At 51.2% G+C, this 141,976-nt stretch overlaps 3 protein-coding genes and 1 long non-coding RNA gene across 4 annotated transcripts; 2 read left to right on the top strand and 2 right to left on the bottom strand.

The window, feature by feature from the left end:
* Positions 1 to 2,942: 2,942 nt before the first annotated feature.
* Positions 2,943 to 9,140, top strand: TRNP1 (TMF1 regulated nuclear protein 1). Its single transcript, XM_082662465.1, has 2 exons — positions 2,943 to 3,924; positions 8,459 to 9,140. The coding sequence occupies exon 1, from the start codon at positions 3,043 to 3,045 to the stop codon at positions 3,751 to 3,753; it is 711 nt and encodes a 236-aa protein (XP_082518591.1). The 5' UTR covers positions 2,943 to 3,042; the 3' UTR covers positions 3,754 to 3,924; positions 8,459 to 9,140.
* Positions 9,141 to 12,320: 3,180 nt separating this feature from the next.
* TENT5B (terminal nucleotidyltransferase 5B) lies at positions 12,321 to 19,336 on the bottom strand. Its single transcript, XM_082658520.1, has 2 exons — positions 18,910 to 19,336; positions 12,321 to 14,186 (listed from the first exon to the last, which is right to left on the bottom strand). The coding sequence occupies exons 1-2, from the start codon at positions 19,171 to 19,173 to the stop codon at positions 13,164 to 13,166; spliced, it is 1,287 nt and encodes a 428-aa protein (XP_082514646.1). The 5' UTR covers positions 19,174 to 19,336; the 3' UTR covers positions 12,321 to 13,163.
* A 59,646-nt stretch (positions 19,337 to 78,982) lies between these two features.
* SLC9A1 (solute carrier family 9 member A1) lies at positions 78,983 to 128,158 on the bottom strand. Its single transcript, XM_082680770.1, has 12 exons — positions 127,212 to 128,158; positions 91,777 to 92,237; positions 88,478 to 88,728; positions 87,354 to 87,571; positions 86,258 to 86,460; positions 84,256 to 84,345; positions 83,712 to 83,782; positions 83,421 to 83,594; positions 83,070 to 83,184; positions 82,816 to 82,917; positions 81,425 to 81,497; positions 78,983 to 80,806 (listed from the first exon to the last, which is right to left on the bottom strand). The coding sequence occupies exons 1-12, from the start codon at positions 127,561 to 127,563 to the stop codon at positions 80,469 to 80,471; spliced, it is 2,448 nt and encodes an 815-aa protein (XP_082536896.1). The 5' UTR covers positions 127,564 to 128,158; the 3' UTR covers positions 78,983 to 80,468.
* Positions 116,834 to 141,668, top strand: LOC309839161. The gene is made up of 3 exons (XR_014298476.1): positions 116,834 to 117,103; positions 119,539 to 119,948; positions 141,131 to 141,668. It is a non-coding gene; the product is annotated as an uncharacterized lncRNA (long non-coding RNA).
* The last annotated feature ends 308 nt before the right edge of the window (positions 141,669 to 141,976 follow it).

Raw genomic sequence — 141,976 nt, 5'->3', positions numbered from 1 at the left:
GCAACCAAAAATAAATAAATTAAAAAAAATAATAAATAAAAGTGTATTTTCTAATTCCTAATGTTGTGTTTGCCAGGCTGGTTGTGCCCTAAGAGGTGGTTGGCTGTGTCCCCTGCCCATTCTTGGGAGCGTGGAGCTCAGGGCAATTAAGGAAGCTGGGAAGGAAGCTGGCAGATGCCAAAGCTCTCTAACCTCTGATCCTGTACACGTGCTGTTCCTACCCTGAATCCTTCTCCCTTCCTGTCCCTCCGCCATCTGTGCATCCATCTCACACTTTGATTCATCCTTCAGGTCTCAGTTTAAATATCATCTTCTGCAGGGAACTCTCTCTGATCCCCTCCCCACCCAGCTCAGTGTCTGCTCTGCGTTCGCACAGCCACTGTGTTTCTCCTATCCCAGGAGATACCTCACTGAACTGCAGTCACCTGTGTCCTCCCTAGGCTGTGTGCTCTCTGAGGGCAGGGCCCCATCTGACCACTGCTGTACCTTCAGCAGCCAGCTCAACAGAGAAGGTAATGATCAAGTTTGTTGAATGAGTGAAATAAAGACTGAATGGATAAATGAATGAATGAACAAGGGGACGTCTCTATTCTCAACTAGCTCTGTCTACCCTTGTATTATTTTTCAATTCAAACAAATATCATTTGAGTGGCCTTATGGGGCCAGGCACTCTACCTAACTTCAGGGAATCTCATGCTAAGCAAAACCAGTCTAAGGAGAGACTGTTAAGTAACTAAACTATAAATAAATACATACTTATATATGACTAGTGGGAAATGCCATAGAGGATAGGAACAGGGGACATATCAGAGAACAGCAGGGAGGTGAGCTATGACTTTGGGGTGGGTCACATCTGTGTTTGAATCTTTGGCCACTTATCTGCTGTGTGACCTTGAGCGAGTCTCTTCACTTCTCTGGGCTTTGGTTTCTCATCAGGAACAAAGGCTGCTGATGCCCCTCCTTTAGGGGTACTGTGGAGAGAGAATGTTCATCTATTCAACAAATATAGGTTGAGTATCTCCTTCTATTCAGAGAAACAACTTGCCCAAGGTAACCCAGATGGGCAGTGTGTGTGGGATTTGAACTCAGATCTGACTGGTTCTCTGGATCTGGCTGATGGTGGGAGGTGGGGGTAAGTCCTAGTCTTGTTCCTCTTGGTTCATCCCCAGAAGTTGGGAGCGGTGATCTGCCTGATGCAGGCAAAACACCTGTAGATCTCCCCACGGTGATGGGGGAGGGATCTTCTGCACAGAGAAAGACACAAAGTTTGATGACACAAAGGAGATCATTCAAAGGGATGAACCATTCAGCAGGGCATTCCGTCGTCCCCATTGAGCCCCTCTGACTCCCTGAACCTCATCCTCCTCACTGAATTTCCCTTCTTCTCCCTCTGTGAGCCTCTAGCACCAATGCACCCACTAAACCCCTCTCCCCTCACTGAGCCCCTCCCTCACTGAGCCCCTCCCCTCGCCCTGCCCTGAGCCTCCGCTACTCCCGTCACTGAACACCCTCCCCCTCACTCCCTCCTTCAAAGTCCTCCTCCCTTACCCTTCACTGAGCTTGACGCCCCCTCATGGACCTCACCGTCCTCTCTGAGCCCCTTCTGAGCTGCCTCTCAGGAGCCGAGCTGTCTCGCCCACGAATCCCAATCACTCAATCTAAGGCACTTAAAAGCACTTAGAGAACATGATGCGGGGGTGGGGCGGGGTGGTGTGGGGGTGGGGTGTGCTCCAACGTCCTCCTTCTCCTCCACATCAAGCCAGTGCAGCGCCCCCATCAGCCTCCTCTTCAGCCTGGGGCGGTAATCACACTGGCCACACTTTCGGCAGGTCCCCTGAGCCCACGGTCTGCTGCAGTTCTTCCCAATTGGTCTCAGCTGGTTGCTGGCCCTCCAGCCCCTGCCACCGCCCAACACAGAGCCCTTTCATTTCTGATGGCACTTTCAAGTGGATGGCAGTGTCATGTTGTCTGGGTCAATGTTTGGAGGGGGTATGGCAAGATCACTTCCGCTGTGGGAAAAATGGCTAGAGCTGAGTTCTATCGTTTTGCCAGTATGACTAAAGTCCCAGTTAAGCAGCGTCCCCTCAATGACAGTGAGAAGACCCAGGTATCTGAGTTCCCGGAGGGCATGCATGGATGAGCTTGTCCCTTTCGGCGGTCCAGATTGAGCCACGGACCTTGGGCAAGGCTCCACTACACCTTCTGGGTCTGTTTCCCGCTGTGTGTTAGGTGTGGGGACACCTACTGGGAGGAGCAGACAGGAGCAGGGGCTTGGAAAGAATTGTGCCCACTGCGGGGTGGGGATCCCCTGGGGGGCCACCGAGATTTGCGAAAGCCGTGCCAAGCTCAGCAGCAGTGCTGAGGTTTGTTCTGCAAGTGAAGGGCTTGCCTGGTGAGGAACCAACACTGCCAGATCCCCACTAGGAGGCCAGTCGCCCCTCTGTGTTAACCTCTCCATGGCCGCAGGGAGATTGGAGAAGGTGGTCCTGGTGAAGTTTGCGGCCCAGGAGACCAGGTAGAGCCGATTCAGCCAAGGGGCAGCGTTTGGTATGTGCAAGGAGACAAGCCTCCTGAGTTGTGTCTCAGGCTTTCACTGTCACATAGTGTGGCTTCAGGCAAAAGCCTACCACAGGTGGGGACTGGAGTCCATGATTTATAAGCACTAGCTACTAGAGCTTATGACTCAGGGGCCAGGCTAGAGAAGATGCGGTCCCCTTTCCACCCAAAATTTGGAGGAGGTGGATAGGGACTGGATGCCCTAGCAGAGCAGCCTGGGTCGAAGGACCAGGGAGCTAAAGGGTTTGGGCAGTGTCCTGACGGGGCGGGGCAGGGGAGGAGGGTTCAGGGCATGCTAGTCTTTGATTGGCTGTGCTGCCCTTCGCTCCGCCCCATGGTCTATAAGACGCACCCGCGGCTGCCTTGGCGCTAGTGTGGGAGCTACGGCCGCGTCTCTCTCTGTTTTGAGGCCTCCATCCTTCCCAGCGTGGGGGACAGCCGGCCAGACCCGCGGACCTACTGCTGCGGACCGCCGGGGGGCGGGGGATGCCGGGCTGCCGCATCAGCGCCTGCGGCCCGGGGGCCCAGGAAGGGTCGGCGGAACCGGGGTCCCCATCGCCGCCGCCCGGGGAGCGCCTATTCTCCCCTCAGCCCCCGTCCCCAACTCCGACCTTGACCCCGACCCCGGCTCAGGCCTCACCGCAGCCCGAAGTGGCCCAGGAGTCGGCGGGCTCGGCCGAGGGGCAGGAGCTGCCGCGCTGGCGCCAGGGCGCTAGCGGGGGCGCGGGGCGCACCGGGCCAGCAGGGGGCGCGGGCGGCGGCCCGGTCGCGGCGGCGGCGGCGGCGGCGGCGGCGGCGGCAGGGGGCCGTGCGCTTGAGCTGGCCGAAGCGCGGCGGCGACTGCTGGAGGTGGAGGGCCGCCGGCGCCTGGTGTCGGAGCTGGAGAGCCGCGTGCTGCAGCTGCACTGCGTCTTCCTGGCGGCCGAGCTGCGCCTGGCGCACCGCGCCGAGAGCCTGGGCCGCCTGGGCGGCGGCGTGGCGCAGGCCGAGCTCTATCTGGCGGCGCACGGGTCACGCCTCAAGAAGGGCTCGCGCCGCGGCCGTCGCGGCCGCCCGCCCGCGCTGCTTGCCTCTGCGCTGGGTCTGGGCGGCTGCGTGCCCTGGGGCGCCGGGCGCCTGCGGCGGGGCCACTGCCCCGAGCCCGATTCGCCCTTCCGCCGGAGCCCGCCCCGCGGCCCCGCCTCCCCCCAGCGCTGACCTCAGCGCCGGGACCTCTGGCCACCCCGACAGGCCATCGCCGAGGTGCCGACCGACGGATTGTGGACGCCGGCTGGATGGACGGCGTCACCGACGCGGATGGACAGATTGCCCGACCCCAGGAGGAGACAGTCGGGGGGCCGAGGGCCCAGTAAAGAAGGCTAAACTGAGGTGCGGTCTTAGCGGCTGGTGTATCTGTGGGGCGGGGCGGGGCGGGGCGGGGCGGTGCAAGGCTCCAGACCTTAGGGCTTCTGGAGTCCGCTGGGTCCTTAATAAAGCTGTCCGCTTTCTGTTGCCGCCACTCCCAGACCTCCGGCGGAATGAGGTAGTAGCACCAAGTCCCCATTATAGAGTTGGACAAATGGAGGCTGCTCAGATCCCAGAAGGGGTTTGCCAGCAAACTTTTACCTGTTGGAGCCTCCTGCACTGACGCAGCACCCCACCCTCACCTTCCACCAGCGCTGCATTTCCTGGGTCCCTTGGGGCTGTAAGAAGAGTCTTGCCCTTGAGGCTGCTGCTTTCTGGCACTACCCTCCGGGAGCCCAGAATAATGAGGCCCCGGGATGGGGTGGGGGCTGGCACAGCGATGTACCTCTGAGTTCTCTTCTCCTAAGCGCCTGTTTCCCATTCGGGGAGATGGAATCCCAGAGAGGCTATGGATTTGCTCCCATCATACTTATACTTAGGACCTTCCACTTCTAGGAGACAGGTCTTTTCTCAGGCCCTCATGCAGCTTCGCTAAGAGTACAGTCTGACTCAGATGACCAGGGTGGGGTGTTTGGTGACTGCCTGAAGCTTTGCCGGCTCTCCTAGGGGCTCCCTCCCAACCTGTCACTAAGATGGCTCTGCCAGGGATGGAGCCAGGTGACATCCTCTAACAGGCCCCAGGGGGGCAGGTATGTCATTGGCTTCTAGATTCTAGAAAGTGGGGCCTTAAAGGGCCAGACCCGAAATGAGATCTGCTTCTCTTCCTTTCCACATGCCCTTCAGGCCCCCCGTTCCCCTGCCCCACTCAGCTGTGAATGGCCTGGCTGCTGCTTTGCTGCTCACTGGCTGAGTTGACTGCAGCCTCACTTATCAGTCTGTGATGTGGGTATCTTCACCTCTTGGAAGGGTTGTAGTGAGGTTAACACAGGGCAGAGGTCTATCTTTTTCCATAAATCATGGAAGAATGTTTTATTCTCTTATATCACACCTAGAAACAGGCACTGCTTTTGCTGACCGAGCCTAGGAGCTGATTTAAAGTCCTCATTTTACGGAGTGGCAAGGTCAGCTAGGGACAGAACTAGGTCCTAGGCCTGTGTGTGTCCTTCTCGCAGTTTCTGTCTGCTGTCCAGGGGCAGGGGCTAGATAGAACTGGTGTCAGCTTGTCTGCCGTGTGACCTAGAACAACTCTGCCCTGTCTTTGGGCCAGTTTCCTCAGTCCTCTGAATGTAGCTGTCCCTCCTCATGTCAGGGCTTAGGAATGGCGAGAAGAGTGTAGAATGAGATAATTAAGAGTCACAGGATTCTGGTGTAATCCCAGAGTCCTCAGGGTCAGGTGTACTGCTCTGAAAGGCAGAGACCCAGGGGCCCTCACCTGTCCTTCTCCCAGCTAACTCTTCCTCTCCCCAGACCAAACTTTTTGCCTGGTTTCTCAGCTAACAGCCAGGACTTCCTGAACCCATTCTTAGCTGGGGAAGGGAAGTCCAGGAGGAGGTCTCACAGACTCTGAGAGCTTGTGGACTGGGAGAGCAGTGAGGTGCCCTGGCATCCTCTGGCCTCCCCAGAGAGAGAGGACCTTCCAAAGCTACTTGGGTCATTTGGGATCTAGAGGCCCAGAAAGGACAAGGACTCCCTGGAGGTGACACAGTGAGGAGCTCAGGCTTCAGTGCTGGGCTGCAGCCAGGACTGATTGTTTTCTGGGTTGCATGGGAGAGGGACACTTGGTCCAGAGAAGCTTTTAGCTAATGGTGTAAAGTGCTCTGTGTCACCACAATTTTGCCTTTCTCGGGGATTTATTGGTAATCAGCTTTGTCCTGATTTTGGTGTGGGGGGGCGGGGTGGGTAGGGAATTAGAGATGGCTCTTGCTGGAGATAGTGGTATATGTAGGAAATGGAGATTGGTCCTAGTGTCACAGGCAGCTCTGTCCCCTCCCTCCACTTCCAGATGTCCCACGCTTCTCACTAAGGGCCTCGGCCAGGGCACACAGTGTTCAGTGACTTGAACCCCAGCTCTTGGTTCAGTGCTCTCTCCACTACTCCTCAGCCAGTTAATAAAAGTCACCTTCCCACCACTGTCTGGCCCACCCAGGGCCCCTCTAGAAGGCTTCATATTCTCCTCAATCAACAAACATTGATCTCTGCTCAGTCCCGGGGCTCAAGAAGTAGCCCTGAATCAGAGGGTCTCTGTTTCCGAGGACTCGTGTCTCTCAGCCCTCTTCTAGGCAGCCTGCCCTGGCCATGTTGGAGGGCTGTTTTTAGGCCTTCACAAGTAACTATAGCCCCTGGTTATATACTGCATCCCCACCCTGAATGGCTTCCTGAACACTTTCTAGATGGCCCAGCATTCTAGCCCTGGGGACGGGACTGAGTACAGGGGATCCTGGGGGATCTGTGCCCTGAGGACATTGATTGCCACCAGTGCATCTGGAATGTCAGCTGAGGGAAGTGAGGGGCTGGAAGACCAGTTCAGGGTTTTAGTCAGGCCCTGCCCCTCCCGTGGATGAGCCCTTTCGCTCTCTTGGCTGGTCCCTGACAAGTGAGGCGCCTCTGGGCGGCGCCACCAGAGGGCAGTGTGGGCTGCTTCTCCGGGCGTGCGGGCAAGGCCCGGAGCAGGGTGGGAACCCACAGTGTCCCCGCCTCCAGCCAGCCTCTTCCCTTGTTACCCAGGCTTCTCAGGCTTTGAGCTTTAAAGGTCTGGCAGAATGTGTGGGTACTGGTGGTCACTTAGAGAAGGGGCGGCCTCTGACCTCAGAGGGAAGGACCATCAGGAAAGACTTTCTTGGAGAGAGAGGTTGCCCCTGTTGGCTGTCACCGTCTGAGTAAAAGCCCAGAGTAGTTTCACTCCTCCCAGATTTGTTACCCTGATAATTGATCAGAACACCCCATCCTGCCGCCGCCCCCGCCGCCACCTGGGAATCAAGGTGGCTTCCTAGAGATTAGGCTGAAGCGACAATTCACAGCTAAAGTGCTCCAGGCCTGCAGTGGGCAGTCTCTAGGAGGTTCCCTTCGCCTAACAGCCAGGTCCCTGGAGAAAAACCCAGGGTCCCAGTCTTCTCCGAGCTGAAGGAGAAGCAGAGCCTTTACCTCCTCCCATGCTTTACAGCCAGCACGGGAGGAGGTATTTGGGAAAGCTGGGAGATCCCCAGCCTGTTTCTTCCCACATTAGACCTTGACTGCACGCTGGCTAGGAGTGATGGGGGAAGGGACTCCTTGGTTGTGGCACAATATATTAACCACCACCTCTATGCCAGGCACTGTGCTAAGCACTTGACACCCATTATCTCTTTCAGTCCTCCCAGCTACTCTGCAAAGTAGGAGTTAGCCCCGTTTCCACAGATGAGGAAACTGAGGGTCGGGGGGGGCAGGTGGCTTGCCCAAGGACATAGAACCTCTGAGTGGGGGACACCTTAAACATTAGGCTATGTGGCTTTTCATTTATCAGGCTAATGAGGGTTTCTGAACTCTCACCCTTTGAGTCTGGGTACAGTGAACCCTGGTCCTTGGTTCTGGGGAGGGATGTGATCAGACATTGGAGGGGTGGCTTCTGCCACCCCTCCAAGGTCTGGGCACACCCCCAGAGGCTGGCTCCCCTGCTTGGTTGTCTGGGCTTTGGGGGTAAGTCAGGCTGAGTCAGCACACCTGGCTTCAGGCAAGGGCAGGCCAAGGATGCTCAGGGCCTGGGCTTGCCTTGGAGGCTGCCTCCTCTCCCTGCGTACGTGGGCTGGCGTGTTTGGTGCCAAGGAGAGCAAAGAGCCTGGGATGGCAGAGGAAGAGGGTGACAGTCTCCATGGTGGGGCAGAAAGTGTCCCGTCTTAGAATTAGACAGACCTGGGATTTAGTCCTGACCTGGAGCTTCTCAGCTGGGAGACCTTGGGCAAATGACTTCCCTTCCCTGAGCCAGTTTCGTGTGTGTGTGTGTGTGTGTGTGTGTGTGTGTCTGTGTGTGTGTCTGTGTGTGTGTGTCTGTGTGTGTGTGTTTTATGGGGAGTTAGGGAAGAGATTATTTCTGAGTATTAAATGAGAGGTCACACTAAGTGCCTAGCACATAGAGGAGGTCTGTAAATGTTCGGTGGAGCCAACCTACCTAGCCCAGGAGGAGCTGCCAGGACAGAGCCCCCAGGCAGTGTGGGCCTTTGCTTCTCCAGAGCATCGCCATATCAGGCATCCCTGGAACAGTCCCCCTTCTCCCCCCCATGACAGTCCCTGAGGAGCTCCATAAGGGAAGAGGTGGAGGAGGGGGCAGGCTTTTTATCCCAGGAACATTCCATTCCAGCTGCTCAGACCAGTGGGGATCCCAGCCAAGGACAGAGGCCCGAGGGAGCTCACCCCAGGAGCCACCACCCCTTCCAGGGTAGGAGCGAGTGGAGCCTGATTCCAAAATATTGCCCCTGCACCTTCTCTCCACAATGGCCCCTCTAAAGGAAGTAGATGTCGAAGGGTTTGGGTGGGGCTGGGTGGCTATGGGAGAGACAGTTAAAGCTCTTGAAATTATTCTTTCCAGCTCCTCCCAGCGCCTCAGAGCCTCGACTCGATCTGACTCCTGGATTCTGCGCCTTCCCTGGGCACCTCCTTCAGGAAGACTCCTCTCATTGACCCTACACAAGCATGGCACTCTCCTCACTTCACAGTGGCAAGGGGCTGGATTCTGGGGAAGTTGCCGATACTATGAACTTCTCTATATATGCTGCATTTGACTTTGGCTTACACTGTACAACTGAAGATGTTACGACAAGTCCTTGAGACGCAGTCAGATCGTTTAAGAGTGCAGCAAAGCTTTCCAATGTGAAAGGGAAAAGGATCTCTTTTAGAAATGTCATCATTCTTTAACAAGTCACAGTGCAGCTGGGGTCCCCATTTTGGTAGATGCTGTTGCTTCTCAGTCTAACAGCACCAGGAGGCCTGTTTGAGGGGAAACATTGCTGTGAGCAATCCCTCAGTCCCCCTCATTCACCGTCCTTGCCCTCTCCAGGTGGGCACGTGCCTGCGGCCCCTCAGAAAGGTAATGGGCTGCTGGCTCCCGGGGGACACACCTGTTTCTCAGGAAGAGGCGTTGGCAACATAATTCTAAGTTTTAAATGAAAAAAGGGAGCACATTTATTCAAATATCCTGATGGTAGAGGGAAGGGGGCCACGCTGACTCACACAGAACCCAGAACTTGTAGAGTTCCGCAAAATGAACGCATATAGGGTCAGTTCCTTGATACATTCAGGAAGAATAAATCTCAGCGATGTGAGACAAGCACGCGTGGTTTTGAGGTTTACTCTGTGAGTGGCGTTGCCGCCTTTCCTTTTTGTGTGTCTGTCACGGCTCTTTAAGCTGGCAGTTCCGTGAGCAGCTTCTGTTTAGTTTCGTTTGGCAATCTGGGCCTGCTTACTGATTTGTAGGCTGACTTCTCCCTTGATCTGGCTCAAAGTTGACCCTCTTTATGGAGTCTTCCCCAAATAAGGATGTGTTGAGGAAACTACACACAAAGGGGTGCGAGCGCGTTTGCCATAACACGGCAGCATGGTGATCCGTGGAGGATTGTGTGTGACCGTGCTGGTGAATGGATGGACCTGTCTGTCACTCAGGCTCCCAGCAGGAGACACAGCACCCTCAAACTGGGCAGAGACTTAAAAAGGGACTATTTCCAAAGATGGGGGCTGGGCTTAAGAAACTAACAAGGTTTATGCAGCTCTCCAGGGCTAGCAACAGGGAGAAGCCATTACAACTCCTGGGCCTGAAGGGGTAAGAGAGGAGAGGGGAGGGGAGGGGAGGGCACACGGACCCGGAGAGTGCAGCTGTGTGGAGAGGGCCCCTGAAGGGAGCAGTGGTCTCTGGTTGAGAGATGTAGGCAACCACGGTGACCTGATGGGAAGGGAGCAGGGGGAATAAACACCTTATTCTCCTCCTCCCTCCAGTATCTCCTGCTGGGGACTCTCATTGGCTGAACCCAACAGAGAGGTAGGGAACAAGGGGGCCATTGATGCACAGTCCGTAGAGGTCAGCCTCCCAAGGGCACAGAGCCTGAAGAAGGGCGGAGAGTGGGACTGGAAGGGCCGACATATGCAACTGCCTGAGGGCATTATCTTCCATTCCCTAACGTTCACTGCAAGGCTTTTTCTCCCTCTGGAGCTCCCCCCACCCACCATGGGTCACAGCGGGAGAGTGGACTGTTGCTTGGAGAGCACTGTGGGGTTGGGGATGGGGGATGGGTATTTACTCCCTCAGCCTTCCTCTCTCTGGCTCTGATTCCCAGTTCTTGATTCCTTCCTGTCCTGGCATCTTAGACGGCTGCAGGAACTGTCCATGAGAGAACAATGCCAACCACTGAGTCAGTGTTTTTTTCACACCCGGAAACACTACACCTCTCCCAAACACACCCCCGGGCACACCTGCTGCCACATGGGCCTCTGACATAGTCACCACAAGCCATGGTTGGTGTCACAGTTGCATTAAGAAAATGTACAAACTTGGCAAACAGTAATGCAAACTCTTTTTCTGTCACATGTATCTACAGGAGACATACTGTCACGCTCATCCATGTGAAATCAGAGTGTAGGATGGGGCAGGGGTTAACAGCAACGGCTCTGGGGGCAGACAAACCTCTGACCTCTCTGGCATCAGTTTCCTTGTCTGTAAAATGGAAATTCTTGCTCTTCTCTCGTGGAGCTGTTGGGAGGGTGCACCGAGAGGGTGTGGTTGGGGAGAACTTAGCAAAGTGATAGTTGTTAGTGGGAAACTCCTGTCTCCCAAGCCTCACGGGGAACGCCCGCGCCTGCACAAGGTCAGCAGGACACCATCAGGCGCGCGCGCCCTTCCCCAGACACACCTGCCGGGAGCATCTGTACATTGGCAAGTCCCCTCCGCCCAGAATGCTCTTTCCCCAGACATCCGCATGGCTTGCTTCACACTGTCTTTAAGTCTTTGTCCAATCAAATGTCACCCTTTAAAGGAGGTTCACCCTTTTTAAAATTGCAAACCCAGCACTTCCAATCCCTTACCTTGCTATGTATATTTTTAGCCATTGCTGACCTTCTAAGACTATATAATTTAGTTTATTTTCTTTCTACCCCATTAGAATGTAATCCTCACAAGGGTAGGGATCTTGGTCCTTTGTTTGCTGATGTGTTCCCACCCCTGGAGGGGTGGCTGGCACACGTGGGCTGAATCCAGTGCACACATGCGTGTGCCGTGGCTTTCTGGCTCTCTCCCCTCTGAAACGAGCACGTCCAGGTGAACCCCACTCCCCACCCCAACAAGCTAAGCCTGTGTGCTTACATTGGGAGCATTCCCCTCATGCCCAAAGCAGGAGCTGGGACCAATTTAGTCCCCCCATCCCAGGACCCTAGTTGGGTAGGCACGGCCAGCGTGGGGTGGGAGGCTGCTTTCGGTCACCAAGCAAAGCAAGCCTTTCCACTCATCCTTCCAGCCATTCTGAGCCCAGCAGGGACCCAGTGAGCAGGTGAGATGGCTGGACTCACCCAGCTGACCAGGGGCCTCCTCTGCAGCCTTGTTTTTTCCACCCTGGCTGGAACCATCAAAGCCAGCACTTCAGAGGCCACTAATGAGGCTGAATATGTTAAGGACTTTGCAACCCTTGGATCAAAGAGGCTGGGTAAACAGTGGGCAGCATCCAGGCCTGTGAGCGGCTGATGCCCTGAGGCATCAGCCTGCTTGAGAGCTTATGGCTGGTAGCTGGCACTCACTCCCAGACAGGCCCCAGATGCATTTGGAAAGGAGAGTCCCTACCCCTCCAGGGGACCTGCTTAGGGCAAGCCAGAGTATGTCCATCAGCAGTAGGGGGTGAGAGAGGAAGCTGGAGGATTGAGGGAACCTTTCCCAGCAAGGAGGCCAAGCCTCGGCTCTGGCTCTGAGGGTCCTAGAAGCCTCCCAGTCCCAGCTGCCACCACTAGGAGGTGGGTCTCCAGTCCAGACTCACCCTACTTGTTCTCCACCTGCTTCCTGGGAAGGGTTAGGGAAGGGTGGTGAGCAGGGCTGGGGTCAAGCAGCCCTGAGCACTGGAGTGTGAGGCCAGGTCCAGGGTCATTAGGACTCCAGGTAGGAAACTTTGAAATATTTTCTCTTTAGCAAGAGACTTGCTGAGGTGATGTCCAGGGGCAAGTCACACCTGTGTGGACAGGGGCTCCTAGGACAGTTGCCAAGCTGGGCTGGTGCTGGGGGAAGGAGGAGCATTCCCCAGCTACAGCCCAGGACTCAGACCCTGCCCTCCAAATGTCTCCTCTCGCCACATGTCCCCTCCTATAATACAAGCCAGACTCAGGCTGGGGGAAGCAGCCACAGATCCCACAGACTGTGGAAGGTCCTTCTCCCAGGAGAAAGCATGGTACTAGGTTCAGTGTAGACAATCTTTATTGGCAGGTGTTAAGAGTGCTAAATAGTAGCAAGTACAGAGGGATGGGAAGGGAAGCGGGGCGTGGCTCTCCTCCCCCTCGTAAGGACCCTGTAACCAGGCCAGGGGGGTGGGAGCACTTGACTGTGGCTACTTTGGACCCAGCACCCTCTGGAGAACAAGCTCCCAGGCAGGAGGGCTCCTCAGGACATGGGGGAAGTGAGCTGTACCCCGGCAGGGGCATGGGCTGTGTCCCACCCCAGGCTGCTTAGTTCCTGTCCACCGCACACCTCAACCGACAGCTTGGGGTAGAGGTGTTAGGGGACTGAGCTAAACCTATCCCTTTCCAAACCTATCTGCCTCGTGCCTCAGTTTCCCTCCTCCTAGTTAGTGGCCCAGCCCAACCCAAAGTGAGTAGTTCCCATAACATACCATATTTTAGCCACTGTGTGGGCTGCAGGCCCTCGGAGGCTGCTGGTTCCACTGTGGGCTGGCCCTACCCAAAAAAGGCCCCTTCTAGGCCACAGAAATCAACCTGAGATGACAGGCATTGAAGCTACCATCCCAAACATTCTTTGTCTCCTGAAGGCAATTGACCCCCAAGACGAATTTCCCCTGCACCCCACAATCATGCTGGTCCAAAAGTGTAGTGCAAATAACCAAAAGGTCCATTTACCAAGAATCTAAGCTTGGCCTTCAGCCCACAGGGGCTTCACTCGGGGGAGGAGTCTGGTCTGTTCAGTTTAAGGCCCAACGCTGCAGCAGTGCTGGGCTACCTGGCACAGGCTGCCTGTCTCTGGTCATGTTCTCCATGCACTTCTGGAGGCCCCACTCCATCTGCAGAGGTCTAGTCCTTTCTGGCCAGGGTCTGAGTCAGTTACAAGGCAGCCAGGTGGGATAGGAGGCGTGGGCCCGGGACAGCAGAGGCTGCACGGGGGTCACATAGTAATTGACAGTGGTGGGCACGACCCCATCAGGGACTGGGGAGCGCCAGGCCAGGGAGGCCATGGCCGCCGGGCCCTGCTCGGCCAGCGCCTGGAGCGCCAGCGTGGCGATGAGGGCCAGTGTCTGGCGGCGCTCGTGGCTCATGAGGCACACTGTGCTCTCGTTGACCACCCGGTGCAGCGTCACCAGGCAGGCGTAGCGGCGTGCCGAGTCGGCCCCGCTGAAGTGGGCCTCGAGGTAGCGCTCCAGCATGCGCTGCTGCTCAGCCAGGTCCGGGAAGTCGATGAAGAAGCGGGAGCACATGTAGCGCTGCAGGGCGCTCACGTCGGTGCTGGGCCGCGGCCGTAAGCCCCGCACCAGCAGGTGGCAGTACTTGAGGAGGCCGCCCCCTCGGATCTCTTCGGGACTGCGTGTGGCGATGATGCGGTGCCGCAGGTGGTCCAGGGCCTCTGCGAAGTCCCCATACAGGCTCTCGCCTGTCACCGTGGGGTGGAAGGCCTCGGACATGGGTGTGGAGGAGCACTGGCTGAAGAGCAGCAGGGAGTCCAGGAGGATCTGGAAGGAGTCTATGCTAAACTCGAATTGGCGCCTGACCGAATCCACGAACTTGAGCTCCACGTTCTTACCGCTCTTGTTGGACAACGAGATGAGGCTCCAGCGGTCCGCGTCTGTGCACACTTTCACCAGCTTCTGCACATAAGCCTCCTTGAGTGTCAGGGGTGTGATCTTGGCCCGGCTCACGCCGGCCGGCAGGAAGTCCAGCAGGCAGGCCAGCACCACCTCTTTGGTCAGCTGGAAAGACGCCTCGCTGCGCAGGTCCACGCGGAACACCAGGTCCAGGTCCTTGTAGCCCAGGCCACTCTCGGGGTGCAGCACGTGGCTGGCGGCCGAGCCATGCAGCCGCACACCGTGCACGCGCAGTCCCTGCTCCTCCAGGCTGCTGCGGACAACCTGCAGAGGGGATGGCAGGAGGGAGAGGTATCAGCGACCTGGGCCCCTGGGGTCCGCTGTGGGCTTCCACGTAATAATCACAGTGACATCAACCGCTGTTGACCACTTATCAGCTGTTGTGCCTTTGGAAAATCATTTAATTCTCTAAGCCTAAGCCTCTATTTCCTAATCTAGAGAGTGGCCCCTTTGGAGGAATGACTCAGCAATAATGATAACACAGACGTGCATAGAATTTACTAAATGCCAGGTCCTGATCTAAGCACTTTATACATTAGGATATAAACTCACGTAAATCTTACAGTGACTCTGTGAGGTGGGTATTATTACTCCCACTTTACAGATGGAGAAATGGAAGCACAGAGGGGCCAAGTAACTTGCCCAAAGTCACACAGCTGGTGAATGCAGAGCTGGGAATTAAACTCAGAGTTCATGTCTTAACCAGTATGCAATTCCACCTCTCAAAAACTTCAAGTAAAACACTTCGCTTTGTGCCAGACATGATGCAAACTGCTCAAATGTGTTGGGAATGTAACTGGCCGTTCACATGCGTTACTACATTAATGCTCACAATAATCCCGTTTGAGTATTATTACTCCAATTTACAGATGGGGGACCTGAGGCACAGAGAGGTCATGTCCGAAGTCAGAGAGTAGTCGGGCTGAGACTAGAACCCAGGACAGTTGGATTCTCAAGTCCACACGTGCTCTTTTGACTATGACACATCCATCTATCTTTACAAGGACACAGTGAGGCAAATATTAGACTAATTTTACAGATGAGGAAACTGAGGCTTATAGTGGTAAAACACTTAAGGCTCAGAGAGGAAGCCATTCAGAAATGGCAGGGCTGGAAGTTGAAACCCAAACTCTTTCTGCTCTTGGGTGAGGGGATGGGTCAAAATCCCTGGACCCGGACATTCAGTGTTCTCAGCAGCCCAGAGTACTTCACACACCGAAAGTGACCAGGCAGCATTCTTACCCTGAGCGATTCTGCAACCCCGCCTTGCTGCCAAGTCAGCTCCAGACCCGGCTGCTCTTCAGGCCTCCCAGGGAGTTACTACAAAGAATGCACGTCAGTGCTGAGGAGGCAAGCTGCAGTGGGGCAATCTGAGGCGGGCGGCTCCTCCAGAAAGCTTCCAGGAGGAGGACCCTGACTAGGGGAAGGTATTATCATGGCTATGGGGGTGGAAACGTCTGGCCCTCAGGGACCTGCGGGGCCAGGCAGCTGGGGCAGGGGAAGAGGAATATTGGCCCTGCACCTATTGGGTGCCAGGCGTTGGACCTTCTTACCAGAATCTATGGGGAATAGAGCTTTAAAATCTCCCAGTTATAGATGGGGAAACTGAGGAGTGAAGTTACCTGCCCAAGATCACCCAGAGGTGATCCAGGTATGGCTGACTCGAAAGTCTATCTTCTTTCTACCACATTACCAGCCCAGGGTTTGGAAGGAGCAGAGGCCAGAAAGTAGGGTTCTAATCCTCTCTCCCTTTCAAAGTTTCAAAGTGAGGGCAACCCTCCAATCACGGAAGCCCAGGGCCAGAGTAGCTAGGGAGCAGGAGGGCAGGGGTTGGGGAAGCCTGGCCAGGCAGACGGGGGAGGCTGGAAGTAAGGGGCCAGTTGTTGCAGTCCAGCCTGTGGGACTTCTAACCCACACTCTGGCAGCTGGCAGCTGTGCCCATGTAGGCCAAGGGGAGAACTGGGCCAAAGACTTTGTCCTAAGGACTCTGGCAGACCTGCAAAGTAGACCAGCCCCCTCTCCAAGTCCCATTAGAGCTGACTGGGCCTTACTCAGTGCCAGCTCCTGCCCCCAGGCTGATGCCCACCCTAGGGCATGGCATCTGGCCTGGTGAGTAGGTAGGAGTACCCTTGTTAAATCGCCTGTGTCAGGCCGTGGGGCCGGCCATGTCAGCCAGCCAGCCAGCGGCTGTTGTCTCTTTCCCAGGTGTGACTACAGCCAGCTTGGCAGGCAGTCCCCAGATAGATACCACCACACCCAAGGACTGCAGGGCAGCTTGGAGCCTCCTGAATCAGACTTTCCAGCCATGGAGGGGGCAGTGGCTGCACCTTCCTTTCTTCTGTACCAAGGCCCTCTCCCAAACCACTCTGCTCCCAGGCTGCTGCTGAGACCTGCAGGGAGACCATAGGTGCTGTCAGCCAGCAGCCTTACGAAACTTGAATCCAGAGCCACTCTCTAGCTGCAGCTGGAGAGATCAGAGTCTAATTCAATCCTCTGGACCCAGACAGGGCAAAGGACTTGTTTAGGGTCACACAGCCAATAAGTGGCTAAACTTAATTAAAACCAGTCCAGGAGCAGGGGGCCTCCTACAGGAGAGTGGGTCCCTCTAGCCCAGGGACAAGCAAGAATAGCATCTCTAACTGCCCAGATCACTGCTGTAGGAAAATCTTGTGGGGGTAGAGAGGGAGAAAGGTTCCAATTCGTGAACCATCGGACAACTCAGCACTAGTGAGAAGCCCAAAATCAACAAACAGCACCTCCCACCACACACACACACACACACACACACACACACACACACGCACACACACACACACACAAAACCAGTACCTCCACCCCCCCGCCACATACACACACACACACACACACACAAAACCAGTACCTCCACCCCCCGCCACATACACACACACACACACATACACACAAAACCAGTACCTCCACCCCCCCGCCACATACACACACACACACACACACACAAAACCAGTACCTCCACCCCCCGCCACATACACACACACACACATACACACACAACCAGTACCTCCACCCCCCGCCACACACACACATACACACACACACACACACATATCCCAATAGTTTGTGAAGCTGCCAGCTGCACGTTCCTGCCAGGAGATGGACTTTCTTCACACCAGGTGAAGGCACCTGTTTCCTTTGGATTCTGGAAGCAGAAGGGGCGTTGGAGAGCAGTTCAACCCATCCCCATTGAACAAATAGGGACACTGGGCCCAGCAAAGGGAATTGACAACTGTCCAGGCCCTGAAGCCAGATGTCCAACCTCCCAGTCCAACTCTGAAGTCGCCACTTCCCCCTCCCCACCACAGCCGGCAGCTCCCTGTTTTGTGATATTTCTGACCCTAGTCTAGGACCGTAGTACATTGTACTATTATCACATTGTAGAGTCAGCTCCTATTGACCGGCAGTCTCCCCCACCTGGCTGGAAGGCAGGAAGGCTGGGTCCCAGTCACATCCATGCCCCTAGTGTCCTGAACAGGGTCTGGCACAGAGCAGACACCAGTAAAGGCAGTTTGGACCATACTGATACGGGCAGGGACTTCCCCTCCAGGGCAGTGCATGGTGCAGACGTGAATTGCCGCACTGGGCTCATGCCTGAGACAATAGTCCTAGAGATACAGCATTTGGGGCCCCAAGGTTGACCTGACTGTCAAGGGGAGAAAAGCCTCAACCGGTTTCCTAATTACCCCCTGACAGTGGGGCAGCCAAGAAATGCCTCAGTGAGCACCACTGATGAGTCAGCCCTGGGGAATCTGTCCCCACCCTCTCCCATTCCTTGGGAGGGAGGGCGAGGTAATCCCCCAGCAAGCACCACTCCCCCTCCGTGGAAGCTAAGGCAGAAGGAGCAGGGTGGTGGCCTGCTTCACCTGGCTTGCATGGTTCACTTCCCCAGAAAGTTCATCTGCTGGCAGGAATATGCAGGAATTGTGGCTAGATTTTCTGGTTCCTTCTATCTGCTAACACCTAGAAGTTGAGTCTTGGGAACTGCGGAAGAGGTGGGAAAACCTTGAACCTGCAGTAACCGACTCCTGGGAAGACCCAAGATTCTCTGGGTTTGATTTTCCCCTCTAGGTAATCTTAGGCAGCTCGCTGCCCCTCTTGGGGCCTCAGCTTCCCCAGCTATAAAGTGCATACAATAATGACCATCTTCTGGTATTTCAGGGCATGACGGTGCCTGGGCTAACAGGTGAAAGAGCAATTTTAGGGTTGTTGAGAGTCAGGTAAAGGGAAGAGGGAGTCTGTGGAAGAGGAGAGAATTCTCTTCTGCTCCTCAGGAGAGAGGTGGGGCTTGGGGCCAGAGACTCGGCCCTCATTTCCAATCTTGGGGAGGGAGAGAAACACCTAAATTGGACACCTGATGTTGCCCTCCAGCATGCAGGCATCAGGTCTGGACTGGTGCTTAATCTCCTCCTGCCACAACCCTACTTGAGAGGGAGTCCTTGCTGGAATTTCTCAGCTTTCCCACCTAGCGAGGGGGCTCTTGAGCCATGCGCTGTGGGAACACAGGACAGAGTCTGCTCCTAGAACCTTGAGAGAGGGAAGAGGTAGAGAGTGAGACCCGGGGATGACGATTTAGAGATGAAAAGAACTATTTTGGACTCAAGCATGGACATCTACCCACCCAGGGCTGCCTGGCATCTGTTGTCCCTGCAGGCGGGGTTGCAGGGGAGGCCAGGTCCCTCCCTATTTCCCACCCCTCTCCCAGCCAGGGCCTAGGTGAATGGTCCGAGCGGAATTGGGGCTCCTTAAGGGGCGGGGGACCGGAAAGTCAAGTGGGGAGAGAGTATGAGGTGCAGGGGGAGGAGGGTATGGACTACCACCAATGTCGTGCGATTTTGTTACAGCCCCTGTCCTTCTCTGAGCCTTGTTTTCTTAGCTTTCCAGCAAATCGAACAGACTCCGGGAGCCTCCCAGCCACGAGAGCCTCAGCCCCATATCCCCGCCCAGCGCCTCTCACCTGCACGATCTGCCGGGGCTGCACGCTCAGCGTGGGGAAGTTGCCGCGCCCATGAATGGGAATCGGTTCGCTCAGGAGCGCATCCAGCCGCTTCACCTGCGGCCAACTCAGCCCACTCAGGTGCCGTCCGAGGGAGGCCGATGCAGCCTCCGGGTCGGGGCCGCCGCCTGCCGGGGCGGCCGTAGCCACCGCCGAGGCCGCAACGGTCTCCACCTGTGCAACCGCTCGGTCTGGGCTCTCCGCTCCGCTTTCTGAAGGCATCATTGGCCCGGCCCCGGGGCCCCGACGGCAGAAACCGGAGGGCGGTTAAAGGGAAGAGGGCAGGGAGAGCGGCTGGGCCGGGGCCAACGCGGAGGGCGCGGGGCCGGACGGCAGCGACAGCGAGGCAAACCCAGGGCACACCTCCGACGGCAAGGACCAACAGACTCTAAAGCTTGTGGCCTGGGGCCCAGCCGACTCTTATAGGCCGCGGGCGACACGCCCATTGGTCCCGGCTGCTGTCACACAGCGGGAACCGCCCCGCCTCTCGGCGCTCCTACCATTGGTCAGCAGAGCTTTGCACGTGAGCCACTGGTCGCCAGGAAGATTCCGATTGACTGGAAGGCACGCCCCTGCCCCGCCCCTCCTTCTCCGGCAGAATTCCCTCCTTTGGTCCTTAAAGAACTTCTCTTCTCCGTGATTGGCCCGGGCGGAAGGCAGCGCCTGGATTTAAAGGGACTGCGCCCTCCAGGGGCAGACGTTAGGGAAGTGACCTGTGGAGTTTGTAGCGGAGTCGGACCACCAAGATCCCCCCCCCCACCCCCGCTGGAAGGAATTTCGAAATCACCCGGCCTGGTGCTGGTCATACGCTATTTTCAGAAGGCCAGAGAGATTGTGCCACTTGTTCAACTCCACACAGTGCTCCTCCTGCTCTCCGTCAATCTTCCAGAGTTGAGAAAAGGTAACAAGCTTGTATACCGTGGAAGGTACTTTTTTTTTAATGTGACTTATTTGGAAATAGGGTCTTTAAAAATTTTTTTATTTATTTTTGGCTGTGTAGGTCTTCGTTGCGGTGCGCGGGCTTCTCATTGCAGTGGCTTCAGTAGTTGTGGCTCGCGGGGTCTAGAGCGCAGGCTCAGTAGTTGGGGCGCACGGGCTTAGTTGCCCCGCGACATGTGGGATCTTTCCGGACCAGGGCTCGAACCCATGTCCCCTGCACTGGCAGGCGGATTCTTAACCACTGCGCCACCAGGGAAGCATAATAATTTTAAACTGTACTCTCTTGAGTACATCACTGCCTGGCCAGCGTTAATGTTTTGGTTTAGGGGTGAGGAAACCTGCTCAGAGAAGGGGCCTGACTCTCTCAAGGTCACACAGCAGGTGAGACGGGGCCCTGGTGCTGAATCTGCGCTATAGAATCAGTGGGCGCATGCTCTTTCTACTACACTTGAGAGACCTAGGGCCTTCATGGGGCTGGAGGTTGGAGGGAAGCTGGAACTGGGGTGTTGGTCTTCTGGCAGGAGCTTCCTGGGTAGCTGGTGGAAGTCTTTCCTGCCAGCCTCTTACCTTTCTCAGGTCCTGTGTGACCTTGGGCAAGTCACTTAACCTCTCTAAGCCAGTTTCCTCATCTGCTCCAGAGAAGGGACTCAATAATTTTTTTAAAAAATTTGACTTGAGGGGCTTCCCTGGTGGCGCAGTGGTTGAGAGTCCGCCTGCCGATGCAGGGGACACGGGTTCGTGCCCGGGTCTGGGAGGATCCCACATGCCGCGGAGCGGCTGGGCCCGTGAGCCATGGCCGCTGAGCCTGCGCGTCCGGAGCCTTGTGCTCCGCAACGGGAGAGGCCACAGCAGTGAGAGGCCCACGTACCGCAAAAAAAAAATAAAAATAAAAAATTTGACTTGATTATTTATAGTTGGCAAAACATTTTCATATATTCTATTGAAATAATACGTTTCCGTGTTTTTCTCTCTCACTTTACAGAGCCTAGTGGGATGAGGCTTATTATTGTTGTTACTTTTAATCTTTTTTTCTTATTTTAAATATATGTGCTTGTGGCAAAATTTTAGAAATTGAGTCTGATTCATCTCTGCAATATTCTCTTTTAAATTAAACATCATTATTCTAACAATTAATTAAATATCATTCTCCTAACACCCCCATTCCATAAGGTAGGCTGGGCAAGGAGCAATGTGTCCAATGTACAGACAGAGAAACCAAAACCTAGAAATGGTAAACTACATTCCATGGTCACCAGGTTGTCTCAGACAGACCTAGGACTAGATCCCAGGAGCCTGACTCTCAGACTAGAGCAGCTGCTTCCTCTGTCTGGAGGCCAGCCCAAGCAAGATCCTGCCCTCGTCCCCTCCCTCCCTCCCTCCATCTTATCTGGGGTCAGGGACTTCCTCTGGCGTCCAGGGTGGGGACCTGCTATTTGCTCCACTGCTTGGCTTTGTGACTTCGGGCAAGTCTCTTGCACTGTCCTCAGCGCAGTTGCTTGCTATTTTGTTTTACTATCTCTTGAAAGATAAGAAATAGATAAGAAATATACTTCAACCAAACCCAGAGTCTCCAAACCCTTGACCTATCACTTCCATGCCCCAGCAGAGGAAGGAAAAGAAAGGAAACTAACATTTACTGGATAACCTACTATGCACCAGATACTTTATATACGTGATCTCTGATTCCTAAAAATACATCTCAAGAAGTGGCATCATTATCCTCAACTTACAGATGAAGAACCTAAGGTTTAGAGAGGTCAAGTGACATGCCTAAGGTCATACAACTACTAATTGGCAGTGTGAGACTTGAACCCAGGTCTCCTGACTCCAGAGCCCTAATTCCCTCCTCTTCTTAAAAGACTTGGCACAGATCACAGAGTCATGCTTGGCATAACCCTGGATGAATGGACCCACAAGATCCATTCATCCATTCATGTATTCATTCATCAACCAACACAGATATACTAAGTACCTACTGTGTACCAAGGGCTGGGCTAGGCCCTGGGATATGATAGGCAAGGTCCCTGCCCTTCTCAAACTGACATTCAAGTGTAGTAAGACAATAGTCAAGTAAGTAAATAAATAAGACATTTTGAATAGTGCTAAAAAGAAAATAAAACAGGGACTTCCCTGGTGGTCCAGTGGGTAAGACTGTGCCCTCCCAATGCAGGGGGCCTGGGTTTGATCCCTGGTTGGGGAGCTAGATCCTGCATTCATGCCACAACTAAGAGTTCGCATGCCACAACTAAAGATCCCGCATGCCGCAACTAAGACCTGGCACAGCCTAAATAAATAAATAATAAGTAAATAATTTTAAAAAACAGAGAAATGGAAGAGAGAGCAGCCACAGGTGTATGTGAGTGTGAAAAATATATAGCAAGAGAGGGGAAGAGAACTAGAGAGATCAATGTACATCATTAGATGGTGTAATCATGGAAGTCCTCCCTAAGGAGGTGACATTTCCATTGTGTCTGCTGGATCCACTTCTGCCCTATCTCCCCATGCTTGTCCCTGGACAGCCAGAGCAGCAGAGAAGGTGCCAAGCTACATATTCCTAGAACTCTGAAGGCTTTAGCTGAGAGGCCCTTTGGCAATCATTTTGTTTACTCTCTTCCCACTTTGTAGATGGGGAAACTGGGGTCCAGAAAGCAGAAGGAATTTACCCCAAGGAGACTGGCTAGGGCTGGAACTACACAGGGGCAGCGCCTTGTGGTGTGGGCTGGTGCTGTGCCCACCCCATACACTTGAATTAAGTTCTCTAAGGAAGGAAACTTAGAGATCTCTTTTCCTCTCCCCTTCCTTCTGCCTGGACTAGGAAGACCAATTAGTAAATTCATGCACTGTGAATCACCCTTCTGTTGACACTTCTATTTCCAAAGCTAATTGGTCCAATGTTTGACCAATCACAGGACCTGAACTTTAGTGTTGGGGGTGGTGTGTGACTTGGGGGTGTAGGAAGAGGAGAGAGAAGACAAGAGCAGGGGTAAACTCATAGGGTTTTTCATTTTCACCAAGACCAACTTTTAATTGTTCCAATGAATGGAGGGGATAGTGACAGCTGAAGTACATCCTGAAGAGTCCAACTGGCTTTCAAATTTTATATATGAGCCTTTTCCCCCCTGTACAAATTTCCCGTCTTAATTCTGACTCCAACTGATTTTAAAAGGGAACTTACTCTGTATAATAATTGACTCATAGTGACACACTTTCCCTATCTGGGCCTCAGTTTCCTATTCAGTAAAATGGGAGAGAAATAGGCGTCAGGCTCTTCCATTCACACCTTCTATGATTTAAGGTGGTGGGAAGGGAGAAGAGGTCCCAGGAGAGCCTTGGTCCCTACATTGGCCCCTCAGCTCTGGGACCCAAGGGAGGAGCATCCTGGGATCAGCCCACATTACTGAGTGCATTGTTCCTAGACCCACACCAGGCAGTTTCCACACAGTTTCTCATTCAATTTTCAGAACATAATCTTTTGACATAGGAGTCATCTTTCACTTTGCACGAGAGAAAACTGAGGCTCAGAGAAACTAATTAATTTGAGCATGAGTTGGTGAGTGGCGCTTCATATCCAGGTCTGGCTGAATCCCAGGCCCATGCCCTACCCAGGGTCCTGCCCCTGAGGATGACTTGGTTTGTTCAATTACACACAGATAATCCTCCCCTATGGAGAACACCCATTCCCTCCTCCCATGGTTCTTGTCCTCCACCCTGCCTCAGTCCCTCATGGCCAAGGTGATTTCCTAGACCTTGTCATTACCAACAATTATGCCCCTACCCTGAGTAATTTCAATATCAAGTATTCCATCCTCCTGACACCACCTTCTGTCTCTTCTGCTCACTCCCTCTAGAACCCTGACTCCATCAGTTCGGGATCTACCAGGACTTCAATCCACTGATCTTCCCACCTTTTCCCCTACTGTTGCTCGCCTCCCTCATGTCCTGACTTTCCTCCTTAACCAGCTTAGATTCTGTGGACCATAATTATAATTACTTCCTTGCATACGCCCTCAACCCCCTTGCGCCTTTCTTGTTAAATTGCACTCACCTGGCAGAACCACACCCTGGTTAATCCAACTCTGCACTTGCACCCACACAGTTGGCAGAAGCTGGAGGAAGACACACAGCCCTGCTGACTGGTCTCACTTTAATGTCACACCCACCCTCCTCCAGGGGACCCTTTGCACTGTCTCAAGATCCTACCATATGACCCAGTCCTGTCACTCTCCCATGGTCCTATAGACAACTTCTTACCTTCTCCTCTCTCCTCGATCCCTGAAAGCTCCTCCTCCAACCCTCCCTCAGCTGTTGACCTCCCTTCCTACCTCACTGAGAAGATAGAAGTGATCAAAAGAGAATTTCTGCAGACTCTCAACACCTCCTCTACCCAATCCCTGAGTCTGTGCCTCATTTTTACCCTCCCTCCTGCTACCTTGGATGAACCCCATTTGCTCCTCTCTGTGCTTCCCTTCCACTCATACACCAGATCTCCTGCCTCTCACCTGCTCAAGGACTTCACTTGGGCCATTTCCCCCTCTCTACTGGTTCATTCCAATCAGTGTTGAGACATAATTTTTTTGCATCTCAGAAAAAACCACAACAAAACCAAGAAACCTCTCTTGACCTCACATCTGCATCCCCTCTACCCCATTTCTCTATATAGATCTTCCTTGACTTAGGGTGGGGTTACATCCTGATAAACCCATGGTAAGCTGAAAATATCCTAAATTGAAAATGCATTTAATACATGTAACCTACTGTTAACTAGGTTTAGCCTAGCCTACCTTAAACGTGCTCAGTACACTAACGTTAGCCTGATGTTGGGCAAAATCACTTAATACAAAGCCTATTTTATAATTAAATGTTGATTATCTCATCTAATTTATTGAATACTGTATTGAAAGGGAAAGGCAGAATGGGTGTAAATGTGTCGGTTGTTTCCCCTTGATGTGATGTGGTCATATGGTTCAATGGGAGCTGCAGCTCGCGGCCACTGCACAGCATCACGAGTATCAGACCCAATATCGCTAGCCCAGGAGAAGACTAAAATTCAAAAAAGTACATTTTCTACTGAATGAGTATTGCCTGTGCACCATTGTAAAGTCGAAAAATTGTAAGTAGAACCATTGTAAGTTGAACCACAGCAAGTTGGGCACCATCTGTATAGCAGAACCCTTTGAAAATGTTTGCTGCCTTCGCTTGTTCTCTTCTCACTTGAACACACTTTAATAAGGCTTTTGTCCCCACCACTAGACCAAGACTGCTTTTTGTCGAGGTCACCTGTGACCTTCACGTTGCTTAATCCAATCCTCAAGGGGTTTTGGCCCCACCGTGCAGCTTGCAGGATCTTAGTTCCTCCCCCAGGGATTGGACCTGGGCCACAGCAGTGAAAGTGCCCAGTCTTAACCACTGAACCGCCAGCGAACTCCCCATCACATTTTTTTTTGGAAATAGGTTTATTGAGATAAAATTTAGCTAATGAATTATGTGGGTGAAGTATATGATGGCTAACGTATACTTCACCCATATAAAGTGTACAGTTCAGTGGTGCTTGGTATACTGACAGAGCTGTTCAGCCAGCACCATAATCAATTTTAGAACATTTTCGTCACCCCCCAAAGAAACCCTGTGCCCTTTAGCAGTCACTCCACATTTTCCCCCAACCCCTTCAACTCACAGACAACCACTAATCTACTTTCTGCCTCTGTATAGATTGCCCTATTCTGGGCGTTTCATATAAATGGTATCATACAATATGTGGTCTCTTGTGACTGGTTTCTTTTACTTAGCATAATGTTTTCAAGGTTCACTTATGTTATAGCATGTATTAGTATTTCACTTTTTCTTTATTGACAAATAATATACCATGGATATATGGATATACCACATTTTATTTATCCACTCATAAACATTTGAGTTGTTTCTACTTTTGGCTATTATGAATACTGCTATGAATATTCATGTACAAGTTTTTTTTTTTACTTTTTTTTTCTTTTTAAAGAGTAGTTTTAAATTCACAGTAAAATTGAGAGGAAGGTACAGAGATTTCCTGTATAAACTCTGCCCCCACATATGCATAGTCTCCTCCATTATCAACAAAATCCCACCAGAGTGGTACATTTGTTACAACTGATGAACTTACATTCACACATCATCATCACTCAAAGTTTACATGAGGGTCCACTCTTGGTGTTGTACACATACAAGTTTTTATGTGGACATGTGTTTTCATTTCTCTTGGGTAAATATCTAGAAGTGGAATTACTGGTCATAGGTAATAAGGTAACTTTATGTTTACCCATTTGAGGAACTGCCAGACTGGTTTCCAGAGCAGCTGCACCATTTTACATTTCTCACCAGTGGTGTATAAGGGCTACAATTTCTCCATATCCTTGTCAAAACTTGTTATTATATGTCTTTTTTGTTTGTTTTCTTTTGTGGTATGTGGGCCTCTCACTGTTGTGGCCTCTCCTGTTGCGGAGCACAGGCTCCGGACGCGCAGGCTCAGCGGCTGTGGCTCACGGGCCCAGCCGCTCCGCGGCATGTGGGATCCTCCCGGACCGGGGCACGAACCCGTGTTCCCTGCATTGGCAGGCGAACTCTCAACCACTGTGCCACCAGGGAAGCCCCATATGTCTTTTTGTTTATAGCCATCTTAGAAGTAGTATCTCATTGTGGTTTTGATTTGGATGTCTCTCATTGCTAATGATGTTGAATTTCTTTTCATGTGCTTATTGGCCATCTGTATCTTTGGAGGAATGTCTATTCAAATCCTGTACCCATTTTAAGTTGCTTTTTTTTGACTGTGCCATGCAACATGTGGGATCTTAGTTCCCCTACCAGGGATGGAACCCGGGCCCCCTGCAGTGGAAGCACGGAGTCCCAAACACTGGACCGCCAGGGAAGTCCCCTAAATTGCATTATTTTAAAAAGTTATTGTTGGGACTTCCCTGGTGGTGCAGTGGTTAAGACCCTGTGCTCCCAGTGCAGGGGGCCCAGATTCCATCCCTGGTCAGGGAACTAGATTCCACATGCATGCCGTAACTTGAGTTCGCATGCCGAAACTAAGGAGCCACCTGCCACAACTAAGACCCGGTGCAACCAAATAAATAAATAAATACTTTAAAAAATTATCTTTAAAAAAATTGTTGAGTTCTGAGGGTTCTTTATATATTCTAGATACAAGTCCCTTATCAGATATATGATTTGCAAAATTTTCTTCCATTCTAATTGTCCATTCTTAATCCTCATATTTTCCTAGATCTATAAATTGCATGTGACACAGCTGATCATTCCCTCCTCTTTGAAATACTTTCTTCACTTCGCTTTTAAGATATCTTACTATCCTGATTTTTCTCCTATTTCACTGACTACTGTTTTGTGGTTTCCTCCTCATCCCCTCAACTGCCGAACAGTGAAGTGCCCAGGCCTCACTCCCTGGTCCTCTTCTCTTTGCTTTTTCTTTCTTTTTTTTCTTTTTGCGGTACGCGGGCCTCTCACTGTTGTGGCCTCTCCCGTTGTGGAGCACGGGCTCCAGACGCGCATGCTCAGCGGCCATGGCTCATGGGCCCAGCCGCTCCGCGGCATGTGGGATCTTCCCGGACCAGGGCACGAACCCGTGTCCCCTGCATCGGCAGGCGGACTCTCAACCACTGCACCACCAGGGAAGCCCCTCTTCTCTTTTCTGTCTACACTCACTCCCTTGGTGATCTCATCCAGTTTCAAGCTTTAAATGCCATCTCTGTGCTTGCAAATCCCAGATTTATATATTCCAGCCCAGAGCTCTCTCCTGAACTCCAGGCTCGTTTATTTAATTTTACACAACACCTCTACATGTATCTTTATCGTCTCCTCAAACTTTGCACATCAAAAGCTGAATTCTTTTTTTTTTTAATTTTGAAAAATATTTATTTATTATTTTTGGCTGTGTTGGGTCTTTGTTGCTGCGTGCGAGCTTTCTCTAGTTGCGGTGAGCAGGGGCTACTCTTCGTGGCACTGCGCTGGCTTCTCATCGCAGTGGCTTCTCTTGTTGCAGAGCACAGGCTCTAGAGCGCGCGGGCTTCAGTAGATGCAGCACGTGGACTCAGTAGTTGTGGCTTGTGGGCTCTAGAGCACAGGCTCAGTAGTTGTGGCGCACGGGTTTAGTTGTTCTGCGGCATGTGGGATCTTCCCGGACCAGGGCTCGAACCCGTGTCCCCTGCATTGGCAGGCGGATTCTTAACTACTGCGCCACCAGGGAAGCCCCCAAAACTGAATTCTTGAACTGAATTGCTCCTCCCACAGCAAATGGCAACTTCCAGTTCTTGGGCTGAACACATGAAGCCATTTTTTATTCCTTTTTCCTCTCACATCCCACATCCAATTTGTCCGCAAGTCTTGTTGGCTCTACCTTCAGAATACAGGCAGACTCTGACCCCATCTTGCCCTCCACCCAGCTTGCTGCCACCTCCGTGGGCATCACCCCCTCCCCTGGATTATTGGAGCCTCCCTGCTGGCCCCCCTGCTATTGCACTTGTCTCCCACAGTGTGGTTTCAACCTGGCAGCCAGAGCGATCCTTTTAAAACACAAGTCAGATCATGTCATTTTAATGCCTCCATCTCACTTGGAGTAAAAACCAAAGTCCTCCACTCACCACAAGGCTCCATGGGACACCCCACCCCCATCTCCTCCCACTCTCCCCTCGCTCATCTGCTGCGGGTACACTGGCCTTCTTGATGCTCCTCTCCCACCTCAGAGCCTTTGCAAATTGCTTTCATCTGCCTGATACACTCATCCCCTCTTGGCCACATGGCTTCTGCCCAGTTCCTCCAGGTCTTTTTCTCAGTGTGTCCTTTTCTCAGTGAGCCCTAACTACCCAATTAGAATGGCAGTCTCCCCTCCCCACCCTCTCCTCTGCTTTATTGTTTCCATAGCACCCAGCACCATCTACACATCATGCTACACATCATACCTATTTATTGCCTGTTTGTCTGTTGGAACAGAAGCTCCAGGAGGGCAGAGATTTTGTCTGTTTTTGTTTTCTGTGTATCCCAGCTCCTGGAGTCTATAAATATTCATGGGACGAGTGAAGGGATGCTTGAGGGAAGGAGGAAGGAGCACTCTTCCAGAACCTGATCTTGCAGGGAGTGGTGCAGTACGGCTAGAGACAGATCTCTGAGGAGGGACTTGAACGGAGTCCTCCTCAAGGTCATGGAAATTTGGTTCCTGTTTCCAGCCAAGGAAGCCTGGTGAAGTAGGAGCCAAAAGCTTGAGTTCCTGTTCCAGCTTGGCCTCTTGTTGGCTGTGTGCAACTGGGTGCAATCACTCCCTTTCACTGAGCCTGGGTTTTCTCATCTGCTCATTGGGGTATTATGACCTAGTCTCAGGGCTGGCATAAAAGACCCAGTGCATGAGGGGTCCTGGCATGTAGTCAACACTCAGTGCATGCTTGCTCTCCCCAGAAGCAGAGCTAATTTGCTAATTTGCAGCAAGGTTCAGATAGGTGTGGGGTTTTTGCGGGGGGCGGGGGAGGAAGGAGGAAGAGAGAGTGAGACCATAGCGGCAGATGAGGCTCTGGGAGAGAAAGAGGAGGCTGAGGGCTAGACCCTAAAGGACAGGGAGAGACACCAGAAGACAGAGCTGTGAGCAGGGCACTCTCAGATCTCACTTCACTCACCTATGCTCATAAAGCCCCACCCGACCAAACTCATTTGCACCCGTCCAGCCCCTTGGGGAGGCAGGCGGACATGACTGATGACTGATTACACCCATTTCGTGGGTGAGGAAACTGAGGCTCAGGAGGTGGCAATATGCATCTCTGTCTCATCTCCCTTGCTAAAGGTGAGCTCCTCAGGTTCAAGGGTTGCCCACTTCCATTTCTGTCTCCTCAGGGCTGACGCTGCCAACTGAAAACAGGAGTGGGTATTCATCAGTGGGTTTCCAGCCCCAGCAGACCGCACACCCTCTTTTATAATAAATTTCTTGCAATATCTCTTTCCTGTAATGGAATGAGATTCACAGATAAAATATCCTATTCACACACTCAAAATTTTGGAAAAAAAAAAAATCAGGGCTTCCCTGGTGGCACAGTGGTTGAGAGTCCGCCTGCTGATGCGGGGGACACAGGTTCGTGACCCGGTCCGGGAAGATCCCACATGCCGCGAAGCGGCTGGGCCCGTGAACCACGGCCGCTGAGCCTGCGCGTCCGGAGCCTGTGCTCTGCTATGGGAGAGGCCACAACAGTGAGAGGCCCGCGTACCGCAAAAAAAAAAAAAATAATAATAATAATAATTTAAAAAAATCAAGGTAATGCCCTAACTGAAATGTAGAGAAGAAATGAAAGGAAGGTAATCTGTTTTTTTCATGATTTAATTTTTAATTGATATATAATTATAAAACATTACTTAAGTTTCAGGTGTGTGACATGGTTTGATGTTTGTATACATTGTGAAATGATCACCACAATGTCTAGCTAATATCTATCACCACAGGCAGTTACAATTTTTTTCTTGTGATGAGAACTTTTAAGATCTACTCTCTTGGGACTTCCCTGGCGGCAGTCCGGTGGCTGGGACTCCGCACCCACCACAGCCAAAGATCCCACAGGCGGCAATGAAGATCCCGCAGTGCGGCCAAATAAATAAATAAAATAAATATTAAAGATTTACTCTCTTAGCGACTTCTGAATTATGATGCAGTATTATTAACTTCAGTCACCATGCAGGACACCCATGATTTATTTATCTTAACTGGGAATTTGTAGATATTTATTTATTTATTTATTTGCTGTGTAAATACACAGGCAGACACTTGCAAAACAGGGCTTGTCAAATTGAAATGTGCATAGGAGTTACCTGGGGATCTTGTTAAAGTGGAGATTCTGAACAGCAGGTCTGGGGAAGGACCTGACAACCTGCATCTCTAACCAGCTCCCCAGTGTTGCCCAGCAGCTGCTCCACTGGCGCTGGCGGGAGAAGGATGCTTCCCGTTCCCTGGGCCCACGCACCACTCTGCCTTCCCAGCAGGACCTCTGCCCAGGGCCATCCCCTCCCCAGGCCCAAGCAAGAGGCAGCCCTGTCAGGACGGCCCAGAACAAACACTGCCCAGGAAAGCGCCCGCCCTGCTGCCAAGCCTCATTCCCAACACCCATGTGGCTGGGTGCCCGCTGCCGAGACAGCAGTTCCCACAGGAGGAGCCTGCCCTGGGGTATGGGCCACTGGGGAGGGAGGGAAGCCCTGGGAATCAACGTCTGAAGGGGTGAGGGCTTTGTGTCCCTGCCCCACTGCTGCTTGGGCCACTAAATCCCAGTGCATTGTTTTCTTGCCCTGAGTGCCCTCCCATCCCCCTGTCTCCCACTTCTCCCTCATTCCCTTTGCCCTCAGTCTGGCCTAGGCCCCTGTAATGGGGAGCCCAGATTAATCTAGCCGTTCCCTATCCCGAGAAACTTTCAGGCTGGAGGCCAGCAGACAGGCAAACAGACACCTTTCACCTTTAAGCAGGTATTCTGTCAAAGGAGGTATGTGGAAGGGAACTCATTTCCAACCTTTTGGGTGCCAATCAGAGAAGGCTTCCTGGAGGCAGCAGGAGCCCAGCAGGGCGTGAAGGCTGTGGAGGGATGCCTTAGACAGCCCTCTCTCCCAGAGTCCCCGCCTGGACAGGGCCTACTGATTTGGGGCACCAGCAGGGGCATTGCTGCTGTGAAGATTCCAGAGGACCCCATTTTACGGGCTAGGGTAGAGGAAAGAGAAACTGTGTTTGAGGCCCAGCTGTGCCGCTGACATACTGTGTGCCTTCTGGGGAAAGCCTTTTTCCTGTCTGGGCCACCATAAAGGGATGGGATCTGGGGATCCCCAAGGCCAGTCTAGCTCTAAAGCCTGCGGTCCCTTGGTGACCAATGAGGAGGATTTATCACCTCTGAGGTGGGGAGGCCAGGCAGCAGGCTTATGCAGGGCTGGAACTGGCTCTGGGCAGGGGGAGTGGGTTCTGGGGAGACTCTGAGGCGGTCTCCCACCCGAGAGCTAGGCCAGACTGTTCTACTTTCTGGGCTCTGCTGGAAGGCAAAACATTAACCCATGACAGCAGGAATAACAAATGACAACAGGAATAACAGATGCCCCTCCCTCCCACGAGGACTGTGCTCCACAGCTTACAAAGCTGTTTTCTTGCTACCATCTCATTTGATCCTCACAAACTTGGCGTTAGTGCCATTTGACAGATGAGAAAACTGAGGCCCAGAGAAGTCAAGTCACTAGCACAAGGTCTCAGAGCTAAGAAGACATCCCAGGACTTAAACCCAGTATCCCATACATGGTTTTGGGAAAGTTTCCTGAATCTCCTGGGTCTGAATTGTCCGTGAAGTACAACCCTTGAACATGGGGCCCTAAATTTCCACCAGGATCATTAACTTTGGATATTAGAGCTGGAAGGCTAAATCTCTCACTGTACAGGTGGGGAAACTGAGGCTGTAGAGAGGAAGGGTCTTGCCCATTTGCTAGGTAAGGTCCTGGCCTCCACCCCTAGGTTCTCAGATGAAGTTCCTGGGGCTTTTTCAGCTCCCTCTCCTCCTAGTGATCTGGAGGCCTGTGTCTGGGCACAGTGGGGAGGGAGGGTTTAGTGCAAGAATCCTCCAAATCAAAGAGGGAACCTGACAGGAATGGGGAGGGCTTAGGCCTTAGAAAATATGCTTTGCCTTTAGGCTTTATTTCCTAAGATGAAGATGTGTCACTAAAGCAAGGAGGAGATGGTGGTGGGTTTTAATTTCACTGTTTGCTTCCCAGGCAGGCGCTCAAGCCGTGACTGCAGAGGTGGCCGGTGCTCAGACAACCCCTGGCCAGGTCTGCCCCCCTTTGGGCTCAAGGCCCCGGCTTTGACGTGATTTCAGTGGTGAGCCTGTGTCAGGCACAGATGGAAATGGGAGTGTGTTTTCTGTGGCCCGATCATAGCCCAACCCAGAATAAGGGTGAGGTTCTGTTTGGGCCTGGGTGGAGATCTTCGTCACTGGGCTCAGGTCCAGTTTATGACCAAGGTCAGGGCTCATCCTGGGAGCAAGGAGCAGGGAGCAAGGAGAAGCAGCCCTTGGTCCCTCCCAGGGCAGACTCAGCCCAGGAGGGTGGGTCAGGTAGTCCGGCTGGGAGGCCACCGGCCTTCCTTTAGGCTCCTGGACTGGAGCAGAGGCTCTGGTGAAGGTGATGCCCAGGCTCTCTGGTCTACCATCAGGTGTGTCTTAAGGAGAGGTGACCTCCCACCTCCACCCAACATCCTCCAACCAGACAACCTGCCCACCAGGACTCTGGACTCTCTCTGCTGGTCCTGCTCCAGGCTCTGAAGTTTACAGAGGCGAGTGGTGTGGATCATGGTCCCTAACTGTCCTCAGGGCTCTGTCCAGAGGCAAGCTGATGAATTGGCTAGCTGGGAAAAAGAACCAAAAGCCCTCCACTGTGGCTGATTTCAAGCCACCCGTGCGATGTCACTGCATGTAGAGTTGGGAAGAGACTCACAGAATCAGCTCTTGCAAGCAGGTAGGAGCCAGCTCCAGCACACCACTGGCTCTGTCCCAGGACAGTCCCACTGCCGTCCACAGGGCAGGTAGGGGCTCGGGTCCCACTAGCTCACAGGGGCAGGGTGCCCTCGAGGGTTTCCTGTCCTGTCCTTGTGCCTGTTGGTGTGAAGGTCACGGTGATTATGATCGTGACTGACGTTGTGATTGTGATGGTTGAGGCTTCACTTGCTACCACTGACCTCAGTCAAGGAGGTGCCTCTGTCCCCCGAGGGAAGCTGCCAGGAGGTGTGTGCCCAGGAGTGCGATGGCCGACTAGGTCCTTCCCAGGGCTGTATCATGGCTCTTTCCAGGACACTGGAAGCCTGATGTGGCCTTATGGACAGATGTCCTGCCATCTCCTACTTCCCCTGTGCGTCGATGACCTAGCCTCATACCTCACTGAGGAAACAGGAGCCCAATGTATGGGAAGCCCAGCCCTTACCTCTACTGACCCTATACCCCTCCCTGCACTCGGCCCATCTTCTCCTTCCCTACTCATTCCTGAGAATGAGGCCCTCCTCTTATCGAAGGATGGCGCTTAGTGGCTTCCCATTGATGGGAATAAAAATCCCACTTCTTTCCCTGGCTGATTTTATTTTACCTTATTTATTTATTTATAGTTTTGGTCCTGCCACATGGCATGCGGGATCTTAGTTCCCCGACCTGGGATCGAACCCGTGCCCCCTGCAGTGGAAGTGCGGAGTCTCAACCACTGGACCGCCAGGGAAGTCCCTCCCCGGCTGACTTTAACCTCACCTCCTCCCACCCTGGCTTCCTGTGTTCCAGCTACTCGGGCCACCTTTCTCTTCCACAAGCACAGGAAGTTTGTTCCGGCCTCAGGGTCTCGGAGTCCACAGTCGCCCCAGATCTCTGCACAACAGCTTCAGCTTCAGCTCAGAGTCCTTCCCTGACCTCCCCCTCTTAAGGGGCTCCCCCAGTTCCTCTCCATCTCATCCTCCTTGTGTTTCCTGCCCTGCAGTGTTCTTGTCTACTTATGTGTTACGGATTCGACTGTCTTCCTCATTAGATTGTAAGCTCCACGGTGCAGGGACCTCATTCTCTGCTGTATCTGGTACCTGGTCTGTGCCCAATAAAAGGAAATGGAATAAATGAATAGATGTCTGTGTTTCTTCCCTCTTTGTTCTCCCTGGGTCATTGCTAGCATCTTGTTTGAATGTCCAGGCCTGGTTTCTGCTCTGTGCTGGGCTATAAATGGAAGGGGCAATGTCCCAACTGTACTTGGCCGGAGTGCAGGGCACTTGTGGTGATGGCATCAGAAGTTGGTAGGTGATTGCAAGGGGCTTTGGGTCTGACCAGTGTTGAAAGGTCCAGATGCCACTGACCTGGGTTTGGTTTTAATAAAGAAGGCAGCATCTCCTCCTAGCTTCATGCTATCATTACCACCAGGCTTCCTTACTGGGTGGACTTTTGTTGGTTTTTGGCTGCCCTACATCCCAACCCCCTTTCTCTTTAGGGGGAAGCCCCCACTACATATGTCTCGATGGACATCCTACTACTGAAGTTAAGGGGACCACAGGCCCCTCCTCCCACTCCTTGGCAGATGGGACATGGGCACATGACCTGGGCTCGGCCAAGTGGATGCCTCAGCCCAGAGCTTTGAATCTTGAGTGAGTGATGCAAAGATATGAGGGTTTAGGGCTTCCCTGGTGGCTCAGTGGTTGAGAGTCTGCCTGCCGATGCAGGGGACGCGGGTTCGTGACCTGGTCCAGGAAGATCCCACATGCTGTGGAGCGGATGGGCCCGTGAGCCATGGCCGCTGAGCCTGCGCGTCCGGAGCCTGTGCTCCGCAACGGGAGAGGCCACAACAGTGAGAGGCCTGTGTACCGCAAAAAAAAAAAAAAAAGATATGAGGGTTTAGAATTCACTCAGAAAGGTGGCCTTTGGTAGTAGTGGTCAGTGTGGTGTCTGATGGTGACAGTTCTATCTGGGTGTCTTGCTGAGGGGCTTGGTCTGTCCAATGCTGTCACTTCCTTGGTTCTTGCCCTTTATCTCAGCCTGGATCACCGGGCTTTGTGTCCATTCTGGGAGCTCCCCAATATCTTTTGTTTCTTCATAGGTCAGCCAGAGTCAGGTTCTATTGCTTGCACCCAAGAACTCTTATTGCCACCTACCTCCACCACTAGACATTGTCATTACCACCATTCCCATCAATGCCAAGACCAAGCACCCATCAATTTAGCCCCATAATCTTCACGAGACACCATCACCATCCATGTCTTGTGACCTCAAGCATCAATAGCTTTAACCGTCTTCAGGCTCTCAAACTGTATTTGTCAGGGTTCAGTGCAGGAAACAGAAACCCTGCCTTAGTGTTTTTAGCAGGAAGGTATTTAATAGAAGACAATTGTTCCAGAGGCCGAATGAGCCACACCTCTAAGAATGACTCCCAGAACCATACAGAACTGATCCACCAAGAGAGTCACTGTGAATTCAAGGACACGCCCCTGAAGCTTCAGTCCAGGAATCAGGAAGCTGCAGGTGAGAAGTTGCTACCACCACATTCACAATTGCCACTGCCTCTGGGCAAGCAGGAAGCTGGACCTGATACCAGAACAGTGCTGCAGAAAAACCTCCTGTGACCGCAAACTTGCGGGCCGGCAGAAACAGCCAAAAGGGAGCAAAAAAACAAAAACCAAACCCCCAAAACCCCCACGACAACAACCAAATCATAAATAGTGCTTATTATGTGGCCAGCACTCTTCTATTATTATCCCTATTTTATGAATGAGAAAACCTAAGCGCGGAAAGGGCTGCACCTCACTTTAGGCTTCCAAATCTTGCTGGAGTGAATCTAATAAGTGGAGCCTGTTCCGCATATAAACACTGCAAGGGAGGGAAATGTAGTTGTTAGCTTTCCAACCTCCCCGTCTAGGAGGGTGGGATGGAGGCTGAGAGAGCCCAGCCACAGGATCTACCCTGTAAACCATCACTACCACTGTCACCTCTCCATCAACGCTATGATCTGCTTTTTTCCCCCCCGAAATAAACTCTGCTTTATTCAGATAGCAAAAGGTTGAGAATCAAACATTATATTTTATCTTATTTTTTTGGCTGTGTTGGATCTTCATTGCTGTGTGCGGGCGTTCTCTAGTTGCGGCAAGCAGGGGCTACTCTTGTTTCGGATCCCGGGCTCTAGGCGCACGGGCTTCAGTAGTTGTGGCGTGTGGGCTCAGTAGTTGTGGCTTGTGGGCTCTAGAGTGCAGGCTAAGTAGTTGTGGCCTGCGGGCTCTAGAGAGCAGGCTCAGTAGTTGTGGTGCACGGGCTTAGTTGCTCCGCGGCATGTGGGATCTTCCCAGACCAGGGCGCGAACCCGTGTCCCCTGCATTGGCAGGCGGATTCTTAACCACTGCGCCACCAAAGAAGTCCTCAAACACTATATTTTAAACCTCATTTGCACATCTTTGAAACCAGAGGGGACATCCCTGGGCCAATCACCTGGGATGACCTTGGCTGACAGACACCTGGATGAGGGAACCATCCCCTTAACCACCATCAAGTCATTACCAGCCCCGTCACCTCCTCCACCAACCCTGAGCTCTAACAGCTGTCACCTTTTCCGTCACTTGACAAACGTCATCATCAGTGTCACTACCACCATTGTCATGATTATCCCCATTACCTCCATCCCCAGCAGCAGGGCGGTGTTGAGCGGCCATTGAGGTCACTTCCTTGCCTTGGTGCTCCAAAAACTAATTGCTTAATTAGATGATTGTGCTTTGAGCTATTTCCTCAAAGTAGGAAATCTTCCCAGGCTCCGATGAGGCTGGGGATGGTTTATACACTGGAGGGGTCTGCCCCTGTGAGTGTGGCTGTGAGGGTCCAAGGCAAGCCTCTGGGAGGCCATTCCATCCATCCCCCTGCCTTTGTGGTGGAGAAAAGCAACATAGTAATTAGGAGTGCTGGTCAAGTTAGTCTAGGTCAGCTTAGACAAGTGACTTCACCTTTCTGGGTCTCAGTTTCTTTATCTGTAAAATAGGATCGTTCTTATAGAGGAACGTGGGGATTAGAGGTGATGTAAATAAGGCACCTGGCACAGTGCTTAGGAGGCTCTCAGATGAAGGTCACTAATACCTTTTATTTCTTTTATCTAACACTTATATAGAGCTCACTTCGTGCCAGCACTGTTCGGAGCACTTGACAAAGTTCAGTTCATTAACTGAAACTTCATAAGAGCCCGTAGAGATAGGTACTATTGTCTTTCCCTTTTTATAGTTGAGGAAACTGAGGCACAGAGAGGTTAAGTAGCATATCCAAGGTCACACAGCTAGTTAGTGGCAGAGCTGGGATTTTAGCTCAGGGTGTCCAGCTCACATCTGAGCTTTTGACGCTGATGCTCTCTGGCAGCAAGTGTTTCTTCCCCGTCCTAAAAAGCTCCCCTTCTGCCCCATCCAGGTTGGAGAAGACGCTGCCCTTTTTGTCCAGCAATTGGAAACGGGCCTCCAGAAGTCACTGTGTCCAGTTTCTCATCTGGGACAGAAGCACCCGCATTCACCCTGTCCAGGGCCTCCCGTCCCTCCCAGCCAGGAAGTCTTTCCTGTTGTCTGATTTGGATTTGGGCTGAGGCAGCAGTTTCCAGGGAGGAACCACCTGGGCTGAGATACCTCGTAGTGGGGACCTCAGGAGATGTGGTGGAGGGAGGAATCTTGACCCTGGGCTCTCAGCCAGTGGGATGGGGGTGGAGGGGGTCTGGGGTGGGTGGAGCTCTGGGGCAGGCCTCCCTGTTAGCTGCTCTGCAGGAGGCCTTGTCTCCCCACCCACCCCATGACTGCATCGGAGACCTCTCAGGCCCCAGTGAGCTCCAGGCCCCTCCCCAAGCCCCCTCCTCCTAAGCTCCTGCACGCCCCACTCAGGCCCTGCCATGTCCTCTGGGCCCCCTCTTCTTGGTCCCCATCGCTTTTGCCCTCTCAGTGTCTGACATTGTTGTCTGCTCCCTAGATTCTGAGACCCCGTTCTGCCCAGGCTTCCCTCCCCCTGCAACCCTCTTGGTCTTCGCTCCCTCTTACTCCATCGTGGGGGGCTCCTTGGGGAGCTGGCACCAGGGCCTGGGCATCTCAGTCACCACAGCCTCAACATGTCCCAAACCCACCACATCTTCTCGCTCCAAATTTGGCCTCCATCTTAGCCGGGGACCCAAACAGAAAAGAAAGCTTGGGGTCTCCCTAGACTTGCCCCCTTCTCCCTCCACACAACATCCCGGCCATCTAACAGGTAGTAAGCCCTTACTGCATACCAAGTGAGGAGCTCCTGGGGCTGACCAAAGCAGGTTCCTGGGCATGTATAAACACTCCTGAAGCTTCCGCAAATACAGGGATGGGGAAGAGGTTTGTAATAAGTCTGGATTTTCCACAGTTAAGCTGGGGTGAGGAGGGGCCCTCGGGAGGGTCGTGTGAGGGGGCTGCTCGTGGATGCTAGGGTGCACCACTCAGAACCCCCTACAGGACTCAGGTACTCGTTCCCCCAGAAACCACCTAGTATAAGATTATGTCCCCTCCCTGGGGGCAGCCTGGATTCAGGGACTGGTCACCGGGGAAGGTCAGGGGCCTGGTCCCCTTGCCTCAGTTGGGATTAACTCTGAAGGGCTGTCCCAGCGCCTTGAGGAAAACATTTCTGACACCCCACCACCTATTAGGCCTCTTGTTCCCTCATGCAGAGACTTCCTGTATTTTTCATTCATAGAACTTCGTCCCAACTTCATAATTGTCTTCATTCATTTGTTCAATACCAGGAGTGCTCCACGCACTGATACACCAGTGAACAGGAGGCAAAATCCCTGCTCTAGACGGGAGACAGGCGATAGCACGTGTATAGTATAACGTGAGGTGGTGACCTGCGTTTTGAAAGAAAGTGAGGAGGACAAAGGATAGAAGGAAGGAAGATGCACTTTTTGTTTTTAGAAAGAATTTTTTTTGATGTGGACAATTTTTAAAGTCTTTATTGAATTCGTTACAATATTGCTTCTGTTCTATGTTTTGGTTTTTTGGCTTCAAGGCATGTGGGATCTTAGCTCCCCAGCCAGGGATCGAACCCGCACTCCCTGCACTGGAAGGCGAAGTCTCAACCACTGGACCACCAGGGAAGTCCTGGAAGATGCTCTTTTGAGATGTTAACATTTGAACGGAGGCCTGTGTGGAGTGAGAGAGGAAGTCTCAGTGACGGGGCCTGGAACATCCCAGGAGAGGGAACAGCAAGTGCAAAGGGCCCTGAGGCAGGGATGTGACCATGAACTTGAGAAACAAGGAGGCCAGCATGTCCAGGATGGAAGGAGCCAGGGCCAGCTGCATGTGCTGGATTCCCTGTTCCTTCATCCCACCTCACCGGTGCCCTTGGGCAAGAGCCTGCCCTGTCCTGAGATTCAGGGTCTCCATCAGGTGCAGCGGGGGTGAGTCATCCTTGGCCACTGCTGGGTAGGCCTGTTGGGGCCCCTTATCATTTTCTCCCCTGGCCCCCCTCTATCGTTCTCTCATAGCCCTTAACCCGATTTCTAACTATTTTTATGTGTGATTACTCACTGTCTGTAAGGTCTCTAGGTGCAGGGACAGTGCCTGCCTCATTCACCAGGAGATGCCCAGAGTCCAGCACTGTGCTGGTTTATACAGGAGGCACTCAGTAAATGTTGAATGAACGAATGACACCACCTTATAAATTATAAAGCAGGAGTGATGGGAAAGGCTGTGATGGTTGTAAAATAATTGCTGACTACACAGGCAGAGGAAGCTGCCCAGCAGGAATCTAGCCAGTGTGTGGCTGGGGTGGGGGCGGCTGGGAATCTGAGCAGCCTAGTCCCCACCCCACCCCTAACCCTAGGACTTGGTAAGACTGAAAACAACACTGATAACAACAGTCATTTCGGCCATGCTACCTCATTTAATCTGCATAACAAAGTCACCGGGTGAGTACTACCATTATCCCCATTGTAAAGATTTGGAAGCTGAGGCTCAGGGATTTTAAGGAATTTACCCAAGATAAATAAATGGTGGGGCTAGGATTCACCTGGGGCCAGGTCTGTCTGAGGTCATGGTCCATCAGAGGGTTAGCAATGACACTCTCCTGCTCCTCTCCTCACTTTTACACTTTTAAATCTTCCCTATCGCCATCTTGCCTTTTCCAGACTCCCTGCTCCAGGCACCTCTCAGAACCTGTTTATCTATCTGTAAAGTGGACACATCAATCCCTGCCCATTTCATAGTGACGGCCCATGAGGATGAGGACATTCTGTACATTGTCAAGGGCTGGGTGGTGCTGAGGTAGTGGAAGACGCAGCAGGGACCTGCCCAAGGCCACCTCGAGGTGGCAGGTGAGCATCCCTGGGTTGTGGCTGGGCACTGTTGGTGAGTGAGTGTGAGTGTGTGAGGGTGTGGGTAAGTGTGAGTGTAGATCAGCCTCCAGGGGACTCTTGGAGGGCAAGAAAAGCCCCCTCTGCTTCTAACGTAAGGCGTCCGAAAAAGTAAAAAGGCTGCATGATACATGGTATATTTTATTTTATTTTATTATTTATTTATTTTTGGCTTGTTGGGTCTTCGTTTCTGTGTGAGGGCTTTCTCTAGTTGTGGCGAGTGGGGGCCACTCTTCATTACGGTGCGCGGGCCTCTCACTGTCGCGGCCTCTCTTGTTGCGGAGCACAGGCTCCAGACGCGCAGGCTCAGTAGTTGTGGCTCACGGGCCTAGTTGCTCCGCGGCATGTGGGATCTTCCCAGACCAGGGCTCGAACGCGTGTCCCCTGCATTGGCAGGCAGATTCTCAACCACTGCGCCACCAGGGAAACCCCAACATGGTATATTTTAAATGTTTACTTTTAACAAATGAATGCTTTTAACACACAGAATACAATGCAATATAATTGTGCTATTCACAAGATAATTACAGGATTTATAGAAAATATTAATTCATTGTGCACTGCAGGGGGTATGGTCAGGTAATGAGACACAAGTTTAGATTGTCCTAATGAGCAGTCTGTGCTTCTCTCCCATCGTGTACCTTTGTCACTACATGTTATATCCTCATTTGGGCATCTCAACAGCCTATAAGGCCCTACTCCATCTGGCCCCCTCCTCCCCCCACTCAGCCCACTCTCTGGCTTCTTCACGGCTCTTTGAATCAAGGCAAGCAGTCTTGCCCCAGGGCATTTGCCCTTGCTGTCCCCTCTGCCTGGGACCCTCCTTCGTCAGATACTCTCATGGATTACTTCCATCATATCTTCTGGTCTCTATGCAAATGTCCCTTCTCAGGAGGTCTTCCTGTACCATCCTATTTAAAATTGGAAACCATCCCTGCATTCCCTATTCCCTATCCCATCTTTATTTTTCTCCCTAAAATAACTTTTCAACATCTCATCACCACACACAACACACACACACACACACACACACACACACACACACACACACTCGGTTTATTGTCTAGCTGCATCACCAGGGCTGCTAACAGCTGGACCATAGTAGGTACTTAATAAACAAGAATGAATTACTGGTTACATCAAAGGGTTCTATCTGATGCCCTGTCTGTGAGGCCCACCCCAGTTCCTTGACCTGGTGCCCATGCATTATAGGACGAATCTCTGCTATCTCATGGGGGTTGGACATTTGGACCCCAAGGGATGTCCTGGTGCTGCCATCTGAGAGGCACTGATTTAAACCTGATGGGGAACAAAGTGAGAGAGTGGCGTGGGCATATATACACTACCAAACGTAAAACAGATAGCTAGTGGGAAGCAGCCACATAGCACAGGGAGATCAGCTCGGTGCTTTGTGACCACCTAGAGGGGTGGGATAGGGAGGGTGGGAGAGAGGGAGGGAGACGCAAGAGGGAAGAGATATGGGAACATATGTATATGTATAACTGATTCACTTTGTTATAAAGCAGAAACTAACACACCATTGTAAAGCAATTATACTCCAATAAAGATGTTAAAAAGAATATCTGCATTAAAAAAATAAATAAATAAAAATAAACGAGATGGGGACTGTGATCCCCTGCAGCTCCCGAGTCTCAGGCCATTCCCCAGTGGCCTCTGGGACCTACCTACTGCCCCCTGGTGGCTATATCTACCCCTGAAGTGCATCTGGTGTGGGTAACCATTCAAGAGTCCTAAAGGTTACTGTGTGCCAGGCTCTAAGACTCATGTCATCCTCATCTTATTCCCATTTTGTGGTTGAGGAATCGGAGGCACAGTCAAGGGAGGGTTTTGTTTTTAATGGCAAATCCCTGATGAATTCCCTGCAGACCTCTCTTCCTCCCTTTATGTTCCTCCTAAAGGCTTAGAATTTGCAGTGCACACCATGCAGGTGCTTGCTTGAGCTGTGGCCTCTATCTGGAGTGCCTTTCCCCTTCCCTCCTTTATATGTCTCAGCTCTGCTGGTTGTCCTCAGGGCTTCAGGGCAGGATGCGGTTAAGTGCCTCCTCTGGGTCTGAAATCTCCTGTGTGTCCCTCTGGTAAAGCACTGAGGCAAGGTGGGCGGTTCAGGAGGAGGGGGGTTGCGGGGGGGGAGCAGGAACCACTCCTGCCCTTTACTGAACTGCTTTCCTCACCAGGCCATCAGCGCCTTGAGAGCAGGGGCACATTTTCGGGTTTTTAAAAATCTTGTATTCATTCATTGATTAATGAGTTCATTCACAAATGTTTATTGAGCACTTATTCTGTGTTCTGAGATTGATTTTGAGCTCAGAGACGCAGCATCAGTGCTGTGAAGGGGATTAACAGGGACTGAGACGGAGGATTACAGGAGATCCCAGTGCCCAGTGTAGGGCCTGGCAGAGTCAGCAACAAAAACGTTTGAATTAGAGCCGAAAGGCCCGAAGGCCAACCAGCTGTTAAGGGGCAGAACCGACTGCTTCACCGTCCCTCTTCAATACAGAGAGAAGCTCTTCTGGTCCACTTCCTAGCTGTGTGGCCTTGGGAAAACTCCTTCACCTCTCTGTGCCTCCGTTTCCTCATTCGTAAAATGGTATTAAGTATTACCTCTCTTTTAAAGCTGTTCCAAGAATAAACGTGGTAAAGGCCTGAGAAGTGCTGAGCACAGAGTCTGGAATACAGTTAGTGCTCAATACATGGCAGGGAGAAGATGAGGAAAAGGATGGAGACCAGGAAATTTGGAGGAGTGTTGGCGGGCCTCCCTCTGCCCTTGGATCACCCGCTCAGCCTGGGTGGGCAGTTTCACAAATGGCCACGAGGTGGCGCCCAAATCCCAGTTATTTAGTTGTCGGTAATTTTTTTTTTTTTTTTTTTTTTTTTCCTTTAGCAGATGAAGCTCTTTAGGGGAGTTGGGTCCAGAGAGGCAGCTGGGCTCCTATGGCTTAGGATGGGTGGGGGCTGGAGTCTGGTCATGGTGCCCCTTCCAGCCTCTCTTTCGTTTTGGTTTTTCTCTTGGGGTTTCCCTGTTAGTGTTCAGGTATACAGTCCACCCCACCCCCAGTGTCCACCCCCCGACCCCCACCCCGACTTTTCCCCTCCCCTCCCAGGGTTGGAGTCCAAGGCCTCTGCTAAGTAGGCCACGATCCTTGACTGCCAGCTGATGGGCACCCTGGCCCCTCAAGCCATTTCCCCTTCCCTTTCTCATTCACGAACGAGGCTAGGTTGTAGGGATTGGGGGACACTTAACTGAACACGTCCCATAGGCCTTGCAGGGTGGGGAGCCAGAGGAAACGACCCTGTTCCTAATATTGGGGGGTGGGGTGGGAGGTCAGAATAGAAAGCAAAAGAGACAAAGGGAAAACATGCAGGAGTTACTTAAGACTTCCTTCCCATCTGTATTTGCATCGCACCGGAAATATCCTCATTGCACAGCTGTGGAAACTGAGGCTGAGAAGTGTTAGGCCACGTGCATATATTGCCCTTCACGTACACCGGGCTCTCTCATCAGCAGGGGTTGTGGTCCACATTAAGTATATTCATAAATTCATTCAACAGCATCTACCAAGCTCTGCAGATCCAGTGAGAATCAGACCTAGCCCCGGCTCCCGGGCACGACCAGTCTGGAGGGAGAGGCTGGCAGGGAAGCACACAGGGCAGTTTGTCCTTGAAGTCAGTGCTGGGGGCAGTGGGGACCCAGAAGATGCAGTTGCTGGTGCCACCTGAACAGGTTGGGGGCACGATGGGAAGGAAGGTCTGAGAGATCTGTAGATTCCTTGAAGACCAAGAATCTACTCAAGTGTAATTTTCAAAAAGGGAAAATCATGACCTTCATACAAAAAAAAAAAAAAAAAAAGAATGTGTGTCAAAGATTTTCTTTAATTCTGTAACTGACAAGGAACCAGCAAGGTGTTAAAAGTAGTTCAAATGAGAATGTTTTCTCCTGGACGAAATTCCTTTGCATGGTTATAGATAGGAATCATTTGCTTGCTACGGGCAGGAATCAATTGCATTATTATCTGTTTTCTACAAATTACTTCTATCCCTAAAGAGTTATAAAGTCAGTCAAAGACACCCAACAGCACACAGTCCTAAGGATCAGATCATCATCAGAGGATGCTCAGCCTTCCTCTGAAAGGACCTAGGACTCTCTTTTGCTTTTTCCAAGGGCTTTATATGTTTTCTTGACTAACCCTTAGAAGGATCAGGAAAAATCAGGTAGCAACTGTTCCTGAGGGAGTAGGTCATCTGGAGAGAACCTGGTCCCCATCCTTCCACCATCCTCTTCTGCATCCAGGTGACAGATTTCCAACTCTAGCAGGAGCTGTCCAGTCAGTGCCCACCAGCAGGTGGCACTGAGGCAAATTCTCAGCAGCACGGTAGGGAATTCTGGGGCTGGGAACTGGGGACTGACTCCCAGTTTTCCACCACTGCTGGCCTTCGGGAGTCAGGTTTCAAGACTTGAGAATATCACAGGGCCGTTTCCGTGTGAGCTCACCTAGAGCCGTGAAGTCAGTCATTCACTGATTCAGCCATTTTTTCATTCAACAAACATGTGGTCAGGCCCACAAATCATGTTCCTGAGATTCTCCAGAGAATCAGTTCTTTTCTTTGCTGCCAGGACTCAGAGCGATTTGAAATTCTGAAAACTCAGAATCAGTCCACTGCACCCTAGCCCTGCCTACACATGTGTCCACTTCCCTTGGAAAATTCACCTCATCAGAGGTTGAATAAAAGCTTTACTTCTATAATCTCCTTTTAAGATCTTATTATTCCCATTTTCCAGGTGAGAAAGCAGACTCCTCCTCTTCTGGGGCTGTCCTGGCTGTGTGGGAAGGCTGTGCCCCCAACCCTTGAGGACCAAAGATGGCTGAGATGCCACCCCAGACCTCACCATTTCCCTGGCCTTCCCACAAGTTCACACTCACAGAGGCCTGCAGCATAAAAGGCACCTCCTCAGCCCTTCCCAGGGGTCATAAGAGTTCTCCAAAATGTTGTGGGGATAACTACAAACTCAGTGCCCGCCCGACTCAGCAGACAAGGAGCTCTGGAGTGACCTCACCTCTCTCCTCAGCTGGGACCCCTGATCTGGGGTAGGGGCAGCCGGCTCAGGGATGGAGATGGGCAGGTGGAGTCCTGAAGGTCATTGTGGTAGTAAATCTGCGCTGGAGCGTGAGAGCGGGGGGAATGTGGCATTGGGCCACCAGAGGGCGCACCTGTCCCACTGGGCACTGGGCAGCGGTTTCCAGGAGGGTCCTGCCCTGGCTCCTTGGCCCTGCCCTGTATGCTGGGTCCAGTATCGTGGAAGAAAATCTTCCTCCCATCCTGGGAGGTGGAGAGTGAGTTAGGGTGAGGGTCCCTGCTCCCACCATGACAAACATCCACAGGACAGAGGTCACCACAGTGCCGTTGTCAAGCCCCTCCGGAATTTCCCGAAAGAGGAATCTTTGAGAGAAAAGAGTGGGACTACATGGGAGGTGGATCCTGAGGGAAAAGGGCCCTGGTCTCTAAGTACCTTGGGCCTGCAGGCAGCGAGATATGGTGGGAATGAGGTAGAGGTGGCGGGGTGCAAAGCATGTGGAGAAGTAGAGGACAGGAAACGGAAGAGGAATCATGAAGCTCTCAGAGGCCTACATTTCCCTGAGGGAAGTGACGAGCCCAGACAGGCCAGGAAGATTCTCCACGCTATTAGCACAACCTTGAGTCTCCCTTCTTTCCCGAGAAGCGTGCAGCCTGACTCAGCATCCAGAACAGCTTGTACCAATGGCTTGGACTCCTTTGCTCTAAAAAATTGGGACATCCCTAAGTTGTTCCTTCAGGAAGGGTCCCTGGGCTTTCTGCAAAGGCCATGTTTCCTTTCCTCAGAAATGCTCTGAGAAACTGCTAGAAATTCTGGTTTGGCGAAGGCTGTGCAGCTGAGAAATGGGCCCCCTCAGTGGTCTTGACCAGATTTTCTGGTTTCTTCTTCTACCAGGAGAAACCAACCAGGGTGGCCTCCTTTGGACTGGTAAGTTCTCTGGGACCCTTGGATTTACCTCAGGAGAAAAAAAGGTGCATCTCTCTCTATCACTAAGATGGGCACTAAGATGGGCACTAAGATGGGCACGTTGGTGCTGTATGATGGGGCAGGCCCTAGAGCCGGTAATATTGCTGAGGGCTGAGAGTCTCACTGGGAGGTATTTATTCAGGAAAGAGGTTTGTTCTGTGCAGGAATAAAGTATCTGAAATATTAGGGAACGCCAAGACCACGTTGCATCCCCTTTCCCTTTCTAGAATCTTCCTGGGACTCTGAGAGCCACTCACTTATTCAAGAAGCTTTCTTCTTGCTTATTCTTCCCCTCTGAATATACTACCGGCATCTGGCATCCATTTATGGGCTTCAGAGTCACTTCAAAATGTGGTTCAAAGACTACCTACTTAGGAAGCTTGTTTAAAATCCAGGCTCTAGGGATTGGGCCTATGAATCTGTATTAAACCGACTCCTCAGGTGATCCTAATAAATAAGGTTGAGAAGCACCGCCTTGGAGTACTTCAGATGTAGCCCACAAAGTGGCAGAGCTCTATGGGAAGCCACTTCTTCACCCTCATCCCCTCCACTGCCCCCTGACCATCTCCTGGATCTAGTTCCAGCACTCTCCAGCGACTCTCATGTCCCTCTCCTAGCAGGAGCTTGGACCTCTGAGACACACATCTTTTGTTCTGAACCTACTTCTGCTACCATCTTTTGTTTTTTTCCTACCTTCACTTTCCTTCTGTTCTGATTCTCTCCGATACTCATTTTTTTTTTTTTTTTTTTTTTTTTTTTTTTTTTTTTTTAGCAGTACGCGGGCCTCTCACTGTTGTGGCCTCTTCCGTTGCGGCTCAGTGGCCATGGCTCACGGGCCTAGCCACTCCGCGGCATGTGGGATCTTCCCGGACTGGGGCATGAACCTGTGTCCCCTGCATCGGCACGTGGACTCTCAACCACTGCGCCACCAGGGAAGCCCTCCGATACTCATTTTTAATTTAATTTTATCATTTAAAAATCTTTGTGTTTATATAAACAACCTGAAACAAATTTTTCGGAGCTAGGTGATGAATATCCAAATGAAGGAATGAATTTCAATTGTCCCTAATCCTAGGGGATTATTAGTCCCTATGCAAATGGGCCTAATGAGCACTGCACTAGGATTTCTAATTATCCTTAATGAGCTTCCAACATGCATGGGGCATAATAGGGTAAGGTGGTTGTTACCTAAATGGCCCAGTGAATCAAGCCTCTGGTATCTATACCCTCCCACATTGACTCTGGGCTTGACCATGTGACTTGCTTTGGCCAGTGGAATACCAGTAACCATGATACAAACAGAAGCTTGAAAAGTGCTGATACTTTGGGGCTTTCATCTTGGAACTCTCATGGAATCACCATGTGAGGAAACCTAGCTTGGACTATCTTCCTTGAGGATGAAAGACCACATGGAGAGGGAGGCCCAGCCATCCCCACTGTCCTAGCTGAACTCAGCCCTCAGCCATTCCTCCAACTGAATGAAGCTGCACAAGCAAGCCCTGGAAAAACCAGCAGAAGAATGCAGCCAAGCTACAGAATCATGAGAAATAATAAAGCATTATTAAGTCCTAAATTTTGGGTGTTTTGTTATGCAGCAATAGCTGACTGATACATAGGGTCATAGTAATAATCACAGAACAGTACTTCTGTGCCACTATTTCTACCTGATATTCTGTAGCCTCATGTATATCTGCTTTAGTGAAGCAATACAAAAATACACTGGCTTAAACAAGATAATTTCTTCTTCTTATATGTAAGAAGTAGGCGGTTCAGGGCTGGTGGGGCAACTCTGCCCACCCTCAAAATGGCTCTTCCATCTTTGGGTCCAAGGTGACTGCTCAAGCTCTTATTATCTTCCCACCAGCAAGAGAGAGAAGAGCAAGGGGAGGGCATGCCCAATGCTTTTAAGGGCAAAACCCGGAAGTGGCACGTATCACTTCTATTCACATTCCTTTGGCTAGAACTTGGGCATATGGCTTCACCTAGTTGTAAAGGAGACTGGGAAATGTATTTTCTAGCTAGGCAGGATGTGCCCAGCTAAAATATGGCAGTTCTTTTTATTAAAGAAAGGAGAAACTACATAACATTGTAAATCAACTATATTTCTATAAAATAAATTTTTAAAAAAAAGAAAGGAGAAACTAAGTATTTGAAAATAACTGGCAGTCACTGCCATAGTCTGCCTGCAGGGTGAGTATTATCATCAATAACTATGAGTGTCCTATATAATACGTGGTTTTATCCTCACTGTAAATCAATAATGGAGTCAAGTTTTGTTTTTGTTTTTGTTTTTGCGATACGCGGGCCTCTCACTGTTGTGGCTTCTCCCGTTGCGGAGCACAGGCTCCGGACGCGCAGGCTCAGCGGCCATGGCTCACGGGCCCAGCCGCTCCGCGGCATGTGGGATCTTCCCGGACCGGGGCATGAGCCCGTGTCCCCTGCATCGGCAGGCGGACTCTCAACCACTGCGCCACCAGGGAAGCCCTGGAGTCAAGTTTTATGTACAAATTGGTCAGGATGATTTAGGCTGCAGGTAACAAAATACTCACTAAATTGTTGCCTAAAGAGTTGAGAGTTTTATTATCTTAAAAGGTCTTGTTTTGGAATCAATACTGCTGTCTTCTTTCTGCCTTCCCGTCTTCTATTGATATGTTAGGGGTTCCTCCTTCACGGCTAAAAGATGGCTACAGTGGTTCCAAGCATCATATCCACAGATAAAAAAAATAATAACAGCTATCATGTATCGAGTGCCCATCATGTGCCAGAGATGTCTGAACATTTTGGATGTATTTGCTCATTTGATCTTCACGACAACCCTATGAGGAAGGTGCCATTATTATTTTCATGTTGCAGATGAGGCAGGAAGATCAAGTAACTCTCTCTAGACCACACAGCTAATCAGAGCCCAGCCGTGCATTTTTTTTTTTCTTTTTTCTTGCAGTACGCGGGCCTCTCACTGCCGTGGCCCCTCCCGCCGGCTCCGGACGCGCAGGCCCAGCGGCCATGGCTCACAGGCCCAGCCGCTCCGCGGCATGTTGGATCCTCCCGGACCGGGTCACGAACCCGCGTCCCCCGCACCGGCAGGTGGACTCCCAACCACTGCGCCACCAGGGAAGCCCCCAGCCGTGCTTTTAACCCTGACTCTGTTTTTAATGGCTCAGCTGTTCGGTCAAATACAGCATCTCCAAAAAAGAAAGCTGGGACAGGCCTTGCTCTAAAATGGCTCTCTTTCCTTTTATTAGAGAGGGAAATCCTTCCTGAAGCCCCCAGCCCACTTCCCCTTCTGTCTCATTGGCCAGAAGAGGGTCACAGGCCTAACGCAACCCAATCACAGCAGAGGGGAGTGGGAACACATAGAATTATCTTTGACAAGTCATCAACTCCGCCCGCCCCCTTCCGCCCCCCCCCCCCCCCACCGCTCGCCGCGCGCGCTTCTCTAGGTGGGTACGTTGCCCTCTCACCTGAACACAACAGGCTTCTTTTAGTAGGGAAGCAGGGGGCAGAGTCTGCCCCGATGGCAGAACCCAGGCTTGCCTGGGGGTTCCCAGTTCATCAGGATTGAAATAAATTTGACTCAGACCCCATCCCTCACCCTCCCCAAGACTTCTGCAATTTCTCAGGCTTACAATTGTGTGGCTCTGTTTTCCTGCTTCTGCTGAATTCTAGCAGCTGTTCCCTTTATTTCTGCCCTGGAATTGACGCAAACGTTGGATGCAGCCCATTTCTTCTCCCAAGAAACCATGAGTATCAGGCTGCTCTAGTGAGCAGAAGCTGTTTGGGCCTCTGGAAGTCACAGCGCTGCTCAGCACACAACTGAAAGCGACATTATTAAAATCTGTGGCCTCCAGGCCTTCTTCACTCACGCTTCATCCCAACACCCCCAACCCTCTCTGCTGCCCTCGCTGGGCCGCCTGCTGCCATCTGCTGGCTCCCGCATCTCCACCTGCCCTCCTTCCTTCACGGCCCCCCCACCTCACCGCCCACAGGGGCTTCCCCTGCTCGGCTCACTTGTGACACCAAGCAGTTTGAGTGACTCGGCCTTCCCCAGCTTCTCCTCCTAAACTCGGCTACCTGGCTACCTTTGCCAAACCCAACAAGGGGCCTCAGAACAAAAGGGCTATTTATTTATTTAATTTTGGGCTGCGTTGGGTCTTCGTTGCTGCGTGTGGGCTTTCTCTAGTTGTGACGAGCAGGGGCTTCTCTAGTCGCGGAGCACGGGCTCTAGGCGTGCGGGCTTCAGTAGTTGTGGTGCGCAGGCTCGGTAGTTGTGGTTCGCAGGCTCTAGAGCGCAGGCTCAGTAGTTGTGGCACATGGGCTTAGTTGCTCTGCGGCATGTGGGATCTTCCCAGACCAGGGTTCGAACGCATGTCCCCTGCATTGGCAGGCGGATTCTTAACCGCTGCGCTACCAGGGAAGCCCAGGACCTTTTATTTAAAGAAGCAGGATCTACTCTCCAGAGAAGGAAGCTGTGGTTATAAATAACAATGGTCCCCCCTCTGGATTCCTCTGGGTGAAATCGAAATTTCACAGTAAATTGACAGCCAAGAGGGTCCTCCCCCTGTCGGGGCCTCAGCATCCTTAAAGTTCACCATAAAGGACACAGTCACTCTTCCAGAACCTGAGAACTGAAACCAAACTGCATTAGAAAGACACTGTCCGCCTGGAGCTTTCTAAACCCCTGTCCCCACAACTGGTGCCTCTTGATGCCTCTAGGGGTTCCCCGCCCCGACCAGCAGGTTACCTGCTTCTGAGACTCCGAAGCCTCTGTGATTCCTCGTGTGAGCCTGCTGTGAGTGATTCTGAGAGCCGAAGAAGTAGGAAGGGTCCTCAGCCCAGCATCTCTCACAATATTGCTAGAATCATCCCAGGGCCAGCATAGCTCAGAACCAAACTGCAGTCCTTGCCCAGCCCACGGGAGGCAGAGTCCCCCCCTCAGGCCTTAGCTGTCTTCTGTCTGCCCCCAGGGTTTGCTCAGATCAGAAGCACCCCCTTCCCGATCTGGTGGCTCTGACTCAGTATCCTTACTCCCAGGCTCTGTACAGGCGCATTTCTCTGACTCTCCTGCCCTGGGCCCACTGATCAAGGGTTTGGCCACTGGCGGGACTAGGGCTGAGTTGGGGAGGAGTGGGTGGAGGGAGCTCATTGTTCTGATGGAGGCATCGAGGAGGGAGGCGTGTGTAGGAGAGAAGGCAAGGAGGAGGGGAGAAGAGCTGGCTGGGCCCTGTGAGGGGTGAAGAGCCCTGAGAACTCACCGAGAACCTCACTGTCAGGGCAGCCCCAGGGCTTTTAAGAACAGGAACGGCTCTCGTGCTATTTTCCACTGTGCGCCGCGTCTAAAGCCTCGCTCACACAACAGCCGGTACCTACGGTTGCTCTGTGAGCTGGGGAAAATGTTCTCCGTCCCTCGTCCCTCACTTGGGTCCATTCCAGGGCAGAAATAAAGGCCATAGCGACAAGAAACCAGCAGAAGCAGGACAGTGGCCATGAGAACTGGCAGAGATCTGGGGGACGTCTTCGTAGAGCCACAGCCCATCTCCAACCCAAGAGGCTGGTCAGAGGCCGGGTTACATCTTGGGGGCAGACATTTGTCCCCCTCCTCCTGGGATTCTCAAGGTGTGGTCCTGGGATCATCAGCAGCAGCAGCAGAAGCATCTGGAAAATGCAAATCCTTGACCTTACTTGAGACCTACCTAAGCAAGCCTGGGAGGTGAGGCCCAGAAATCTGTGTTGTAACAAACCCTCCAGGGGATTCCAAAGCACCTGGAGTCTGAGAAGCACATCAGAGCTAACAGAAGCCTGATTTTGTCCAGGTCTTGTATAACTAGGGCGTTTCCTTTCCTCTCTGCCACTTATTCATTTAGGGACAGATGTGGAACCCAGTTCTGGTCAATGAGACAGAGGAGGTTCTGGAAAGATATCCCATCCCCAACCCCCTCATAAAACAGGAAAGACATCTGCCTTTGCCCTGTCTTATCACCTTTGGACACTGTCAGAAGCTGTGTACAGAGGGGTTAAATGTGGGCGCTCTGCAGTCAGGCTGCTGGGGCATGAGTCCCAGGGTAGAGGGCAAAGGGAAAAATGGAACAAAATTGTAATAGTCATACTGCTAACATTTATCAAGGGCTTTTCATATGCCAGGTGCTGTTCTAAGTACTTCACTTAGCATATTTCACCCTCATAGCAGTTCTAAGAGGTAGGCTCTGTTATTCCCATTTTATAGATGGGGAAACTGAGGCACAGAGAGGTTTAAATGACTTGTCCAAAGTCACATAACTGATATATGGAGTCAACGATTCAGACCCAGGCTGTGGGGGTGGGCTTCAAAGGCCACATAGGAGATCTTGGCCTTCTCCTAAGTGCCGCGGGAAGCTGTTGAAAGATTGTAAGCAGGGGTGCAGCTCTGATTTGCCTTTTAAGAGGCACTGAAGCACTTTGCTCATAAAATTTTCCAGGTGGCTGGGGACGAGCCAGATGCACTTGCAGGGCCTGTTCTTCAGCCTTTTTCACTTGCCTCTGAGCCATCAGCCCCCTTAGCAAACCCAGAGGCTTGGGTGACTGTGTGGGACCAGGGTGACTCATGCTGGTGGAGGTGGGAGAACCACAAATACTAGTCGCCCTCTGGGGAAAAAACAAATAGCACCAAATCACTGTGATATAAGTTCAATACAAGAATAGAAAGATGATCTTTGGAGAGTGGGATTGTAGGTGATTTTTTTTCAATCTGAATTTTTACAGTTTCTACCAGTTGACCATGTATCACTTGTTATTTAAAAACCAACTTTATTATGCAGAAAAAGGAAGAAGAGGGGACAAACAGCCCTCTCCGGGTGGTTGGCTTCTGCTGGTACCATCTTTTGCTGAAATAGGCATAATGATGGCTAATTCTTAGAGACTGTTGATAGAGAGTGTGCTGGCCCCTTTCTCAGTGCTTTCTGTGACATATTAACCCATTTAATCCTCACCAGGTCACAAAGCTGAGGAGTGACAGGCTAGAGTCCAGCATTTCAACCACGTACTCTGCTGCTTTTCTGGAAATTGTTTCCAAGTCCCCTGTGGATAAAAGGCCTGTCCTCCTTTCCTCTCTCCACAGTGAAAGCGGCCTCCATGTTGGGCAGCAGGATCACTCAGGTGGTGGGTTAGGAGCAGGGGAAATTGAGGAGACCGACAGGAGTGTCCCGCAGTAGTTTGAATCCTTGGAAGCCCAGACAAAACTCATTCTTCTTGTTTGTGTCAGTGCACAGAACATCAGCCTAGACCCCAGGCTCCTGGGACTTTCATGGTACGTGTGGGTAGAGAGGGGTGGCTATTTGAGAGCTGTAGACATCCAAGCATTGTGGTTAAAAAATGTGTGGCTTCAAATCCTAGCTCTACTATTTACCGGGTGTGAGACCTTTGGCAAGTACCTTGTCTTTGTGAGTCTCAGTTTCTTCATCAGTAAAATGAAGATCTTGACAGTTGTCAGTGTTAAATGGCATAATATAGGTAAAGCCCTGAACATAGTGCCTGGTGCGTGATAAGCACTCATTAAATGATGGTTATTGTTGTTACTATTCAACAAGCGTTTAGGGAGCAACTACTTTGTGCCCAGCACTGTGCCAACAGCAAACACTCCTGGAGGTCCCAGAGCCCAGGAACTGCACCTCCAGGCTCCAAACACCCACAGACATAATTTAGCAAGAAGTCAGAGCTAGCGACCCCTAGCATGACCACGGGATGGGGTTTGAGTGAAACTTACCTCAGTCTCACAGGGCTCCTCTGCTGACACCTGGCTTATAGACATTACGGCAGCACATACCCTTTCTTTCTGGCTGGCAGAAGTCTGACATGGTCAAGGTTTGGGGGACACAATGTATCCAGGTCTCGGGGGTAAATTGTGTCTGGTCTGAACTGAGTATGGCTTACCTATTCTGTTTTGCCAGCAAAGAACTTGATCAGAGTCACTCAGGAAGTAGCTGGCAAGGCTAATCTTTCAACTGGTGCAGTTTGGGGGTGAGTGTGTGACTTCATTCTGACAAACAAGGAATAGTAGGACGTATGTCACAAGATTGTTGGAAGAATTGAATTCATGGTTACACACAAAGTGCTTAGAACAGTTATTGGCATTCATAAGTATATGACTGGGGTTAGTAGACTGGTTTTATCTTCCTCTCCTACCACCCTTTCCTCTCTGTTTCAGCTACTTTACACACTCTGTACCTTAAATCACTATTTACAAACAAATATCTATATTTCCTGATCTACCTTATGACAGATCTAGTCATTTAACTAAGTTCTGGCTCATGGAATGTAAGTAGAAGTTGTTGTTTAACTTCCAGGAATTGCCCTTAAACAAGACTCTGCCATTCTCTTCCCCTTTTCTTTTCTGAAATGCAGGCATGATGGCTGGAGCTGGAGCAGCCATTTTGGACCACGAAGCAAAGCTGAATGTGGAGGATTTGGGACCAACAAGATAGAAAAAGTCTAGGTTCCTAATGATTGTGGAACCACCATACCAGCCTGAATCCAGGACATTCCTGGACATTCACATGAGAGATGGAAACTTCTAACTTCCCTCTTGTTTAGGCTCCTGTTGTTTTGGGTATCTACCCCTCACCGATGCAGTGAATCCAGACTGATTCAGGAACAGAACTTGGATTTGGACCCAGGCTTGCCTGTCCCTGAGACACCCCACCAGGTACATGGCAGACTACCTGAATCAGAATCATGGGTGTGGAACTTGGTTAAAATGTGTATTCCAGGGCTTCCCTGGTGGCTCAGTGGTTGAGAGTCAGCCTGCCGATGCAGGGGACACGGGTTCGTGCCCCGGTCCGGGAAGACCCCGCATGCTGTGGAGCGGCTGGGCCCGTGAGCCATGGCCGCTGAGCCTGCGCGTCCGGAGCCTGTGCTCCGCAACGGGAGAGGCCACAACAGTGAGAGGCCCGCGTACTGCAAAAAAAAAAAAAAAAAAAAAAAAAAATCTGTATTCCAGAGTCCCACATCAGCTCTGCCAAGTTAGACTTTCCAGAGTTAGGACCTGGACAATTCTACTTAAAGCAAGATGCCCACCCAGAGGGTTCTGATGTACACTCAAGTCTGAGAACATGACATGTCATTCTGTTTCCTCTTGCAAATCCTAAGAAAATCAGAAGTCCATTCTGATCCTTTGGGTAGAACTAAAGGTAAGTAGAACTCAGGGGCCTAAAAATAACAGAGGACTCTGGGTTGGAAGGGGGCTTGTGGACAGAGGTCAAGAGTCAGGAGCCTCAGGTAATCTGCATCTATCCCCCGAGGCAAGGGGCTGTGCAGCCCTCTCTGAGGTCGAGGACGCAGCTCTGTTGCGGTGGGGGGTAGGGGTGGCTGGATAATGTGGAGGGTCAGCCATCTCCACACTCCTGCCCTCACACATGGCAGTTGCTCCAAAGCTGGGGTCGTCTGAGTCCCTGAGTGTCTCTGGCATATTGAGATGCCCTTATGGAGCCCAGGACAAGCCCCAGGAGGCAAATCTCAGCTCAGGAGCCTGGATTTTGGTGCAAAGCCGTTTCCCCCTTTGCCAGCCACTGTTCTCCTTCTGAGAAACAGCTCATGCCTTTCATAAGCTGGTGGGCCCCAGGGGAGACTCAAAGCCTGACATGAGGTACCTGGGGACCATGTGACGAGAGCTGCGTGCTGTCTGACTTTGCCACAAAGTCAGGTGTGCCCAGCAGCATCTGTCACCAAAGGGAGAAGGCACACAGGGAGAGAGACCGGGCCCAGGCACGTCCTAAAGCCCAGGCGAGCACTAAGCAGGCAGCTAACTCCCTGGAGGCCCTTCCCCAGCTTCCAGCTGCCCCTCCCTCCGCCCACACCTCAGACGCAGGTCCCCCAGGCCCAGTTGCCCAAGGGTTGAAAACTCGATCCTGTGCCATGTAAAGAGCTCGGGGGACACTTGGCCGAATACTCGGTGAAGATGGGACTCAGGGGCAGAGCGCCCACAGACAGCAGGTCCCTGGTGAGACTGGAGACACCATGGGACAGAGGGGCCCTGGTCCCCACCTTGTTCTCCCTTTCACAGGCGAGCGTGAGAAGGACCTTGGGGTGATGGCGTGAGGGGAATGAATGCTAAGCATCTGACCTTAAGCGTCAGCTATCTGGGAAAGCCAGTCTGGAGGCCTTGGGCGCCTGTGCCCCACCTCATCATCATCCCAGGAAAGGCTGAGCTCAGGCACAGCCCCTCCTTCAGGGACCCAGAGCCACTGGTCCCAGCTTGCTAGTTGCCAGGCAACCCAGGATGAGCCTTCGAGGTCATTTCTCAGACAATCCTGAGGTCTCTCCACAGGCTGCTGACAGATGGTTCCACAGCCGCCAGCCCAGCCGGAAATCGATTGCTGCGGCACTGCTGCCCGTTTCCGACGGCGACAGAGACGAGAAACCTTTTCAGGGTTTCTAGCAGTACATTTCGTTGTCCGTTTTGCCTGGAAGGAGAGGCGGCTTGAGGTCAGGCTCTATGTCAGTTCAGGGCAGTGGCTGGTCTTGCCAGGGGGGCAGGGATTTGGAGGGAGGGGGATCGGAGGACTGGTGATAAGGAGGTACCCTGTGGTTGGACTCTCAGGATAGGCCCGGATTGCGAGAGAACGATTGTCCCAGGTGACTGTCCACCAAGGGGCACCCTTGAATGGAGGCTCAATATTCAGGGGACGCCTGTGGGTGTCATTCTCTTCCCTTCTCTGTTTTTAGGACCTGGACAAAATTAGAGAAAATATTGCAACATCCACTAGGCCTTACCTTTGATACTTCTAATTGCAGTGAGAAATTTTAGGACAAAAGAGACAAGTCATGGCTTTTTCCTGTCCTGTTATCCTGACCCAAGAAAATGCTAGCAACATTTGGCCACTATTCCCTGGGGACAGAACTAGTCACAACTAGATTGTGACTCTTACTCATTCCAGGCAGCTTCAGAGGTGACATCTCAGCATGACTTTCTTGCCTTCTCTGAGGCACGAAGAGCTTCAACTTTCTGATAGAAATGTTAAACTGCAAGCCAGCATTTTTTTTTTCTAGGACAAGGACAAACTCCCTTAAGAATTTTGCAAACATTACATGTTCTCTTTCCCCTTGTTGCAATATGTATAATTTATCTTACGGTGTTACTTGCTTAATAGTCATAGTTTGTTAATTTCATCTGTTTCCCAAGAAGAGGACAAATTGTTACATGGTGACACCCTGGGTTCTGAGAGTCTCCATAAGCCACAGCTGGTCAAGAAACTCATCAGTGGAGGAGCAGCAATTTGTCCTCCTGCAATAGAACCTTATTGTAGAGTTGGATGTGCTTCCCCATCCTCCTTCTTCACCTCCATTCTTTTTTTTTTTTTTTTTTTTTTTGTGGTACATGGGCCTCTCACTGTTGTGGCCTCTCCCGTTGCGGAGCACAGGCTCTGGACGCGCAGGCTCAGTGGCCACGGCTCACGGGCCCAGCCGCTCCACGGTATGTGGGATCTTCCCGGACCGGGGCACGAACCCGTGTCCCCTGCATCGGCAGGCGGACGCTCAACCACTGTGCCACCAGGGAAGCCCTGCACCTCCATTCTTAAACTTACTGAATGGCAGCGTTGGGCCTTGTCTAAGACAGCATGGCCACTACAAAGAAGCTCATGTTTCTGTGAAGACCAAAGGCATACAACAACAGGCCAGTGCCCATGAGGTTCAGTGGTCTTTCCTTGTACCCCCACGCAGGACTAGGTGGCCTTGAAGCATGGGGAAATGTCCCACTGCAGGCTCAGTTGTGATATGAGCTGAGAGACACCTCCACATGAGACCTGCTGGCCTGAAGATGGTGGAGTGTTCTGAACCAGTATCAACATAGGATGCTAGTTCTCCTGGAGTCATGCACGTGGGTCTGGGAGCCAGCGCGGGGAGGTTGGAGCGGTACATACTCAGTACCCAGGAGGAGAACTGGGTCCATCAAGAGATACAAAAGTGATTCCTCTGAAGTGGAAGCTGAGACTGTCACTGGCTACTGAGAAAACAGGTAATGAGGTGGATTACGGTGTTGGCTGGGTGTTGACCTTGACTGTGGAGAGGAAATGCAGGCTGCCATAAAGCAGAGACAAGGAGGAACCTGGAGACAGCCCGGGGTGGGGTGCGATCATCTGGACACCTCCTTGTTCCTCCAGTCCCAGTGGTAAAAGTAAATGGAGGGGGCTTCCCTGGTGGCGCAGTGGTTGAGAATCTGCCTACCAATGCAGGGGACACGGGTTCGAGCCCTGGTCTGGGAAAATCCCACATGCCGTGGAGCAACTGGGCCCGTGAGCCACAACTACTGAGCCTGCGCGTCTGGAGCCTGTGCTCCGCAACAAGAGAGGCCGCGATAGTGAGGGGCCCGCGCACCACAATGAAGAGTGACCCCCCGCTCGCCGCAACTAGAGAAAACCCTCGCACAGAAACGAAGACCCAACTCCGCTAAAAATAAATAAATAAATTTATTTAAAAAAAAAAAGTAAATGGAGGATTTCTACCCTACATGGAGAAAATACACGCGGGGTTGAGATTCTTCATGAATGAAGCCTTGAATCATGAATGAATCCTCCAGCGGTGGTGCTGGCTAAAGGCAAAAGGAACGTGCAACCGGAAGTGCCAGTGAGAACCACTGCCCCAGGAGGACCAACAGGCTCAGATGCCCCTTGGTGGGCCCTGTGGAGGGCGGTGGGGTCTAGACCAGGACAGTCGAGAGGGAGCCTGGTCAGACAGCCCAGCCCCTCCTAGGGCAACTGGGAACCCTGAGTCCTTCCAGCCTCTCCTCCCCTCTCCTCTTCTCCAGCCCCTAGTGCCCAGCTCTCTCTTCCCGTCGGGAAGGACAGGGGCCTCTGGCCCTAGAGAATAGTTTGGTTGATTTCCCTCTCTCCCCAGTAGCACCTTTCAAAAGTGGTCCATAGAGGTGTGTCAGAGTTTGTGTCTGGCGTCTGACCTCTTGGATTCCAGCCCCAGCACAACAATTACTTGCTAAGGGTGTGTATGTGTGTGTGCCCACGTGCAAGATACTTAGTCTTTCTGTGGCCGTAGTTTCTTCCCCTATGAAAGGGGAAAAAGTACCTAAATCTTATGAATTATTGTTGAAATTAAATGTAGAACTAAAACCAAAAGGTTGGGCTTCCCTGGTGGCGCAGTGGTTAAGAATCCGCCTGCCAATGCCGGGGACACAGGTTCGAAACCCGGTCTGGGACGATCTCACATGCCAAGGAGCAACTAAGCCCGTGCGCCACAACTACTGAGCCTGTGCTCTAGAGCCCGCGAGCCACAGCTACTGAGCCCGTGTGCCACAACTACTGAAGCCTGCATGCCTAGAGCCCGTGCTCCGCAACAAGAGAAGCCACCACAATGAGAAGCCTGTGCACCGCAAGGAAAAGTAGCCCCCGCTTGCCACAACTAGAGAAGGTTCGTGCACAGCAACGAGGACCCAATGCAGCCAAAAATAAATAAATAAATTTGTAAAACCGTAAGATTTCTAAAAGAAAAAATAGGAGGAAAATTTTACAATCTGTAGGTAAGAAAAAGTTTCTTAGACTGGACACAGAAAACAATAACCATAAAAAAACAGTAAATTAGACTTCATCACAAAAGTCATCTTTAATAAAATGAACAGACAAGCCACGGAATGGAAGAAAATATTCACAAAACCCATATCTTGACAAATGATTTGATTCCAGAAAATATAGAGTTTCTAAAACTCAATGATAAAAAGACAAATACCCAGTTTTAAAATGGGCAAAAGATTTGAACAGATACGCCACAAAGAAAGACATGCACTTGGCCAATAAGCATAAGACAAAATGTTTAACATCATTAGTTGTCAAGGGAATGTAAATTAAAGCCACAATGAGATACCACTGCAAAACCTAACAGAACGGCTAACAATGAAAAGACAGTCCCAAGAGACGCTGAGGATGTGGAGCACCTGGAATGCTCGTGTGTTGTTGGTGAGAGGATAAAATGGCTCCGTCACTTTGGGGAAAAATCTGGCAGTTTCTTATAAAACTAAATACATACCCTGTGACTGGCAAGTCCACTTGTAGGCATTTACTAAAGAGACATGAAAATATATGCCCACAAAAAGATTTGGACAACAAGATTCATAGCAGCTTTATTGACAAGCCCAAATTGTAAACAGCCCAAGTGTTATCAACAGGACAATAGATTTGACTGTATACTTACAATAGAATACTAACCAGTAAGGTAGAAGGGACTATTGCTAGATGGCAGCAACATGGATGAATCTTAGAAACAGGCTGAGGGAAAGAAGCCAGACACAGAAGAACACATAGTGTATGATTCCATTTATATGAAGTTCTAGAACAAGCACAACAAATCTATGGTTAAAAAAATTATTCCAGGGCTTCCCTGGTGGTGCAGTGGTTGACAGTCCGCCTGCCGATGCAGGGGACACGGGTTTGTGCCCCGGTCTGAGAAGATCCCACATGCCACGGAGTGGCTGGGCCCGTGAGCCATGGCCACTGAGCCTGCGCTTCCGGAGCCTGTGCTCCGCAACGGGAGAGGCCACAACGGTGAGAGGCCCGCTTACTGCAAAAAAAAAAAAAAAAAAGTAAAAAAGGGGGCAGAAGACCTGAATAGACGTTTTCCCAAGGAGGTCATGCAGATGGCCAAAAGGCACATGAAAAACTGCTCAGCGTCAGTAATCATCAGGGAAATGCAAATCAAAACCACAGTGAGATATCACCTCACACCTGTCAGAATGGGGATCCTCAAAAAGAACACAAATAACAAATGTTGCTGAGGATGTGGAGAAAAGGGAACCCTGTACACTGTTGGTGGGAGTGTAAATTGGTGCAGCCACTGTGGAAGACAGTGGGGGTTTCTCAAAAAACTAAAAATGGAACTACTAGATGAACCACCAACTCCACTTCTGGGTATATATCCGAAAGAAACAAAAACACTAATTCGAAAAAATACATGCACCCCAATGTTCATAGCAGCATTATTTACAACTGCCAGGATATGGAAGCAACCTAAGTGTCCACCAAAAGATGACCGGATAAAGAAGATGTGGTGTATATACAACAGAATACTACTCAGCCATAAAAAAGAATGAAATTTTGCCATTTGCAGCAACATGGATGGACTTGGAGGGTATTATGTTAAGTGAAATAAGTCAGACAGAGAAAGACAAATAATGTATGATATCACTTATATGTGGAATGTAAAAAATACAACAGATAAGTGAATATAACAGAAAAGAAACAGACTCACAGATATAGAGAACAAATTAGTGGTTACCAGTGGGGAGAGGGATCAGGATAAGTGCATAATAAGGGTAGGGGATTAAGAGGTACAAACTATTGTGTATAAAATAAGCTACAAGCGGGAATTCCCTGGTGGTCCAGTTGTTAGGACTTGGTGCTTTCACAGCCGAGGGCCTGGGGTTCAATCCCTGATCAGGGAACTAAGATCCCACAAGCCACATGGCACAGCCAAAAAATTACTAAATAAGTAAAATAAGCTACAGAGGGAATGGATAAAGAAGCTGTGGTGCATATATATGATGGAATATTACTCAGCCATAAAAAGGAACAAAATTGGGTCATTTGTAGAGATGTGGATGGATCTAGAATCTGTCATACAGAGTGAAGCAAGTCAGAAAGAGAAAAACAAATATCTTATATTAACACATATATGCGGAATCTAGAAAAATGGTGCAGATGAACCAGTTTGCAAGGCAGAAATAGAGAGACAGAACAAACGTATGGTCACCAATGGGGGAAAATTGGAGGGGGGGAATTAGAAGATTGGGATTGACATATATACACTAATATATACAAAATAAATAGGTAACTAATAAGAACCTGCTGTATAAAAAGTAAATAAATAAAATTAAATTTAAAAAGTAAAATAAAAGTAACAGAAAACCCTAAAAAAAAGCTAAACAGGGAATATAGCCAGTATTTTATAATAGCTATAAATGGAGTATAACCTTTAAAAATTGTGAATCATTATACTGTACACTTGTAACATATAATATTGTACATCAACTATATTTCTATAAGAAAAAGAAAAAAAGAACTGCAAACAAATATTGAACTCTAGTCAATGCTATTCATGCTGGAGTGTTTAGGAATGAAGTGTACTGACACCTGCAAATTACTCTTAAATGCATTAAATATAAGATGTGTTGTTATTCACAATAGTCAAAATGTGGAAGTGATCCAAGTGTCCATTAACAGTTAGATAAACAAAATGTGGTATAGACACATAAAGAAATATTATTCAACCTTAAAAGGGAAGGAAATTCTGACACACGGTACAACATGAATGAACCTTGAAGAAATTTTGCTAAGTGAAATAAGCAAGTCACAAAAGGACAAAAACCTCTATGATTCCACGCATATGAGGTGCTTAGAGTAGTCAGATTCATAGAGACAGAAAGATTGGTGGTTGCCAGGGGCTGGAGGTGGAGGGAAATGGGGAGTTATTATTTAATGGGTACAGAGTTTCAGTTTTGCAAGATGAAAAAAATGTGGAGATGGATGGGGATGATGGTCACACAATGTGAATGTACTTAATGACACAGAACTGTACACTTAAAAGTGCTTAAAATGGCAAACTTTGTGTTGTATGTATTCTACCACAATTAAAATAGACAAAGTAAGATGCATTGATGGACAAATACATGATGAAGCAAAGATAGCAAAATGTTAACAATTGTAGAATCCAGGTAGTGAGTATATGTGCATTCATTGTACAGTTTCTTCAACTTTTCCATGCATTTGAAATTTTTCAAAATAAAATATTGGGAAAAAATAGATATGGGAAAATAGTAATAATGTAAATTAGTACAACATTCCTGGAAAAAAATTCAGCAGCATTTATCAAGAGCCTTGCCCCACTAATTTCCCTGTTCTAAGGGAATAATTGGAAATGAGAACAAAGATGTATGTAAAATTGGAATTGTTACTTTAATACTTGGCAGAACTTAGCATGGAGGCCTGGGATTTTCTCTGTAGGAGGATATTTGACTGCCAATTCAATTCCTTTACTCATGTGATGAGCAGACTCTAAGATGACCCACTTCTGGTATCAAGTCTTTGTGTAATCTGCTCCCCTTGAGTGTGGGAAAGACATGTGATTTGCTCCTAAACAATAGAATATGGAATCATGGACTGTCACTTCCATGATTAGGTTACATAAGATTGTTACTTCTGGCTGGCTGGCAGACTCTCCCTAGACTCTCCCTATTGCCTTCTTGGCTTGTACCCTCTGATGAAGCAAGTGGCTGTGTTGGAGAGGTCCGTGTGGCAAGAAACAGATGGTGACCTCAGGTTAAGAGCCAGCTGAGAACTGAAGCCCAGAGTCCAACAACTTTTGAGGGACTGGATTCTGCAAACAACCATGTGAACCTACAAGTGGACTTTCCCCAGTTGAGCCTTCAGATAATACCTAGCCCTGGCCAAAAATTGCAGCCTTGTGAGAGATTCTGAAACAGAGCACACACCTAAGATGTGCCCAGACTCCTAACCCACAGAAATCATGAGATAATAAACATGTGGGGTTTTTTTGGTTTTTTTTTTTTTGCGGTACGTGGGCCTCTCACTGTTGTGGCCTCTCCCGTTGCAGAGCACAGGCTCCGGATGCGCAGGCTCCGCGGCCATGGCTTACGGTCCTAGCCGCTCCGCGGCATGTGGGATCTTCCCGGACCAGGGCACGAACCCATATCCCCTGCATCGGCAGGCAGACTCTCAACCACTGCGCCACCAGGGAAGCCCTAAACATGTGTTTTTAATTTGCTAAGTTTGTTGTAATTTATCACATAGCAATAGGTTACTAATTATAGAACTATTCAGATATCTTATTACTTTTTGATTCAGTTTTGGAAAGTAGTAGTTTTCTAGAAACGTATTCATTTTGCCTCAGTTTTCAAATATATTGGCATAAAGTTGTTCTGTTTAAAAACTTGATTGTAATATAACTCACATACAGAAAGGTGCATAAAACATAAATGCATAGTATAATGTACAATTACAAAACAAACATCTGTGTAATCACCACCCAAGTCAAGAAATAGAATATTGCCAGGACCCCAGGAATCCCCATGGGCCCCTTCTCAATCACATCCCCACCTTTCCTCTTAGGAGTAATCATTCTTTTATTTACGGTTATCTCTGCCTAGTGTTATAGTTTCATCGTTCTCTATAGCTTATCCATCCTCATATAATATAGTTTAGATTTTTCTGTTCTTGAATTTTAAATAAATGGAAAAATTCCCTACATATCTTTTGTGTTTTGCTTCTTTTGCTCATCCCTGGATTTATAACATTAATTCATGTTGTTGTGAAGTTCTAGTTTATTGTCACTTCTATTTAATATTCCATGGTATGATTATACCCAAATTGACTTAGCTACTTTACTGTGGATAGGCATTTTGATTGTTTCCAGTTTGGGGCTCCATAAACAATTCTCCTCTGAACATGTCTCCTGGTGCACAGTCCGTGCATTTCTTAGGGCATTTTTCCAGTGGGGATGTTGCAGGGTCACAGGATGTGAGTATTTATACCACTTTACTGGAGAATGCCAAACTCTCCCCCAGAGTAGTTGGGCTAATAGTCACCAGCAGTGTATGAGAGTTCCTGTTGGACCATACCCTTGTGACCACTTGGTCTTGTCCCACTTTTGAATTTTACCCAACTGGTGTGTGTATAGTGGTATTTCATTATAGTTTTTGCACTACCTTGATTGTTTATGGAGTTAAGCACTTTTCCATGTATTCATTGGTCATTCGGATTTCCTTTTGTTTTGCAAAGCATGTATTGAATCTATTTGCCCATTTTTCTATTTGGTGGGTTTGTCTTTTCATGTTGATTTGCAGGAGTTCTTTATATATTCGAAATAAGACTCCTTTATCAGTTATATGTGCTCAAGTATTATTCCATTGTATGGCTTGTCTTTTCATTCTCTTTGTGGAGTTTCTGGATTGTGATATAATTAAATGTATCTATTTTTCCTTTATGGTCACTTATGATAACTTGTTCCCTTGTTTGCATGGTTAACGGTTCACATTTTAAAAAACATAACTTGTTGAAATTTTGAGGCTTAGGATGACGGTGCATTCCTTCGGAGGGCGTTCGCTTCTATCAGGTGCTAGGGGACATTACGAGCCCAGGACCATTTTAAATTAAATTTACAGTCTGAATATTTGTAGACCATGATAGATGATGTGAATTGTATGCATAAGGGACGGCTTCAGGAAGCAACTTCTCAGGGATATGGTCTCTTTCCTCCTGCTCTTTTCGGCACCATGGCGTAGTTCCTTATAATCCCCGGGGCTGGGGGGATGGTTTCTGCTGCTTCACTCTTGCAGTGAGAGTGTGGCCCCTTGGGGTCTCTTATCAGCTTCTCCTTCTTGGTTAGGTCCTAGGCTTTGTGAGATCGTCAAACCCGAAGCCCATCAGATATCAAACCCAAAGTCGGCAAATGACCTCAGGGAAAAACATCTCCACACCTTGACTAACCTCACTCATTTCGCTTAGGTTTTGCCTGGTTATTCATTATAAACTTGTCAGAATTCAAGGATGCTTGTTCATTATAAGCATCTCCTTAAAAAGTCTTCTTTTCAGGAAGATGTTTTTAGGAAGATGCTTACCAGAAACTTCACTCCGAAAGACTTATGTACTAAGATGTTAATTGGCAAACTAGTTAAAATACATACAAATTAGGTAGAATAGGTAGTGTTCAAAAAAAGGTGAATTATTAAATTATGATATCCATATATGACAATTACCGTGCCCATTTTCTAAAGTACCCCCTATGGCAAAGACTGTCAGATGTCCATCAAAAGCTGTTGTCTCCTTCTTTTGTATTAGCAGTAGGGTTACTTAGCTGCCAAGCTAGAAACTGCATTTCCCAGCCTCCATTGTAGCTGGATGTGGCTACATGATAGATTATTATCAGTGGATGTGAGCAAAAGTGATGGGTGTCACCTCCAAGCCCAGGCCTTCAAGTTTAGGTGCATTCCCCTTCATGCCCTTTTTTTTCCCATTGGGCTAAACCTGGGCCATGATTTGACTATGAAGATGAAGACAACACCTTAGGAGGTGTCAGAGCCACAGGATGGGAGAGACCTAGTCCCTGAATGACCACAGGGAGCACAGTGGCCCCAACAATCTGGACCACTCATCTCAGGATTGTTACATGAGAAAAAAAACAAACTTATGTTGAGTTACTGTATTTTGGGATATCTTTGTTAAAGCACTTTGCCTTTCCCCCTAATTAATACACACCCACTTAATGCTCGCATTTCATGGAGATGTCAATCCATTGACCTCAGTTGTTCTTCTTCCTCCCATCTTTTTTAGTTTGTTTGTTTGTTTTTGTTTTTGCGGTACGCAGACCTCTCACTGCCGTGGCCTCTCCCACCGCGGAGCACAGGCTCCGGACGTGCAGGCTCAGCGGCCATGGCTCACGGGCCCAGCCGCTCCGCGGCACGTGGGATCCTCCCAGACCGGGACTCGAACCACTGCATCGGCAGGCGGACTCCCAACCACTGCGCCACCGGGGAAGCCCCTTCCTCCCATCCTTACTTCTCTTGAGATCTCTTCTTGATTCTACGGTCTCTTATGACAATCACATCCCTGCAATATTGTCTGTAGCCCCTCTTTCATTTCATTTTACTTAGCAAAACTCATCCTTCTGGTGCCTGTGTTCAAGTATCTGAAGATCACTGATAAAATCATACAATTAAGGCTGACTGGTTTTCTGTTCTCAAACAGAAAATGGACTCAACATGGAAAATTCTACTATGTTTTTTGAATAAGCACAATTTTCTTCTTCTCTACTCTCTCAAGATGACAGTTTCATTTCTTTTCCTTGTTCTTCAAAATTTGTACCTCCTTTCCTAGGTTCATTCTTGTTTGGTGACCTTGCCTCATTTTTTCCTAAGAGAATTAAAGCCTTCAATCACACCGACACGTTTCATCTTCCCGCCGCTAAATCTGCAAACCCACCTGCTTCTGCAGGCCCAGGAGCAGCTGTCCCCGCTTCTTTCAAGGGTGTCTGACTCTGAATCTCTGCCTCTTTTACATTCTCAAAGTGTTTTCTTCTCAACTGGGTCATTTTCCAATAACTCACGGATATCTGTAATATCTCTCTTGTTTCGCCCAACGAAACAAGACACATATCTCTGTTCACTTTCTATTCCGTATGAAACATAACCACAGACTTAGCGGCTTAAAACAATCCAGATTTATTGCGTCACAGCTTCTGTGGGTCAGAAGTCCAGCAGGTTTTTGCTGGGCTCTCTGTCCAGGGTCTCACCAGGCTGAAAGTAAGGCTCTGGTTGGCCAAGGCTCTGATCTCCTCTGAAGCCCAGGTTTCTCTTCAAACTCACTAATTGGTGGCAGAATTCAGCTCCTTGCTTCTCTATCCACACTGTCTCCCTAGGTTAGTGTCAGTTCATCTGGTGATGTGGCTTTAAACGCCATTTAGATACTGAAAGACTCACACCATTTTATCTCTAGCCCAAACCTCTTCCCCAAGTTCCAGACTCATTTCTGTGGGAACTTATCTGATAGTTTCATTCAGGTCTCTCACTGGCATCTCTAACTAAACGTGTCCTAAAGGGAACTCTGGATTTCCTGCTCCCCAAACCCGTTCTCCCTCTGGGCGACTGCACCAACCCGCACCCAGTCAGAGAGCCAGGAACCTGGAGTTTTCCTTGATCCCTGCCTTTCCCTCACTTCTCATACACAGCCTGTCAGGGTCTGTCATTACACCTCTAAATTACACACATCTGCGTCAGCACTGTCTGCACCCTAGCCCTGACCTCTGTCACCTTTTCCTGGACTACTGTTCTAGTCTCCTTACTTCCATCCCAGACCCCCTAAATCAATTCTCCATATGGCCCAAAGGAATCATTTAAAAGCATAAATCAGGTAATATAACTTTCCTGCTTAAGTCATGTGAATAATTTCCCAATGCACTTCAAATAAAATTCACTTTCTGGGACTTCCCTGGCAGTCCAGTGGTAAAGACTTCCATCTTCCACTGCAGAGGGTGCAGGTTTGATCACTGCTCGGGGAACTAAGATACCACATGCCTCGCAGAGCGGTCAAAAAAAAAAAAAAAATTCACTTTCCCCCCTGGCCTATGAAGTCTGTGGTCTGTGTAATCTGACCACTGTCTTCTCTGAAGCTCTCAAAACTGTCATTGTCCTGCCTGTCCCTCTGACAGAACAATCTCTCTACTGTTCATCAGGGCTGGTTCCCTCTTTCCTTCAGCTGTGGTTTAAATGCTACCAGCTCAGAGAGCCCTTCGCTCTCCAATGAATCTAAAGGGTCCCCTCCTAGTGCTCCCTCCGTCTCTTTCAGGGCACTTGTTTGATGTGTGCACTTGTTTATTGTGCATCTGCCTTACCAGTCCATGGTTGGTTTCACCTTTGCACGAATGGTGAACTTGCAGAGAATGGGACGCTATTCTAGCTGTGGGACAGGGCTGACTTCTAACCAGCCAGGCTCCCAGAAGCCTCCCAAGTAGCAGCAGAAGAGCGAGTGCTGCAGGGGTGAATTATCCAGGATGTGAACTCAGGGCTGGTCACTAGATTTTTTTAAACATTTTTTTAAAATTTACTTTTGGCTGCATTGGGTCTTCGTTGGGTTGCGCGGGCTTCTCATTGCAGTGGCTTCTCTTGTTGTGGAGCACGGGCTCTAGGCTTGAGGGCTTCAGTAGTTGTGGCTCTCGGGCTCTAGAGCACAGGCTCAGTTGTAGCACACAGGCTTAGTTGCTCCCCGGCATGTGGGATTTTCCCAGACCAGGGCTCGAACCCGTGTCCCCCGCATTGGCAGGTGGATTCTTAACCACTGCACCACCTGGAAAGCCCCAGATTTTTTGATATCATATTTTAAATGGATATAAAATTTACACCTAGCAAAATGCACACATCCTAAATGTACAATTCAAGGAGTTTTGATAACACCCTGATCAAGATATACAACACTTCTATCACCCCCAAAATTCCTACTTTCCCCTTCCTGGTCAATCCCCAAACCCCACAGGCAACCACTGTTGGTAGCTGGATTTTTTTTTTTTTTTTTTTGCAGTACGCGGGCCTCTCACTGTTGTGGCCTCTCCCGCTGTGGAGCACAGGCTCCGGACGCACAGGCTCAGCGGCCATGGCTCACGGGCCCAGCCACTCCGCGGCATGTGGGATCTTCCCAGACCGCGGCACAAACCCGTGTCCCCCGCATTGGCAGACGGACTCTCAACCACTGTGCCACCAGGGAAGCCCGTGGTAGCTGGATTTTTAGTCCCTGTTCAGGCAAGGGCAGTGGAGTGTTTCTATGATACTCCAGCCAATCCATATATCTTGACACCACTATTTTTATCAATGAGACCCATTTCTATAATTAAAAAAATTTTTTAATTTATTTTAGTTTTTAGCAATAAAGGTATGTATAGTTTTTGTAGACAGTGCTATTGCACACTTAACAGACTACAGTATAGTGTAAATATGACTTAAAAATGTTTTTTATTTTATATGGGACTACATTGATTTATAATGTTGTGTTAGTTTCAGGTGTACAGCAAAGTGATTCAGTTATACATACACATATATCTGTTCTTTTTCAAATTATTTTCCCATTTAGGTTATTACAGAATATTGAGCAGTTCCCTGTGCTATACAGTAAGTCCTTGTCGGTTATCTGTTTTAAATACAGTAGTGGGTATATGTCAATCCTAAGCTCCCAGTTTATCCCTCCCCGTCTGTGAGACCCATTTCTAATATTCAGTGTGCCAACTGGCACGGCTTCTGGGGTCAATGGGAATTAAAATGAGCTGAAGCTCTGGTAGTGGTCAGGACTGGAGAATGGCCCTTCTGGCTAAATGAGAGCTGACAACTTCCAACCCTCTTCCCTCTCAGTGTGAATTCCCAACCAGAGCAATTGTCTGCTCCCTGGAGCAGAGCTGAAACTAATACACATCTAACATCACGCCGTTTATGCCCAAATTCAGACACTACAGTGAAGTAGAACCAGTGGAACAGGCTAAGCAAAAGGGACCTTGGGGGTTGGAGGTGGGTCTGGAAAGCCAGCCAGTGGACCCAGGGCTGGTGGGCTGCTGAAACAGTGAGTCTGGGTGATGTGTCCTCCAGGGCACACACCCAGCCCAGCAGACGTAGATCACATCAGAACACAGTCTTCCCTTATGACCTGCCACCTTGTTTCAGAGCCACCCCTGACCTCCCCCTCCGCCTTCCACGATGCAGGCTGGTACCAGGGGCTCCTTGGGGATGTGGAAGGAGAAACAGCTCCAGAGGTGCTTGACCAAGGCTGCCCCCTTCTCTTTCTCTGCAGCTCCCAGACTTTCCACCTTGGACTCAGGGACTGCCTCTCCTGGGTTCAATTTCCTTGGTCTTTCTTCCTTATATCACTCTCTGGGACACCCTGGACGCTAAGAAGGTGGGCTTCAACTATCTACAAGTGTCCCCTTCCACACCCCCCCCATTCTCTCCCTGAGCACAGAGAACAGCATACAATGGGTCCTCAAAAAATATTCCTTGATGGAAAATTGCTTTCCTGGCTCTCACTGGCATGGTCCTTTTACTGAGTTTATGACGTGGGCAGTAATTATGAATACTTTGCTACAGACAAGGAAATGAGGCTGAGTGTGTCTGCCTCAGCAGGCTGCCAGTTCTTCCAGGATGGGGCTCTGTGCTTCCGTCTCTCCTCACCAACACACACCCCGCACTGAGCCTATTTGCTGAATTGCACGAGGGCAGCTAAGGCTTAGTTTCCTTATCCGTAAAATGATGCATCATGTCTGGCGTTCTCCATGTGCCAGTACCGATCCACTCTTCACTTTTCTCCATTCTGCACTGGTCAACAGAGGCTGACATTTCCTAAGACTGCAGCTCTCATCAGGTTCTGGGACCATCCCTTGCTCCCTGGGTGGTGAAGCTTCCTGCCGCTGCTAGCTCCTGAGCACCTCACCAGCCTTTCTTGGTTCCTTTAACTGTGCCCACTACTTTGAAATAATCCTTTCATCAAACCCTTTTCAATTACCCCTTTAAATGTGCCATCTGTTTCCATCCAGTGCCCTGACTGCTACAATAATTGGTACCAGAATAGCCTCAGGAAACAGATTCTTGGCTGGGATTCTGGGATTGGGTTGCTCACACATCTTGATTAGTGTGTGAACAGCCTCCTTGAGGGGGGTAATGGACGATGGCTATCTGCGGCATCACAGTTACTGCCTTTATGACCAGTGGTGGCGTGACATGAACTGGTAAGATGTTGGGAGATCAAGTAGCTACGACACTTAGTCACTATGGTGACAGAAGTGATTACAAAGACTGGAGTGGCCTTCTGACTCTACATTTGATTGCCCTTGGAAACACACACAAAGGAAAAAAAAAACAGATTGAAAGCCTTGAACTGGACTAAATGGGAAAGAATTCTCATTATGGTCCTAGAGGCAATGAGAGGTGATGGAGTGCATCCTGAGGAAATCAGCATCCCTTGTGAGGAAACTGCCCCAAGTGAGGTCCCTGCAGGATATTTATGCTAGGAAGGCTGGTTTCCTCAGACTGAAGGCGGGGGGTGGGGGCTCGGGGCCGGGTAGGGTTGCTGCCTTCACCAGTGAGGAAGATTCAGGAGGTGTTGGGGGTTCCAAGTTCTGACCAAATGTCCCCATCCCATGCCTGGGTTTCCCATTCTTTCTTAACCAGTGCCTTCCCATTAGCATAAGAGACTTGGTAGGGTTGCACATTTAACTGGCTCTGCAACCCTGGGGCCCTGACCATCAAGGCCTGGGCTTGGTCCTCTGCTGTATCTGCTCTGTGACTACCAGAATCAAAGATTCCTTCAGAGTCATTCTGGAGGCTTTTTTTTTTTTTTGCGGTACGCGGGCCTCTCCCTGTTGTGGCCTCTCCCGTTGCGGAGCACAGGCTCCGGACGCGCAGGCTCAGCGGCCATGGCTCACGGGCCCAGCCGCTCCGCGGCATGTGGGATCTTCCCGGACCGGGGCACGAACCCGTGTCCCCTGCATCGGCAGGCGGACTCCCAACCACTGCGCCACCAGGGAAGCACTTCTGGAGGCTTTTTGAATGTCCACCCTTGCACTGAGTCATGAGTTCAAGGCTTTCAATTCGTTTTTAGCCTGAGTGAGCTCAATGTGACCACAGACCCATCCTGTGTCTGTAAATTAACTGGCAGAATCCCACCACTGATTTCCTGACTCAGGGTAGAAGAGCACTTAGGCGTGGAAGGGTCAAATGGAAGCCCTTGAACGGCAACGTCCCCACCATCAAAACAGCAAACCAAAGGCAACACTACATCCCTAAGGGAATTCTAGAAATTAGCACCACCATCAAGGGTCTGAGATATGTCAGGGGGTCATTCCTATTAAGACTCAGTTTAACATACCTATTTGGCTGGTGCAAAAACCAGTTGGGTCTTGAGGAAAGACTATAGATTACTGTAATTAATTATAGATTACTGTAATTACTATAGTTAACTAGGTGGGATGCCAATTGTAACTGTGATTCCAGACATGAAATCTTTACTGGAACGGATCAACACAACTCTTGCCCTCGTGTACATCTTTGACCCCAAATTCTTACTTTTCTATTCCACTAAGTAAAGATCGTCAGAATTAGTTTGCCTTTGTGTAGCAGGGACAGCAGTGTATCTTCACTCTACTACCTCAGGGCTTTGTTTAGTCTCCTGATTTCTGCCATAATAGAGTCCAAAGGGATACCGATCATCTTGACATGGTTCCAAACATGCCGGTCCATTATATTGATGACATTATGGTAATGGGGCCTAGTGAGCAGGAAATTGCAAGCACTTTAGATTCTTCGTAGAACATATGTATGCCAAAGGAAGGGTGATAAATCCCATAAAAATTCAGAGGAATGCCTTGTCAGTGATGTTTCTAGGGTAGCCAGTGGTCTGGGGTATGTCAGGGTATCTCCTCCAAAATGAGAGACAAGTTACTGAACCTGATACTGCCTACAACAAAGAGAGAGGCCAAACATTTGATGGGACTCTGGATTTTTGAGGCAATATAGACTACATTTGGTCATGCTGTTCTACCCATTTACTGGAAAAACCTATAATACTGCAAGTTCTGAGTGAGGCTTGCAGCAAGATAAGACTCTACGGCAGGTCCAGACTGCAGAGCAAGCTGCCCTGTCACGTGAGCTTTACGATTTAGAAGTTTATGGCAGAAAAATATGCTGTAGGGACAAGCTCCAGTAGGAGAGTGGCAGTACAGTTACAGACCCTTAGGGTTTTGGATTCATTCATGCCCTCTTCTGCCAATAGCTCTTCTCCACTTAAAAACAGCTCCTGGCTCACGGCTGGGCATGATAAAGCCTGAATGCTTGACTGTGGGACACCAAGTGACCCATGCAACCGGAACTGGACATTTTTGTTTGTTTGTTTGTTTTTGTTTTGCGGTACGCGGGCCTCTCACTGTTGTGGCCTCTCCCATAGCAGAGCACAGGCTCCGGACGCGCAGGCTCAGCGGCCATGGCTCACGGGCCCAGCTGCTCCGCGGCATGTGGGATCTTCCCGGACCGGGGCACGAACCCATGTCCCCTGCGTCGGCAGGCGGACTCTCAACCACTGCGCCACCAGGGAAGCCCGGAACTGGACATTTTCTGATCCATCTAATCATCAGATTGGACATGCATGGCAACATTCTATTATTAAATAGTATATGTGAGATCAGGTCTGAGCAAGCCCACAAGGCGCAAGGAAATTGCAGGAACAGGTGGCTCAAATCCCCGTGGGAGGTCCTCGTAGTGCTTCACTGCTTCTCTCTCAACCCAAAGGTCGGGAAGTTGCGATGGCAAGTTATCATGGAGGAAAAGGCAGACGTGGTTTCCAAATGAGTCTGCATGGTATGTGAGCGCCAGCCACAAATGGATAACTGCCACATTAAAGCCACACTCAGAGTGTCTCTAAAGGACAGCGATGAAGAGGTATCCTCTATGGGCAGAACTTCTTGTTATACTGATTGTTCATTTTGCATGGAAGGAGAGATGACCAGAGGTACAGATCTATGCTGATTCATGAGCAGTGGCTCACAAGTTGACTAGCTGGTCAGGGACTTGAAAATAAGAAGATTGGGAGATTGGTGATGAAGAGTTAAGAGGTCTAAGGGAAAGACATATGGATGAATTGCTTGAAATGGGCACAGGTGTTGAAGTTATTTTTAACCCACACAAATGTCCTGAGAGGGCATCCATTGTGAGGGAGGGTCTCAGTGAGCAGGTGGACAAGATGACCTATCCTGTTGATGTCAACTTCTTTCCCCATCTGCCCTGGTTCTTGTTCAATGGGCCCACATACAGAGTGGCCATGATGGCAGGGAAAGGGGCTATTCATAGTGTGGTAGGCGAATAATGACCTCCCAGAGATGTCCATGTCCTAATCCTAGGGACCTGTGAATATAGTTTATATGGCAAAGGGTAAATTAAGGTAGCAGATAGGATTAAGGTTGCTAATCAGCTGACCTTAAAAATAGGGAGATTATCCTGAATTACCTGGGTGGACCCGGTGTCATTACAAGGGTCTTTAAATGTGGAAGCAGGAGGCAGAGTCAGAGTCAGGGTGGTGTGAGGTGAGAAAGATTCTACTGGCCGTGGCTGGATTTGAGAATGTAAAGAGGCAGCAAGCCAAGGAATGCAGGCAGCCTCTAGAAGCTGGAAGAGGCAAGAAAACAGATTCTCCTCCAGAGATTCCAGAAAGGACTGCAGCCTTGCTGACACCTTGATTTTAGCCCAGTGAAACTCCTTTCAGTCTTCTGACCTCCCAAAATGTAAGATAATAAATTTGTGTTGTTTTAAGCCACTAAGTTTGTGGTTAATTTATTACAGCACCCGTATAAAGCTAGTACACATAGACTCAACAGATTTCCCTCACCAAATCTGATTGGGCAGTTGGCACTGTTGAGTGCCCAAGCTGCCAGCAGCGAAGACCAAGCTGAGTTCCCCGTATGGCACTATTCCCTGGGGCAACGGTTCTCAAAGTGTGGACCAGGAAGCCCTGGGGGTCCCCAAGACTCTTCCAGAGGTTCTATGAGGTCAAATCTACTTTGTTAATACTAAGACGATATTTGCCTTTTTCATTGTCATTCTTTCATGAGTGTACAGTGGAATTTTCCAGAGGCTACACGACGTGTATACAACAGACTGAATGCTAAAGCAGATCTGAGAATCTAGCTCTCTTTTATTAAACCAGACTCTAAACAGATTTGCAAACATGTCAAATAATGCCACTCTTCTCACAATTTTTGTTTTGAAACTTATTTTTCATTAGAATGTTATATTTATGTTGCTAAGTAATGGGTTTATTAGTTTTAAATAAATAAAGCTTTAATTTCTAATCCAGTAAAATAAATATAAACCGTATAAACTAAAACCCTTTGCAATTTTTAAGAGTATAGTTTTTCAATAATTTTGAAGAGTGGAAAGGGATCCTGAGACCTAAAAAATGTGGGAACCACTGCCTTAGGGGGACCAGCTACTTACCTATTGGTAGGTTGATTGTCCCCTTCCTTTGTAGGGGACCTATGACCTCATGGTAATGAATATGTATTCCTGCTCCGGACTTGGCTTCCCTGCCTGCAGTGCTTCTGCCAGCCCCATCATTTTTGGACCTGCTTATTCATCACTATGCTACCCCACACATTGCCTATTTTCATTTTATGGTGAAGGGCACATAGCAATGGTCTCACCCGTGGAACGCACTGGACGCACAATGTGCCCCATCGCTCAAAAGCAGCTGACTGGATAGAGAAACCTTCAGCGCCAGCTGGGAGACAGCAACCTTCAAGGTTAGGTTATTGACGTGTAGGATGCAGTGTAAAATCAGTGGCTCCACCTCTCTCACAGCCAGAATGCAGAGGCCCAGGGACCAAGGGGTGGAAGTGGAGGTGGCTCCTCTCACTATTATTCCAATTAACCTCCTGGAGGACTTTTTGCTGTCCATCACTCAACTTTGTGTTCAGTGGGTCTGGAGTCCTTAGTGTCCAAGGGAGGAATACTTTCTCCAGGCAACACAGATGTGGTTCCTTGAAATTGGAAGTAGAGTCTTCCTTCTGCTCATTTTGAGCTCTGTATGTTGCTTAACTAAAAGGCAGAGTGGGCATCAACTGTACCAGACAGAGTGATGAATCTGGGAAGTGGAGGGCGGGCAGGAAGCCCACGTCTAGAATCCAGAGGATTCCCTGGGTACCTCTCAGATCTCCCGTGTCTAATAACAACAGTGGAAAACGGCAACCCAATAGACCACAGACCAATAAGAACCTGAATCGCATAGGAATAAAGACTTAGGACACACACACACACACACACACACACACACACACACACACCCACACCTGGTAAAGAACCAGATTAGCCAAAGTGCTGGCAGCTGGTGAGAGGAGCACGGAAGGGGTGGAAGAAGGCGTGACTGCTAACTCAGACCTCGTGACCAGCTACTGACGCGGGGCTGGGGCAGGTTTCTCCCCACTCTGCTGTCTGATTGGAAGAGCCTTGATGATGACTAAGTTAGGCTCCAGGTGAGTGTGACTGAAGGATGACAAGGACGTGGTGAGTATGACAAGGACATGGTGGCTGATGAGACTGTTTTTTCCCTGTTAGGGATGAGCTTTCTTTACCCCTTAATTTTTTTTAAGTATTGAGGTGAAATTCACATAACATAAAACAAGCCATTTTAAAGTGAACAATCAGTGGCATTTGTGCAATCATCACCATGATCTATTTTCAAAACTCTTTCATTACCCCCAAACAAATTCTGTAACCATTAAGCAATAGGAACATGAGTTTAACAAGGACAAGAGTGAATGGTGGGGGGAGGGGGGGTAAGGAATTTCTTTGCTTGGATACCCTGTCTCCCCTCTAAATCCACTCTGCCCTTGTTCCATTCCTGGAAGGCTGACCTCTGTGGACTACACTCAGTGAAGTCACTCAGGTGCCTCTGCTTTGGGCTTGCAGATGGGTCTGACCCAAAGGGAGGCACCAGCAGGATCAAAGTCAGAATATTTATCCCCTGGCTCCGTCTGGCAGAGGCTGTGTTCTGCTCCCCATGGCTGCAGCCCTGGCAGGGCATTCCCCTCCCCGCCCCCATAGTAACAACTCCCTCCTTTTGCTCTTCAGGTCTAGGAGTTGTAACGGCTTCCTGTAATGTGAACCCCCTGGGTCCCATCCCTGGTAGGTTCCCTTAACCCTGCCCATACCTCTGTAAAGACTTCCTTAGTCGAAGGCTCTTCAGTAACCCTTTGAGTGTACCATCCGTTTCTACCTGGGACACTGATACAGAAATGGATGGTGTGGTCCCTCCGTATGGTCCTTTTGGCATGGACCACTTCAGATTTTATGGATCAAACCAGCTCTGTTCACAGGTCCCAGTCTGGGCAAAGGAGATGCTTTCCTCCACAAAGCAGGTTCCAAGGGTGCCGGGGGTATGTACCAAGGCCTCACTGCCCTCTGGCGGTCAGCTCCTGAAAATGCACCTCAGGGATCCAACCTCAGCGGATCTCAGCCCACTGGGCACTGGTGCTGAGCCCATTTCACTCCTGAGCACGTTTCACCCAGGGGTTACTGTCCCCACTTTGCAGCGGAGAGCCTCTCCATTGCCCTTAGTATAAATCAAAATCTTGACCATGGGCTACAAGGTCCCATCTTCGCCTCCCCTCCTGTCACTCTCTGACCCAGCCACATCAGCCTTTCCTCAGATCCTAGGGTGTTCCCACATGCAGCTCCCAATTAGAACATATGGGCACTCTCTGAAACCTTCTTCACCTGGTTAACTTCAGTTCATCCTGTAGTTCTATCCATCACTCAGGAAAGTCCTCCTCGTCACCCCTTCCTCCCCTCACTGTCACACACACACACACACGCACGCACGCACGCACGCACGCGCACACACACACACACACACACACACACACACACAGGTTTTCCTGATAGCACTGATTAATGTTGCTCTTCCCCAGAGGCTGAAGGAGCGTCTTGCTTTGCTCACAGCTGTATTCCTGGTGCTGGGCCCACAGTAATAACCACACCAGCCCCTGACATGGATTAAGTGTTTCTCTGTGCCAGCCATTGAGCCAAGTCCTTGGGGGCTCTGGGCCACCCTCCTCCCACAGGTCCCTGGTCCCCAGGGAGCAGCCCTCGACTCTATCAAAAACTCACACGGATTTATTAGAATATGAAAAAGATTCGGTTTCTTCTGTACAGGCGGCAGAGCGGCAGCAGCTGTGGTGGCTTTGAACATGGTTGTCAACGTCACCCTTGCATGGTGACTCCTGCCCCAAACAGCACTTACATGGAGAGGAGGGGGGACAGATGAGCACCCACTGCCCAGTCCATTGGGAAGGGGGACGCTCTGACTATTGCACAATCCTGGGGAAAGGAGTACCCTTGGGAGAAGGACAGACACCAGTAGGCCTGGGCCTGGCCCATGGTGGCAGTGGGAGTAGGAGTGTGTGCCTGTGAGCAAAGGCCTCTGGGGACCCAGGACTCAGCCCACCCACCAGCCCTGGCCGGTGGGAGATGCTCAGGGGAGGCCCCTACCCTGAGGACGGGGCTCCACAGCAAGCTGGGTGCAGTGCTTATAAGAGAGGTTCCAGGGGCCAGTGGGGGAGGGGAGAGGGATGAGAGAAAACAGGCCAGCGGGAACTGAGGGTCAGGCCCAAGAGAAAGAAGGTGCCAGGAGGCCTGGCATCTGTGAGTTAGAGAAAATCATGATTAGGGTGGGTATGTGAGCGGGTGAGGTCATTTCTGAAATCAGAGCCCTGGGGACAGAGGACTGTTTTGGGGGAGAGTGTTGGGCAGACAGGCACAAATGAGGATGGGTAATGCTCCAGAGTGGGATGGCTGGAGCTCTGTTCAGCTAGAGGTTTTCAAAAATGGTTTAAAAACAGGAATGCCCTCTGTGCAAATAGAATCTTACATGGAAGTGTGAACAAACAAAACAGATAAAAAGGCAGCACTCTCTGGTGCCCCTGACAGAAGCCCCTGAAGGGCCCAGTGGTCCCCGCTGGAGCACAGTTTGGAGAGCTGAGTCATATCATCGTCCAAAGCGCCTCAGCTCCAGACAGAGCTCAGAGATGCCCTCAGCCTGCAGCTCTGAGTAAGGACAGGTCAGGTGGCTGGCCAGGGTGACACAGCTGGCGGGAGGAGGGTGGGACGGCCATGGGTCACTGATCCCTCCCCCAGTCAGATGCCTGGTCCCCTAGTCTTAACGCTGTTAATGGAGGGACAACAGAGGCCCCGGCTCCTTCCCTTTCCAGGAAGGACCAAGGCTGAGCCAGAGGCTCTTTGGTTAGAAACTAAGATTGACTTCAGTGAGGAGGGTGACAGATTGGGAGGGGGCCTTCCGAGGTCTGGGAAACTCAGAGGCCCTGGTCTGGGTATGGGAGAGAGCTTGGATCAGGAAGGGCAGGGTTTGCCTCAGCCCAGCAGGTCTGCCAAAGGACTGGGAAGGCAGTTCTGGTGGGAGGGAGGGCGCTTCCCAGGAGGCAGGGGGAGCCGTGCTGCGGTGGGGGCTGTGGGCCCAGCTGCCATGCGACAGGGGGAGGGGCAGGGCCAATCCAGGTCGGGAAGGACGAGGGGAGCCCCGCCAGCAGACCCCTGCTCTGGTGGGAGAGTCTGTGGTGGGACGGGCACCGCCCGCTGGCCCCAGTGCTACTGGCCCTTGGGGATGAAAGGCTCTCCCTCCCCAGGCTCAGGATGGGGGCCTGGGTCACTGAGGCAGCGCTGCATCCTCTGGGAGCTGGGGCTGTCACTTGACGCAGGGGTGAAGACGTCGTCGGTGCCCGGGGACGAGAGCTCCTTGGTCCGCATCATGATGCCCCTGTCGTCCTCATGGTCCTCCTTGGCCACCCTTCCTGGATCCCGGTTCAGCCCCAAGACCTTGCCCTTCAGCTCCTCGTTCACCAGGTCCACAGACTCAGGTGACTGCGGGGAAGCTGGGTCGATGGTGATCACAGGCAAGTCGGCCTTCGGCTCATAGGCCAGCGGGTCTGGGGACAGAGAGCCAGGCACAAGCTGGCTTGTGCCCCTGAGCCCTGCCCAGCGTGCACCCCACCTCAGCCCCTGCCAGCAGCTCCTACAGAACCTCAGCAATCCTGGCGCGCTTCAAATCACTCCACAGGGGCCTTTCCAAGCCCTTTTCAACACAGCAGATTGCTTTTCCTCCCCTCGGACTGGGGTCTGAGAGGTAGGACTGTGTTCCCCTTCTCAGCTCTGGGGCTCCCATAGGAGTCCCTCCTCAGACCAAGAATTCAGGCTCCCTCCTGAGTCACCGGGTCCTGGAAGGCCTGCCCTTGTTTTCCCCACATGCTGGTGATCCCAACGGCGCAGCCGCCTCCAGCCTCCCTGCCAGGCACCCAGCTCCTCAGCATGAGCCCCACATGGAGCGCTCTGTCCCTGGGGAGGACAGCAGGGCCACTCTTCTGCCCCCTTTGGTGAACCCCCAACTCTACCCGATGTAGGAGGAGCTTGGGAGGTCAGGGAGGGAGCAGCCCGTCCTCCCCGCGGGCTCTCTGAGGCCCATTCCTGCTGGAGCCTCATCCTCGAGATGGTGGCACTGTGTGCCCAGCTTTGAGGCCCCTCGCCCAGCACCCTACGCCCTGCCTTACCTGAGCCAATGCGGGCCCGCGACATGGTGGGCGAGTCCAGCTTGTGGGCCGGCACCGTCAGGTAGTTGTTGATCTGACAGAGGAAGGGCAGACAGGGGTGAGCATGGGTGGCCCCTCTGGACGGCACCCAAGGCCAGTGGCCACACCCTCCTTTGGTGTGTCTGGGGTGCCCGCTCCCTCTCTGCCCGGGCCAGTGCTAGGTCCTGAGGGCTTGGCCCAGCCTCTTGTCAAGCTCTGCAACCTCCGGGGTGGCCTTGAACACCCCCCTCGCTGCCCCGCCTCTCCCACGGTGACACTTGCCCAGACTCTAGCTCCAGCCCACACCTACCCCTGAGGTACAGACCCAGAGAGTCAACTCAGGAGTGTCACCTGGGCCCTGGATGGCCCCCAGGTATCTCAGTGCAACACGCTGGAACTGAGCTCAGCTTCTCATCCTCCTTCAAAAGCTGTCCCTTCCTTGGTGTCCCCTCTCCCAGCCACCACTCCCGACCGCCCCAGTGGAAGGCTAGACGCGACCCCTGACGCCTTTTCCTCTTCCCTCAGTCCCACCTCAGTCTGGTGACCAAGTCTTGCTGCTTCCACCTCCTAAATGTCCCTTGAAGCTACCTGCTCCTTCCCTCCCCCCGCCACTGCCCTGAGCCGGGCCACCCCCACTGCTCCCCATGTCGTTCCCTTGCTTAGAACCCTCCTTCGTGACTCTCCACGCCCTTGGAATAAAGCCCAAACCCTAACACCATTAACAAGCTTCCTGGAAAGCTGAGCCCCCTCAGTCTGTGGTCAGCAGCTTATGCATAGCTTCTTCCTTCCGCCTGGACCTCCCTCTGCCACACTCCCTCCCCTGTGGCTCTTAATCCTAAGCATACGCTGACCACTTCCTTGTTCAAGGTGCTCAGGGCCCCTTGCACTTCCTGTCCTGCACGGGCTACTGCATGAGAAGCTCCGTAAGGGAGGGACTGGGCCAGTTCACCACCGGATTCACAGAGGGTACTCTGCTGCTTGGCACTTAGGAACCGCTCCACAAATGCTTCCTGAACAAATGAATGAAGGCGTGTGTGCCTTGCTTTGTGATTTTGGACAGGTCCCTTTCCCCTGAGCCTTAGTTTTCTCACTAGAAAATGAGGGGTTAGAGCACATGGATAGACTCTTCTAGCTCTGATGCCTGAGGACACAATGGGGAAGGGGGCCTCTTTGCTGCTCTGAGTGGGGAAGAGGGAGAGAAGGCAGCTTTCTGGAACCCGCCCTGGGGCTCAGCCTTTGAAACAAGTGGAGGAGGCCAAAAAACCAGATCCGAGTGGCTCTATCCCCAGAAGGGCCTGGTGGTGGCGGTGCAGGAAGAGGAAGAACCCAGGCTCCCGGAGAAAGGTGGGAGCCAGCTCCAGTCCCAGACACACCTTCTGCTCCAGTTGCCGGGCCTTCTGTCTCTGGAGCAGCATCTGGTTCCAGGCCTCCTCGTAGGGGTCTGCCACCAGCGTGTGTCTGTTGTAGGACCGCAGCTGTGGGAGGAACAGTTGTCAGGCAGGGCAGGCCCCAGAAGCTGGGCCTGGAGGGGCTAGGCGGCTCTGGGCGTGTGGCGCAGGGCTGGAGCAGAGAGGGGGCGGAGGGGCTCCTCTACTGTAGGGGGGCCGGGTGGGGAGCAGCTCCTCACCCGCTGCCTGGTCTTCTGCAAGTTATTCCTCAGGATTTTGCGGATCTCCTCTTCCTTGTCCTTGGACAGTGCTGGCAGGATGCGCTCGGCAGGCAGGGACTTGGGGTGGATGTTCCTGGGATAACGGGGCACAGATGAGAAAACTCCTGGGACCCTGGGGCCTGCTGGGCTGGGCCAGAAGGGTCCCCCCGGGATGGCCGGGGTGGGGGGTGGGCCAAGCCTCAGGTCCTCAGTGTGGCCCTGCAGCTCTCCCGCCCACCCCGGTAGGATGCCCCAGGGGGCCTGCTCCAGGTGCGTGTCGAGGGGTCAGTGCGCCTGCAGAGGCTGCCAGGGTTGGCCACTAGCACTCACTGCATGGAGACGGTGGAGACGGCAGAGGGGATCTTGCCCATGCCCCCACTTTCCACCAGCTCGATAGCCTGCTTCATCTCCATCTTGTGGTAGAAAGCGATAAGCTGGGGCTCCTTGGAGCGCTCGCCAGCTATCAGACACTTCTTCACATACTTCTTATTAAACCGATTGAGCCTGGTGGGAGGAGGGAGGACATGGATGAAGCCACCTCCTGGGACGGGTTGATGCCCAGGCCCCGGGAGACCCTTACCTGCCCCTCCCACCCTCCTGCCCACAAGGCCTGCCACCTACTTGTCCTTCCAGTGGTGGTGGCCGTAGTGGCCACAGATGTCCTCGATGCCTGTCAGAAGGTGGTCCAGGAACTGAAACGGGCCCAGGGCCAGGTCAAGCCTTACTACTGGGCTCCTCCCCTACCAAGACTTCTGAATGGGCGCCCCCCTTCCACCCTAGTGCAGCTCTGCTCAGCCCAGCCCTATAGTTCCAGGACCAGCCAGGAGGTGGCACCTATACCTCACTCATCCTGAACCCCAGGGAAACCTCAAGCCTCTGGCCACTGGGGCCCGGCTGAGACCCCTTCTCTGAACCCACTTGTGCCGATGCCTGGGATAGGTTTCTGCAGAGGCAGAGACTGCGTGACGCCCCTTCCTCAAGTTCTAGGCTGCTCATACCACACCCCCCTAGGGTGTGACCTGGTGACCTCAGGAGGCTGAAGGACCACCCGGGCACTGGGATGAGGGAGGAGGGGCTGACTGAGGGCATGGACGCGAGGCCTAGCTGCTCCCCAGCTTCCGGAGCCTCCTCCTGCAACACAGGGCCCAGGCCCAGCTTCCAGTACCTGAGTGTGGATCTCCTCGTTGATAGAGCGCTTCGTTTCTTGCTTTTTCTTCACAGCCAGGAGGTCTACCAGGGGCCGAATGGTCATGCCCTGGAGGGCAGGTAGGTGTCAGGCACTGTAGCTCTGCTACTCTGGCAGGGAGGCCACAGAGGTACCCCACCCCAGGGTCCTTGAGTCTGGGATGCCCTCTGCTCTGAGGTCCCCAATCTCCCAACCTCCCAGCAGCACTTACATAAAGCAGGTCCTTAAGGCCCGCTTCTTTCCAAAGACACAGCCAGCGGTTTCACAGCCCATCCAGCCGAGTGACTCACACACAAGGCATCTAGCCCAGGTCAGGGGTCAGAGGGCCTGGGTTCAAGTGTGAGCTCCACCACAGATGCATTCTGTCACCCCAGGGAAGTCAGGCCTGGCTAACAGGGAGGACCACCTCTGCTCCGCCCCCCTCGTAGGACTGCCACCCAGGAGGACCTAGGAAGAGCAGCAGCAACTAATTTAACTGCACACTTGCCATGTGCCAGGACCAATTGTGTTTTACTAGGATTAGCACTTCAATACCCGCAATGACCCTAAGAGGGAAGCCCATTCATTATCCTCATTTTACAGATGAGAAAACTGAGACTCAAAGAGGTTAAGTAACTTCCTAAGGTCTCACAGAAGTAGTAAAGCTGGATTCAAACTCAGGCAGGGAGGTCCCTACCTCAAAGCTGCTTTCATTAAAAATGGGCTTGGTAGGGTTTCCCTGGTGGTGCAGTGGTTGAGAATCCGCCTGCCAATGCAGGGGACATGGGTTCGAGCCCTGGTCTGGGAAGATCCCACATGCCACGGAGCAACTAAGCCCGTGCAACACAACTACTGAGCCTGCGCTCTAGAGCCCGCAAGCCACTACTGAAGCCCGTGTGCCCAGAGCCCGTGCTCCCTAACAACAGAAGCCACCGCAATGAGAGCCCGCGCACCACAACGAAGAGTAGCCCCCACTAGCTGCAACTAGAGAAAAGCCCGCACGCAGCAACTAAGACCCAATGCAGCCAAAAATAAATAAATAAATTTATATTTTAAAAAAAGGGCTTGGTAAACCATTAGCATATACAACTGCAAAGTCAAGGTGGAAGCAGGGCAAGATGACAAAAGAGGCAGTCCCCTCTGCTTTTAAAGGACAGAAAAAAAAAGTCCAGCCCGAGGAAGTTTCCTCTCTACTGTTTTTTCCCGAGAAGGCAATGATGTTTCCCATCTAGGGCCTGGCCAGGATTAGTGTCCAGGAAAGATGGAGGGGATGGTAGAGAAACAGAGGCCCAGACAGGGTGTTTCTCACTTGCCCAAGGTCACAGGTCAGATAAGGAAAAGCAATTTACATCATCTCAGGCTGGGCTTCCTTGGGGACTCTGAGGGCGGTGAGGCTCTCAGCTAAGTCTGGGTTGTTTAAATGCACAGGAATCACGGCCAGCAGGCTGGAAGGATTCTTCAGGATCATCCAGTTCAGTCCCCTCACTTCACAGATGGGGATCTGAGACCCAGAGATGGGAGGAGAGTCCTTCCCGGGGTCACACTGACAACAGCAGAGCTCTGGCTAACTCCAGACCTCCTGCCGGCCAGCTCAGGGGCCTTTCCAGTTCCCCATGTTGCGCTATTATTCCCATTTTACAGATGCAGAAACTAAGATCCTAAGACATTAAACCACTTCCTTAAGCCCCTACAATGAGCATCATGGGCCTGCTGACTGGACCCACTCCTCTTAATGCTATTTGAATTCCTAACTAAACTAGGCAGCAGTCTGGTTACTTTACATTCTGATTGGTCACTTTTCAATGACGCATGATCACAACTCTCCCTTTACAATTTAGGACACTGGGGCCCAGAAAGGGGGAGTGGCTTGTGCCTGTGATAACTGCACTAGTTATCAGTGGAGCTGGGACTAGAACCCATGGGCCCCCTCTTGGGTCACGTGCTTCCTCTTTCCTGCTAGAGTCAGGGTCCCCAGGCAGGGCTGCTCCACCCTGTCCAGCACCTGCACAAAGACGGTGAAGAAGATGACGGTGATAATGGCCGTGAGGAACAGGTCACACATGGGAAAGTGCTTCTTGTCCAGGAGGTAGCCCAGGGAGAAGGCGATGGCCCCTCGCAGGCCCCCGTAGGCAATGATGAACTGGTCCTTGGGGGTCAGTTTCACGATGCGGAACTTGTTGATGAACCAGGTCAGGCCCAGCACGCCTGCCGGGGAGGGGAAGAGAGGGGTCAGGCTGTCCCAGACCCTCCTGGCTTCTGCAGCAGAGAGACTTCTCTGTCTGGAGGAAGCCTCCACTAGTAAGCCCACCTGGCTCACTCGTTTCTCGGGTCCCTCGGCCCAACATGCTCCAGATCCCTCAATCCAAGAGCTGGGTGGATCTTCAATTTAAGGGGGGCCCTCAACCTGGATATATTTTAGAGACATTACAGAGGCCTCCAGTGGCTGGAGGTCAGGGGAGGATGGGAAAAGAGACGGCCACAAGTTGACACCTATTAAATAGGACGGATCTACTTTTCTGTGTGTTTGAAATCTTCTGTAATAAAAAGTTATTTAAAAATGCAGAGTTCAGAGTCCAATCTCAACCCACAGAACCAGAATTTCTGGAGGATTAAAGGGGTTTTAAGACAGTGCAGCAAGTAAATGCGACGGCCAGACCTAACCTCAGAGAGGAGGTGAGATCCAGAGCGGGGAAGCCGTGCCATCACTGAGGTAATGTGTGTCTGGCAGGTGAAGCAGCAGCCAAGGGCCTAAGGCCTGGTCCCCGTGCGCACCCCCGGCTAGCAGCAGAGGTTGGAAGGAACTGCAGGCAGCTTTGAAAGTGCTAAAGTCCAGACACTCACAGACCTGGCTCTGTGGGCCTCCATTGGCACACCATGACTGTCTCCCCAGAGATCACGGATGCACCTCAAGCACGTCCCTCTCCCCTCAAAGGCCCATCATGGCCTCGGCACTGCAGACAGCAGGAGTGGGGAAGCCCAGCCAGGAGCCAACCCCAGCCCCTCCACCCAGCGCACTTCTCACACACACACAGACACACACACAGCACCCACCCCCAGCACGCACACACACCTCCCCTGGCTCGGGCCCGGGACCTCACCCAGCACTCGGGCGATGAGGCAGAAGAGCAGGGTGCTGATGACAAAGGTCCAGTTCCAGTGGTGGGAGCCGGCCACGGTGGAGACGCCGAGGAAGATGAAGATGAGGGTCTCGCTGACGCTGCTCCACATCTTCAGGAAATACTTGATGGTCGTGTGGGACTTGTGGGAGATGTTGGCCTCCACGTAGGGGCGCATCACCACTCCCGAGGCAATGAGTCTGGGGTCAGGGAAGCGCGGGGTTCAGGGTTCAGAGTCGAGCTGCGCCCTCCCAAAGCGCCTCCACAGCCAGGGAGGCGGACAGGTGCCCGTCTCCTGAGCTCCCCTTACGAGTCAGACGCCCCTGCGGGCTTCGCACACCTGTTCTCACTCAATCCTCTCACCCAACCCTGTAGACACAGGCATATTCTTGTGTTTTCTAGACGAGAGATCTGAGACTTGTAGAAATAAAGTCGCCTGCCCACGGCCACACGGCCAGCGAGTGGCAGAGCTGAGACGCAAACGAAGGGCTGCCCAGCTCCTAGGCCTGTTCCTTCTCCCCGAGGCCACGCTGCCACTCCACCTTACAGAAGTCAGGTCTGCGACCTCAGGTTTATCCCCCCGAGTGTGGCGTCCCTTTAACCTGTGGGGGTCCCCACAGGGAGCTCTCTTCCGAGCAGCAGCCCGAGGCCTCCCAGCCCGGTGCCCACACCTGGGCCCCATTCCTGCTGGCCCAGCCTCCTCGCGGTCACCCCCAGTGCCCCACACTTCCAGTGGCCTCCCCTACTGTGAGCACCTTTGCACCTCACTGCCCCTCCACACTCCCCTGGCTTCAAGACCTGTCTGGGGCCTCAGGACCTCCAGGACCCTCACTTCAAGGGAAGCCTGGAGCCTCCTTGCTGGGGCTGCTGAGGGCAGCAGCAAGCACGAGTGACTGTGTCCGGCTACCACCAAGGGGTTCCCTTTGCGACAAACGAGGGGAAGAAATAGCTGGGCTGAGACTTTCCAGAACCTTAAACTCAGTGCTTCAGGGGCAGTCCCGGGACCTGGAGTCTGGATCTGGGGGATGGGCGCTGGGTAGCTCCCTTTGACCCTACCAGCCTGGGGAATCTGAGTTGGCAGCCCCCCACACCACGCCCAGACTCACGCCATGATGCCCGACAGGTGGAAGAGCTCGGCTGACAGGTAGGCCATGTAGCTGTAGAGGAAGACGAAGAGCGGCTCGATGACGCGGATGTGGGAGGTGAACCGGGAGGTGAAGGCTGCGATGACCCCGTAGACCACGCCCACAAACACCCCGCCCAGGGACACCACAAAGAAGCTCAGGAAGCCGAGGACGATGTCCACGATGCCCACGCGGTCGTAGTTGGCAAACTCCTCAAAGAGGTGATACAGGACCTAGGAAGAGTGCGCAGGTTGGTCGGCAGGATGCCCCACGGCTCCCTGGGGTCCACCCAGGGTGATCCTATCCCCTCCGCTGACCACGGCCATGTGGTAGCAGAGAAACCCTAGCACCAACCAGGTGCCCAAACCACCGGCCTCGGGGCCAGAGGGTCTTCGGGCCTGCAACATGCTGTGCAGGTGGAGAGCACAGCTCTGCGGCCAAACCACCTGGGTTGAAGTTCTGGCTCTGCCGCTCCCCAGTTGTACACGTGAGGCAAATTACTCAACCTCCCTGTGCTTTAGTTCTCCTGACCAGAAAATAGGGGTAATAGTCCCGACTTTACAGGGCTATTGTGAGATTAAATTAGTCGACGAAGGCAAAGTGCCTATCACAGTATTAGCTGCTGCTGCACCGAGTTCGCCTCTCACATCCTTGTCTGGATTTCGGTTTTTCCTTCGGCACAAAGCAGGGGGAGTTCAGATAATGAACTAGGACAGGACTTAACCGCTGAAGTTCTCTGAAAATATACACGGCCAGGCCATACATACCCGACTTGGACTGTCTGGAAGTGGGGCCCAGAAATCTCTGCTCAACGGGTGGTTGCAATGAACCACCAGGTTCAGGCACTGTGGGACGAGAGGCTCTCCATGGCTTCCCCACCTCCGGGCGGGGGAAATAAACGGTCATTGTATCACTACCATCAGACCTCAAGCGGCACTTCATACACAGTAAAGCGCTTTGATTATGGTCATGCTGCTCGACACACTACAGCCTGAAGAGGTAGGCAGGCTAAGGATGCTTGTCCCTTTGCTAAACTTAGTCTCAGAGGAGTGAAGCAACTTGCCAGACGGCCCCCAGCCCAGGAGCAGCAGAACCGGGCCTAGAGCGTGTTCCCTGACAGCCGTGGATGGGGCCTCCCCGGGCATTCAGCTTGGAGGTTCTGCCCCCTCTCAGGTGCTGGCTGCTTGGCCTGCTCCGAAACAGCTCTACCTAGAAACCAGCTGGGGAGTGTCCAGGCCCGGGGGACGCTGAGGGAGTGGGGAAGAGGACCTGAGGGTCCCTGAGACAGAACCCTCCGAAGCCCCCAGTACCTGGGCCGCACCTGGAAGCAGGGCACCTTTGCTCCAGGGCAAAGGCCTGAGGTCACTCAGCTTGGGGCAGCCTTCAGCTCTACTGTCTGGAAAATGGGGCACTCACACCCATGCCCAGAGCTCTAGAAAGGGCCTGACTGGGGCTAGGCAGGAAGGGGAGATGCCAAGCACCAGCCAGTCCCCGGTGCTGCCAGGACACAGCTGTCTGGGAGACAGGGCAGGGCTCCGGTGAAGGACAGCAGTGCATTCTCAGCCCTGGGCTACCTAAACTTACTCCTGGCCTGAGAAAATTCATGGGCCCCTAAAGTGCACCACCTGGGCCAATGGGGCATGTATAGAGGGCAAGGTCCTCCTTTCTGGCCTGGTACCACTGTCACTGGGACTAGAGAAGCAGAGTAGCATACTGGTAAGCATTTGGACTCTGGACTCAGACTGTGTAGATCTGAACCCCAGTTACATCATTTATCAGCTAATATGACCTTGGACGAGTTCCTTAGTCTCTCAGTGCCTCAGTTTCCTCACCTGGAAAACTGGGGGAAATTACCATGCTAAGCTCATGGAGTTTCTGTGCAGATTAGATGAGACAATACATATTCCGACAGGAAGTACTCAGTGAACACCAGCGATTACCACCAACGCTGCCACCGTCTTGGGGAGGCGTGGCCGTGGCCCAAGGTGGCTGGACTGAGGTATCCACTCTTGCAACCACGCCCTGCTGCTCCCCAGTAGTGCCAACCTGAACCCCGACACCCAGATCCTCTGGGGAGGGCTTCGTCTCTGGCACTCACTGATTTTGCAGACATCAGTGAGTGTGACTCCTGTCAGAACCCCGGGAGGATGACAGGCTAAGCACTGCAATCCCTGTTACAGATGGGGCAACAGGCTGGTGTGGTAACCCTGGGCAAGAAGAGACAGGACAGACGCCAGCCTGCTCAGGTCAGGCTGCTGCTCCACCAGCCTCACGAGGAGCTGATGAGGGTGGCGGGGAAGGAAGAGGGAGAGGAAGCCCAGGCTGTCAGCAGCCGACCACCACCGTCTGTTGCTTCTTTCAGGTGCGGCTTCCTGAGGGGCTGGGGGGGAAGTGGGAGTGTGTGTGCGAGCGTGCACACGTGTCCTTGTGTTTTCCTGTGCGGGCAGCTGCTCTCTGAGGGGTCCAGCTAGGAGGGGGGTGTAGGTGTTTCCACAACACAACGTGAGTGTGCACATACACGTATCTGTTTCCTGAGGAAGCCGACTGGGAGGAAGGGTATGTGCAAACATATACAGCCTTGCCACGTGCAGACCCTGCAGTAGGGGGTGTCTGTCCTCGCTAGACCCGGAAGGAAAGCACTAACTACTCTGCCACTTTGCAGCTGTCAAAGGTGAGGCCCAGAGAGGTACAGCTTGCCTAAGCTCACACAGTAAGGAAGTGGCCAACCCAAACCAACCCACTTGTCACCTTCTGTAGGTTTTAGAGGCAAGGTCCCCTTCCACAATTGCTGCCCTCGAACTCTGCACAAATTAAACTCTAACTTAAGACACAGCTACCATGAAAGCCGAAATGCCCCTCAGAGACTAAACGGTCTATAAAGGGTAAACTGAGGTACAAAGAGGACAAGTAATTCAACCAGGATCACACCACAATCCATCAGGGACAGAGCATATGACCTGGTAAGGCCAAGAGCTCAGGTCCTGAGGTCAGACAGACCTGGCTTCTAATTTTGGTTCTATCATATTCTAGCGAGTTATTTAACTTCTTTGAGCCTGATTCCTCCTTTGTAAAGTGAGAATAATAAGCACCTCCTAAGGTGGTCATGAGGATGAAATGAGATAATCCACGTCCAGTGCCCATCATGATGTCCGCACACAGCAAGCAGGAAGGGACATTTGCTATCTTATTACTATCATTAGCGGGTGGATGTGGGATTCACTCTGGACCTGAATTCGGATCTGCGTCTTGTGTGCACGTGGGTGTGGTCCCTGCCCCCTCACCACAGTGACGGCGTCATTGAGCAGGGACTCCCCGAAGACAAGGATGTGCAGCAGCTCATTGATGTGAATTTCCTCGAAGACGGCCAGCACGGCCACGGGGTCCACGGCTGAAATGATGCTGCCGAAGAGCAGGTTTTCCAGGAGGCCGATGTTGTTGATCTGCTCGCCGCCCACCAGGCACACGGCGTACATGAGGCCGCCCAGGAAGAAGGCATTCCACAGCGTGCCCACCACAGCGAAGATCAGGATGGTGCCCAGGTTCTCTGTGAACTGCCGCAGCGGCAGGAAGTAGCCCGCATCCAGGATGATAGGCGGCAGCAGGAAGAGGAAGAAGACGTCTGACTGCAGGAAGGGGGGCGTCTCGCCCACGCCCTTGATCAGGCCCCCCACCAGCAGCCCCACCACGATCAGTAGGCAGCTCTCCGGGACAATGCTCGAGATGGTGGGGATCACATGGAAACCTGCAGAGGGTGAGAGAATGGGAGGCATGGGCTTGCGGGGAGCAAGGAGAACAGAAGGCTGGGGATGGGGTTGGGGATGAGGAGGGCAGCTGGTGAGAGGGGCACAGGCTGGGTTTCAGAAGGCCGCTCTGTTAACTTCCTGAGCCTCAGCTTCCTCGCCTGTAAAACAGAGCTGATGATACCAGCCTCAGAGGGTTGCTGTATAAACTAAGTGATGATGTTGTTAAAGTGCTTTTTGCAAAGGATATACAGATGCTATCTCTGTCACTGTCACAAAGGAGTATAAAGAAGCAGCTCTGTATGACTCCAGAAAGCAGAAATTATACACTGATTACGGGGGCTCCAAGTTCCCTGACCACCCTGTCTGCCCAGGTCAGGGCAGGAGTTCTTTTCTGGTGCCGTCCCCACTCACAACTTCTATCTGCGATCCTAAGGGCATTACCTACACCTGAACCCAAGTCACTTTCCAGGGACAAGTTCAGGGAGACAGATGTGAGCTCAAGACCAGGCCTAACAATCCAGCAATTCTGTCTGAGGGAAGACAGCCAGTTCCTCATCATGGAGGTATTTAAGCAAAAGGCAGACAATGGTTGGTAGGGAAGTGACACAGGAGATAGGAAGAAGCACAGAGGAGTCAAAGAGCATCAGTGCAGGAAGGAACCTGGGGAATCATACTGCCAGGGGCCTGCAAACGTGCAGAACGCACGCAGCAACTTCCCACCCCAGACTCGCGTACCTTCCTGCTGAGCCCAGAGAGCTGCTCAGGAGGCCGACAGCAATACATCACTTTTGCATGTGAGACAAAACCTGTTTGCCATCCTGTTTCTAGCCCAATTCCACCCACTGTAAAGACAGGGCAACTGAAGCTCAGAAAGGGGAAGGGACTTGCCCGAGGTCACACAGCAAATCAGTAGCAGAACCAGGACAGAACCCAGGTCTGACTCAGAAGCTCCCATCAAATTCCGCAGTTCTTTAAGTCAACCCCTCCTTCCTCCCCATTAAGGCATAAAATGCCCCTCTGCTTGAGACCCATCAACTATCTCCCCAAGCCAGGTTCTGACCAGCAGTAGCAGCAGGCCACTCTCTGCAGCGGGCCCCCTTGGTTCCAAACCCAGAGCTGGGAGGTAGCAAAAATCCCTTTCAGAGAGGGCACCTCTCAATGCTATGGGTTTGGCCATGGGTTTTTGGTTTGTTTTGGGTGAGGAGGTGGGTGGAGAAGACCTGGGCATCTAGCTGCATGTCGGGCACATAACCCCCAAGGTCCTCTTGGTTAAGAGGGTCTGCTTGACACTTTGCTCAAGGTGAAGGCTCTTGCTCTCCTCCCCTCCTTAGCCTGTAAGCTCTGTGCAGGCAGATTCCACACCTGTTTATATCTCCAGGGCTGGGGACACAGTAGGCACTCAACAAGTATCTACTGATCTGAAAATGCAAAGGGCTTGGCCAGGACCCACATGATTCCCGATAACCTGTTTGGCCAGGTCTCTGCTCTCTTCATCCCTGAGATCCTTGGGAAGGAAGAGGAACATCCCTCCCCATGCCCAAAGCCCTCCTGCTCTCAGGTACTGATCTGGGTGGCGCCAGTACAGCTACAATTCAAGACTCAGTACACTATCCGGCCCAGAACCTTGTCACAGCGTCCAGCACCCAGGAGATACTCAAAACATGTTGGAAAAAACGCATCTCCATCCTAGGCCAGGAGACGTGAAAACAGACCTGACCAAAAGTCACCTCTTAGCTAAAAACGCCCCCTCCCCCATCCCCTGTCTTTGAGGGCCCTTCAGTAACCCTCAGTGTTCACCCGGCTGGTACACTGGGAAGGGTAGGTCAGGTTAAGTCTGAGTCTCCCTTGATCACTTGCTAAAAGGTTAAAGTCCAAACTTTCAGCACTGCCTCCATCATCTGATCTTGCTGAGGTCTCATGCTCCCCGCTCCCCACTGTCAATTTTTTTTTTGGCCATGCTGTGCAGCTTGCGGGATCTTAGTTCCCTGACCAGGGATCGAACCTGGGCCCACGGCAGTGAAAGCACCGAGTCCTAACCACTGGACTGCCAGGGAAGTCCCTCCACTGTTTATTCTTATGTTTCAACCTTGACGAATTCCTTGCAAATGAGCTACATCCTCTTTTGCCTGCAGAACTTTGCATCGTCTAGTTTGCCTCTCCAGAACACCATTCCTGTACCTCTACCCGCCCCCCAACCATGTGTGGGTGACACCATATCCTTGGGGAGACAGGACAGCATGTGAGTTTGGGGAAGCCAAACCCAGCCAGCTGGCCCCCACACCCCGACCCCCCACCCCTGGGAGCTGAGCACCAACGGCTGCCTCAGGAGGAGGCAGAGTCTAAAGAGACAGCCCAGGGCAGGTGGAGGACAGCTTCCACCTCCACCTAGCATGTTAGGCCCTCTCTGCCATCATCCAATCCAGAGCTTTCCTGGCCCCAGGAAGTGCCAGGCAGTGCACGGAGACCCAGAGACAAATAAGGCACAGCCCCAGGGTGGGGGTGGGGGGCTGAGTGTGTGTGTGTGTGTGTGTGAGAAACAAGCCAAGAACAATAACATGAAGAATGTTCATTACTTCTAAAGGTGCATCAGGAGCCAGGCCCTGAGCAGGCAGCATGGCACACGTCACCTCTTTAGTCCTCACAACAGCCCTGTGGGATAGCTACTGTCCCCATTTTGCAGAAGAGAAAGCTGGGGCTCCGGCAGAATTCAGCAGCCTCCCCAGAGTCTAATGGAGGAGCTTGACTCTAGCTCAGAGCGTCTTACTTTCTTCAAATAGGCCAGTCCCCAGAGTACCTGGGGCTGGAGCCCTGCTCCGGGAGCAGATCCTCCCAGGCCTTCCTGTGTTGGCCCTGCCTCTCCCAGGCTGGGGAGGAAGGTCTGGGATCCACTCTGGCTCCTGGCCTGCGGGTAGGCGGCACATTACTGGAAAGCAGCTTCGGGGTGGGGGGGGGGGCTAGATTCTGTCATCAGCACGTGGAAGGGGGCCTGAGGGCCTTTTCTGGCAGTCCCTCTCCCAAGGCCCTGACTCCACCCTGAAGAGTCCCCTCAAAGCGCAGGAAGCTTGCTGACACTGAGTGAGGTGGAAGGGGGGACAGTTGGGTGCCTGGTCCCCTCACAAAGGCCCAGCACTGAGGCAAGACCCCAAGATGCCAAGAAATGAGGCAAAACTTCCAAGGCTCGAACTCGTGGCAGTGGTGATGTCACCAGGATGGAATCGGGGGTGGGGCAGAGGCAGTTAGAATCAGATCCAGCTCCGTGAGAGGTGAAACAGACCTTGGAGACCATCCAAATCCTCCATTACACGGTTGGGGAAACTGATACTCAAAGGGAAGCGGTGACCTGTCAGTGGTCACGACCAGTCCCACCACGAGAACCCGTGAGGCTCCAAGTCCAGTGATCGCTCAAGCCACACGGCCTCCTTCAGGAGCACCCAGGCCTCCCAGGGCAAGGACAGGAGGAGAAGGTGTGGAATTCAACATCCCCGCCATGGGGCAAACCCACCGACACAGGTTGGGGCTGGCCTCCCTTTGATGTGAAGAGGCTGGGGGAGGGGAGACGTGTTTCTCACTCTGTCCAGTGTTGGTGGCAGTTGGGCAAGTGGGGGCACTGTGGGAACACACACACACACATACATACATACTCACACACACTCTCTCTCTGACACACACACTCGCTTTCTTACACACACACATGCACACAATCACCCATTCTTGCTCTCTCTGACACACATACTCTGACAAACACACACATTCACCCACCCTCTTCTTCTTACACAGACACACGCACATACTCTCTCTCTGACACACACACGTAAACGGAACAGGCACTGGGCTAAACTTCATTATTGATGAGGGGCTCCTGGTCCTCTGCAGCCTCTCTGCTCTCCACCATGAGAGCATTTTATTTACAGCTCCTCAGACTGTCCCCATCTGCTGAGACTGGCGCAGTGGAGCAGGCAGGCGAGGCTCTCCCACATCACCCTTGGTTGCCGGGGTGACCAGACACCCCAGTCCCACTTCCCGAATCTTTCCCCTGCCCTGGCGGTCAGAGGAGAGTGCCGGGAAGAGGGGCCTCCTTGGCCCACCAGTGCCGGGTCACCAGGGACTCAGGGGCACGCGATGGGCTCTGCTGCCCTAGTTCCAGGCCTGAGGACTGCTCTGGGGCTGCAACTCGGCCAGGTCCCAAGGGGTTCCTGGTTGCACAACAATTCCGTTTAACTCCCTCTTCAACTGCCCCAGCAACCAGTCTCAACTACAGTAATGAAAGGTAATACCTCCCAAGGAAAGCCTGGCACTCTATGGTTTATAGCAATGTGCTGACACGTCTAACTTACTTGCACCTCACCAAGCTCTGGGAAGTCACAATTACCATCCCCTCATTTTAGAGATGAGGAAACTGAGGCACAGAAAGGTGAAGCAACTTGCTCAAAGTCAAGCGGCTGGTAACTGATTCAAATCCAGGCAGTCTGGCTCCAGTCTCTGTTCTTAGCCACTCCCTACGTTATCCCTGGTTTTATTCTTATTTTGTTTCTAAGGGGAGCGTCAGAACCCAGGACTGAAGAGCCCCAAAGTGGTTCCCAGGGTACCAGAGGTGTTTCTTCCCAGGAGCTCTTCTCCAGGGAAGTCGCGCCACTGCTCCTCTTCCACTCTAGAGGCCGAGGAAAGACCTTGGGGAATCTTTCCCATCTTTTAAGCCTGCTGCCTCACTCCCCAGTTAACTCAGCCAGAAGCGGTCAGTCTTCTCCTGAACTCCTAGGGTAGGAGGAGGGAATTGTCAGCCCCTGCCTGCCTGGTCTGTATTCAGCTCCGGTCTCCACTGGGGCCGGAGGGTTCTTTGGGGTAGGAGGGGCTCTGATTGTTCTTGAGTCAGATTCCTCTCCGTGTTGATTCTTCCCACCATCAACGTCAGCTCTGAGGACCAGGGAGAAAGATAAACCAGATGCAGTTGGCGGCGCCTCAGTAGGTTTGCAGCCAGACCGGCAGAGACAAAGATGTGTGGCGCTCGCCCCTCTGCCCTTGGTTCCAATCAGGGTGTAGCCACTGACTAGCTTGGTGGCCTTGAGCAAGTTACATCTCCTAACCTCAGTCTCCCCATCTGTGTAAAAGCCTATTTCAGAAGGTTTCTGGAGCACAAGAGGACATAATCAGGGCAAAGGATGCCAAACAATGCTAGCGCTCAATGCTGGCAAAAAGCGGTGAGTGCTATTTTTATTAGAATCTTCAAAACCCAGGTATAGCATGAATCACTCTACGTTATCATGACCTGCTGGTGCGCACCTGTCCATCACTTAGGTGTTAAGCTCCCTAAGGGTGGGAACTTTCTAGAGTCAGCTGGGTCTCCAGCTGCCAGCATAGAGTAGGCATAGTAACTATTTGTGAATTGAGATAAAACTGACTTTCAGATGTGAAGTGTGGGAAAAAGGAAGGGGGCTCTGAAATTTCAAGAGTAGGTGATGCTCCCAGAGCAGGGACCATCTGAATTGGGCTTTGAAGTTTACCAGAGAGAGAAGCAGGAAAAAAGGCCTTCTAGGGTCTGTATCCTTTAAAGACCCCAGCATAAGTACCCTGCACGTAGCAAATGGATGTATGGGTAATGAATGAATGAAAAACAAGGAAAGAAAAAGACAAATAGGAAGGCTTGACTTCGCCAAGCCTTTGCCAATATCCAAACATGAGTGTTGCTGAAAAGATTAAATGAGATGGCATATGTCAAACACTTAGCAGAATACCTGTTACATTTCTCTTTGAGTCTTGGTTCCTCCTCTGTTGCTGGGGTGATGACTGACCTGGTCACCCAGTGACCAGGGTGGCTGTGTCACTGAGATCATTTATTTAGAGCTCCTGGCCCACAGGAGTCACCCAATGAGCGACAATTTAAAAAAAATGTAAACCAACAGTGCCCACTCAGTAAGACTATATTTGATCATGATTCACTTTAAGATACAATCTCCAGCACAGAGAAGGAGAAAAACACTTACTGGACACTTAGAGTGTCTGATGCAAGGCTTTTACATAGCTCCTCTCATTTCATCTCATATCCTGACCCCCATTTGACAGATGAAGAAACTGAGGCTCAGAGAGGTGAAGTGACTTGCCCAAGGCTACCTAGCTGGGAAGTGGCAGAGTCAGAATTAGAACCCAGGTCTCCTAATTGCCAGTTCTTTGTGCCAGGCTGCATCAATGAAAACTAAATGTGTGAGCACCAACAGGAAGAGAATTCAAGTCTGCAATATGCCTCCCCTGCAAAACAGCCAAAAATAAATCTGTTCCAAGTACCTGGAGAAGAACTCTTCCCCATGCTGGTGGAGTCTGTCTCTCTCTGTGCCTTTTCCCATCATTCTTCCAAATGGTACCTCTATCTCTTGCCTGTTTCAATCCACATCTCAGGGAGACAGGATCCCACCCTCTGGGAACATCGAGTCTGGGTGGGAAATTAGCTAATAAGCTAGCTGAGAACACAACAGCATACGCTGGGCCACCTGAGGCATGGGGAAAAGACGACTAAGCCAGGAGGTCAAAACCTGGGTTTGAGGCCCAGCTCTGCCCTTTAGTAACCAGGAGGCTTGGGCAAATCACCACAGACGACCTCAGTTTCCTCAGGTGTAGACAACTGAGAATCAAGGGACTGCATACAGAAGCACCTGTACATTGTGACGTGGCAGACAAACTTCAGAGATGATTGATAAAGGGGAGGTAAGGACAGAAATGCCACATGGGCCGGAGGGCAGGGGGGACAAGGAGACTCGAAAGCAGTAAGCAGAGTGATGCTGTGACTTGCCGGGCCCTCTCGGAGACCTGGCAGGAGAAGCTGTGATCAGGATTCCAGGTTCGTTAACTCTTAGCACTTAACCTCCCATCCCTATCAACCCCTGTCCTCCAGTTGCTAGAAGTCCCCAAACCCCATCTCTGTGCACACAGAGGGAAATCCTTCACCTTGAACTTCTACCCACCTTTCAAAACCCAGCGCAGGTGTCACCTCCTCTGGGAAGCCTTCCCTGAACCCCCAGGCTGAGTCAGGTGCTCCTGCAAACTGAGGAGTGAGAGCTCTGTAGCTGGTATTTTAGGCGACTTGGCAGCCCAGCACGCGGGGCTGGCACTAATCTTGTCGAATGGATCTGAGGTGGCTTTCCAAATATCCTGAGCCCCATGAAAATAATGCTCAGGATGAGTGGGTTCAGGGAAAGATGGAAGCTTCCTAAAGGATGTGGAATTGAAGTTGGGTCTGGAGGGCAGGGGGCTGATGGGGGAAGAGTGAACAAATGCACAGAGAGGGCGTCTCAAAAGCCTTCCGAGGACCCTGAGGCCTCCAGCCAGCCTGGAAATGAGACTGGAAGTGAGGAAGGTGCTGGCACACAGCTGGAGGAGGCAGGCATGCGAGGACCCAAGTCAAGGGGCCCGAGCTGATGCTGCGGGCCTCAGAGGGGCCCCTGACCTTCAGGTCTGGCCCTTGAGCCAGGTTCTATTCCTGCCCTGCCTTTCACTCCCACCAGACTTCTCCCTGGGTCTCAAGTCCCATTTCAGTATCCCCTACTCCCCCTCACCTCACCCTGAGCTGGAACAGCAACTCTAGGTACCTAGTCCAGCCTCCCCAATCACCCAAGCTCTCCATAAACATTTGCTGAATGAATTTCACTCCCACAGATTCTCCCCACCCCCCACAGCATAGATGCTGGATGGAGTCCCCATGCGGTGAGGTGGAGGATGACTCACGGAGGGGCGGGGAGGTAGGGACAGGGACAGGGACAGGCAGTAAACAGCCTGCGCGTGTTGACAAGATACAGAGCTCCAGCAGGCAACGGCAGGCAGCAGAGGTCTCCGCGCAGCCAGAAAGGGCAGCAGCTCAGGGGGGTGGGTAGGACCTCAGGCTCCAAAGACACTCGTGGCTGGTTTGGGTCCCTGGCGGGGGACCATGGGATACACACTGGTTTCTTCTGATTTTTTTCAAAATGGAAATATATTACTTTGGTGATTTAAATGAAATCATGGTCGTTTAAAACTTTTTTCCAAAAGTATATGAGTTCATTAAGTCAAAGGAGAATAATCCGCCGGTGATTCTCCGTTTCCTACACCCATTCGACGACCCCCCCCAACCCCCGAAACAGACTGATACATAAACTTCGAAGCTTTTCTGTATCTATAAGTTTAAAATTTTTGTGTAAATGGTGTAAGCTACACACTGTGCTGTGACTGCTTCTGTGGGGCAGAGACTGGGCTAAACACTTCACTGCAGCATCTTGTTCAATTCTCTCAACAACCCTACTGCAGTAGGTACTATTATTGTCCCCATTTTAAGGTGGGTAAAGAGAAGGTCAGAGGGATGACCACTTACATGCCCCAAGGTCAGAGAGCCAGGGTTACTGAGCAGTGTTTCAGACCCAGGCTGACCCCACGCCCCCAGCCCCCCAGCCCTGCCCCCTGTGAAGCAACCTCACTGTGTGTACGGCCTTGCCTGCGCCATCATGTATTGGATGGTCCCTCCACGATGGCATTAGGCTGAAGCCTGCTTCCTTATACTCTGAGATCCTCCACTAAGAGTTCCAGGGAGGCCTCACCTCTGCGGCTGGCAGTGAGACCAGAGGGCCTCGGCTTCTGCTTTCTCCTGACCCTGTGGTACCACTGGTATCAGAAAAATCTAAATCACATCCCTTTCAAAGGAGGCCTTTCTGCGCTCCCCAGATTTCAACCACAGAGTGTGGAGGAGAGGAAAGCACAGAGTGCTTGAGCTGGGAAAGAACCTGGCATCAGTCTGGTTTCAAGCCACCATCCCCTTCCTTTCCTGGTGCCCCAGGTGTGCCACTCCCTAGCTCGGGCTCTGCCCTCCCTGCCCATCCCCATCCCCAGCCCTGTCGTGGCTCCTGCCAGACTGCTCTCAGGACTTACAGACAGCAGCAGGAGCTCCAAGCACCAGTCTGCCCACACCTGGGGTGGGGAAGAAACAAGAGGTTCAATAATAGAGGTTCTATTTCCAGAAACCTTAGAGCCCTGGGAAAGCTGGGTTTTTCTTTTCCTTTTGGTGGGGGTAGTGTGTAGTGTTTGCAAAATCCAAATTTAAGAGAAAACTGAAATTGAGTATACCAAATACCTGCTGTTCTTAAGGTCCCAGCTGAAAGTCACTTAGCTTAGAAGCACAACAATGAACTAAATTCATTAGATATAACTTGAACTTGCTCACGATATCATCGTACTCAGATATAGAGAGGTGGAGTACAGAGAGGTGGCCATAGGAAAGCAACACAAAGAGAAATTCTACCATTTCCAGGACAACAGCTGTGCAGAAAGCAAGTCCTGGCGCCCCATTTTCAGCTGCCGCAGAGGAGGGAGGGGGAGCTGCAAAGAGAGAACAGGACTTAGGTGGTGCTGGCTGGGCGGGGAGGAGGGAACAGCGCCCTGGGGAGGCATCCGGGGCCCCTTCTACCCCTCCCAGCTCAATTGGCTACAGAGTCTACTATGCGCTTCACAGCATCTGGGGGTGGTGATGAAGAAGGGGTGCCTGGCAACCCTCAGCTAGGTTTTGGTGACCACTCAGAAAGGCCAGAAAGACACTGATGAAAGAAAATGACTCTCAGAGGACAGAGCTTGGAGTGAGCCTGAGAAGATGGGGAGGCTTCCGGTGGGATGGGCGTGGGGTGACCCTGAGGCTGGTGTGTCTGGGTGTGCACAGGGTGGACCTGCAGAGTAGCAAGGGCACAGGAGCTGAACTCTCACTTCCCCACCCCCAAACCTGCTCCTCCTCCCACGGTCCCCGTCTCCCCAGCATCACTCAGTTGCTCAGGCCCCAAACCCTGGAATCATCCTGACTCCTTTCTTTCTCTCACAACCCATAACCCAGTCCAGTGGCAAACACCGGATCTGGCTCCACTCACTCCCTTCTGGAGCTACTGGCCTCCTTGCTTTTCCCTGGATGCAAATATGATTCCACCCCAGGGCCTTTGCATTTGTTGGCTCCTCTGCCTGAAACGTTCTACACTGAATACGTGGATGTGGACGGCAGATTCCCTCCCTTCTTACGGGTCCCTCCTCAGGGAGGCCTTCCCGTACCCTCTTATCCGCCTACCCTGCTTTATCATTCTTAAGAGCACTTATCACTTCCTGTTTGTGCTCACTGACGGTTCCCCTGACCCAGAATGCAAACTCCATCAAGGCAGACTGTCCAGTCGCTGTCGTGTCCCTAGCACCTAGAGCTGTGCCTGGCACACGGTAGGCTTGCAATCAGTATTTGCTTAGTCGATGATCGTCTCCTGCCTCAGTGACCTAACAAGGTTGTTGTGAGGACCACATGAGACCCAGACATGGGAGCACCGAGCAGACCCAAAGAGTCTGCTCACACCGTGTGGCTGGTTGGCCGTCTCCCGTCCAGATTGCTCAAGGGCAGGGACCCTGTCTTACTCACCGCTGACTCTCCAGCACTTAGCACAGAGCCTGGCACAGGGCAAGGGTAAAACTTGTTTGTTGAGTCTGCATGACTATTTGAGGGCAGAATTCCTGTCCTAATTTAACCTAATCTCCAGTGTTTGGCACTAAGCTTGTGTGCACTAAACACTAGCTGAACTGGCCTGAGTCTGAAGGAAGGGCTGGGGTTAGGGAGACACGGGGAAGGCCTTCCAAGCAAAGCCCCAGCGTTCGAAAAGGCAGGACAGGCGGAACGAGTGTGGTGTAGGCAGAGGACTTCTACTGGGCGTAAATGACAGTGAAGGCTGAGGAGGAAACCATCACTCGGATGGTCATAAAGCAGCCTTTTCTCTGGTCCTCACTAAAACCCAGGGCAGTAGACAACAGATGAGGAAACAGAAGTTCAGAGAGATCCAGACATGCAGCCAGGATCACAGGTAACAGCAGAGCCAGGTCACAAAGCTGAGACCACTGACCCAGTGCAGGGCTCACCCAGGGCCAGACTGTGAAAAGGCCTTAAGCAGCCTGGAGAGAGAATTCTGGGTCAACCTGGTGAATGAACCAGGCAGAACTGCTGGAGGGCTCTGACAGAGGAGGCAAAAAAGTCCTGCCTGCAAGCACCCTGGGGAGGGAGTCAGGGAGACGGTGCTGCCCCCAGGCTCAGCACCCTGGGGTGGAGCAGAGCTCTCCAACTGCCTAGCCATCAAGTCTAGGATCCAGGGACAGCCGGCACTGCTTCCTGCAGATTCCAGCAGGTGGACCAGCCCAGCTTCCATCTCACCTCCAAATGCCTGCAGAGACCAGGAAGCAACACTGGGAGAGGAAAAGGGCCTGAGCCAAGCCCAGGGTGGGGCTCAGGAGATCCGGATTCCAGTCTTGATCCTGCCACCACCTCACTAGGTGCTTTGAACAAGCCCTTGCCTTTCTCTGGCCTCAGCTTCCCCATCCTCAGAGGCATGCTGAGAGCCTTTCCAGCTCTGACATCTGACCGATGAACCCCGCTCGTGGACAAAGCTGGGGCTCTGTAATACCGTCTCTGTCCATGCCAACAAGCATGATGTCTGGGCTCAGAACAGTCTTCATGCAGAGCAAGACTGCACAAGCAGCATGGGGCAGTGTACAGAGTCCTGGTCTGCCAACAAGGGAGCTGGCTTCTGTTCTAAACTTGAACTTCTCGGTGATCTATGGCAAATCACGGTACTGCCCTGAACCCCACTTCCTTCCCCTCTAGCATGGGGATAAAGCAATACCGTGGCACAGGGTGGCTGTGAGAAAGAGGAGGGAATGGAAGTAAAAAGACTGAGAGGAAAATAAAACAAACACCCAGAGAGCTGCGGCAATCACCGTGACGACTCCGCTTTCAAGGAAGATGCAGAGGGAGAAGGACACATCTTGGAGGGAGGGGTGGGATGGCAAGGGGCCTCTCTGCTCCTGGGGAGCAGGGCATGTCTGCCCTCCAGGGCTCAGCCTATTGTGTGGCCCAGCGTGGCTGCCACCTGGCTTGGCTTCCACAAGAGCACAGCAGGAATATGGTGACACCAGAGGTGCTGGGCCCTCCGCGGGAGTAGAGACCCACTCTGAAGCCTTGGCCCAGCCAGGCAGCCAGGCCCTAGTGAGAGGAGGAACCCCGGTCAGGCGGCAGTCTGCACTAGAGGCAGCTTCCCTTGGGGGCCCGGCAGCCAGCTCTCTGGAGGACTGAGGCAGAGGGGCTGGTCCCGGGCTTGTAGGAGGGCTGGGCCAGGGGAGGCAGTCCAGGTGCAGGCTGGGAGCGAGATGGCTGGGAAGGGAGACACTGAAAAAACACACCGGGATGTCACCTCAGAATTCTGTCCCAAGTTTCAACTCAAACTCGGTTACCAGAGGAGGCAGGGAGGCTGGTCTTGAGAACCCAGCAGCCTGGTTTCCTGGCTCTGCCACCTACTAGCAGGCACTCAACCACTGAGTCTCCATTTCTTCATCTGAAAAGTGGGGCTCATAATCATTTCTATGTCAAAGGGCTGTCCTGAGGGTCCGAGGAGGTGATGTATCTGGAGCAAAGGGCTGCCAAAGAAAGTGCTCAGCAAAGGGCGTGGTCCCATCGCTGTCTCCCCAGTCCCAGGCCAGAGAGGGCCCGCTGGCACCACAGCACGGCTGCCAGGGACGCAGCTGTCAGGAGACCAGGGCACCTTCTGAGGCAGAGCTTGGTGCCCTGTCCCTGCCATCACTGGTTCCAGGCTGAGTCTGGCTGGCAGGAGTTTCTAGAGGTGCTGAGAAAAGACAGAGGGGACGCTGAAGAGAGGCAGAAGCCCCACTGAACCTGCTTCTCGTCCCCTATAAGACCTGTAAAGCTTTCTCCCAGGGTACCTGAGTACAGATCTTGAGAGCTGTGGATGTGGCTGGGGCCCTGCAGATGCAGGTTCCCTGAAACCTCGGCAGCAGAGTCCCTGCGGTTAAGCTGCTGGAGCTTCCCCCTAAGCAGGTGCCCGAGGCATCCATCTCGGGTCTGCCCTGAAAGTCTCCACACACTTCTCCTGAAAACAGCCCAGTTGGCCGAGCGTTGCGAAGCGTTGGGGGCGGGGGGGCGGACACAGAGGGAGCACTGGCGGGCCTCTCCCCGCCTCCTCTCCCTGTCCACTGGGGACAGTTTGCCACCTCAGGCCTCTGGGAGCCAGGAGATATGCGGAGGAGATGGGAGAGCTGAGCATGCTCAGAGGAGGCTGCCCTTTAGAGGACACTGCAGAGATGAGGACACAGCCGGCTGCAGCCCTTGGTCCTGGTGCCAGGAAGGCCTGGGGCTCCAGAAACATCAAAGGGAAGTTGGACCTCTCCTGGCGAAGAAGATGGGCAGCAAAAAGCCACAGGACGTTAGAAGAGGCAGGGCGTCCCCAGACCATTTCAAACTGAACCCTCCACTTCACAGATGCAAAGAATGAAGCCCAGAGACAGGCAGGGACTTGGCCAAGGTCACACTGCAAAGTGGTGGCAGAGCCAGGATTCACACCCAGGACTCAATATTCCAAAGCCAGTCCTCACTCGGGACACAACACCACCCCTCATGCTACTCCCACCTTTTTCAAAGAACCACCTTTTTTCTAGCACTTCACTGTGATGCTTGGTACACATTAACTACATGGTTCTCCTGAAAGTTCTCTGATACAGGTATTGTCATCCTCATTCTGCAGCTAAGAAAACGGAGGCAGAGATGGTGAAGGGACGTAGCCCAGGCCCTGCAGCTGGTCTTTTTGACTCCAGAGCCACGGCTCAGCTAGGCTGCCTCCATCTCTGAGCCCTGGCTTTCTGTCCTGCTGGCTGGGAGCAGAAGCCTCAGTTTACTTCCAGCTCTGTCACTCCCTTGCTGTGTGGCCTTGGAGGTAAGCCACCCACCCACTCTAAACCTCTGATTCCCTCTAGGTAACCCCTAGCAGTACCCACGTGCCCTGGTTCTGCGTGTGCTTTGCTTGCAGAACCAGGAGCCATCTGGTACCCTAGTGAAGAGGAATGGAACTCTTGCAGAGTTACCTCCCAGGCCTGGGTCGGGCCTGTGCGCACTGCCTCAAGGGGCACAGCGTAGCCCTCCAGCTGCCCAGCAGCATAGGAAGGGAGAGTCACACCAAGCCTGTGCTTTCTCATTTCGCCTTAGTAACGCCATGAGATAGGCAGTGTTTCCATTTTCGGAGGAGAAACTGAGGCTCAGAGCCTACAGAACTTGCACACAGCAAGCAACACAACTTGCTTGCTGTATTTGATCCCAGGACCACCTGATCCCCGAAGACAAGCTCTGCCCTCAAGCCAGGCTGCTCAGTAGGAAACGACCTGTAACAGCTTCCTACTGTCTATCACTCTCGTCCTCAGGGCACAGGTTCCAGAGTCCGGCTCAGATTGTGCGGGGAGAGCCTGGCCGGAGGCTGGGAGCCCATCAGTGAAGAGCCAGGCATGGAGGGGCAAGGTCCCAGGCAGGCTGAGAGGCTGCCCACCTGCCTACTTGCCTGCCACCAGCCCGCCCCATAGAAGGCAGTGCCCCGTGCCCAGGAAGGAGTAAAGAAAGTCTCCATGAACACCTGCTTCCCCCTGGGCAGGGCCCATCGCACGATCCTTCACATGGTAGAGAAGTGGGGATACCTGTGGCAGCAGAAGCCAGGAAAGTAACCCCTGCAGGGCAGGACACGGAGGGCCTGGAACTCCGGCTGGAGCCCCAGTTCTAATCAGCTAGCTCGGTGGCCAGCTTCCGCTTGCGATGGGGATGTTAATGATGACAGCCTCACTGAGGGCTCCTTAGTCCTCACAACTACCCAGTGCGGGAGGCCCTATCATACCCACATCACAGATGAGGAACCTGAGGCTCAGAGAGGCTAGGTTACTTGCCCAAGGCCTCCTAGCCGGTAAGTGGCTGGGCCAAACAGGACTCCAGCCCAGGAAGCTGACTCCAGAGCTGACAGGTACTCATCCTCCAGGGCGTTTCTCAGCCAGGTTCCTCATCTGAGCCACAGGGAAAATGATCTGGATACCATTTTCTCAATTCTCTGAAGGATGGACCTAACTAGAACTGTCTCAGAATGTTCCAAGGACCAGGCTGGGGGCCTCAGTATGGAATAACTATTGTTGTTATCAGTGAAAAGGAAAGAACACTGTCCCTGAATGCCAGTCCCCACACTGTCCTAACTATGGGTCTCAGGTTTGCTCCCCTGTGAGCAGAGGGGACCAGGGAACCTCCAATGGGTCTTTCACTCTGGCTTCCCAGGATTCAAGGTCACTCAGTTCTTCCACTTTCTGGTGCGTGTGACCCTGGGTAAGCTAGTTAACCTCTCCAGACCACAGGGTCCTCATTTATAAATGGGGACACTTCCACCCACCTCACAGGGTCAGGTGAGCCCCACTGTGTTGCTGAAGGCAAAGGGCCCGTGAGGTAAGGCTCAAGCACCAGGTGGTGGTGCCCCCTATTCTTTGAGCAGGACTCCTGTGACGTCACCACTCACCGCCTCTAGAACACATGTCGCTCCACAACCTCACCCTGAAAGCAGATACCAGGGCTCAGAGCCCCTCCCCAAGCCCCACCCTGGACCAACAAGGCACTCCCAGGCAGGGCCTTGCGAGCTCCCTGATATCACTGCCCTGGTGCTTTCATAATGAGCTGCGGCTCCTAGACGGATGGGAGCCAGAGCACAGGAGCCATTTCCGCCGCTGTGTGCCTAGCACCACATGCAGTGGCTAAACACTGAGGAAAGTGGGGCCCTCCTGGGCTGGTACCGTGCAAATCTTATCATGCCAAATTCTTCCCGGGAAGGGGTGGGTAGTGAGGCAAAGGCCCAGCCCATGCTGGTCAGGGTTTTGTTTCCGGATTCTTGACCTCAGCCTAGGCTGTAATCTCACAGGCCTGGACGACCCCCCTCTACCCTCTCGTAGAAGTTGTGAGGGGGAAGCCTCAGGAGACCTGAACACTGAGCTGGAAGCTGTCTGAGCGACTACTCAGATCCAGGCCTTTGCCTACCTGAGGGCTAACCTGGTTTCTTAGGAGGAGGAAGTGAGCTCCAGGGGCTGGGGGACTCACACAGCCCCAGGTTTGGGGGTCCTAGACCAGGGCTGCATCTCCTATCCATCCAAGTCCCATCCAAGTCCCCGCTCCTCTGCCCCACCTCCCTGCTTCTCTGCTTTCTTGGACCAGGGGAGGGTGGGGACAGATCAGTGCCTGGAAGATCTAGTCCCCAGTGGCCTCAGTCAGTAACCAGGGGGAGAGCACCCTTCCTGCCTAGCAGGGAGTCCCCACAGATAGGAGGTGGACCGGTTAGAGCCAAGCTCTGGTCCAGAGAGAGTGGGAATGGTGGGCAGGGGGGCGGCGGCGGCAGGCGGGGGTGAAGTGGGGCGCTCTGTGAAGCTGTGGCTCCTACGCCTCCCTTGGTTCAGGTCTGGCTCCATCACTTGCGGGCTCTGTGACCTTCCCGAAGCCACTGTTTCCTCAGATGGTGGGCTGAGTTAGATTCTCAGAGGCCTCCTCTAGCTCTGACAGCCCCTAGGTTTACATAATAACCAGCTCACACGCATCACTTTCCATTTTGCTTTGTACTTTCGCATACTTCATCTCATTTAAACCTCATGGCATGCTTCAGAGGCAAGTATGGGTTCTCCCAGGTTAAAGATGAAAAAGCCAAAGCTCAGGGCATTTAAGCCCAAGAATACATCCAGATAGGGCGCAACAGAGCCAGAACTTGTACCCTGGGCTCCACATTGAGGAAAGCTGAAGGCAGTCCAGCCAGGCCAGGGTGAAAGGCCCGAGAGACCGGTTCAGGAGCTCACTTAGCCTGTCTCTCTCAAAGCTGCTCCACTGACACAGAGGAGGGGACTCTTTCAAAAGATCAGATTTAATGACAAAAGTAAGTTGCAAAAGATGACGGACAGCATGATTATTATTGTGAAGCCGTTTTCATTAAAAAGAACTTCATACAACTGTAGGGAAAAGTCCAGGCAGACACACTGAACTGTGAAGACTGATCAGCTTTGAGGAGCAGCTGGGGTGAAAGGTATGATTTGCATTTTTTTCTTTAAATACTTATGTAGTGTTTGTTGGTTGTTTTTTTTTTTTTTTTTTTCCTTTTTACAAACGACAACAACAAAAATCTGGGGGGAATTTTCTGGGCAGCAGCTCTAAGTCAAAACTCAGCATTAAACATGTTACTGTAATTGATTATCTCACTGAATTTTCAAAAACCCTATGGAGGATAAGAATATTCACAGCAGCTTTATTCATAATTGTCAAAAAAGGGAACCAACCCAAATGCCCACCAACAGGAGAATGAACCAACTGCGGCTTACTCACACGAGGTGATGCCGCAAAGCTATGGAAAGAACAAACCTCTGGGACATGCAAAGATATAGGGAAACCTCCCAGAAATGCTGAGCAAAAGAAGCCAGAAACGAGAGTACCTGTGTCTGACTGTGGGTGTATATGGAGTTGAAGAACAGGTACAGCCAAGTGACAATGACGGAAGACAAAATGGTGGTTCCCACAGGGGAGAGTTGGGGTACAGATTGGGAAGGGCAGAGGGGACTTTGGTGGGGTACACAGGTTCCTTTATCTCCATCTGGATGTGAACATTTGTAAATAATCAGCGAGCTATAATGTACACTTTAAGATCAGCGTACTCTACTGCGTGTTTGTACGTTATTCCTCGATTAAATGAACAGAGGGAAAAAGGTTTAAAAAAAACATGCAGGCGAGGTACTTCCCTGGTGGCACAGCGGTTAAGAATCCGCCTGCCAATGCAGGGGACGTAGGTTCAATCCCTGGTCTGGGAAGATCCCACATGCCGCACAGCAACTAAGCCTGTGCGCCACAACTACTGAGCCTGCGCTCTAGAGCCAGTGAGTCACAACTACTGAAGCCCATGAGCCTAGAGCCCGTGCTCCGCAACAAGAGAAGCCACTGCAATAAGAAGCCCGTGCGCTGCAACGAAGAGTAGCCCCCGCGAGCCACAACTAGGGAAACCCTGCACACAGCAACGAAGACCTAACGCAGCCAATAAATAAATAAATAAATAAATAAAATAAAATTTTAAACAACAACAACATGCAGGCGAGAATTATTTCCAGATAAAAATGATGCTGATGGGTCAGGCACTCGGCCCAAGGTTATACAGCTGGCCGGTAGTAGAGCTGGGGTTCAAAGCCAGGTTTGTTAGATTCTGAAGACCTTAAGCCACCAGGCTATACTGACCCCTGCCTGCCCCGAAGGATGCCCTGGATCTCCCAATGGGTCCCTGTGTCACTGCAAAGGCAGCCTTGCCCCTGGGTTCAAGACCATCTACGGCCATCTGGCTCTTCACTGTTATCCCTGTGGTTCAGTCACCTGCTCACACCAGGTGGATGGAGCCTGGCTCCCCGGAAGGCTCGGCACACTGAGGGCTGCGCTTTAACCGGTGAGGCCAAAAAGGAGCAGAGGCCACACCCACAGCTAAAGTCTTGGGCCCACTGGGAGCTGGGATGCGAGGAGTGCTCTGTGCCAGAAGGGGGTGCCTGGTACACACCCACTTACCATAACAGGCCCTGGCCCACAGTGATGGAATTTCAGATGTGTAAGGATAGCTAAGCAGCAGTGCCGGGCCTGGGCTTGGCTCTGATACCCAGCTCAGCGCTCCAGCCGCGAGGCTTCACTGCCTCACATTCTCCCATTAGGACCCCAGCTCCTGTTGACCCAGAAAAGCCAGACCCTGCCAGTCGATCTCACCCTTCTTCCCCGCCAGGGACCAGGAACAGAGGAGCTCTGAGGAACTTGGCTTCCCCAGAGCCACCACATTCTGCTTTAAACTTCCAGCCTGCCCAGGTTCCCCCTCCCCCTCGAAAGGGAGCCACCTCCTGCTGCTTGGCATGGATCTCCCTCTCCCGCTACATCCTCTCCACTCTCTCCCCAACTCCTACACAATCCTTGTCCCAAATCACTTCCTGCAGCTTCCCATCTGATCAGTTTCTTAGGAAGCATAATTAGCCAGGGAGGGAGGAGGTGGAAAATTCCCAGAGCCAAGAACACTGAGGAAAAGTTCATCCAGTTCATTCTCCACCTGCCAGGAGAGCCTCTGTCCTAAACACAAGCCAGTCAGTCATGGTCACACCTCCCTCCTAAACCTCCGCAGTTCCCGCCACTACACTACAGTTCTCGCTGTTCTGCAGTGAATCAGAAGCCCTTCTGATCTGGCCCAACTTCGGTGCGGGCCTCGTCACCACTACGTTCTAAGCGACGGCGCCAGAACTGAGACCGTCTGCCACCAGGGCCCACGCTGCACTGTGCCGCCTCCCTGTGTCACCTCAGCCTGCCTTGTATTGAAGCTGTTTACACGTCTATCTCCCACACAGCCCTGCCATTGCGTAGTAGGTGCTCAGACGCAAGCTGAGGAGAAGGTGGGATGCCCAGGGCCAGCCACCTCATGCCTGCAGAAGGGCCAGAGGACTGTTCCAGAGGAACAGTGAAGGAAGGAAGGAGGGAAGGGCCACTCACTCCATCACAGAAGAGCTCCGGACCAGGAGCTGAAGACCTGCACTAGCCCAGCTCTGCCACCGCACCCTGTGGCCTGTGGGCAAGTCATTTCCTCTCTGGCCTTCTGCTTCCTCCTCTGCTAGATGAGGAGGCCTCGCCGCTGCTCGGTGCTCTGCACGGCACTGTCACAGAACCTCCACATCTCTGCCCTCAGTCACCACACAGCTGCAAGGACAGGAGCCTGGATTCGAGTCCAGGCCTTTTAACCTCCAACGCCCTTATCTTTTTCAATTACACCTCCTGGACTCCTAACTCCGTCTCTAGCATCCCTCCCAACAATCAAGTCCAATTATCTGATTCCAGGCCTGCCCTTTCTGGGCCTGATAACTCCCTAGGCCACATGGGACCGTAAGGTTCAGGTGGTAAGAGGCATGTCAGGGCCCTGGCGCTGGGCGGTGCCACGCCTCCCACATGACAGGTCTGGTGACATCCTGCCTAGAGGTGCTAGGGCTGGGCAGGGGAGGGGCAGGAGTCCAGCAGAGCCTGGCACCTCACTCAGCCCCTCCCCTCGCCACGTGCTCGCGCCGCCCCCCTCCTGCTCTGCTCCGCTCCCTATCCACTCCTCCCTGGGCACGGCTCTCCATCCCGCTCCTGGCCTGGCCAGAGATGCCTGTTGGGAAGCTTCGCTCTTGTTGCTCTCACAGACCTGGCTGAGTAGCCCTGGGCCAGGGTCCTGCTTTGCTTGGCTCGCTGTGGCCCAAAGCCAGAGCCGACCCTGGGAGCCGTCTCCTGACCCCTAGGCTGCTCTGCACATCCCTCCCCAGCTCAGTGGCACTGCACACACCTAGAATCCAATCCGATGCCTAACCCAAGGCCCACGGGCCAAGCAGGGTCTGGCCCCCGCCTTCCTCTCCGTCCTCACACTGCACCTCCCTCTTGTTCCACCCCAGCTTCCTCAAAGACGCTCTCCTCAGGGGCCCTGACCTTTGCAAGGTGGGCGCCTTCTTGTCATTGGCTCAGCTCAAAAGCCAGCTCCTTAGAGAAGTCTTCGCTGACCATCCAAAGTAGCACATCTTTCTCATATTTATTTTCTTCCGGACACTTATCACTGCCTGACGTTGTGTCCACTGTGCAACGCCCCACACTGGCCTGTGAGCCCCCCGACATCGGGAGCCTCCTCATCTTGCTCCCGGCTGTGTCCTCAGCACCCAGAAGACTGTCTGGCGTGGGCTGGGGCGGAGGGTGGTGAGGCGTGGGCTACCTATTAGACTAGGTGGCCAGGGAGGCCTCTCTGAAGAGACAGCATCTGACCCAGAGCATGAATAAGGCAGCCGGCCTGTGGCCATCTCCAGGCAGGCTTCCAGGTTGGGGAAAGCAAGCGCCACGGCCCTACGGAAGGGGAAGGGGTATGGCAGGGCTTGGTGTGTTTGAGGAACCCAGGAAGGTTGGTGTGAGTGGTGGGAAGAGAGCAGCAGGGAGTGAAGGAGAGAGAGGAATAGGCCACACCTCTCCTGGATTTTATCCCAGGTTCATCAGGAAGCAACTGAAAGGTTTTAGCAGGGGAACACCACATTGTGAGTCACGTTTCTAAACGACCCCACTGGCTGCTCTGTGGAGAGCTGATTACAGGCAGAGCGGAGTGGGGCCAGGAGGCCACTGGAGTCATCCGGGTTAGAGATGCTTGTGGCTTAGATAGGGAGAGCAGAAGTGGAAATGGAGGGAAGGAAAGCGTTCGATCCGTGGAGCCATCTGGCCACCGGCCTGAGAGGCCTGGCCGACTCTATACCCCTCTGGCTGGAGTTCTAGACGCCTGGGAATCCAGCCCAGCCCCCCTACCCAATCTTATTTCTCAGTGAACCCCAGCCCAGACTTTCCCCCCAGCTGGCTGGGCCTCCTCTCAGCTGCCCAGTCACACCTGCAGCAGGTGCTGCAACCCTCACTTGACCTGCCACCTGCCCTCCCCTTATGAGGGTCTAGTGAAGGCACCTGCGCAAAGGCCCCTGCTCCCTGCTCATTCCAGCCACATTTCTCCCCTCTCTGAAGTCCTCCTGGGCTTTGAGGCAGTGGCACAGCAATCATCAAGCACTTAATTATTCCCTCTTCCACTTTCCCGAGGTAGCTGTAAGCTGGATAAAGGCAAATACCAGGACTCGCACCCTTCGGGGTTGTCGTGACACTCAGACAGTGATGCGCTGTGTGGAGCCCTCAGTACAAGGCCAGGCACTCAGTAGGTCTCACTCAATGGTAGCTTCCTCCTTATCGCCTGCATATGAGGACACCCATCCCTGGTGTTCACTGTCCCACAGGGAAGCTCAGCTTCTCTGCCCAGCCAGGCACGTGGGTTAAGGACGTTTGGGGGTGAGTGAGGTGGAGGGGATGCAGAACGCCCCGATGGGCTTCAAAAGCAAAACTCAACGGCTCTGCACTATCTATGCTCTGCATTATCCACATCTCGTCTTTCTCCAGCTCCTCCCTCCGTGTGAAATGAGCAAACTCCTGCTTAACCTTCAAGCTCTGGGAAGCCTTCCCGAGCCGCCCACCACCCAACTCCTCCCGTGCACCCACAGTCCTGTGGGCCCCTGCTGTGGCAGTTCACAGCACACGGCAAGTGCCAGTTTCCATGTCAGCCGCTCCCATGAGGCTGGGATTATATTTATTCACCTTTCCACCTTCAGCACAGCATTTATCACGCGCAAATCAGTGTTTACTGAGGGTGTGTCTCCCCCTCTTCCAACTGAAGGCCAAACTCAGACACTTCAACTCACAGTCTCATTTTATGCCCACCCCATTCCTGGTGACATTCAGCCCTACCCCAATGTCCTCCAGCCCCCTTACCTAAAACCATCCTCCACTGCTAGTCTTCACTCTCATCTCATCTGCCTTTTTTTTATTACTTTTTATTTATTTATTTTTGGCTGTGCTGCGCAGCTTGTGGGATCTTAGTTCCCCAACGAGGGATTGAACCCGCACCCTTGGCAGTGAGAGCATGGAGTTCCAACCACTGGACTGCCAGGGAATTCCCTCCTTTTCCTTTGATGTTACAGGACAGTGGTGACTCCCATTTCTGAGAGCTTATGATGTGCTCGGGGCTTTACAGACATTACTGCATTTGACTGGGAAGACTGAGGCTCACAGGGTGGGGTGGTTACGAAGTGGCAGAATCTTCTGCCCTTAACGCTGGCACAGATCACCTGGCACCTCATCACAGCTGGGCCTATTTTAAAAATCCTCATCTGGGGGCTTCCCTGGTGGTGCAGTGGTTAAGAACCCGCCTGCCAGTGCAGGGGACACGGGTTCAAGCCCTGGTCCGGGAAGATCCCACATGCCGCGGAGCAACTAAGCCCTTGCGTCACAACTACTGAGCCTGTGCTCTAGAGCCCATGAGCCACAACTACTGAAGCCCACACGCCTAGAGCCCGTGCTCTGCAACAAGAGAAGCCACCGCAATGAGAAGCCCGCGCACCACCACGAAGAGTAGCCCCCGCTCGCCGCAACTGGAGAAAAGCCCACACGCAGCAACGAAGACCCAACACAGTCAAAATAAATAAATAAAATAAATTTATTTTAAAAAAATAATAATAATAAATTTTATTTACCTGGAGCCACCTGCCCCCTGTGTTTAGCACAGCTCTGGATGCCCAGCAGGGCATCAGTAAATCTTGCTGAGTGATTTTTCAGTTGCTGGGAGATTCAAGACTCACAGAAAACAAGCTGGTATTTCTCCTCCTCCTGATACTAGAAGGACTCCTAAGTGCCACCATTTGTCATATGTTCAGAATGTGTCAAGCCTGTGCCATGTATCTTACAAGGGTGCTCTCCCTGAGTCCTCCCAACATCCCTGCCAGGTGTTACCCCATGCTGGGGGTGATCAAAATGAGACACAAACAGGGTAAAATGACTTGCCCATAGTCAAGGTGCTACAGTGGTAGAGCTTAGATTTGAACCCAGGTCTGTCAAGTTGCAAAGCCTGTGTTCCTAACCACCATGTTTCCAAAGGAAACTGCTCTGGGACACTCCTCTGCAATCCAAAGGTCCTGCCTCAAGTAGAAGCTTCTGGCTGTGCCCAGTGAGCCCTGTTTCACTCGAGCATCTCATCTAAATCCTACCTATTCTTTAAGACCTAGTTCACCAGTCACCTCCATAAAGCCTCCCTGATCCTCCCAAGCAGGAAGGTCTTTCTGCCTTCTCTAAACCCTCAAAAACTTCCATCTTCACCTCGACTCGCACCCACTTTCTACTGCCTGACTCCCCTGCAACTATACTGAACTTCTCAGACCAGTCCTTGAGCTCCTTGAGAGAAGCAGTTGTTGGGCATCTTTGTTTGTTCCACCAGCCAGGCAGGCCCAGAAGGGTGTGGTGGGGTGCCAGCTCCCCTCCCCCACTGAGCTGTAATCTGAGTCTTGGGCTGGGCTCAGTGAGGTGAGCTGGCCCTGCCTCCACACTGGCATCCTGCCTACCTGGTACGGCATCCAGATTCCTGTGGGCCCTGGCCCCAGGAGATAAGATCTCATTCCCTGGTTTGAGGGCAAAGATGCTATAAAAAGCAGAGCACCCAGGCTCAATATTGGCTTCTGAAGGAGTACAAAAGCCTGAAGAATTTGATGGGTGAGGGCAGAAGCTTCTGGGTCCCAAGGCTTGCACTTGGTTCTCCTGCAAAGACCTGTATGACCAAAGCCAAGTGGCTTCTCGGCCAGGAACAGCTCTTCTGATGCACAGTCCAGCACGAAGCTGCCATTCCTTAGGCTTTTAGGGCCCACTAGAGAGGTACCAATGCTTAGATACCAACATCAAGGCCAAAGACCACAGTCCCTCCTCTTGGTCCAGCTCTTACTGCCTAGAGACCCCTGAGTTAGTTAACAGAGCAGGGAAAGCCCTCCCTGCCCTGCCGTTAATTCACTTGTGAATATGGGTGCATCCTCTCTTGGCCTTAATGGGGAGATGAGAGGACTGGATCAAAACATCTCCATCTCTCCTTTGGGCCCTGGGGCCACAGGCTATGATAAGGTTCTTTCTACCTCTAATATTCTACAGGTAGAATAATATTGTCTACTTTCACTCCCGGAAACAGAGTCAGAGCAGGAGATGGGGGTCCTCAATCCAAGAAACAGCAGAGGCCAATCGGGGCTGCCTAGTATTGTGCCCTCAAAGCCTGTCCCCTTAAAAGGCAATGCCTTGTTTCTGCTGCCTCCAAGGTAGCTGCTTCCCGTAACAGAGTCTCAGAGGACGGTCTGGGCCCTGGCCACTTTAGGAAAAAGGGCAGGAGGACTGAGTTACCTCCCAGGGTGTCAGCTGAGCTCACCTTGGAAACCCACCAGAACCAGGGGGCAGAATGAACCCAGTACTTGCCCTGTCTACACTGGGCAGGGGAAGCCTGCTTCATCTGCTTTGATCCCCAATCCGGAAAAGTTTTTCTCTGCTTTACAGAATCATCTTCCCTCCTCTTCTCCTGGGACACAGCTTGTTCATTCTGACTGGATTCATTCCCCTTGCCTAGAAGGAGTTCTGCAGTTCCCCGGGCAAACCCCTCTCATCCCAGAGGTAAGTACCACTTCGTCCAAGGAAAGCCCTTTACCCTTCTTCAGATTCCCACAGGACAAGGGCCAAAGCTCTTAACCTTTGGCCGGGGGGTGGGGGCACAAATCCTGCTGAGAATCTATGGCTACTATGGGCTTTCTTCCTCTGATACAAACACACAAATGTCTGCAGATATTTGGAGGAGGATGGTCCATGGGTCCCCTGAACTCCATCAAGAACTCAGAAAGAATCTCAGAAACCTAGATCTAGATCCTAGAAGAACAGCAGGTCCCCAAGTCCATTCTCCCACCTAAGCCAGGATCCCTTCTAACAGCAAGTCCCCCTGAGAGATGTTCCTCTTCTCCACCTGGCCCACTGCTCAAGATCACCTCCTTCAGGGAGCCTTCCCTTGTCTCTCCCCCTCCTCTCTGAGCCCCTCTGCATCCTAGCCAGAGCCACACAACTTCCCACCTGTGCTTTCTCCCCTGTGTGTTGTCTTACTTCCCCTGCAAGTGAGCTGGCTCTCTGCCGACCCATTCATTTAACCCCATAACCCTGAGCTAGAGTTGGAGATGACCATTACCGTGAACTTGAGAATTCTGTGCTTTGAAGCCAGTGCTCATGATAGCAGTGGCCCATTCCCCCAAAGGATGGGGCTGTGGAGATCTCCTTCTGAGGGCCTCAGGCTGCCCAGGCCTCACCAGAGGAGGGGCTCCTCTGGGACCACTGCCTTTCCTGCTGGAAAGTCCTGGAGAGCCTTTCAACAACTGAAATCAACAGACAGGGAAACTAAGACCCGGGGAGGCAAAATGACAATATTCAAGAAAGAGGCAGAGCTAGGACTAGGATCCAGGTCCCTGATTCCCAGCCTGGAGCTCTTTTCCTTACACAAGTGGCTTTATAAAAACTAAATCCGGTTACAATAGCCAGGACATGGAAGCAACCTAGGTGTCCATCAACTGATGAATGGATAAAGAAGATGTGGTACATATATACAATGGAATATTACTCAGCCATAAAAAGAAACGAAATTGAGTTATTTGTAGGGAGGTGGATGGACCTAGAGTCTGTCATACAGAGTGAAGTAAGTCACAAAGAGAAAAATACCATATGCTAACACATATATATAAAATCTAAAAAAAAAAAAAAAGGTTCTCACGAACCTAGGGGCAGGACAGCAATAAAGATGCAGACGTAGAGAATGGACTTGAGGACACGGAGAGGGGGAAGGGTAAGCTGGGATGAAGTGAGAGAGTGGCATGGACTTACATACTTACAAATGTGAAATAGATAGCTAGTGGGAAGAAGCCACATAGCACAAGGAGATCAGCTCAGTGCTTTGTGACCACCTAGAGGGGTGGGATAGGGAGGGTGGGAGGGAGACACAGAGGGAGGGGATATGGGGATATATGTATATGTATAGCTGATTCACTTTGTTATAAAGCAGAAACTAACACACCATTGTAAATTATACTCCAGTAAAGATGTTAGGATTAAAAAACAAAAAACAACAAAATCCGGAATTCCCTGGAGAACCAGTGGTTAGGACTCCACGCCTTCACTGCTGAGGGCATGGGTTCAATCCCTGGTCAGGGAACTAAGATCCTGCAAGCCTCGCAGCCACAAAAAAAAAAAAAAAAAGATTAAAAACTAAAATCTGCCCTCACACTCTCACACTCATATATGCACAGAAAATTTCTGAAAAGATGCAGGAGAAAGTTAACAGTGGTAACCTCTGGGGAGTACGACAGTGGAGGTAGTCAGAGAAGTGAGGAGGAAAACTTTTACTTTTTACCTTAATACCCCTCTCTACTGTTGAACTTGTTTTATTTATTCATATTATAAAAATAAACCTGCCACAGAAAGGAGATTCTGGCCCCAGCCCACTCCCAACACACACACAAAAACAAAGAGAAGACATAAGTCAACGTGTCTAGGTACAGCTATAAATTTGCAAGACTGCCTTTTTGCATGGTTTACGGCACTGGTCTCATTAATTCACAGTCACAGTGCAGTTGATGACTCGATGAATCTTCCTAGGAAAAGCTTAATTCAATTAGGGCTCTCGGCAGTTCCCTGACGAAGCTCTGGTATCTTGCTTTTACTTATACAAATTGAGGGTAAACCAAACAGATGCAGACTTTCCCAGAGAGACCCCAGCCAGCCCAGAGAGGATGCCCTAGAAGACCCTCCATTAGAGCCAGGCCGAGGGAGGCAGAGGGGGAGGAAGGCGGCTGTGGCAGCAGCACTTACACAGGCGCTGGCTGACGCCGAGAGCATCACTCTGTGTCAAGCTGGTTTCTTGTCTTCCTCAAAGGCTTCATGTGGACACTATCTCTACACGGAAGTCAGTCATGCACTTATTTGTCCCCCAAGTATTTAGGAGCCCTCCCCCTGTGCCAGGCACAGAGAAGAAAGCAAACAAAGGCTCTGCACTCAAGGGGCTTCCATTCTTGTAGGAGTCCTGTCCTAAGAACAGCTCTCCCTGTCCTGCCTGCTTGCCTAATTCCTCTCCATCTTCAAGACTGGCTCGAATTCCACCTCTTCCGAGAAGCCTTCCCTAACCACCTGTGCCCTCGGGGACTGCTTGTTCCCTCTGAACTCTGCCTCTGCCAGGAGTCTGCCGAGACCTTAGCACAGATGGACCATTTTCTCCAAACAGACTGGAAGCTCCTGGTGAGCCAGGCCTGGGTCTCACTCTCCTTGGTTCCCCGATGTGCCACAAGCTCAGAGCCCGCTGGCTGGTTTCAGCTGACCTGCCTCTACGACCCCACCTCGGACAGATGAATTGATTAGCTGCTCTCAGTCCTGGCTGGCCAGCCCAAAGCCAGAGCCTCTGTGAGTCTGCCTGGCACACAGCAAGTGCTACGTAAGTGTTAGCTACTTATTATTTTGGTGAGCTCATAGATTCTGCCTGACACAGCTGTGATGCCACCTCTCTGCTTTTCAGTGGCCTGGTCTCAGATAGGCCCAGCGCTGTGGAAGGGCCAGTTTGGGCTTAGGGGTAAGTGTCCCCCAAGGGACTGGGAAGGGGACTTGGGAAGGAATAGGAATTCTCATCCTGAATCTCACTCAGAGCTGCTTAAGGCTATATGTTTTCAGGAAAGAACTTGCCTGGGTAATTTGGGGAAACTCCAGGTTCTCAGCAAGTCAGTGTCAGAACTCAGGGGTCATGTATGACCTAACAGACCCCAAAACTGGCCCCGCATGTTGAAAGAGCTTTCAGGGGAAGGAAATGAAGTCAGCATGATTCCAGGGAAGGGGGGCAGCCCACTGATCCCGGCCCAACTCAAAACTTAGTTCAGTTAAAATTAGATTAGCCTGTAAGATTAAAAATACCCACATAGGGCTTCCCTGGTGGCGCAGGGGTTGAGAGTCCGCCTGCCGATGCAGGGGACACGGGTTCGTGCCCCGGTCCGGGAAGATCCCACATGCCGCGGAGCGGCTGGGCCCGTGAGCCATGGCCGCTGAGCCTGCGCGTCCGGAGCCTGTGCTCCACAACGGGAGAGGCCACGACAGTGAGAGGCCTGTGTACTGAAAAAAAAAAAAAAAAAAAAAAAACCCACATATAATCACGGCCTGCCTTAAGTACCAGTTGATGTTTGTTGGCATCTAAAGAGATGGTTGGGCCCAGCGCAGTGTGTGCAGACAATCTTGGGGAGACGTGTCTGACTCAGATGTTTACAGGGGGAGCGAGTGCTGCAGCAGGAGGTCCACACAGGCAATGCATGACTCAGGAATAACCCAGGTCCTGGGTTTGCTTAGTGAGCCTTCTCTCCCCACCACGGAAGGAAAGGCGGGGCAGGTGGGGGAGGGTGACAGGAGGAGGGAGGGAGGGAGGGAGGCAGGCCCGCCAGCTGTGGACAGGCTGGCATTCCCGAAGGGAGCCCAGGGCTACTGAGCTCCAATGCCCTGTCCCTCCTGTGTTTCTGAATGCCACCACCTCTGAGAAGGGCTATTTGCTTCACGGTAAGACTTGGAGTCGGGGGGGGGGGGGGTCACTGTTTTCCCCCCCAACCCAAGAAATGATCCACAGAGAGCAGCCAAGACTTGAAATGCCTTTAATCCTTCCCTGTTCAAAATGATCTTGGGAAAAATAAAACTTTTGAACCGAAAGGGAATCAGGGCATGATGATGAAAAGAACAAGAGCTCCAAAGTCAGACAGATCTGGGCTGCAACCCCACTGTTTTCTAGCTGTGCGAGTACCTGACACAGCCTCTGAAACAGGAGCTGAATAAGTGACAGCTAATATAGTTAACAAATATTTAACATAAATATTACAAATTAGGAAACGAGGGCTCAGAGAAGTAGTGCCTTGCCTAAGGTCACACAGCTAGGCAGCAAAAACCTAGCACCATACCATATCTCAGGGTCTCTTGACCCCTTCCCTCTCCTGCCCCATTCAGCATGTGTTCTGTTGTAATTCACTTCTCTGCCTCTCCTTTCTCCTCCCGGAGGGCCTACAACACATCAAGGGAAAGGAAAAGTTTCCATTTCAAAAGTCTGCTGCTCCACAGACTGTGAGAATGACAGGTCCCAAGGCTGAGTCAGCCTTCACACTCTCACACACTTTCTTCATACAAATACAGGCATGCTTGAGGGGTTAAGAACTTGGAGTTAAGCTGGCCTGGGCTCCAGACCAACCCAAACCACCATGCTCCTTTAGCCCCTCGCTCCTCCAGGAGGAAACAGTGTCTCTCCTGTCAACCACTCAAGTTACCAACGTGGATGTGCCTGGTCATTTACTCTAGTTAAAGACCCTTGGAACCTCTGGTCGCCCTTGATCTTCACAACGACCTGGCCAGGCAGGAAAGAGGACACGGCCTTGGGTTAGAAATCCAGGGATTGTGTCCTTTGCCACTTACTTGCTAAGTGACCTCAGGCAGGTCACAACCTGGGGCTCGGTTTCCTTAGATGTAAAATGGTTACATCAATACCACCTGCTATTCTAACCCACAGGACCATTGAGAAGATCGGAATTAAATACTGTACACGCAAGTGCTTTGGAAACAAGTTACAATACTAATGAGAATTACTACTAAACTCCACTTGCCTTACAGGGCTAAAGAGAGTTGTGCCATCTGCTTCCAGCACAGAGGCTGCCTCTCAGGGGATCCTGCTGGGCCCCAAGGGTAACCAAAAGCAGCCCAGTACCCTTCCAGCCCAGAAGCAGGAGATGGTAATCACAAGGTTAGCCATCCCCTGCTGGGCAAAGGAAACTACTCTTTAAGTGGCATTCCCCTGCCCAAGCAGGGAAGAAACAAGCTCAGTCAGACCACTGAGAGAGCAAAGAGACGGCAGGCAGGGTCACTAGCAGAGGATAAGGGATAGGCCCAGCCTGGCTGCGGGATTCAGGTACACATATATGGACTCACAGGGACAGAGGATGGGCCCAAAGCCAGCACAGAACCCCTACAGCTTTCTCAGGGCAGGGAGAGGGCTTCCACCATCAACAAGTGTCAGCCCCCAGAGGGAGTCCTAAAATCCAGGAAGGCAGGTGCAGTGAGCTGGGCACCCACCCCGTGCAGGGGCAAGGGCATCTGCTGAGGAGGACGTGAGGGGCAGGAGATGCAGCTGCACCCTGAGAAGAGACTGTGCCAAGGCGCAAACAGAAGATAAATGGCAATGCAGCATCACAACAGATAACCCCTTTGGGCTGTCTCCTCATCCGTGAGACAGAGAGCCTTTATCTCATAGGATGATAGTAGGAATCAAATGAGATTACTTTTATAAAGTGCCTGACACCACTCTGTAGATACTCAATAAATGGTAATTCTTACTAAAACACACAACCCCCCCCCCCCAACAGAAGAGATGTCACAGGGCAGGCTAGGCCTAATGCCAAAGTTGTGGATAAACAATAAGGGATACGGTTTTAGGGGAGAAATGAAAGCAACGGCTGTGGGCTGGAGTGGGCTGGGAAGACCGCCCAAAGTGGAGGAATCTGAACAGGCCCCAAAAGCTCCCGCAGCACGTTGGGCTCTGCGCTAGCATTCCCACGTCTGGTCTCTACATCGATCCTGGAAGGCAGAGATGGCATCCTCACCTTCCCGATGAGGCAAGTCAGGTTCAGAGAAACCAGGGGCCTGGTCACACAGGTACCGAGGGGCAGGGGCAGAGCCCAGGCTTTTGTGACAACATCTGTCCTTCCCACCTGAGCTGGAGGGGCTAGGTGGGGCGGGAAGGAGAGGCAGGGTGCACCTCATGGGTGTTCAGCTGAAGGAAGTCCAGGCGATATGACCAACAGAGGCCCTCTAAGTGTCCTGGAGCCTCAGGACACACATGTCCTACCTGAAGCTTCTTCCCAGTCCCCAGATGACCTCCCCTCCCACTATCCTGAAGTCACTCAGCTGTTTTCCCAAAGAGGAAAAGGTCACCTTTTTCTTTTTGGAGAGTTCCATCTGGGCTTCTAGAGACAGTTTCAAGGTGACCTTTAAGTTGTTCCTCTCTCCTTCTGAGAAGGGAGAGAGGGAAGTTCTAGTCTTACACAGGAAACCAGTTGCTGGGACTGATATCTACGCACGTGAAGTGGGCAATAATGATCCCCATCTCCCCTCCTCACGGGCTTGCTCTAAGGAGGAAATGGCAGAACACTCCTTGCAAACACCAAAACCAGAAAAAGCTATAAGATGTGAAGGGACAAAGGAAGGTTTTTTGGTCTCTGATGAATACCTGCTTCATAGGCTGCCAGCAGTTCCGGATCCGGGATATGCGTAAACAAACGCACGGGGTGCCAGTGGTGAGCTGGGTTACAGTGAGGTTCTCCCTTGAAACAGGCACTGGACTGGGAGCCAGGTAAACAGAGACAAGGCGGAATTCATGCAGGGTCCAAACCACAATGGGAGGCGGAGGTGGGGGAGGGGAATGGGCCTACCTAAGGCTTGGAGTCATTCTCACAATTCTCCCAATAGTCTAACCTCAACTCACGTCACGAGCCCCTCCTCACCAAGGAAAAGGCAAGAATCCCTGGCTGTCAGAGAGAGAAAAAAGGCCCAGAGACTGGAAGTGACTTGCCTAATGTGACCCACTGAGTCACTTAGAAAAGAATCCATTAGCATCTACTCTAGAACTTCAGCTCTAACCCCACCCTTCCCACACACATCTCCGACAGTATCTACCTGAGGCTCTGCTCAACGATTAGGACAGGGGTGAGAACTGCACACAGCACCTTCTATTTTTAAAGGAGGGGTAACTTGCAAGGGAAGCAGCTGCCCCAGATGAAAGAATGAGGCCTCCAACATGGCTCCTACCCATGCTGGGGTCTGAGAGAATAGATAAGACCCCAAAATGAACTCCTAGGCTCCTGGGTAACTGATAGTACAGAGGGAGCATGGCCTCGGCACACACCCCATCCCCCAAGTCGGTTGGTGCCATGTCCCCTCCCCACAGGACCTGCTCTGGAGGCAGCTTAAGGGAAGGAAGAACAAAGTCAGTAGGACTGACTTTCAGTCCTTCCTGAAACCTTAGGGAGGGACTGCTGGTGGCAGCCTAGGTTGAGAGATTTGTAATCCTCCAGCCTCAGAGGAAGACTGTAGGAGGGGCTGAGGCAGGGATGCATTTACCTTAGGTGGTTAAAATACCAACAGGAGCAGCTGCAACTCACTGAGTGCTTCCTATAGGTACAAAGCCAGCTTTACGTGCGTTGATTTATGTCATCATCACGCCAGCAGCATTATAGCTAGATACCATTGTTTCCCCCTTTTTATATTTGAGGAAACTGAGGCTCAGAGAGGGTGTGTGGCAGAGTGGTGCCAACCTCAATCCAACACTGCAAAGGGGAAGCTCCCCAGTGGCCTAGTGGTTAGGATTCGGGGCTTTCAACTGCCGCAGCCCAGGTTCAATCCCTGGTTGGGGAACTGAGGTCCCGCAGGCGGCGCAGCCAAAACAAAAAAACAAAACAAAACAAAAACACTGCAAGGTAAAGGGAAAAATGGGCTTTCACTTTTTGCCACCTGAACTGGGACCCTTAAGATCTTTTGGCCATCTTTCTCTCTACCCTCTTCCCAGGATGGCCAGATGCTAGGGCACTCTTGTTTTCAGAGGCAGAAAATTGCCCTATCAAGCCAGAGACACAGTCTCTTGGAACTACACATGCCCTCGGAGATCATATCCAGCCTCCTCACTTTACGATGAGAAAACTGTGGCCCAAGGGTGAGTGACTTGCCAGGGTTACCCAAGTCAGTGGAATGGCAGAAATGTCAGACCTGCAAGAGGCCACAAAGATCAACTGACAAGTGGAGAGGCATGACTGGCCCAAGGTCACAGAGGGAGGTGGTATAAGAGGCCAAGTTTCCTAACTTCTAGACTGATACCCTTGTCATGGTACCACCTCTGCCAGCTGCCCAGGGTCCCAGGCACAGTTCTGGCGGGGACAAAGCAGGCCAAGCCTGACCCCATCAGGATTAGAGGTAATCAGGCCTGCAGAGACAAACTCCTGACTATCCAGAGTACGGTCTTCGTGGTCAGGCTGTCGACCCACCAGAAGGCACTGAGACCCACAGTGTGTGCACTAGCCTCGAACGCCCTAACACAAGGCCAGGTGAGGGGGTTGGAAAGAGGAGGGCAATGTATAAATAGTGCTTATGAGGCCTCTTCCTGGTCTCACACAGGCAAATGACACATCAGTCACTTCAGCTTCTCACCAACAAATTAAGACACAGGGTTTCACGATTCAATTGAGACGCTTGCCAGTTTCACAGGTGGGCGAGACCTGCAGAAAAAGGCCCCGGCTTGTTCAAGGTCATGTATTTGTCAGAATCAGTACACATGGTTCCCCTTGCCCAGGCCTTGATTTTTTTCCGGGAAGCTGGCTGCCATCAGGGGATAGGTGCTGGTGGCCCAGCTCCATGGGCAGGCCTGCTACTGTCACAGCACCAAAGCCCCGTATCAGGAAGCCAGCTCCTGGATCAAAACAGAAGCACGAGTGCCCTCCTGCAGCATGTCCCAGAGCCTGCCTCATACCAGCCTGGCATCGCCACTGAGCTCCTGCATGTCCTTGGGAAAGCTGCAAGGCTTCCTGCCAAGAGTCACAAACTCTCCAAACCCAAACCAGCAGAGTTCCAGGCCCCCGTGCCTTCCACAGCTAGCTGGGGGCTAGAAAAGCAAAGGCAGCTTTCAAACCCCCCCACCCCCTGCCCCCCGGACACCACTTCAAGGGGCTTCTAGGCTGTGCAGGCTCTGGTGAGCTCCATCAGTCACCCAGCAGAACAGAGTGCTCGGGCCTATGAGGGTGATAATCCTCTGGAAGGGAACAACTTTTCTGCTTCCTTCTCCCAAAAAGAACGTTTCAAAGTCTCTTCAGATCAGAACATGCTGAGCTCCTCCACCTGTCCCTCTCCCTCTTGGATGAGCAGCAGGCAGGCCAACATGACAGCACCTTGAGACACAGCTGGGTGCAACCTGGAGATGAGCTGGGGCCAGACCAAGCCTGACCCTCCTCCACTCTCCCTCCACCCCCAAACCAGACTTCAGGAATTCCCAAGGCCCCCGTCCCATAAACTGTATAAGGAATGGCATTCCCAGGCAGGAAACTGACTCAGGGGCTCCTGACCAGCCTGGGCAGGCAAAGCTGACAGATAACACTCTGGGGATGAAGGAAGGTGAGGGTATGGGGATGCCTCATCTTCCACCACACCTGTAAGTCTCCAGCACACAGGTCCCCCACTACACTCAAACTCCTTAGACAAACCAAGTAGAAACAGCCTCCATCCTGGAACACCCTCCCATGAAGCATGTAATTACGCTGGTCACTGTGGACAGAGAGGACTGTGCCACTTGCTGAAGACACTCCTGTCTCACACAGCTGGGCGCCTGGCTCCCCTCGGGGTCTGTCCCAGCCAGAGGAGACTTGCCAGGCCTGGAAGCCTCGCTGAAGGTACCTAGTACCTGAAGCATCCCATCCTCTGGTCCTGCTCTCTCCCACGGACAACGCTGGCTCCCATCTTAGGAGGCCTCAGACCACAGAGGCCACGGAGCTCCAGTTTGAGAAGGACCACGATGATGGGATAGAGCCTGCCTACTTTACAGCAGTAGTCCAGACCTTTATTCCTAGGCAGCCTCAAGTGGTAAGGATGGTTCAAGAAGCTCATTAGTTTGGTGGCGGCGGAAGCGTCGGGGGCGAACTGCACTTACCTATCTTCATAAGGCAGGCCAGCAGGATCCAGAGGGAGATTTCGAAGGGTGTGCGCACGTGTGTGTAGTCGATGCCCAGGACTGGAAAGACCTTTCGAGATTTCAGGCTGTGTTCAGTGAAGGAATGGTTAACAGGGCGGCTCTCGGGGGCGAGCTCCGGCGGGGCGGTGGTGACCTCCCCAATGGAGCGTTCCCGTGGCGGCTCTGAGCCTCTGATGGTGCTGGCAGTAGGGCTGGGCTGGAGGCCATGGCTTCTAAGAACGGGTAGCAGCCCCACCAAGGCTACTGCCACAAGCAGCGAAGGGAAGATTCGAGGCGGAGAGAGGCCACAGACACCAGACCAGAGAAGCATCCTGCTGCCACCCTCGACCCTTAGCAGAGTGAGAGTAAGACCTGGGACATAGGTGGCAGGGGGTCAGCAGTGGGGAAGAGAGACTGGGGGAGTCTCTAAGCAAAGTTCATGTTTCAGAGATGTGTTTTTGTGGAAGCAGTCCTCTGGAAGTGGAGGAAGGCTGGGTTCACGATCTAGAACTCCAAACTGGGGAAGAGGGACAAGGACTCAGGACCGTAAGAGAAGACCAAAAAGGTCTGGAACTCCAGGCCTGGGAAAGGGGGTGGGGGAGGGGAGAGACTGCACCCTAGGGACAGAGGAAAGGACAGGATGGGTTGGATCCCAGGCAAGGAAAAGGAAAAGGGAGGGTGGGGACCCTCGGCTGCGGAAAGTGACTGATGAGCTGGGACTCGGCTAAGGTAAGGGGCAGGGAGCCTGAGCTAAAGGAAGGGGATCGAAGGGGGTGAGACCCAGTCCAGGAGAAGAAGAGAGGGGGCTGAGAGCCCAGGCTGCAAGGAAGTGAAGCCAGAAAGCGGCAGGGAGTTTCCCCACCCAAAGAAGGACCGGGTGCAGGCGCGCCGGGCTGAGATTCCGGGGAAATGGAGGGAGGCGGAAGGCGGAGGCAGGCGGCCTGGCGAGAGGGCGCCTTGGCGCGCGCTGAGGGCGGCTCGCGGTGGGCCAGCAGCGAAACGCCCCTCTTGCGGCCCCGGCGCGGTGCTGCGCTGCGCCCTGGCCCAGCTTCTGGTCCTCCGCGTCCAGCTCCACTTCCAGTTGCAGCCCCGGCCCCAGCCCCGGCGGCGGCGGACTGCTGCCTCTCCAAGCCCGGCGCTGCCACTTATAGGCACCAGCGAGCAGCCGGTGCAGCGGGCTAGAAGGACCTGTCAGCGCCCGCTCAACACAGCGACCCCTGTCTCCGAGGAAAGGAAGTATCGCGTCGAAAGAGGAGGGAGCGTCAGGGATGGCAAAAAAAAAAGTCTGGAATCTACAGAGATTCTGACTAACATGAGTAAAATGCTCTACTATTTACAAAGAGCCTTCATATCCACATCCACATCCACAGTCTCTTGGAGACTCCCCAATAATCTTGTGAAGGATGTATTATTATCTTATACATTTAGTTACCATGTGATCTTGAGCAAATTACTTAACTTCTCTGTTGCACAGTTTTCTCATCTGAAAAAGTGGGGATAATGGGAGTACCTATATCTGCTGATCTGCTGTAGTATAGTATATGTGATGACTAAATGAGATAATCTATGTAAAGTGTTTAGAATGGAGCCCAGCCTATAGAACAATTATTATGGTTCCACTTTTGCAGATGAGGAAACAGGTAAAGAGAGTTCCTTAACTAGTATGTAAATAGTTATATCGGTTTGCTAGGGTTACTGTAACAAAGTACCACAAACTGGGTGGCTTAAAGAACAGAAATTTACTGTCTCATATCCTGGAGGCTAGAAGTCTGAAGTCAAGGTGTCAGCAGAGTTGGTTCCTTCTGAGGGCTGTGAGGAAGAATCTGTTCCATGCGTCTCTCCTAGCTTCTGGTGGTTTACCAACAATCTTTGGTGTTCCTTGATAACTCCAGTCTTCACGTGGTGATCTCCCTGTGTCTCTGTCTCTGGGTCCAGATTTCCCCTTTTTATAAGGTTTCCAGTCACACTGGATTAGGGGCCCACCCCAATGACCTCATCTTAACTTGATCATTTTCAATAACCCTATTTCCAAATAAGTCCACATTCACAGGTGCTGGGGGTTAGAACTTCAACATCTTTGTGGCGGACACAATTCAACCCACAGCAGCAGTGGAACTGAGATTTGAACATATAGTGTTGGTTGAAATTTGTAAGATTTGAGAGATCCTGACCGTACACTGGAATCCTTGGAAAGCTTTTAAACACTACCATTGCCTGAGACCTTCAGAGGTTTGTATCCACTTCCTCCAGGGTAGTGCCCAAGCAAGATGGATAGTTTTTCAAAAGTTTCCCCAGGTGATTCTCAACTAGGGTTGAGAGTTATTGAGATTACTGAAATGCCACCCCTGTTTTGCAGAAGAGTGAATCAAGGCAGAGGAAGTCCAAGTGACTAGCCTGAGATCATAAATGATGTCAAAGGGCTTAGTTCAGTTTAGCAACTATTTATGGGCCTCTTGACAAGGCTTTGTGATGGGCTTTGGCAACACAGACATAGACATGGGGAGGAAGGAGGTGGCAGTGGTTAGGAGGGGGCACAAAGTGGACACAACAAGGGCTTCTAGGGTGCTGATAATGTTCTCTTTCTTTCCTGGGTGGTGGTTACAAAGGTTACACAGATGTAGTTGTTCTGTGATAACTCATTGAGCACTCATGATCTGTGTACTTTTCATGAGATATGCTCTCCCTTCACATAAAAGTATATTCAAACGCTACTAGAGTGATGTGATTGTGACTGAAGGTGCCGACATTAAACTGAATTCTCTGTACTTCACATTCTCCTGGCACAGGTCCAGCCATTTGGGAGATGACAGAAGAGCCTAGAAAAGCCTTCAGAGAAATCCAAGGGCCTTGTGTCACCTGGAGCAGATGAAAGGAGAACATCAGCTATAATGGAAATAACCAAAGAGAGGAAAAGCATTTAGGACAAGGATCAGAACAACGACAATATGCCTCACATGGTTCGGTCCTTTATACTTTACAACCAAGTGCCCCAGGTTTATCAATGATCCAAGTCCTGGTGCTCAATAAATAGTAGCTATTATTCTCATTTCCATTTCACAGATGAAAAAACTGATGACTCAGAGACATAAAGCCATTTGGCCAAGATCACACAGCTATTAGGTAACAGATCCAGGACTTAAGTCAGTTTTCTAACATCTTAATCCAGAGCTCTTTCAAAACACCACAGGTTCAGTGTAGAAAAAAGGAGGCAAAGGTGGGGCTAGTGGAGGGAATTTATGCAGGTGACATGGGCCAGAACCCTGAGACCTACAGTCCTTTCCAGTCTTCTTTTTTTTTTTTTTTTTTTTGCCATGCCGCGTGGCTTGTGGGATCTCAGTTCCCAGGGATTGAACCCAGGCCACGGCAGTGAAAGTGTCAAATCCTAACCACTAGACCATCATGGAACTCCCAGTCCTTTCCAGTCTTGAGGTCAACATTCACCCATGCACTCTGATCCTCCTCACTCTCTGACTCTCCCTCATTCTGGTCCTCAGTCAGTCCTTGGGTGCCAGCCTTGGAGGTAGCAGATCCCATGAGAACCAGGACATAGCAGCCCTAAGATCCTCCACAGCCTGGAGAAGGTTGTATCAACATGACAGTGCCAGGAAAGAGCCCTTGGGACAAACCACCTGGGACAGCCCGTGGCCAAGGTCCGGCCTAGACCAGGCAGTATAACATAAGAATTAAGACTAAGAATCTAGCCAGATTGTCTAGGTTCAGATCCCCACACCACCACTCACTAGTTAGAAGACCTTGGGTAAATCAGTCAACCTCCCTGATTCACTGTTTCTTCCCCCATCACATGGAAACAGTAATGCCAATCTCATGGGGCTGTTCTAAGGGTCTTAGCCAATGTACATATAGATCTCAGGGCAGCAGCCAGCAAGTACCACATATATTTACCATCTTTATCTTTATTTACATGTACTGAGGGCCTCAAATGTAGACTTTCTGTGTTAGGGCCACATGAAGTTATACATTCAGACACAGAAACACAGGATAGAAAGAAGTCCCTCACATCTGTGAAACTGGTCCCATCATCAGACTACTCCCCCTGTGGTACGCTATGAATTTAATAATTTTATATAAATTATACTGCTGTGTATTCTGCATGTTTTTTTAATTTTATTATTTATTTTATTTTATTTATTTTTGGCTGCTTTGGGTCTTCATTGCTGCGTGAGGGCTTTCTCTAGTTGCAGTGAGCAGGGGCTACTCTTCTTTGCAGTGTGCGGGCTTCTCACTGCGGTGGCTTCACTTGTTGCGGAGCACGGGCTCTAGGCGTGCGGGCTTCAGTAGTTGTGGCACACGGGCTCAGTAGTTGTGGCTCATGGGCTTAGTTGCTCCGCAACATGTGGGATCTTCCCGGACCAGGGCTCGAACCCGTGTCCCCTGCATTGGCAGGTGGATTCTTAACCACTGCGCCACCAGGGAAGTCCCTCTGCATGTTAAAAGCATGATCTTGTTGAAGGTAATCAGTTAAAATATGCTGCAATATTTGTAACCCTGTTTTAGCAAGTCCTCTTTCCCCCCCCCCCCCCCCCGGCCACCCCATGCGGCATGTGGAATTTCCTGGACCAGGGATTGACCAGGGATCGAGCCCATGCTCCCTACAGTGGAAGCACGGAGTCTTAACCAATGGACCACTGGGGAAGTCTAGCAAGTCCTCATTTTTTAACCATTGCAGGCCCACATTGCTCTTGACTCAGAGGGGCCATATATCTGCAGACTCTTCTTCCTGCAGATCCAGAACAGTCTCAGGATGCCTGGGCCTGGGTGGTAATCCCCCTTGCTTAGGCCATGTCTGCTCCTCAGTCCCCCTCATTGAATCCTTTTGCTAAAAGTAATGGGAATTTTATGGAATGGCTCTAGCTATGACAGATACATAGCAGACAATGTATGGTGCTTGGGAAGGACCCTCTGGGCCACTTACTAGCTGTACATCATGAGCGAGTCATATTTTGTTTATATCACTCAGTTTATTCATGTGTAAAAAAAGTGGGTGAGGTCAGAACACCTGCCTTCAAGGTTAGTGCAAGGATTAAATGGCTGACGTATGTCAAGCTCAGTTCCTTACACATTATTGGCACTCTGTAACTGAGTTCATTTCCTTATTTCCTTTGTTATATAACATCACAGCCCTGCAAGGCCCTCTTCCTTTTTTTTAATAGTCTTTTTTTTAATATTTATGTATGTATGTATGTATGTATTTTGGCTGCGCCGGGTCTCCGTTGCAGCACGCAGGATCTCCGTTGCAGCATGTTTAGTTGTGGCATGTGGGATCTTCAGTTGCAGCATGCAACCTTCTTAGCTGCAGAATGCATGTGGGATCTAGTTTCTCGACCAGGGATCGAACCCAGGCCCCCCGCATTGTGAGTGTGGAGTCTTACCCACTGGACCACCAGGGAAGTCCCAAGGCCCTCTTCTTTCAGTCTCCCCTTCACTCACTTCACTCCAACCACACTGCCTCCTTGCTATTTCTCAAATACTGACAGCCACACTTCTACCTCAGGGCCTTAGCTGTTCCTTCTGCCTGGAACATTCTTCTCCAGATATCCACTTGGCCTACTCCATCACATCCCTCAAGCCTTTCCACAAATCTTCCTTCTCACCACTACTATGTGGTGACTCCTGATACTTCCCCTGCCTGACCACTACTACCACTACCACTCAGGCCCAGCCACCTTCTCACATATGATATAATAAACCTATTTACTGTGTTTATTGTTTACTGCCATTCCCCCCCATAGGATGTGAGCTCCAGGAGAGCAAGAGAGCCCTAATGAATGAATGAATGACAGGGTATATTACTTGCACATGAGAAAACTAAGGTTCCAAGGAGAGAGTCAGTTGTGGCCACAGAGCTGGGAAGAAGGGGAGCCAGGTGAGAATCCAAGTCTGTCTGACTCTGAAATCCAAGCTTTTCCCACTTCTGTGGGCTGAGAGCCAGCATGAAAAAACATGCACGTCCTCGGCAACTAGGAGAGAGTTGGTAAGGAGGTAGAATTTGTGATCCAGTGAATGGCTTTTAAGCTAAAGTCATAATTCACTCAATAAACATTTAGCACCTACTGTGTGCAAGTCCCTGTGCTTCCTGCCGTGGAAGACTTGACTATGAATCTGATCGACATCCACTGGTGAACTTGAAACTCTTCTATCTACTCACAGGCTGGAAGTCCTGTGGGCACCTCCATCTCCACAGGTACTAAACGCAGCCCCCCACCTTCCCCTGAACTTGCTACCACTCCACCTTCTCAGGTACAGATTGCTTGGCCCTGCTGGAAACATTAGGATTTAGTAGGCTGCAGCGGAAAGGCCCAGGGTTTGAATTTTATTGAGTGCCCTTGGGAGATTTTGATGCAGATGGTCCTGTCTACACTTTGGAAAACTCTGGCCTGGACTATTAAAGCAAACTTTTTATTGTTCCCACATCCAGTCTGTGCTATACACAGCTTTCAGGGAGAACATTCTGAGCTATGGTCCCCCTGTTTAGACAGCTGCAGACCCCATTCCTGACATGGCACTCAAGGGCCTTCACACATTCAGGGCCACAAACTTTTTTTGCCCTCTAATTATTTATAAAGACATTTGAAAGTATAAATATAATATAACAAACATCAAACTTTTTACCTTTCTGAATTATTAGCTGTTACAGTTTGTTCTATTTGCCTTCAATTTTTTTTTTTACAGATATCTGCACTATTTTATCAAATTTTAAAGTCTCTTTGAACCTTCACTGACATCAACCTCTATCAAGAATGTAATGTAGGACTTCCCTGATGGTCCAGTGGTTAAGACTCTGCCCTTCCAATGCAGGGGGTGAGAGTTCGATCCCTGGTCGGGGAACTGAGATCCCACATGCTACACGGCCAAAAAAAAAAAAGTAATGTACATCAACATCTACCAACGACAGGGCAACATCTATCATGAGCGTAATGCTTTATTTTTTTAAATTTTTAAAAAATTTTTTTATTTTTCTTGCGGTACGCAGGCCTCTCACTGTTGTGGCCTCTCCCGTTGCGGAGCACAGGCTCCGGACGCACAGGCTCAGCGGCCATGGCCCACAGGCCCAGCCGCTCCGCGGCATGCGGGATCCTCCCAGACTGGGTCACGAACCCGCATCCCCTGCACTGGCAGGCGGACTCCCAACCACTGCGCCACCAGGGAAGCCCGCTTTTTTTTTTTAATTAAATTTATTTTATTTTTGGCTGCTTTGGGTCTTTGTTGCTGCGCATGGGCTTTCTCTAGTTGCAGTGAGTGGGGGCTACTCTTCATTGCTTTGTGTGGGCTTCTCATTGCGGTGGCTTCTCTTGTTGTGGACCACGGGCTCTAGGCGTGCAGGCTTCAGTAGTTGTGGCATGCGGGCTTCAGTAGTTGTGGCACGTGGGCTCAGTAGTTGTGGCTCGCGGGCTTAGTCGCTCCGCGGCATGTGGGATCTTCCCAGACCAGGGATTGAACCCATGTCCCCCGCATTGGCAGGCGGATTCTTAACCACTGCGCCACCAGGGTAGCCCGCGTTATTTTGACACCTTAACACACATCTCTTCACCCCACACTCCCTTCCAGCTATTGCCAAAAACTTGAGAGAATTGTCTGTACTGCCTGCGTCGTTTCTCTCCTCCCAGACTCTCAAATCTGATCGTTAGGTTTTCACCCCCATATGCTGTACCTAAAACCACTCTTGTCAATGTCACTAATGACTTCTGTAGGAGAATGAAAATCTCTTCCTCTGCCCATCTTAGCTTCTCCAGCTGGGGCTGCGTAAATTATACTAGCAAAAGACAGATTAACAAGAGAAGAACAAACAGAAGTTCATAAACATGTGCATCATATGCCCAGAGATGAGTGACTCAAAGATTAGTTAGAACTTGGGCTGATATAGCATCTTAGCAAAGGAATGATAAACTTCTAGAGAAGTGACAAGAGAAAGGAAAAGGATCTGACTCTAGGGGCAGCAAATCGTGGGAAGGCAAATCAAGGGAAATGATGGTAGATAAAGGTTAGTTAGTAAAGTTTATATATAGATTCCTCCAGGGCTGTCTCTAGGCTGATAAGGGTCTAAAGTTGTCTCTGGTGATTGACTTCTATCCTTCCTGGTAGAGACAGGAGGAGGGACACCTTTATAGATGTGTGTCCTGCTTTTATGCAAATAAGGGTAGGGTAGAGAAGCCTCTCCTTCTTCTCAATTGCCTCTACCTCCAAATAATCCTTATTTGACGTGAGTTGCAAAAAATAGTAATAATAATAATCCTTATGCCAAAGTGGCATATTTTGGGATGGCACATTCTGCCACCCTGTACCTCTATGTTGCTTGATCAAATGGTCATTTCTCAGTCCTCATCTTTCTTTACCCATCAGCAGCCTTCATCACGTTTGATCACCTGATCCTTCTTGAATCACTTTCTTCAATTAGCTGGCTCTCTCTCCTGGCTTTTCCCTGGTTTTTCTCCTGCCTCACTGGCTGCTCCTTCTCAGTCTCCTGTTGCTGAATTCGGCCCCTTCTCCCTTTCCTCCTCCTCAGCTGCAAACTCTGAATGTTGGGGCCCCAGGATTCAGTTCTCACATTTTCACTGCTCTATATCTGTATTCATTTCTGTGGTGATCTCATCCTTTCTTGTGGTTTCAAATAAGATCTATATGCAGACGATGCATAGATTTTCATCTCCTCTGCTCAAAACTCTAGACTTTTACGTCCAGCTGAACGCTCAACGTGTCCACCTGGTTGTCCAACAGAAATCTCAAACTCAGCATGTTCAAAAAGAAACCCCAGGCCTTTCCACCCCGTCCCCAAACCTGCTTCTCCCAATGTCTTCCCCATCCAGGAAACAATCACTCTGTCTTCCCACTTACACAGGCCAAAAACCTGAGTCATCCTTGACTCCTTTCCTGAATCCAATCACTTCTCTCCACCTCCACTGCTACCACTCCAGTCCAAACCACCACCCATTTCTTGCCCAGATTATTACAATCACCTCTGGGCAATCTCGCTTCAACATAGAAGTCTAAGCCCTGTAAAGCTTAAATCAGATACTGTCACCCCCTGCTCAGACCCCTCCAAGGTCCACATGACTTATAAGGACCCACCCAATCTAGCTCCCACCTCTCTCTGGCCTCACCTCTTTTCCCCTTATTTGCCCTTATTCCCTCTGCTTTAGCCACCCTGGCTTCCTTGCTATTTATTTTTCAAACACTCCAGGTTTACACCTTCCCAGAGCCTTTGACCTTGTTATTTCCTCTGCCTGGAATGCAGTTACCCTCAGGTATCGGCATGGTTTCCTCCTTCGCTTCCTTGGGGTCTCACTCAAATGTTATCTCTCAGTGGGGCCATCCATGACCACCACACCCCACACCCTATCTCATACTCCCCCTTTCCTTCCCTTCTTTTTTCTTTTTTCTGGCCGCGCCGACTACTTGCAGGTCTTAATTCCCCGACCAGATTGAACCCAGGCACTCAGCAGTGAAAGTGCGGAGTCCTAACCGCTGGACCACCAGGGAATTCCCTCCTTCCCTTCTTTATTTTTTTCCACAGCTCTTTCACTGTCTGACTTACTACACATTTTTATGGTCTGTCTTGCCTTCACTAGAATGTAAGCTCCATGACAGCGGGGGATTTGAGGCAGAGAGCATGATGGTTGGTAGGACAGACTTGGAGCCATTATGCCAGGATTTGATTGCTGTCTCTACCACTGTCCAGCTGTGTGACCCTAGCAAGTTACTTAACTTCATTGCCCCTCAGTGTCTTCATAAGTTGGGGGTAATAACAGACCCTGTGTCATAAGGTTACTATGAGAATTAAATGAGTTAATGCATGTAAAGCGCTTAGAATTTTACCTCTATAATAGTAACTATATAACTGTAGCATAACTATATAGTAAATGCTGCATCAGTGTTTGCTATTATTATTATTGTTATTATTATTGTTACTATTATTACAGAATGCTTGGCTCTTATTAAGTCCTATACAGTTGTTAGCCCTTATTCACTGCTATATCCTCAGAACTGAGAATAGCACTTGGCACATAATAAGGTATTCAAGAAAGATGTTAGGGAATTCCCTGGCAGTCCAGTGGTTAGGACTCAGCGCTCTCACTTCCAGAGCCCCGGGTTAGATCCCTGGTCAGGGAACTAAGATCCCACAAGCTGCGTGGCACAGCCAAAAAAAAAATCTGTTAGATGGATGAATTAGGATACATGTATACATAAACAATATAAAGTATTTTTGTGTGTCTTTTAAATTTATATCAGTGGTATCATATCATATATATCCTTCTTCATCTTTACTTTTTCTCTCAATATTTGTAACGTCTAGCCATATTGATATATAGAGATCTCATTCTTTCCTTGTAGCTGCCGTATAGTAAATATTCCACCACATTTATATATCTCAATTTTTATATCTGTTCGCCTATTGATAGACATTCAGGTTGCTCCAATTTTATGTTATCGTGGACAATTTGTATCAAATGCCTTTATAAATATCTCTTGGTGTCCATGTGTAAGAATTCTTCTCTCTATATACTTGAAAATGGAATTTCTGGATTGCAGGGTTTGTACATTCACTGCTTTCCTAGACTAAATTGTTTTCCTAAAGTACCTTTGGCCCTTCTGCCTGCAAGTATGAGAGAACCATTTTTCCCATTCCTCCTGGTTTATTTGAGTAAGACTTTTTATTCTCTGTTAATTTCATGGGTAGAAAATAGTATCTCATCATTTTTTTATAGATAAGATTTTTTATTTATTTAATTTATTTTATTTTTTATTTTTGGCTGTGTTGGGTTTTCATTGCTGCACGCGGGCTCTCTCTAGTTGCGGCGAGTGGGGGCTATTCTTCGTTGCGGTGCATGGGCGTCTCACTGTGGTGGCTTCTCTTGTTGCGGAGCACGGGCTCTAGGCGCGCGGGCTTCAGTAGTTGTGGCGCACAGGCTTCAGTAATTGTGGCATGTGGGCTTAGTAGTTGTGGCTCACGGGCTTTAGAGCGCAGTCTCAGTAGTTGTGGCGCATGGGCTTAGTTGCTCTGCGACATGTGGAATCTTTCTGGGCCAGGGCTCGAGCCCATGTCCCCTGCACTGGCAGGTGGATTCTTAACCACTGTGCCACCAGGGAAGCTCCCTGAAGTACCTTTCTTATCACACCCTATAGGAGGTCACATGCTACCCACATGACATTACTGGTGATGTTATTACCTTTCATCACTTGGTTTAGTTGGTGTTTCTCCACAGTAAAGTTACTATTTTCCCCCTTTCCCTACTCTATTCTTTGGAAGTGATATCTAATCATTTTCATTTGCATTTCCCTCTGCAGTTGGGAGTTCCTGGGAGAATTACCTCTTCGTCCTTTGCTTATGTTTCAACTTGTTTGCTTGTCTTTACTTCTCACCGGCTTCTAGGTGTTATTTATATATAAATTGCAATTATCTTTTTCCAGAGAGTCATTTAGTATTTTAATTTTGTTCATAATGTCTTCTGCCATTTTTAAGTTTTTAATTTTAATTTAATCATATTTACAAATGGTTTCCTTTAATCTTTGTGCTTTCTGAACTAGCTTTTGAACACCCAGCCATGACTCAGCAATCCCTAAAAAATCGTTGGTTCTCCTGACTTGATTCATGTTGCCCTTTTGCCTCGAATGCACTTTCTCCTTTTCACTGCCAAACAAGCTCCTACTTATCTTCAATGCCATAAACCAAATAAAACCTTCTGTGGGAAGCCCCTCCCAATTCCCCCAGGTAGAATTGGTTGCTCTCTCCACAATGCTCTCACAACTTGTCCACACCTTTATTAAAGTACATATTGCGGACTCCTCTGATAGTGCAGTGGTTAAGAATCCACTTGCCAATGCAGGGGACACGGGTTCAAGCCCTGGTCCAGGAAGATCCCACATGCTGCAGAGCAGCTAAGCCCATGCACCACAACTACTGAGACTGCGCTCTGGAGCCTGCGAGCCACAACTACTGAAGCCCGCGCACCTAGAGCCAGTGATCCACAACAAGAGGAGCCACCGCAATGAGAGAAACCACTGCAATGAAAAGCCAGTGCACTGCAACAAAGAGTAGCCCCCGCTCGCCGCAACTAGAGAAAGCCCACACGCAGCAACGAAGACGCAACACAGCCAAAATTAATAATTTAAAAATATAATAAAGTACCTCATATAAATGGAATCATGCTTTTTCTGTCCTTTTGTGACTGGCTTATTTCACTTTAGCATAACATCTTCAAGGTTCATTCATGTTGCAGCATGTGTCAGAATTTTTTTTTAAGACTGAATAATATTTTATTGTATGAATATACTACATTTTGGTAAACCGTTCAACAGTTGATGGACACTTTGGTTGCTTCCATGTTTTAGCTATTACGAATAATGCTGCTGTGAACATGGGTGTACACAGTAGTGTGTCTTCAAGACCCTACTTCCAATTTTTTTGAGTATATACCAAGAAGTGGAATTGCTGGGTCATAGGTTAATTCTGTTTAATTTTTTTGAGGAAACTCCATACTATTTCCCACAGCTTCTGCATCATTTTGCATTCCTACCAACAGTGCACATGTGTCCCAATTGTTCCACATCCTTGCCAACACTTGTTTTTTGTGGGTTTTTTTAACATCTTTATTGGAGTATAATTGCTTTACAATGGTGTGTTAGTTTCTGCTTTATAACAAAGTGAATCAGTTATACATATACATATGTCCCCATATCTCTTCCTTCTTGCATCTCCCTCCCTCCCACCCTCCCTATCCCACTCCTCTAGGTGCTCACAAAGCACCGAGCTGATCTCCCTGTGCTATGTGGCTGCTTCCCACTAGCTATGTATTTTACGTTTGGTCGTGTATATATGTCCATGCCACTCTCTCACTTTGTCCCAACTTACCCTTCCCCCTCCCTGTATCCTCAAGTCCATTCTGTAGTAAGTCTGCATCTTTAATCCCATCTTGCCCCTAGGTTCTTCATGACCTTTTTTTTTTTTTAGATTCCATATATATGTGTTAGCATACAGTATTTGTTTTTCTCTTTCTGACTTACTTCACTCTGTATGACAGTCTCTAGGTCCATCCACCTCGCTACAAATAACTCAGTTTCGTTCCTTTTTATGGCTGAGTAATATTCCATTGTATATATGTGCCACATCTTCTTTATCCATTCGTCTGTTGATGGACAGTTCGGTTGCTTCCATGTCCTGGCTATTGTAAAAAGAGCTGCAATGAACATTTTGGTACATGACTCTTTTTGAACTATGGTTTTCTCAGGGTATATGCCCATTAGTGGGATTGCTGGGTTGTACGGGAGTTCTATTTTTAGTTTTTTAAGGAACCTCCATACTGTTCTCCATAGTGGTTGTATCAATTTACATTCTCACCAACATTGCAAGAAGGTTCCTTTTCTCCACACCCTCTCCAGCATTTATTGTTTTTTGTATTTTTGATAGTAACCATCCTAATGGGTGTGAGGTGACCAACTAATTCATCTTTGTAACCGAACACTGGGCATGATGCAGTCAATGTTTATTGAATGAATGAATGAGGCTATAACCTGGATCAGTGGTCTTCAGACTTTTTGCTCTTGTGCCCCCTTAAAGAATTTTTTTTAATTCCGCATTTGTGAGGATTCCAACAGGAAACAATGCACTCAAAGTAAGACAATTCAAGAAGGTCATATATGCAAAGAAGCTAATGTAGGAGGTGTGGTCAAGGTGTAGGGAAATGACAAGGGATTATGCAGGAAGCTGGGAAGGGCAGCAGCCAGGCTGTTACCCCCTGAGGTCTAAAGGGCAATTTCTCTTCCTTAAGAGGAGCACTAACTTTCTGTGCAGGGACAGGGCCAGACTGACTAGATGTCCAGAGGTGGGAACAAGGGGAATAGAGACCCTAATCTCTCTCTCTTCCCTCCCTTCTGTCTCCTGCCAGGACTTCCCATTGACCAAATCCAAGCCAAGGCTAGAAGGCATAGAGCCGTTGATGACCTCCATCCAAGTCAGCCAACCAGGGGAGAGGAAGGAAGGAGTAGGTCGAAGAATGGACCTGCTGGTCCACATGCAGGCTATCTGGCACGTTTTAAAATTGACAACTGAAACGTTCATCTTAGGGACTTCCCTGGTGGCACAGTGGTTAAGAACCCGCCTGCCGATGCAGGGGACACGGGTTCGAGCCCTGATCCAGGAAGATCCCACGTGCCGCGGAGCAACTAAGCCTGTGCGCCACAACTACTGAGCCACGTGTTGCAAATACTGAAGCCCGCGTACCTAGAGCCCGTGCTCCGCAAGAGAAGCCACCACAATGAGAAGCCCACGCACCGCAACGAGCACTAAATGCAGTCAAAAAATAAATAAATAAAATTAAAGATACTACAGTTTAAAAAAAATGAAAATAAAATGAAGGAATGGATATAGATCAAACTTTTAAAAAAATAATAAAATATTCATCTTAAATGTAAGGCATTGCAAAGGATATACTTGCTAGCATATTGAAAATATTTTAAATAAAACTGTTCCATCATCAGTTGAATGTAAGTATCATCATGGTTTGCTACTCACTATTATTCATGTCAAGAAAATATCAGAACAAGCTGTACATTAGCAGGCAGAAATGCTACATCATTATTTGTTTTCTTCTTCAATGTATAGTTACAGTTTGCTTCCTCTCACAGAATGTTCTCCTAGGGTAATATATTTTCTGCTGGAAAGTCTGTTATTGATTACCTAATTCATACTCCCAACAGAAATTTATATACATGATTGCACTTTAAGAAATTTT

This window comes from Grampus griseus (genome assembly GCF_964374135.1).
Source record: "Grampus griseus genome assembly, chromosome: 1".
NCBI classification, from domain to species: Eukaryota; Metazoa; Chordata; class Mammalia; order Artiodactyla; family Delphinidae; genus Grampus; species Grampus griseus.
The sequence above is the reverse complement of the archived record's forward strand: the minus strand, read 5'-3'. Positions and strand labels throughout refer to the sequence as shown.

What these genes read in the sequence shown, in the direction of transcription:
- TRNP1 (XM_082662465.1), top strand. Translation starts at nt 3,043, where the DNA reads ATGCCGGGCTGCCGCATCAGCGCCTGCGGCCCGGGGGCCCAGGAAGGG.
- TENT5B (XM_082658520.1), bottom strand. Translation starts at nt 19,173, where the DNA reads ATGATGCCTTCAGAAAGCGGAGCGGAGAGCCCAGACCGAGCGGTTGCA. An exon ending in AGCCCCGGCAGATCGTGCAG is followed by an intron (nt 14,187 to 18,909) that starts GTGAGAGGCGCT and finishes TCCCCTCTGCAG; the next exon opens with GTTGTCCGCAGCAGCCTGGA.
- SLC9A1 (XM_082680770.1), bottom strand. Translation starts at nt 127,563, where the DNA reads ATGCTTCTCTGGTCTGGTGTCTGTGGCCTCTCTCCGCCTCGAATCTTC. An exon ending in CACCTGTCGGGCATCATGGC is followed by an intron (nt 87,572 to 88,477) that starts GTGAGTCTGGGC and finishes CCCTGACCCCAG; the next exon opens with ACTCATTGCCTCGGGAGTGG. An exon ending in CCCGGCAACTGGAGCAGAAG is followed by an intron (nt 81,498 to 82,815) that starts GTGTGTCTGGGA and finishes TTCCTCTGTCAG; the next exon opens with ATCAACAACTACCTGACGGT.